The sequence below is a fragment of the Cricetulus griseus genome, chromosome 4 (assembly GCF_003668045.3).
Source record: "Cricetulus griseus strain 17A/GY chromosome 4, alternate assembly CriGri-PICRH-1.0, whole genome shotgun sequence".
NCBI lineage: Eukaryota > Metazoa > Chordata > Mammalia > Rodentia > Cricetidae > Cricetulus > Cricetulus griseus.
This window is the reverse complement of record NC_048597.1, coordinates 77,221,837-77,362,385: the sequence shown is the minus strand read 5'-3', so window position 1 is coordinate 77,362,385 and position 140,549 is coordinate 77,221,837. Positions and strand designations below refer to the sequence as shown.

At 50.2% G+C, this 140,549-nt stretch overlaps 4 protein-coding genes across 19 annotated transcripts; 2 read left to right on the top strand and 2 right to left on the bottom strand.

The window, feature by feature from the left end:
- Positions 1–20: 20 nt before the first annotated feature.
- On the bottom strand, positions 21–15,148 carry Amz1 (archaelysin family metallopeptidase 1). The gene is made up of 6 exons (XM_035444798.1): positions 14,653–15,148; positions 12,629–12,796; positions 8,989–9,117; positions 8,525–8,694; positions 4,024–4,200; positions 21–1,411 (listed from the first exon to the last, which is right to left on the bottom strand). The coding sequence occupies exons 1-6, from the start codon at positions 14,954–14,956 to the stop codon at positions 854–856; spliced, it is 1,506 nt and encodes a 501-aa protein (XP_035300689.1). The 5' UTR covers positions 14,957–15,148; the 3' UTR covers positions 21–853.
- A 22,927-nt stretch (positions 15,149–38,075) lies between these two features.
- Brat1 (BRCA1 associated ATM activator 1) lies at positions 38,076–50,278 on the bottom strand. Of its 8 annotated transcripts, none has more exons than XM_027413526.2 (16): positions 50,173–50,251; positions 49,726–49,825; positions 49,506–49,627; positions 49,282–49,425; positions 45,657–45,811; positions 44,169–44,316; positions 43,365–43,737; positions 43,068–43,187; positions 42,064–42,155; positions 41,762–41,880; positions 41,500–41,686; positions 41,011–41,084; positions 40,771–40,873; positions 40,539–40,637; positions 40,247–40,422; positions 38,077–39,627 (listed from the first exon to the last, which is right to left on the bottom strand). In XM_027413526.2, the coding sequence occupies exons 4-16, from the start codon at positions 49,406–49,408 to the stop codon at positions 38,932–38,934; spliced, it is 2,469 nt and encodes an 822-aa protein (XP_027269327.1). In that variant the 5' UTR covers positions 49,409–49,425; positions 49,506–49,627; positions 49,726–49,825; positions 50,173–50,251; the 3' UTR covers positions 38,077–38,931. The 8 variants fall into 8 exon arrangements, with proteins under 8 accessions (XP_035300688.1, XP_027269330.1, XP_027269327.1 ...); XM_027413527.2 differs by having other exon boundaries at positions 49,506–49,622; XM_035444796.1 differs by lacking the exon at positions 49,726–49,825 and having other exon boundaries at positions 50,173–50,195.
- A 278-nt stretch (positions 50,279–50,556) lies between these two features.
- On the top strand, positions 50,557–92,621 carry Iqce (IQ motif containing E). 4 transcript variants are annotated; one of them, XM_035444793.1, is made up of 24 exons: positions 50,557–50,767; positions 51,875–52,349; positions 54,885–54,932; positions 57,319–57,364; positions 57,948–58,076; positions 58,587–58,721; positions 59,813–59,883; positions 62,238–62,351; positions 62,467–62,517; positions 66,224–66,294; positions 67,665–67,737; positions 67,935–67,984; positions 70,071–70,234; positions 71,255–71,310; positions 72,536–72,765; positions 75,799–75,903; positions 76,509–76,665; positions 81,642–81,830; positions 83,099–83,122; positions 84,923–85,042; positions 85,399–85,526; positions 86,191–86,288; positions 89,813–90,040; positions 90,581–92,621. In XM_035444793.1, the coding sequence occupies exons 2-24, from the start codon at positions 51,876–51,878 to the stop codon at positions 90,703–90,705; spliced, it is 2,886 nt and encodes a 961-aa protein (XP_035300684.1). In that variant the 5' UTR covers positions 50,557–50,767; position 51,875; the 3' UTR covers positions 90,706–92,621. The 4 variants fall into 4 exon arrangements, with proteins under 4 accessions (XP_035300684.1, XP_027269321.1, XP_035300685.1 ...); XM_027413520.2 differs by having other exon boundaries at positions 50,559–50,767; positions 76,509–76,599; XM_035444794.1 differs by lacking the exon at positions 58,587–58,721 and having other exon boundaries at positions 50,559–50,767.
- Positions 92,622–107,078: 14,457 nt separating this feature from the next.
- Positions 107,079–135,916, top strand: Ttyh3 (tweety family member 3). Of its 6 annotated transcripts, XR_004770003.1 has the most exons (16): positions 107,079–107,416; positions 119,966–120,135; positions 120,457–120,568; positions 120,690–120,910; positions 121,248–121,343; positions 122,685–122,757; positions 123,005–123,080; positions 124,121–124,176; positions 124,829–124,921; positions 126,751–126,843; positions 127,040–127,176; positions 129,858–130,031; positions 130,673–130,748; positions 131,600–131,700; positions 133,107–133,339; positions 133,524–135,916. XR_004770003.1 is itself a non-coding variant. In XM_027413517.2 (15 exons), the coding sequence occupies exons 1-14, from the start codon at positions 107,294–107,296 to the stop codon at positions 131,678–131,680; spliced, it is 1,581 nt and encodes a 526-aa protein (XP_027269318.1). In that variant the 5' UTR covers positions 107,079–107,293; the 3' UTR covers positions 131,681–131,700; positions 133,524–135,916. The 6 variants fall into 6 exon arrangements, 5 of the variants coding, with proteins under 5 accessions (XP_027269318.1, XP_027269317.1, XP_027269320.1 ...); XM_027413517.2 differs by lacking the exon at positions 133,107–133,339; XM_027413516.2 differs by having other exon boundaries at positions 133,107–135,916.
- Positions 135,917–140,549: the final 4,633 nt, after the last annotated feature.

The window sequence follows — 140,549 nt, the reverse complement described above, 5'->3', positions numbered from 1 at the left end:
ACACAGCTGTGGATGAATAATTTTAATACCATTCTTCTGTCAGGAGTTTATAGACTGAGACAGGGAAAATGCCATCAAAGACAGAAGAGCCAAGCCCCACCACCACACTGGCCTAACTGGTAGCGACAGCACAAGCAGCAGCCTCAGGGTTGGAGAAGGCGCCTTTCTGCCTTCCACACCCAACCCCATGAACCTGCCCATTAGACACCAGATCACTCCAGTTCTGTCTGGGAAATAGCCAACCCCACAGGGCACAAATTTCTCCAGGAGCTTCACAAAAGACCCACGCCAGCCTTGAGCCGAAAGTCATTCTGACCACAGAAAAGAACCCTGTATGAGTGACACAAAGTTGAAAAGAAACAGTGCTGGATTGATGGCTCAGACATTAAAGGTGTGTGCTGCACTTGCAGAGAGCCCGAGTTCAACTGCAAGCCCCCACATAGGGCTGCTCCCACTTCCTGTAATGGCATCCAGGGATTCCCCCTTCTGGCCTCTGTGGGCAGCTGCACTCATGCACAGACAGAGGGACACAGACATACACATAGCCACATAACCCATGTCGCAGAGTGGTCCAGAGCTCCAGCTCTGAGTGATTAGACCAGAGCCGCCTCCTGTAGGGAAGAAGCAAGCATGTGGCTACCTCCTCCCTCTTAGCCATGGCTGCAGGCCACATAACATGAGGACCCCATGGTCAAGCACCCAAGGAGCATTTCTTCAGCTTCTGGGGACATTTCTTTTAATCCAGAAGATACCAGAAGTACCCTCAGTCACTGGTCAGGCATGATAAATTGGTATCCTCAGGAAAAAATGCCAGGAGCTGACTTCACTGTATTGGATGGTTCATCCCGATGCATTAATTCTCTGCCCCCCAGCGGCAGTGGGAAGAACTAGCCTTGGCAAGTCTTCGAGAGCTCAACCTCCGCCTCAGGGAAAAGAACTTGTCGCCCAGGACCCTTCGCAGCCCCACATTATCCTTGACACAGGGCAGGTGCTGCCTGGTGACTGGGAGCTGCCCCGTGAACATCTCCCACCGGCCCATGGCATCCACAGCTGCATCTACGTGGACCAGCTCCTCTTCAGCCACTTCTCTCTCCAGGACCTGGATGCATGCACCCAGCCACTGTCCATACTCCTCAATGGCCTCTATTGGGCCCCCGAGTTTCAGCAACACTTCTGAAGCCACCAGAGAGCTCAGCCCATCCTCAGACCCTGGTTCAGGCCCATCAGGGAAGACATGACTCCACGCATCAGGGGTGACGGGCTCTGAAGGACTGGTGACAGGCTCTGTGTCACTCTCGCAGCCCATGCCTGAGTCAGCACTGAAGGGCAGAGTGTCATCTGACACAGATGGTTCCCCAGCCTCTTGGCCAGACCACATCTCCACCATCACTCGGGTCCAAGTATGGAGTCTCTATGGAAAGAGACAGACTGAGGTTGCTGTTTAGCCAGGGAGCTCCTGGGGACCACCCCAGAGTCAGCAGGAGGCTGAAGCCATAAGGGCCTCTGAGCTGGGCCTATCTGAGGACTGGAGTCCAGGTCACAGCTGAGCTGGGTCTATCTGAGGACTGGAGTCCAGGTCACAGCTGAGCTGGGCCTATCTGAGGTCTGGAATCCAGGTCACAGCTGAGCTGGGCCTATTTGAGGACTAGAGTCCAGGTCACAGCTGAGCTGGGCCTCCCAACTCCCAGAGGCCCACCTTTCACAGGCACTCAGCCAGCTAGCTGTTAACCAGCCATTGCCCAAAGATAATTACACGAAGATTATAGTTCATTTGAACTTTGTGTGTAAGCATGCAAGTTGGGGGGGGGGGCACATGTGCATGTAGAGGCCACAGATCAACACCAAGCACCTTGTTTTTTTTGTTTGTTTTTTGAGGCAGTCCCTCACTGACCCTAGAGCTCACCATGGTTAGACTGGCTGGGATTAAAGACACTGTGTGTGCCACCACCCGACTTTTACATAGGTGCCATGGATCCAAATTCAGGCCCTCATACCCCCCTCTTGCCCCCAGCCATCTTCCCAACCCCTAGAGTTAAACTTTGTTTTCCCCCTTTTATTTTTATTTTTTTGTTTGTTTACTGTTCTTGTTCTTTAAAAAAAAAAATTAGCCAGGCATGGTGGTGCACGCCTTTAATCCCAGCACTCGGGAAGTAGAGGCAGGTGGATCTCTGAGTTAAAGGCCAGCCTGGTCTACAGAGTACCAGGACAGCCAGAGCTTTTTAGTTGAGGCCCTGTCTCAAGAAAACAAAAAAGATTTATTTCATGTGTGCACAGATGTGCCTCATGCATGTAGGTGCCCCCAATGGCCACAAGAGGGCATCAGATCCCACAGAGTTGGAGTTAACTATCAGTTGGTGGGTAGTGGGAATCAAGCTGTTCTTAACCACCGGTCCAGTTAAAACTTTAAGCCAAAGAGAAGAATCAACACACTCCAACCCCTAAATGCCACCTACCATCAGCTGTGCTATGACGTTAGCTTCCTATAGTATATCCCCAAATGGGCACCCTGGTGTGACAAGATGCAGCATGTCCCACTCCTGCTGTGAGGCTAGGCTTAAGTTAGTTCTGTGTCCCCTACCAAAATCCCCAGGGACTGTCCTAGTGACACTGAGCAGACTCCACCTCCTGTGACAGCCACGAAGGCCACAGCCCCTCTGGTCCCCATGCCTTGTCCCCAAAAAGGGCTTGGCCACCCCAGGGTGCCAGCTCAACCCCTGGTGTGATCGGACAGCAACTCTATCACAAATCTTCAGGGAGGGACAAACAAGATAACCAGTACAAAGGGACTCTTGCCACCAAATCTGAGTTTGAACCCATGATTTACATCTTCTCAACTCCGTAGGACACCATGACACACTTGTGCACATGAAATTTATAAATTTATAAATTTATAAAACTGGAGGGAGCTCAGCAGTTAAGAGTGCTAGTTATTTTTCTAAAGGACTCCAGTTCAATTCCCAGCATCCACGTGGCAATCACAACTATCTGTAACTCTATTCTCAAGGCATCTGACACCCTCTTCTGGCCTCCATGGGCACCAGGCATACACATGGTACACAGACATACATGTAGGCAAAACATCCATACACATGAAAATGAAAATAAGTGAGTCATTCTCTTTTTTTCCCCTGGAAGACAGGTTCTCACTGTGTAGCCCTGGCTGTCCTGGAACTCACTATGTAAACCATGCTGGCTTCTAACTCACAGAAATTCATTCACCTGCCTCTGCCTCCTGAGTGCTGGGATTAAAGGTGTGTACCACCACACCTGAGCTAAATATTTATTAAAAATTTAAAAAGAAAAAAACCTGAAGGGGTGGAGGCTTCCCGCACTGAGTAAACTGAGCCTAGACACTGAATACAAGCCAATTTTTACACAGGAATATCTCTTCCTTTCACTGAGAACTTTTAACTTGCTTTCAACCAAAGGTGGACTTCAAATAAAAAAATAAAAAGAATTAGGCAGCACTTGTCTTTGATCTCGGAACCCTGAGTCAAGTGTCCTAGTTTGCAAACAAGATTTCCAGCAGGGATAAAGCTGGGGGGTAGGGGGGGACAACACACGACACGTGCCTTCTAGCAATACTACATTCTGACAGCAGAGGGCAGAATCCCCTCACCAGCTCAGCCAAGAGGAGCTCTGCAGCTGTCTGCCCTTCTGAATACCAGCTTGGTATGTGCTTCCCCTTTCTCCCGGGGCTGTGCTGCCTCTAGGTACAGGATCAGTATCCACCAAGGAGCAAGGAAGAAGAAAGAGGACAAGATGTGGGAAGGGGGCCCTCACCTGTGCTCTGTAAACACAGCGCTTCTTGCCCTCCTCCACCCACCACAGCCTGATGTCACTGACACCAGCCTGGGTGTTCCATCTGTCAGCAAGACCTGAAGCCCCCTCCCCAGGAGTGATGGTGCAAGCATGTCCTTTGGCTATCCCATACACACATCCAGGTCCTGCTACCTGTCCCCTCCCACTGCCTCTGGGTGGCTGCCCCACGCCCCACGCCCCACGCCCCACACACTTACTTACCTTGTACCTCTCCAGGAGCCTGAAGCCCAAGAGGTGCTGCAGTTTCCGAAGGCAGATAGGACAGAGGTCCAGGGGCCGCCTTATGGCCTCATCTAGGCTAAGTGCCCCCTGCAGGAGGCAGCGAAGCCATCGACAGCTCCCCAGACCCAGGAGGTGGCAGAGCTCATGGCAGGTAACCTGAGGAGAAATTACACCAGGGCCTTGCCTCACACTCTCAGCATCCTATAACTCCCACCCAGGGATACCTGAGCCAGCTGGCCAACCCTAGAAGTCCAACACCTTGGGTAATAAAGATTACCCGTGTGGGGCAGGACCCACACGGTGCCCTCACCGTATCCTGCTTAATGGCTCTAAGAAGCCACACAGCCTGAAGAGGCTTAGAAGCCGGCCAGACCAGGGGCGAGATCCCAGAATCCTGTAGGTTCATGGCTGAGTGGCCTTAAACACTTGGGGTCTTTGAGCCTTGGTTTACTCACTCTGTAAATTGATGGACTGTTGTGGAATTATCATCTTCAGATGTGTTACATTTGTTTATGCTGTGGAACATTTGTTTTAATGATGCAAAGGTGTGGTGCATTCTTTTATGTTAACTCTGTGAAGCTGTGTTATTGCGCCTGTCTAAGACATCTGATTGGTCTAAAAGAGCTGAAAGACCGGCAGCTGGGCAGAGAGACTGTCTAGCAGCGTGTGAAAGTAAGTGATTGAAATCTGCACGGTACAGCTTACAGCTACTGGAGAGGCAAACTGAATTGCAGAATCTGGATAAATGTCACAAAGAAATGATGACCATGACAGAGTTATAACCAAGAGCAGCACGCCCCTCAAAGAGAAGTTGAGCTCAAGAGTGGGATGTTAGAAAGTTTGAGCTGTGAATGTGAAGCCGGAGCAGCTAGAAACGCAGCTAAACAGAAGCCACAGGCAGGAAGTGGATGGCCTGGAAAATAAGTTAGGAAAACTGAAAGTGCAGTAAGATGACTCGAGGTTAAGGAGAAAGCAGAAAGAAGCTGAGGCTGGAAGTTATCACCAGGGAGATGTTCTCGCTCACAAAGCGGAAAGAGCTCTGGGCTAATGTCTGAGCGGGACAGGCCCAGTGGCAGGTCTTCAGAGGTGCTGGCTCTTCAGATTGAGCTAACTGAAATGGAAGATCTCTTTCCTCACAAGAGCCCTCCTCTGGATACTCAGCTGTGTTACTGTGCCTGTCTAAAATGCCTGATGGTCTAATAAAGAGTTGAACAGCCAATAGCGTGACAGGAGAAAGGATAGGCAGGGCTGGCAGACACAGAATAAATAGGAGGAAGCGGAGAAAGAACAAGGAGAGGAGGACTGTAGGGGTCAGCCACCGAGTAAGATATACAGAAGTAAAAAAGGAAAAAGCCCAGAGGCAAAGGGTAGATGGGATAATTGAAGAAAAGCTGACTAGAAATAAGCCAAGCTAAGGCTGGTAAGGCTGGGCCTTTATAAGAAAGAATAAGTTTCCATGTGATTTATTTGGGAGCTGGGTAGTGGGCACTCAAAAGAGTAAGAAAAACAAACCAACGTGAACTCAAATTTCATGACTCCTTTAAGGGTTTCTGCGTGATGGTACATGCCTTTAGTCCCAAACACTTGGGAGGCAGAGACAGGCAGATCTCTGTGAATTCAAGGCCAGCCTGGTCTACAGAGCAAGTTCCAGGATAGGCTCCAAAGCTACATAGAGAAACCCTGTCTCAGGGAAAAAACAAAGAGTCTCTGCCTTACAGCAAGCCCTGAGTAGAGGGTATGTTACAAAAACAAAAAGCTAAGTTAAAAAAAAAAAAACAGAACAAAACATATATACGGCAGAGTAAACATAAGCTTCCTAGAGCTAGGAAATTTGAATGCAGTTTCCCAAATGCACCTCACAACCAACCAGAGTAGCAGGAGGAGCCAGTGACCAAAGCCACCTGCAGAGGACTATACAGCTTAGCAGTTTTAAAGTTCATACAGTTTCAAAAGGCTTTATAAATGATATGCAGTAAAAGATATTCAGACTGGAAAACCTGTCATTAGGTTCCAGTGTTGTTTACAATGTATGTAGACTTAAGAAAGAAAATGGATATAGACACCCATAGAAAGAAATATACTAAAAAAGTCTTTGAAGAGACAGGAAAAAAGGGCATGTAAAGATGGAAAATACACCAGGAGCCTGGATCCTGTATAGTACTGTGTTGATTTTGAATTTTTGGATTGCTGATGAGCAAAGGACAGCTGCTCAGAGACCTGGAGTTGAAGGAGGGACTGTCAAAATAAACCAGCCTAAATACTTTAGGAATGACTTAATTTTAAAATGGAAGTCAAAAAATATATTTGTCAAATGGAAATTAAAAATATGTTGGAGGAGAGGTTTTGCTTTTGTTTCCATGGGAAATGAGAAGCTGTGGATTCCTTCCAGGTTAGTATGGTTGATCAGGGAAGACCTCCTGACTCTTGACAGGTGCTATATATCAACAAAGGTTACTGCTGGTCTTCCCAGGACTTGGCCATTATCTTAAATTTTCTCAGGGTCACTAAAGATGCCTTCTGCCCACAGACAACAGGAAGCAGTTTGGAGAACACAACATCCACATTCCCAAGAGGGGTGTGGGAGGCTTTTGGTTGTTTGGTGGGTTACAGATATATGTTATCATTTAGGGGAATGTAGTATATTGATATAAATGTAAAGTTATTTTTGTTATATTGTGTATATGTTTCTACTCTTGTTTAAGTTATTGTACCTATGAGTTCATTTAAAAATATAAGGTAGGGGACTGAAGAAAGGGCGAAGTGGTTAAGAGCACTGACTGCTCTTCCAGAGGACCTGGGTTCAATTCCAAGCACCCACATGGCAGTTCACAACTGTCTGTTAACTACAGTTCCAGAGGATCTGATGCCCTCATACAAACATACATGGAGGCGAAATACCAATGCATATGAAATTAAAATATGTATGTGGTAAAGGTCTAATTTTTGAAAGCTCTTATAAACTATTTAGGATAATCAAAAACATAGATTTGTAGTTAGTCATCAAATCTGTAGATATATTAGGCATGTTTTCTATATCATACAGATATCTTTTAGATAAGTGGTCTTCAAATACTTCAAAGACCTGTAAAATATGACATTTAAAATGTTTTGTTAACTCGGGGCTTTTCATGACAATGAGACACATCTGCTCCTGGCAGCACCAATTTACTTCATAAAAGGATGATGGACATCAAAGAAACTCCAGAGGAGTTTGCTTTCACTGTGGCAAGATGAGCCATTTGGACAAGAAACTGCTTTTGCCCTGACTGCTTGACTGAGTGCTCTGCAAAATGGACATGCAGGACCCACAGGAAAATGACTGCTGAACTTTGCCAAAGCAAGACAGGGAAGTCCTTCAAATTTACTGCTTCACTGAAAAGTCTACTAGATACTCTAGGCCTCTAAGCTGAAGATGGATGCCCCGGTGTTGCAGAGGAACTTTGGGTGACTGTCCAGGCAGTCAGAAGTCTCTTGTCATTTCTGAAGTCTTGGAAGTTGCTTGCAATGCACTTCCTGTTTACTCAGGTAATAATATATCCTTCTGGGGTCTTGGATGGAGTTGAAGACTAGATAGTTTTAGTTTCAGTTGTCTAATTATGAAAGAGAGTAAATTAGGTATAAAACTTTGGAGTCACTAGCAGGGCGTTGGTGGCACAAGCCTTTAATCCCAGCACTCAGGAGGCAGAGGCAGGCGGATCTCTGAGTTCGAGACCAGCCTGGTCTACAAGAGCTAGTTCCAGGACAGCCTCCAAAGCCACAGAGAAACCCTGTCTCGAAAAACCAAAAAACTTTGGAGTCACTAAGATGGGATGGATAGTAGAGTATTTTCTCTGAATTTGCTAAATGCAAATGAACTGAATACTGTAAATTAATTCCATTTTTGTTGCATATTGTTTTACTATGTTAAAGTTAAAACCTTTCATTTTGATTTAGACAAAAAGGGGGAAATGTTGTGGAATACTATTTTAAGGTATGTTACATTTTTTCTGCTGCTATTGTTAACAATGCAAAGATGTGTTACATGTGTTTGATTAAATAAAATGAAGCTGGGGTCAGGAGGCTGAGTCAGCAACCAGCTGACAGGAAATGGTAGGGAAGAACCATGTGTAGCTAGGATTCTGAAGTGGGGGCTGAGCAGAAGGACGCCAGGTTTTCCGGGAGATGCAAGTTAGGAGAGGACACTAGCTACTTAGGTTAGCCTCTCTGAGAAAGTAGGATTTCCCCTCAACCTTTGAATCCTGAGTTCTATAGAGGGATAGAGATCTAGATAAAGTTTCCTTTAGTGGCCATGATAGAGCCAGTGCCTGAGGGAACGGAATGTCCCCTGGCTGTGGTAGCTGTGGAGTTGCAGATGCCGATTAGGACAGCAGTTGCTTAAGGGACAGTGCTGTGGTTAATGAAAAACAAGGAACCAGCCTCCTTTTAGCAGTGACTATGCTGGAGGCTCATCTCTCCGATTCTTCCTGTCCCCTGTGCTCACCTTGCAGCACTGAACCATGCCCAGGGCACTGAAGCACAGGGTCCGGCCTCCCTCGTGTGGCAGTGTCTCAGGGTCATCTGCAGCTGCCTCCAGCAGAGCTGGGTCAGGAAGACTGGGCCCGGCCTGCAGGAACTCCCCAGAGAATCGAGCGAAGCTGCACACACCCACTTCTGGGGAGAGGCCAGAAGAAGGGACAGCCATGGCAGAAGGGACCCAGGGTGAAACCATCCCAGCATTCCCAGGAGCCCAGGACAGCCTGAAGAAAAACTTATCCTCCAGCCCTGCCACGTGCAGTCAGCTCTGGGGACCAGCCCCTTGCCCAGGCCCAGTGAGAACATAGCTTCAAGTTCCTGCACGCACATCACCCTGGGGGTGGGGCAGTGTTACACCATGCCCAGCACTAGTGGGCCTTGGGACCACTCTACTCTGCCTCCTGGGCAATAGTTGCTGGGACCTCAGCTCACCATGCCCCGGAAGGAACCTGCCAAAGGTGAAGGTCCAGGCATCATGGGGGTACAAGTCAGCCAGTGTAAGGCCCAACACACACAGTGCATCCCCCGGCTTGTTGTTCTTCAAGAAGGACAGGATGCCATCTGCAGGAAGAAGGCTGGGGGTCAGGGTGAGCAGAAGAGCCTCCCATGGGTCTCCTGATCTATGACCAGCCCCGCTCAAAGCTGGATGCTGACAAACTACATCCCTGGGGAGACCCAGAACCCAGAGAAGCTATATGATCAGCCTGAGAACTATGGGCCTAGCCTGAGAGTCAGGCCAGGGATCTCCAGTGCCAGTCATTTCCTGGGTCTCTGTCTCCTGGGTCTCTGTCTCCTGGGTCATGAAAGCTGATGTGGACACAGCAAGGCCATCACCTTCCATGTAGAGAGGCTGAAAGGAGAGACAGGGGCTGGGAACATTGTCCAGTAAAGTGCTTGCCATGACAACATAAGAGACTGAGTCTGATCCCCAGAACCCATGTAAGAAAGCTGGGCCCATGGCTTGTTATCCCAGCACTCTGGGGAGGCAGAGATAGGTGGATCCCTGGGGCTCACTGGCCAGCCAGTCTAGCCAAATTACAGAGTCCCATGGCAGTGAGGGACCTGTCTCAAAAAACAAGGTTGTCCTCTGTTTACACACATGCACATATTCGCGAGCGGGCACGCAAGCACACACACACAGAGGCAACAAGAACCCAGGAAGGAACAGGCCGCTAAACAGTTACCCAAAAATGCCCACATCTAGCTAGGTCCCTAGGCCCTCAAACAGCAAGAGGGACCTGCAGTTGTGATTACAGGTGTTAAGAGGACAATGACACTGCATTGTCCAGAGAGTTCAGGACAGAGAAAGGTGTCTGAGCCACCAAGGACAGCAGGAGGGAGAAGAGGGAGACCCAGGTGGCCAGTGAGGCCCAGGAAAGCCAAGAGAGTGACTGCAAAGGCAGAGGGGAAAGGACACTAGACAGAAGAGCTGTCCCAGGAAGTCTGCTGTGGACAGGGGCAGAGAAGTGGATGGGGCTGGGAACACCTCCATGAAGATCAAGATGGAGAACACAGGACAGGGAAATGGCCATATTGGGGTCTGCAAGCCATTGCTAAAGAGGCATAGAGCAGAGCCCTCCACAGCCTTTACACAGGTAGACTTCTGTGAGCTGCAGGCCACGCAGGGCTACATAGTGAGACCCTGACTCAAAACTAAGTAAGTAAATAAATACAGTCTCAAAACTGTTTTTTAAAAAAGTAAACTGATTTTGACAGAATATTTGATGTAATGAAAACTATCATAGAAACAATTTTTTCAGTGTTTTTTGGGCCCTGCATGTGCTATACAAGTGCTCTGCTGCTAAGCCATACCCTAGGCCCTCACTGGGGGATTCTAGGCAGGTGCTCTACTGCGAAGACACACCCTAGCCCTAGCCCCAGCCCCTTCTGGGGAATTCTAGGCAAGTGCTCTACCACTGAGCCACACCCCAGCCTTCTTTTTACTTGTTTAAAACAGGTTCTTGGTATGTAACCTACGCTGGTCTCAACTCACTCTGTAGCCCAGGCAAGTCTAAAACTTTAAATCCTCTTGCCTTAGCCCTGCACTACTCCTCAACTGACCTCAATGAACTTTTCCTGAGTCAAACATCTGCTAAGAAAGCAGGGCCAGGAGAAGCCCAGCCCACAGAGCAGTAAATCTGGGCTGCTCCGTAGGCAGAAAACAGACCCCAGAGATACCTCCCTACTCTGCCAGCTGCCACTGGGTTCCACACCCAACACAGTATGCGTACTGCCCTTAAGGGTCACAGAACAGCCCAGAAAAGAATCATGCCTTTGTCATACATGGCCCAGCAGGGGGAAGAGAAAACCCCTCTGAAGGAAAACTATCCTGGGACATAGATTCTCCCAGGAAATGCTTTTCAAAAAAAGCGCCCGACTAGCAACCAAAACTGGCAGGTCTCTGGGCACTGTGGTATGCACCTTTAATCTCAGCACTCAAGAAGCTGAGGCAGGGGAATCATAAGCTGAAAGCCCATCTGGGCCACCAAGCTCCTCTTGTCTTAAAAATCCACAAAAGCCGGGAGGGACAGAGGATTGGCTCAGTCCCAGCACCCTCATGGAGTGCCACAACCTCTTGGAACTCCAATTCCAGGGGAAACCATGTCCTCTGGCCTCTGGCACCTGCATGTATGTGATCTGCATAAACTCACACAAGCATACACATATACACATATATAAAAAGAATAAAGCTAGGAGAGAAGAGGAGATGGAGAGATGGCTTGGCCTTTAAAAGCACTAGCTGCTTTTTGCAGAGGACCTGGGATCAGTTCCCAGCACCCACCAGTGACTCATAACCACCTGTAAGTCCAGTTCCAAGGGGATCTACTGCCCCCTTCTGACCTCAGCAGGTACCAGACACAAAAGTGGCCTGCATACATATATGCAGGCAAACACTTACATAAAAGAAAGTCTTTTGGTTTGTTGTTTTTGTTGTTTGAGACAGTGCTTCTCTGTGTAGCCCTAGCTGTCCTGGAACTCATTCTGTAGACCAGAGTGGCTTCAAACTCACATAGATCCGCCTGCCTCTGCCTCCCCAGTGCTGGGATTAAAGGCATGTGCCACCACCACCCGGCACCCGGCGTAAATAAATTTTTTAAAGTCTTAATTATATAAGTAAGTCAGGGGTGGTCATCTGTGACTGTAATCCTAGCATTTGAGAAGGCAGATGCCAGCAACTCACTGCTCAGTCAGCTTGGTTGACTTGGCAAGGTCCAAACCAGTGAGAGACCCTGTCATAAGAAAAAAGAGTAGAGGGGGATGGAGAGATGGCTCAGTGATTAAGAACACTAGCTGTTCTTCTAGAGGTCCTGAGTTCAATTCCCAGCAACCGCATGATGGCTCACATCTATCTGGTGCCCTGTTCTGTCGTGCAGGCACACATGCAGACAGAACACTGTATACATAATAAATAAATCTTTAAGAGAGAGAGAGAAAAGAAAAGAGAACAAAGTAGGGCTGGAGAGATGGCTCAGCAGTTAAGAGCACGGGCTGTTCTTCTAGAGGTCCTGAGTTCAATTCCCAGCAACCACATGGCAGCTCACAACTGTCTATAACTTCTGGTTCAAGGGATCTGGCACCCTCACACAGACAAAGATGCAGGCAAAAGACCAATGCACACAAAGATAAAAATAAATCTTAAAAAATTTAAGAAAACAAGGTGGACAACTCCTGATGAATAATATCTATGGTTGTCCTCTGGTTTACACACAGGTATACAAACACACACACACACACACACACACACACACACACACACACACACACACAAAAGACCCATCAAAACATTCCTTCCCAGCCAGGCGTTGGTGGTGCACGCCTTTAATCCCAGCACTCGGGAGGCAGAGGCAGGTGGATCTCTGTGAGTTCAAAGCCAGCCTGGTCTCCAGAGCGAGTGCCAGGATAGGCTCCAAAGCTACACAGAGAAACCCTGTCTCAAAAAAAAAAAAAAAAAAAAAAAAAAAAATCCCTTCCTTCTCCAGGGCTCCTTCCTTCCAACTTTTCTTTCCAGAAGGGTCTGTTGCTGCACAGTGGAGTCCCAGGCTGTGCCCCACCCACACCCTGCCTCGCTCACCTGTGTGAAGCTGGAGCCCATCAGTGTCCTGACTAGGTCTTGAGGAGCAGTGGATGGAGGCAGCGGCCACTGAGGGCAGGCACTTGACTCGAAGGCCCAGGAAGAAAGCCTCTGCACAGTTTCGAAGGTGGTCCAGCAAGGGGCAGCCCGCCAGCCCCTCACTCAGATCTAGGTGAATACAAACACATCAGCCTGCTGTGACCTCCTGCCCAGTGAGTCTCACTTGTGCTGGCCCTTTGGGTGGAAAAGGCAGGCATCACAGTCCTGTGTGATAACTCAGGGTCAGGGAAGGCATCTAAGTTGACCGGAAGAGAGCAGCTGGCATAGGTAGAAGCTAACAGGTCCCAGGCCAAGAGAAGGGCAGCCTGGCTAGGGCAGAGGGGCACCAGCTGACAGTGGTGGCCAGGGTACCAGGATCAGGGAACAACCACTGGAGGGAGGGGCATGTGCTCACTGTGTGCTACTTGGATGGGGCACAGATCTTGGATGGAAACAAAGAGTGAGTGGTTTCAGGGTCCCGAGCACTGTTAGAAATGAGGCTGAGGATGTGGCTCAGTTGGTAGAATGCTTACCAAGCATGCACAAGGGTCTGGATCCCATCCCCATCACTGTACACACTGGGCATGGTAATGCACACCTGTAATCCCAGCACTCAGGAGGTGGGGGTAGGAGGGACAGGAGTTTAAGGTCATAATTTGTTCAGGGCCAGCCCAGACTAAGAGGGATGAAGAGATGGTTCAACAGTTGAGAGCGCACACTACTCTGATAGAGGGCCCAAGTTCAATTCCCAGCACCCACTTTGGGCAGCTCACAACTGCTTATAACTCCATCTCCAAGGAGATCAGACATCTTTGGCCTGTGAGAGCACCTGTACTCATGTGCACAAACCCACACAGAGACACAAATACACATATTTAAAATAAGGAAGAGTGGCACTCGCCTTTAATCCCAGCACTGGGGAGGCAGAGGCAGGCGGATCTCTGTGAGTTTGAGGCCAGTCTGGTCTACAGAGCGAGTTCCAGGACAGCCAAGGCTACACAGAGAAACCTTCTCTTGAAAAAAAAAAAAAAAAGGAGAAGAATGGAAAGAAGTGAGTGAGGGCAAAAGACAGGTCCCTAGGCCCACCCTCACCCTCCTACCCACAGATGACATGGACAGAAGGGCATGAGCAGTCTGCAGGCTGAGAGATGCAGGAACCACACAGTGCCTGTGGCACTCAGGTCCTAAGCTCCAGGAAGGAACTGTCAGAGAACCCAGGCTGGTCACTGAGGTGCCATTCGAGGGGGCAGGACAAAGCAGGGTATGTCAATGTCTCAAAAAGTCTGTGCCTTCTGTCCTCCACTACAAAGCTAATAGCCACAAGTGCCCTGTGTGTCCCAGTGCCAGGCAGGGACCTCCTAACTTTGCTATACTGAGAACACAGGGGCCAGCTTGTCCCTCCCACCTCTCCAGCACCTGGCTGAGCCATTTTCTTAGCCCTGGTTGCCCCACTTCCTCTAGTCTCTGACCGATAAGAAGAGCTGGAGGATTCTCTGGAGATCCCTAAGTCCCCTCTGTGCCAGTCCGGTGTCTTCTAAGAGATCATGAGGCCTTCAAATCCCACCTCATCCAGAATCCAGCTCTGCCACCAGACAAGCCAGCAACATCTCCAACCTCAGCTTCCAGCCTTTGAAATGAGTGGTTCCTGCCCTCAGCACCCACAGAGACCCTGAGTACCCAGCACAGGACCTAGGCCAGTGCAGGTTATAACCAGGTCATGGCCAGGACTATGAGCACACAGATAAAATGGGGAATCCTAAAAAGGCAAGCCACTCGGCTCCGCCTGAGTACCCAACAGACCCCAAGCTATTGCCTTCAAGTCACTTCTGCCTAGGGCTATTTCTTACTGGGAGATTCTAGGCAGCTGCTCTAGCACTGAGCCACACCCCAGTCCCTCACTGGGGGGTATTCTAGGCAGGTGCTCTACCACTAAGCCACATCCCCCCCCCCCAGGAGTTCTGATGGCTCCCACCCAGCTCTCATACCTATAGGCTGCAGGTAAATGTGTTTCCGGGCCAGGCTCTGCTTCCGGGGCTGCAAGGAAGCATGGAAGGTTTCGAAATCTTCAGGGGCCTCTGGACGACTCAGGAGCCAGTCAAAGGCCGAGTGGATGAGCAGTGTGCTGAAGAGGGTCCGGTGAGGGTTGTAGGCCTCAGACAGGAAGAGCCTCTCAGATGGAGAGAAGGCTGAGGTGTAGAGCTGCTTCAGGGCCAGATCACGGGAGATCAAGGCATCCTTCAGGGCCCGGGGCCCAAAGCTGAACTCCTGGGGTGGTCTGCACTGCAGCATAGTGTGTGTGTGGCCCCTGGCCACTCCCTGGAGCTCCTTTTCTGGCCCATGAATCTCCCAGGGGACAGCCACGGTCTCTTCTAGAATCTTCCCTCAGGCTGACAGAGTAGCTGCTTGGGGCTTTCAGGGATGGAGACTGAAGAGAGAGATTGTGTGACTCAGTTCTGCCTTGTGCTGGAACTTCTCAGCAAGGCAAGCAAAAACTTGCTGTCACCCTGCAGAAGACAGCACAGGCACATGGTCACTGTTCTGGTCACAAATGACTCTCAGACTAGAGGCAGTTTTCTGTGAACTGGAGTCAGAATGATGCAGTCTACCTCTAGGAGGTAGCATTCACCCAGTCGGGTCAGAAGGGATGCGTGCATGCATGCCCTGCGCCTTCGTGTGTGGTGTGTGCATGCCAGTGGAGGCCAGAGGTTGATGTCAAGTCTATCACTCTCCACCTTGCTCTTGGAAAAATAGTCTCTCCCTGAACCTGGAGCTTATAAATTCAACCAGACTGGCTGGCTAGCAAACCCACAGACATGCCATCTCAGTTTGTCACGTGGGTGTTGAGGATCCAAACTCAGATCCCCATGCTTGTGTGGCAAGTGCTCTACCCACTGACCCATCTCCCCATCCCAGAACTGAGCATGATGGCGCGCCCTATTTCCTCACAGAGCTGTATTTCCACACAGTCCTCAACTCTGCTTTGAGCCCTCGGAAGCGAGGGTCATATAAGGAAGCCTCTACCCTTCAAGGCTAGGAGGGCTCCTTTAGAAAAGCCAGAGGCTGCTATCCCTGCCATTTACAATCTTAAAACACATCCTGTTCCCCTAGGAAGGTGGCCAGACCCTCCCCCAAACCATAGGCTTTCTTTCAAGCGCCCTGGTGCACCCAGGGGCTGTCTTCTGGGGAGGAAGGCAGCCCAATGTCTCCCCGGTCCTGGTTTCTAGAATATAAACAAGGCTCTAAAACACAGATCTAACAGACCAGAATCAGCATGCACGTGGGACACAGCAAATTGTAACTGGAGGCAAGCAGACAGGCAGAGGGGCTGCAAGCAGTGGTAGTCGCTGTCAACCAGAGCCCTCTCTGGGAGTGAAAACTGGCACGTGGGTACTTCAGGCTTCCTTTTGCATCTCAGAGTGGTTGGCTCAGGCAGAAACATAGGGTGGGCAGGTGTTGTTTGCCTTCTCTGCCCCAGCATGGTCAGCTCGCAGAGGGGAGGAGGGGCGCAACCCCAGAGGCCCTGCAGGTGCTGAGCACCTGACTCCTCACACATCTCACCAACCTATTTTTGTTTCCAGATGCCAATCACACCACCTACTTAGACTCCTTGCTCTGCCCCAGACCTGCTCACAAACACAACACCCTAAGCTTAAGTCAATTAAGCCAGGTTCAGTGCTTCTGAATTACCCCTCAAGGTTGTAGCTACTTCATCCTTTCTTTCTGTGTATTGCTCTCTCTGTCTCTCTTCCTCCCTCTCTCTGTCTTTCAGAGCTAGAGATGGAATCTGTGTCCTAATGCAGGCTAGGTAAACCCTATCCCTGAGCCATACCTGTAACCCCTCAATGGAAAGTTCAAAGCAGGTGCTTCACTGAGTAACCATGCCCCAGCCCCTCACTGGGAGATTCTAGGCAGGTGATCTACCACTGAGCCACACCCCTAAACTCAGAATTACCCTTTCTGTAACTTGAAATGGTCTATGTGTTATTTCTCTGGAGTAGCCCAGGAGGGTTTACCTCACAGCTTCCTCAAGAGAAGAAAAGAAGCGAGGCCCTGGTATCACAGAAGTCCTGAACCACTCTGATTAACATCCTGTGTACCTCATCTGCCATTCTGAAAATCACTCAGTACCTGGGGGATGGTACACACCTTTAATCCCAGCACTCACGAGGCAGAAACAGGCATATCTCTGAGTTCCAGGCCAGCCTGGTGTACAGAATAAGTTCCAGGACTACACAGAGAAACTTCTGTCTCAGAAAAAAACAAGAAAAAAGAAAGAAGGAAGAGAGGAAAGGAAGGAAGGAAGGAAGGAAGGAAGGAAGGAAGGAAAATCCCCCGGGATCACTGTGTGAGTGAGGGGTGTGTGTGTGTGTGTGTGTGTGTGTGTGTGTGTGTGTGTGTGTGAACATGGAGGCCAGAGGTCAATGTCAGGTGTCCTCCTCAATCATGTTCCATGTTATTTTTGAGGCAGGGTCTCTCACTGAACCTGCAGCTTACTAATTCAGCTAGACCTCCCCCACAGCAGAGCTACAGTTACAGATCTGGACTGTTATATCTGCTTTTATGGGGGTCTAATACCCACTGAGCTATCTCCCCAGCCCAAGACCATTTTTAATCTAACACTTCATTCAACCTTTATGACAAGCTTGAAGTGGTTATCAATATTTACCCATCTTATTGCCAAATAAAGTGAGGCTCAGAAAGGCAAAGCCAATTGTCCTGGGTTGCACAGCTCACTTGGATTCTGACTACCATTTAGTTCCCTCTAATCTTGACTCATGGACCCTCTCCTACCCATAGGAGCATCCAATTCCCCTCTTACCACCACACATACAAGTCAGGGTCTTTGATGCTGCCAAACACTCCAGCTCAGGCAAAGCAACAGGAAATAAGAAGTGTTTGTTGTCAGTGAGACAGGGTCTCACTATGTAGCCCAGGCAGGCCTCCTAAGTGCTGGAGTTACAGGCATGTTCCACATACCCAGCTGATAAGAGCTTGCTTTTTACCAAAAGTTCACTCGTTTGGCCATGTTCATCCCAGTCCCAGCTGTTTAAGGTCTGTCCCCTGCATCCTACTCAAGAGGGCTGCTTGTGTACCCACACACATGCTCAGAGCATCATCCTGACAGGAGTGCCATGGGGCAGCCTCCCCACCCCCAACCCAGGCCTTGAAGAAACAGGATGTACATCAGCTACAGGCAAACCTGGATGGATGTCACATGTTGTATCTGCAAATCCAATACTTGGGTGGCTGAGGCAGGAGGATCACAAGTTTGAGGCCAGCCTGGGCTATATAACAAGACCCTATCTCACAAAAAACAAAAGAAAACAAAAGCGAGACCAACAAGTAGGAAAACAAATGGCATCAGAGCATGATGGGATACTGGGGGGTGGGGACCAAAGGAACCACCTTCCAACAGGAACTGGAGGCTGGTTTGACAGGGTCTGAGTTGGGCACCGGAGTAAGCAAGTCTCGCTGTCCCTTTCAATGTCTTTCTCTGGGGTCTGGTAGCCCGGATGTCTACACAGACAGCATTTCCTCTCAGGCAGCTCTTGTGGCCTTATTCATATTCTGGGGTTCTTAGAAGACAGCCCTATCCCCACTCTTGGCCACTATCTCAGTTTTTCCGTCTTGTGTGTCAAGTCTTCACAAGACCACACACTTCATGTTGAGACAGAAGCTTCAGGAGGAAGTGGTCCTAGCAACCAAACAGCCACAAAAAAAAAAATGCTGCACGGACTGTGAGGGGTCACCCCACCCTACCCACCCATCCTGTCAGCCTTGCCAAATCCTCCTCAGAATAAACACCTAAGCTGACCCTGAGCTGTCCTGTGTCTGTCTCTACGGCAATTTCAGATGGAAAAACTGAAGCACAGAAACCCTCTTGATTGGTCCTGGGTCACAGGGAGAGGCAGGAGGTCTCCTGGTATCCAAGCCATGAACTCCCACCCCAGCATGGTAATGAGGGTCTAGGCCAGTAGTTCTCACCCCGTGGGTTGCAACCCTCATGGATTGCATATCAGATATTTGCATTATGGTTCATAACAGTCTCAGCATAAGGAAGGTTGAGAACCACTGTCCTAGAGGAAGGCTGTCTAGTGATGAGGGGACATGCACCACCCTTTCCCTTCTCTCTCCTGCTGCTATACCTAGATTCCCTCCCTGTGAGGTGCCTCCCTCTCTGTATTGCTCAAAGCCTGGGACAACATGCATGTCCTTGCTCAGGCTCTAGCTCCCCAGAGAGGCAGCTTGAGGTGACCAAGATCAGGTCGCTCAACTCCAGTATACCTGTTTCTCTCTCTCTTATTTATATTTTTATTGTGAGACAGGGATTTATCCTAGGGCTAGCCTCGAACTGGCAGCGATGCTCCTGCCTCAGCCTCGCAGTGCCTAGAATTACAGGCTTGCCTCACCACGTCCAGCAGATGCCTGCCCTTTGGACAAGAATCACACTCTGCTTGCTCCTTGTTATTCTGAAGACGCAAAAAAAAAAAAAAAAAAAAAAAAAAAAAAAAAAAAAAGCCAACAGCTGCAGCCGTTCATTTACTTAAATCTTCACGGCAGCTTTAAGCAGCCCCGGGGAGAAGGAAATGCAAGGCCAGAAACATACTGAGAGGGAGGATAGGGCTTAGACGGCTGGGGGAGGTCTCCCCCGTGCAGACCCCACCCTTGCCTGTGAGCCCCAAATTCAAATCTAATTTCCTTTCAGGCAGTGAAAGGTCCACGCGCCTGAGCTTCCCACAAGTTCGTAGTCTCCCTGCACCAGCTCTTTGGATAGATAGGTGGCCCTACCTTCCTGGAGCTGTGACATCACCAGGTGGCGGTCACTCACACCCATCCCAGACACAGGCTGGGAAGCAGCCCAGGGAAGAGAGACTTCGCCTCTCTGGGGGACATCCCACAATAGCCAGTGTGTCCTTGCTGGGAAATGCCTTCCTTTGGGAGCGTTCCTACAGCCTGATGCCCGCCCCCCACCCTCCACATCTCACGATGTCAAGGCTGTTTGACCTGGTAGCTGCTGACAGGGAGTGGGCACCCTTCCCCTTGGGAACCCTGCTTCTAATTGTCTGGAACCTGACCACCAGCGTGACATGTATCAAATCCTGGTCCCTGGAGCTCACCTAAACCTCTATCCAAGTCCACCCTGTGCATCCCGCGGTTCCCGGCACAGGGACACGCCGCCACCACCCAGACGTCCCCCTGGCTTGCGCTGGCTGGAACCCCCCACTCCGCAGCACTACCTGCATCCACCCTGGGTATCAGGCTCCTTCCAGGTCCCTTCCTGATCCCCGCGCCTGTGGCTGCTCTCCACGCACCCCCTACCTCGCAGCCCAGTGCCCTCCGGAGCTGCCCCACAGCTGCTTTGTGTGCGGGCCACAGGGACCAAACCAGTCCTGGTGTGACGTCAGCACGCGACTAGGACCGAAGAGGGATCCGGTGGAAAGTGCGAAAGGAGGGCGGTAGAAAACGGTACCACACCCTCCCCAGTGGCGCTCAGACTTCTGATGTCTTGTCTGCTCAGGAGCACGTGGGACACGGACACTCCCAGCAACGTGTGCTTCGAGCTCATTTGATAACCGGAGGAGAAGCCGGCACATCCCAGACCAGCCTAGGACACCAGAGGAAAAATCAAACGGGGTGGGGTGGGGGTGGAGGGGCATGTCTGTAATCCTAAAACTGACACTGAGCCAATGAGATTGAGGGCTCCGAGTCAATCTGGGCTATATATAGTGAGAAGCTGTTTCAACCAAACCAAACAAACACAAGTTTTTGTTTTGTTTTGTTTTGTTTTGTTTTTGTTTTGTTTTAAAGCCCCGGGCAAGAATGCCTGTCTATGGAGGAGCACCAGGTCCTGGGTTGGAAGCACAGCACAGCAGTGCATGCCATAACCCAAGGCCTCCACCTCACTATGTAACCAAGGATGGCCTCTAGCTTCTGGTCTTCCTGCCTCCTGGGGTTGCAGCGCTATACACCATCAGATCCGTTTCTGCAGTGCTGGGGGTTGAACCTAGGACTGGGTTGCATGCTAGGCAAGTACTCTGCCAACTGAGCCACATCTCTAGCTTCAGACAGTATTCTGAATGCTTCCAGACACTCTTACCACTACAAGCTTGTTCCCATTTTGCTGATGGAAAAACTGAGGGGCAAGCAGGAAAACTGATGGAGCTACAGACTAGAAATTCAGCTGAGGATTTCCCAACTTCATCAGGTTCTTGTGCTCTTCTTATTTCTCTTCTAGAACATTCTTCCCCCAAATACTCAGGCAGATGCCTCAACCTCTGTGGCTCCTGTTACCCCAGCGGGATACTAAATCAGGGTTTTGTCCTGTCTTTCTTGCTGTATCTGAAGTCCAAGCTCTGGACCCAAACACAGGGCCTGGTGTAGAGTAGGCATTCAATACATACTAGCCAAGGGCATAACCTGCCAAATAAATTACCTTAAGCTGGTATAGACCACTCATTGGTGGCCACATGGAACTGTTTAGTCACATAACAAACACTTTCTATGCTGCCAGAACAGGTAGACAGACAGACAGACAGATAGAAAAGGTTCCATGGAACCAAGTGCCACCCCAAGGACCAGAGGACAAGGGACAGCTACAACCATGTTGAGGTCACATTAGTCCTGGGTTCTTGGCTGCCCCTGGGGATGTCCTCAAGGCTATGGATGGCCAAACCGAGCCCGGTGTGGGTGGCACCATTCCCTAGGCAGGGGGCCATGAGCTGTGTAAGAATAGAGAAGTGGAGTTGAGCACAAGCAAGCATGTATGTATGTATTCGTTTCTCTCTGCTCCTGGCTGTGGTTATGATGTGACTGACAGTTTAAGTCCCTTCCTGGACTCCCCTACTAGAACAGGCTGTAATGGGAAACTCTTGGGTAAGAACAACCCCCATCCCCCATCCCGGCTAGGCTGCTTTTTTTCAGGCCATTTTACCATGGCAACAGAAAAGAAGCTTGGTGGGGTGGGGTGGGGGGGTTTCCAGAGCTGAGAACTGTGGTTATAAAGTGGTGATGGGGGAGGGAGGCTGCTACATGGGAGGTGGGGTAGGGTTTTTTATTTTGTTTTTGTTTTTTGAGACAGTGTACTTGCTCTATAGACCAGGCTGGCCTCCAACTCGGAAATCTGCCTGACTGCCTCCCTGAGTGTTTGTGATTAAAGGCATGCACCACCACCACCAACTGCCCAGCTGGGAGGCTGCTACTTAATAGCCCTGCATTGAGTGGAACTCAGGCAGAGCAGGTGAAATGAGAAAATAGACTTGAGGGACCAGTGAGAGGGCTCAGAGGGTAAAGGTGCTTGCCACTAAAACCTGGCCACCTGAGTTCGATCCCCGGAACACAAGTAAAGATGAAACAAGAGAACTGACTCCACAAAGGTGTCTTCTGACCTCCACAATTATTCTCTCTCTCTCTCTCTCTCTCTCTCTCTCTCTCTCTCTCTCTCTCTCTCTGCAATGTGTCACTGTGGTGGTTCTGTCCACTTGTGGGGGGACAAAGGAGAATGGACACTGACCACAGTGCTGGGAGCCCACAGAGTCTATTTCTGTTCCATTCCATCCAACACAGGTGTGGACTCAGGAGTCAAGAGCTGGGAAAATGCTCTCACAGGGATCATGGGGCCAAGAGGCCACCTGGAAACAGCTGCTCTCATACCATATCCCCCTGTCCTGGGCCCTCCAGGAGCTGCTGACATGTGGCAAACTATGTCAGCCCTGCAGTAGACTCTCACCTAGTGAGCCCAGGGAAGTATTCCCCTAGACCCCGGTCAGAGGCACCCTGGGGTGCGGTCTTAAGGTCAGAGATCTCACATGACCTCTGAGCCTTCACAGGCCTCAGTCAGGCTGGGCATCTCAGCCCTTCCTCTCTATATCAAGAAGTCAACATGCCAGTATCAGAGCCATGGAGTCCTCATATCAATCATTACCAAACCACAAGTCCAGCCTATTTCTTCCCATCTGGTAGGGGCAGCTAGCCCTACTGTGTTCTACATCAACCCCAAAGTCATCTGGGTGGCCAGGAAGAGCCTGAAGGGATATGCCCTGGACCCTTCAGGTTGGGTGGGGAGTCCAGTTCACAGGGGAGCTTCCCCACTGTGTCAAGCTTGTATTTGGGTATGGAGGGCTATCCTTGCTGAACTGACTAGTCCTGCAAAGAACTGCCAGCTAAAAGGGAGTCCCTGTTTCCCCCTTGCCAATGTCATCAAGGGTTAGGCTGGTGATATCAGCTAGTGACTCTAGACACAAGAATGAGGAATGCTGCCTTTCCTGGCCTTAGATTAGCATCTAGTTCCCATGGACACTTATTTGTACCCATAGGCCCCTGACAGCCACTCCAGAGGTGAACTCTAACCACAGGGCCAAGCCTGTGCCCAGCTTCAATCATAGAAGTTTCATTGTTGCTACCATTGATGTATTTTTGGTTTTTGCTTGACAGGGTCTCTGTATGCAGCCCAGGCTGGCTTTGAACTCTCCACCCTACTACTTCAGCATCCATAGAATTGAAACTATAGGCTTGTACCACCATGCCCAGCATTACTGTCCCAGTTAATTCTCAATGCCTCTTCCCAAACCTCCCTTTCTCCTTGGGTATCTCTAGAGTAACAGATTCTTTCATGATGGAAAATGGACACCTCCTGGGACCTTTGCAGGCAGCCTGCCCTCTCCAGCCACATTTTTTGGAAAAAAGGCACCCCCCTCCATGAAACACACTCATGAATGGCTGAGCCATGCATCACTCTCATTCCCACAGGGCAAAGGAATTTTCCTTAAGAAAATAATGATTAAGAAATAATGATTCTACCGTAAACATCCAATGTCAACAATGTGGGGAATTCTGAAAAAGAAATCCGAGGGTGACCCCGTAATCCCAGTGCCAGGTCTCTTTTCTAATTTCTTACATTCTTCCCCTCTACATTTAAAACCATCTTAAAGGGATTGTTCGCATAGTCCTCTCTATTAGAAATTGTTTCTTTCCCTCCTCTTCTCCCTCTCTCCCTCCCTCCTTTCCTTCTTCTTCCCTCTCCTCCCTTTCTCCCTTCCTTCTTTACTTCCTCCCTCCCTCCCACCAAAGATTTAGGTTTCACTATAGAGTCTAGGTTGACCTCAAATTCACAAAGCTCCTGTCTCACTTTCCCAAGTGCTGCTTTTACAGGCAGCTAAAACACCACACTTCTGGCAAGTATTTTCTGCTGTACTGGGCAAAAACTAAGGCTGTGAGAAAAGACCCATGGTCTGTTCCAAAGCTGGTTGCTATGAAGAAGCTGTGAGGGGCTGGGGAGATGGCTCCGTGGGTAAACTGCCTGCCCTGCTAGCATGAGCCAGCCCTAGCAGCCAAGAAAAGGCCAGGCATAGAGGGGCAGCCTGGGAGGCAGAGCCACAGGCTCAGTGAGAGATCCTGCCTCAAAGAAATAGGGTGGGCTCTAGGGGTGTGGTGTGCACATCTTTAATCCCAGTATCCAGGAGACAGAGGCAGGAGGATCTCTGTGGGTTTGGGGCCAGCCTGGTCTACATATCCCAGGCCATCCAGAGACCCTTTCTCAAAAAGCCAAAACCTAGCTTGGAGAGTAAATGAGGACTATGCCTGAGATTGACTGTCAGCCTGTGTATACATGTACACACATAAACCAAGTTGTAGAATGTCCATTCTTGTCACAGCTGGAAGATGCACATGAACTTGGACATCTAGATAAACAAGTCCCCAGTGAGGACTTGATGAACTGAAAGGAAGTCCCCAAGGCAGGTGGTCCCCAGGATGCCCTGCACGCATCCACATCCAGTCTGTCAGTCACCCACTCTGTGCAGTGAGACACACGGCCCTCTACCCGAGCAAGTCTCTAGACCTCTAGAATATTCTAGAAATTAGATCCCTATCTTTTGTGCCAGGTGTACCCAGAGAGCCTTCCTTGCTATCACCCTGGTCCCTGGTCACCAACCTCTGAACCAGACGCACCTAGGGCTCACAGTTGACCACCATAAAAGGTTGCTGTGTTTCCTGTGCCTCAGTTTCTCCAGAGAGAGTATAAAACAATCCCTTTAAAGATGGGTTCACCCCACCCTCAGCATAGAGGTCTTATTTGGAACAAGGGTCTCTGCAGATACAAAGTAAGGAACCAGAGTGGACCACTGGTACAATTAAGCCTTTTTATTGAGGGGAACAGGGTCTCATGGAGTCTGTGGTGGTCTTGAACTTACTATGTAGCTGAAGAGGACCTTGAACTTTTTTTAAAAAAAGATTTTATTTATTTATTATGTATACAACATTCTACTTCCATGTATATCTGCACACCAGAAGAGGGCATCAGATCTTATAATGGATGGTTATGAGCCACCATGTGGTTGCTGGGAATTGAACTCAGGACCTCTGGAAGAACAGCCAGTGCTCTTAACCTCTGAGCCATCTCTCCAGCCTGACCTTGAACTTTTTGTTTTTGGTTTTTCTGTTTGTTTGTTTGTTTTTTGAGACAGGGTTTCCCTTTGTAGCTTTGGAGCCTGTCCTAGAACTAGCTCTTGTAGACCAGGCTGGTCTCAAAGTCACAGAGATCTGCCTGCCTCTGCCTCCCAAGTTCTGGTATTAAAGGTGTGCGCCACCCCCTACCCACCCCCCGCTGGAGCTTGCACTTTTTATCAGTGTGTGTCTGTGGGCATGGAAGAGGTGCAAACATACCATACTGCATGTTTAGAAATCAGAGGGCACCATGCAGGAGTCACTTCTCCTTCCACCATGCAGGTCCTGGGGATTGAACTCAAGTCCTCAGGTCTGATGGTAAGCACCATTATTTGCTGAGCCATTTCACTGGCCCCAACCTTCCTGCCTCCACCTCCTGAGTGTTATGACTGCACAAACACACACACACACCATCATGCTCAGTGTTTGTGTTGCTGGGGTGAGCCCCTGGGCCTCAATATGAGCCACACTCCAGCCAATTGGTCAGACAGGAAGTAGCAGCCATTGCAAGGGGGTGGGGGAGAGGAAACCCTAAGTGAGGGCTACATGCATGACTCAGTGGTAGAGCAGATGCCACCGAACTGGTACACTTCATTATCCATTTATTTATTTTATATATGTATATAATTTTTGAGATGGGGTGTCATTCTGGACTCACTTATAGCCCAGACTGACCCTGAACTTACTATGTAGCCCAGGCTGGCCTCAAACTTGCAGTAACACTCTGCCTCAGCCTCCTAAGTGTTGAGATTATAGGTGTGTGTCACCATGCCTAGCTGAACGGGTAAGCGTTAAATAGGTGGATTCTGTGGCATGTAAATCATATCTCAATAAAACTGTTTAAAAATACTTGCAGGTCAGATGTGGTAGCACACACTTTTAAACTTGGCACTTGAGAGGCAGAGGCAGGCAGAACTCTGAGTTCAACGCCAGCCTGGCCTACACAGTGAGCCCAGGCCAGCCAGGGCTACACAGCAAAACCCTGCAAGGCAGAGAAGCAGTGTGGCCACAGGCAACAAACAGGGAGGAAGGATCCTTCTCAGGGCCTCTGCAGCAGTGGTTCTCAACCTGTGGGTCACCACCTCTTGGGGGGTCGCATATCAGAGATCATGCATAGCGGAGGTTTGCATTGTGATCCATAACAGTAGCAAAATTACAGTATCGATGTAGCAACAAAATGATCTTATGGTTGGGGGTCAGCACAACATGAAGAACTGTACTAAAGGGGCGCAGCATTAGGAAGGTTGAGAACCACTTTGGAGGGAGCACAGTGTACCCCACAATCTCAGACTTCTGGCTCTAGAAGTGACAGTGCAGGCGAGCTATGACTGGAGCTCATCCAATTTGGCAAACAGAAACGGCTTCACACCGTGTTGGAAGGATTAGAGGAACTGAGCAATGTCCTTGGCACAGTCATATTCCTCGGTTGGGCAGTCCTTTGTTCAGCAGACACAGCACAGGGCAGATGCTGGGCTGAGGGGCAGGTGCTGGGCTGAGGGGCAGGTGCTGGGCTGAGGGGCAGAGCGCTGGGTTGCAGGGCAGAGTGCCCAGATAAAATTCCAGCAGAGAAAAGGAAGATGCAGATGAGGGTGAGGTCCAAGGGTTAGGGTTAGGGTTAAGGTTGGGGGCTTGTACCACACAGACAGGCCAGCAGAATGAGCCAGAACTAAGGGTAGGGAAGAGTGAGGGATGGGAGAGGAGCTGGTATGAGCAACAGCCAGAATGTGCCGAGGCCATGGGCAGATGGATACGGGGCAGGTCTAGGGAGGAGAGTGGAGACTATACCACATCACAGCATCACCAAGGTCCCTGAGGAGGTCCCACTGCCTTGCACTGAAGTCATCTGACAGTGGCAGAGGTTTGGGAGGGATAGAACCAGGCAAGTGACCTTGAGATGCTGGTAACAGGGTACAGTCGAGGACAGCAGGGACAGAGTACAACATGAAGCCCTTGGTCCCATCCCCAGGACCACACAAACCAGCCATAGTAGCACATGCCTATAATTCCAGCACTCAGAAGGTGTAGGCAGGAGGATCAGGAGTTCAAGGTCATCCTCAGTTACTCAAAAAATTGGAGGTCAGCCTGGGCTACATGTGAGCCTATGTCGAGGGGGAGGGGGCTGACTTAAGGTCTGCTCAAGTTGGGTATAAGAGTTTAGGACTCCTTCAAGCTGAGGGAGTTCCTTATCTATGTCTCAATTTCCCCCATGCCTCCCTATCCACCAGCTTGAGAACAACCCTTCTATTTGCCTGATGGGGCAGGCATTTTTTCTGGAAGTTTTTTTAAAAAGAAGGTTCAGCCAGGGTCAGCTGGGACTGGGTGCCCTCTGGGTCTCCAGTCCTTACCGAATCCTGGAGCAGCTGAGGTCCCTTCTCAGAATCAGCTGGGACTGGGTACTAGAGACCACAGCTCTTTGGTTCTGCAGTCTCCACCCCATCCTGGAACAGCTGAGGAACCTCCCTAGTCCTGGGAGCATAACAGAAGTCCATGGGCATTAGAAGCAGCTTGATTCAGGGATGGGGGTGCACCGGGCTCCAAGGCAGGCCCAGCCGGCCCTGGCCAGGGTCCAGCTGTCTGCTATCAGCCTGTGAAGCCACCCTGTGAGCAGCCCAATTAGTATTCACACCAGGTCCACCAGTTCTAAGATCCCTTGTTCCCCCCAGACAGCAGTCAGGGTGGCTAAGACTTTGGGAGGGGGTCTCAGTGGAAAGTTGAGACTATCTCCCAACAAACAGAGAAGGCCTTATGCTGGGGATCCAGGATAGGGAGCTTACAACTATAGTATAGTACCCCCAGGCTAGACCAAATCTGAGATGCAGGATGGGGCTGGGCTTAAGATTAGACTCTAACCCCCCCTCTCTCTTTCTCTCTCTCTCTCTCTCTCTCTCTCTCTCTCTCTCTCTCTGTCTCTCTCTCATCTCTGCCTAAGTCTGGCTCTCTCTATTATCCCCCCAATTCCCCTCCTCCATTTTATGCAGGCAGGGGTGGGAGAGAGCCCACCTGTTGCTTCTCAAATAGAAAGAGTACCTCCCAGGCACACAGGAGGGTTTGAGGCATGGTCTTTGTGCCTATCCCATGCCCAGTAACATCTGTCCCTGTCAAGGTTCTCCTTAACTTAGAGCTGCCTAGAGATGACCCCACAGTTCCCGCATTGGGTCACCAACAACACAAAATGGCAAACACATCTCAGGGTGGCTAGAGCAGGCTGCAGAACGAGGGTTGTCTCATACACCAGCCCTCTCATTCATTGCAAGGCCATATCTCACACCCCCTGGCAGGGTGGGGTGGGGGAGTGCTAACTCAGAGCTTAGCTGTAGCCTGAAATGGATACTCTTCTTTCATCCATTTGTGGGAAGTGTCAAGCAGGAGAGGCACGGAGTGAAGTAGGAACGGGTACTAGCGATGCAGAACTCTCAGAACAGTGGGTTGCCCTGGACAGGTTTGTGTAAAGCCAAGGCCCTGGCCATGCCCAGCCTGGCAGCACCAGACTCCTGTGGCTTTGTCCAAACAGGCAGCAGCATCTGGGGAGCCTCCAGTGTGGGAAGGCTGTTGGAAAGTTTCCTGAATGGAGCCAGGATCCTCTGAATGGAGGGACTTCATGAGCCAGCACCCTGGCAGTCCATGCGTCCTAGGCAGGGCAGAATGATGCATGGGACATTCCCTTCAGAGCACCCAGGAAGACTCATTCAGGAAACCACAGGCACTGGCCTGAGAGCCTGTGTAACACCCTGGGCCTGGGGGTCCTTGGCTCTAGGTACCTGCAGGGTGGGCTCGCCAAACTGGCCACAACCTTCAATAGACAGAGGAGCTGAGAGAGGCTACAAAAATGGAAATTCAGTATAGATATGGAGACCTCAGATAGAGGGCATAGTACTGTCCTCAGATCTTGGAGAGGTGGCCCTGGGGACACAAACTTCATCTTATACTGTCTCACACTGTAGAAGCTGCCTGTCTCTAGACACTCCTCTATCTACCCACAGGCCTACAATCAACAAGGAACATCTGATCAACCTCCAGATGTTTTTTTTTTTTTCTGACTGCCCAGCCCACCTGACTTTATTCTCTTCAAGTCCCAGCCATCTGCACAGCAAGATCATCAAGTATCCCTTATTCTCTCAAGAAAGCCCCATCTTGTCCCTGGAGCTCCCAAGCTTTCTAGACACCTGGCTTACCCATCATGCCTTCACCAGTTCTGTCTGTCCCCGCTGCTTGCCCTCTCGTTCCACATGCCACCTCTGTGGGTTGCTTCTAGCACCCCCATTCTAGGAAGATGGGCTTCCTAAACTAGAGTGAGAACCAACCTTGTTCAGGCTGCTGGCTGTCTCTTCTTTTTTCCAGACTCTTCATTGCTCCCAGACTCTAGGCCTTTGCCCAGGCTGTGCCTTCCACCCAGAGCACCGCCCTTCTCCTCTCTACCTCACTGACTCCTGTCCAATATGTAAGCTTCAGGCCCCCAGAAGCCTTCTAATCATGCACTCCCACAAATGCATAATTACCTGGGCAGTGGATGTCTTTGGCCAGGAACTGCACATGAAGTGTGGAGACAGCAACCATAGGCCACCTTGGTCTGGTCCCTCAGCATCTATTGATGCCCGGTCTGTAGTGCACATATCCCTGTCAGTCATCTATTTCCCATCTCTGTGCACACCCAGCAGCCATCACACACACAGCACATGGACACAGTTCCCTCTGTTGACATGCATGCACATGTACCAACACACAAGAGCACACGCGATCGGACCACCTCTAATATGCACCACACCAGCACCCATGTGCCTACCCAAGCCCTCACTCACCCTACACATGCCACACACCACCAGGCAGGCTCGTGTCACTTCAACGGGTGCCGGGAGCTGGGTAGTGTGAGCAGCTGCTGGCCGCCCCTGCCTGCCAGCATTTGCCAAGCAGTTTCCATGGTGACACATCTTGGCTCTGGCAGGAACTGATGTGTGTGGGGAAGAGGGTCCCATAGAGGGGGCGAGATGGGAGGTCTCTTTGTCCTCCGCTCCTGGCACAAATTGGGAGGGAGTGTCCCACAAGTGGAGACATTTTCAAATTAGGCTTGCACCTCAAGAAGGAGGTTCGGCGCTGCCTGGCACAGGAGCAGACATAGGTCATTCAGTCATTCAACAAAATTCCTAGCATAGCCACTCTGTGCTTATGGTTGGGGCTGAAATGTTGCCTATAATGTAGATTTACCAAGAACTCCAGGTCTGATGCTAACTCAGTGTCCCCAAAGCCACCGGAAGGCTCCGTCCCAGGGAACTCAGTTGACTTCCCGCTGAGCATCAAGCCCTTTGTCCATCTTCTCTGATGACAGGGAGGGGATGCTAGGTACCCCTTAGAAAACCACTCACTCGGGACTTCCTCACCTCTCCCTGAGTCACCACATCCAGCACTGCATTTCTCTGATGGCTCCTCTCACAAGTGGAGTCTTTGCCCATCTTTCAGTCTAGGCCTGTCTCCTGGCTCAGTTTGGACAATAGAAGATGACAGTCAGTAAAGTGATTTCCGACAAACATGAGGACTCGAATTCAGACCCCCCAACACCCACATAAAAAGCCAGATGGAGCCTGGCAGTGGTGGGACATGCCTTTAGTCATAGCACTTGGGAGGCAGAGACAGGCAGATCTCTGTGGGTTCAAGGCCAGCCTGGTCTACTGAGCGAGGTCCAGGACAACCAAGACTACACAGAGAAACCCTGTCTTGAAAAACCAAAACAGAAAATAAAAAGCCAGATGGAAGAATATGCCCCTATAATTCCTGAGCCAGGGAAGCAATGACAGGTACATCCCTGGGGCTTGCAAGCCAGCCTAGCCTAATTATAAGCTTCGGGTTCAGTTGAGAAACACTGTTTCAAAAGATAAATGTGGGGGGTTGAGAGACAGTTCAGAGACTAAGTGACACTGCTGTTCCAGAGGACCTGAAATTCTAGCTCCAATACATGTGGCATCCACACACACACATACACCAACACACAATAAAATAATTAAAATAAGATGGAGCATGATCCAGGAAGACACGATTTCAATTCCAGAGCCCACATGCATGCACGCGTGCATGTGCGCGCGCGCGTACACACACCTACACACCTATAGAGGAAAAATGGCATGTGAAATTGTGCCAGGGCCCTGGAGGAACATCTACTCCTCTGCCTAGTTCCTCCATTCTTGCTAGCACAAGAGCAATCCACCGGCTGTGCTAGGGGGTGAGGGAACCCACAGGGCCTGGGTTATCCTGATTGAAGGCATCTTGGACCATCTAGCCCCACCCAACTCACTATCTGACATGAGCCCAGCCAAGATGAGCTATGCCTGATCCAGAGCAACAGTACTGCTTGGGTGTTCCATCAGAGTGTTAGAGATAACAAAAAGCTGTGATGAGCTAGATGTGGTGGTGCATGCCTTTAATTCCAGCACTGGGGAGGCAGAAGCAGGCAGACTTTTGTGAGTTCGAGGCCAGCCTGATCTACATAGTGAGTTCCAGGACAGCCAAGGCTATATACTGAGACCCAGTCTCGAAAAACAAAAAAAAGCAAACTAACAAAAAGCTGTGGTGATTAATGTCACTTATCAGGGTGACAGGATCTAGAGTTGTCTAGGGGATGCATCTCTGGGTTTGCCTGTGAGGGAGTTTCTAGATTAGGTAGAAAGAAGCATTCTGAATATGGGGAGGCACCGTTCCATTAGTTGGGAGCCCAGGCTGAATAAAAAGGAAAAATTAGGCGGAGAAATTGTATTCATCTCTCTGCTTCCTGAGTGTGGATGCAATGTGACTTGTCACCTCAGGCTCCTGCCACCATGCCTTCCCTGCTCTAGCTGACTGTACTCTCAAACTGTGAGCCAAAATAAGCCTCTCCTTAAATTGCTTTTGTTAGCTATTTTGTCACAGCTGTGACAACCAACCAATGCATGACCATTGGGATTAGTTGTCACACAGCATTAGCTGAATGATACACTCTAAGGGCCCAGCCAGCAGCCACCCAGCCTCACACACTCAGTACATAAATGATCACCCTAAGAGTTTCTCAGGGATACTGAGACCCAGGCCTGATGTAGGTACTGGGAACCAAACCTGTGTCTTCTGCAAGAGGAGCAAGTGCTCTTGAACACTGAGCCATCTCTACAACCTAAAAGTAAATTGGATTTTTTTTTAAGATTTATTTATTTATTCATTTTTGGTTTTTTGAGACAGGGTTTCTCTGTGTAGCTTTAGAGCCTATCCTGGCACTCACTGTGTAGACCAGGCCTGCCTCTTATTTTTCTTGACTGGAAGGTGGTGGCCTTTAATCCCAGCACTCAGGGGGCAGAGGCAAGCAAATTTCTGTGAGTTCCAAGACCAGCCTGGTTTACAAGAGCTATTTCCAGGACAGCCTCCAAAGCCACAGAGAAACCCTGTCTCAAAAAAAAAAAAAAAAAAAACCCAAAATGCGATTTTTCTTTCTGACCTCATTATGCACAACACACACACACACACACACACACACACACACACACACTTACTTTAAAAATAAAGGGATTGGCAGAATGAGGTCAGTGGGAAGCCAAGAGCAAGGTGGGTGCAAAGAAATGAATGCCACTGACTGGCGACATCAGTACCAGCATGATGTTACATGGTGTTATGGTTTGAATATGGTCAAGCATGTCCCCCCAAAAGCTCGGGTGCTGCAAGCTTGGCCCCTGTGTGATCCTGGTGCAGGGGTAACAGAGGCAGGAGGAGTTCACTAGCCAGCCAGTCTAGATGAATTGGAGGTTCAGTGAGAGACCTTGTCTCAGAAAACAAGGTGGGGAAGCTAGATAGGTGGTTAGGGGCCCTGGTTGCTCTTCCAGGTGCCCCAGGTCCATGCCCAACACCCACATAACCACCTGTGACTCCAGTTCCGTGGGTTCCAATGCCCTCTTCTTGCTTTTGTGGGTACCCACCCAAAGATGGAGGGGGAAGGAGAGAGAGGGGAGAGAGAGAGGGAGAGAGGAGAGGAGAGAGAGAGAGAGAGAGAGAGAGAGAGAGAGAGACCTGATGTCAACCTATGACCTTCACACACACCTACAGGTTCAGGGGAGGGGAACATGACCTTAAGTCAACCTATGATGTGCACACACACAGAGGGAGGCAGTGGTGCAAATCTAGCCTTTTGATCATTCACACACTCCTGAATGAAGCAGTTCCTTCTTCTGTTGGGAGCTGGACCACCCAAGGCTTTCTCAGAGTCCCAATGAAAGGACAAAAGGAACCTCTCTGTGTCTGCCCAGGAGCAGACTTGTCAAGGTCCAGTCTGGGCCTGCAGCCTGGGCTTTGAAGGAGTTAAGATTTTAGCTCCTGGGAACTTGGCATTTCCCCTCTAAAGAGACTGGAGTTATCAGTGCCAAGGCTTCCATGTGCTCGGTCTCTGACACCCTTGAGATAATCTTGTTCTCCTTGTGCAACATTGCTTGATTAGCCTCCTGCTGACTTTGTCACACTGTACAATGGCTTTCTACTGACTCCATCCCATTTTCCCCACAAACAGTATATAAGATGCTGTACTTAACAAACATGTGTGGCAGAAGACACAACTAGTGTGAGACCTCCTGAGCCACCTGATCTATCTTTATCTCTGATCCCTGGCCCTTGCTCCCCAGGACCTTGTCACTGAAGAATGACCTGTTGGTCCAGGTCACTTCTCTACCTCCACTCTACACGAAACAGCTAAGGCACTCTCGGGCAGGCCTTGAGGCTACACTATTTGGACCTTCCACCCACGAGAAATGCTACTTTATACATTGTGTACACTTGGCTATTGTGCTATGGTGCCCCAAGAATGGAGACCTAGGGGCCATGGAACTGGAGGCACAGGTCAGACCTCCAGTTGTAGCCTGGTATCTTAGAGTGAGATTTACCCACTGGGTCTCAGGTCTCTCCAAGCCCAGTGTGCAGGCTGTTTTTTATGTTAACCTGACATAAGCTAGAGTTTTTTGGAAGAGGGAACCTGAATTGAGAAAATACCCCTGCCATGTTGGTCTGTAAGCAAGCCTGTGGTACATTTTCTTGATTAGTGATTGATGTGGGAGAGCCCAGCTCACTGTGGGCAGTGCCACCCCTGTGCTGATGGTCCCAGGTGCTTTAAGAAAGCAGGCCAAGTAAGTCATAGAGTGCAAGCCAGTATGCAGCATGGCCGCCGAATCAGCCCCGCCTCTGGGTTCCTGCCCTGCTTGAGTTCCTGTCCTGACCTCAATGATGGACTGTGCTGTGCAAGTGTGCACCAAATAAGCCCATTCCTCCTCAAGTTCCTTATGCCCATGGTGATTTGTCACAGCAATGGAAACCCTAAGGCATCTGGTGAGGGCATCCCACTTCAGACAAGGGAAGTGAGACTCAGCCAGGCTGAGTTACCTGCCGGAATGGTAGGTAGGCATTAGCAGGCCTGGAAAGCACTTGGGTTGGGCTTCTCACTCATAGCCAGCAACCTATTCGAGAGGACTGGATAAGCAGGACTTGAATTACTGGTTAGAAGAATGGGTTGAAGTCATATCTCTGGTCCTGTGAGTTATGACATCCTGAACTGCTTGGAAGGCCATTCAACCCTGCTCCCAGAATCCCTGACCTGTGTAAGATGACTTTATAGCATGCATGAGGCTTTCTGACTAAGAGTAAAGATGTCTCATTCCTCCCTCCAGGAAGCATGCAATCAAAGACCTGATGTGAGTACTAACTAACACTATCAACATGACAGACACTACAGTCACCTAGGGGACCAAACTCCAGCAGGTCTGAGGAGGTTCCTATATTGGTCAATTCAGGTGGGAAGATTCACCCTAAATGTAAGTGAGCCCATCCTGTGGGCTGTATTGAACAAAAAGGAGAAACTAAGCTGAGCACCAGCATCCCTCTGTTTCCTGACTATGGATGCCATGGGACCAATCACCTCCCACTGTTGCCATGCCTCCCATATCCTGGAACTTGAGCCAAAAATGAACAATTCCTTATTAAGATCACCCTTCTGTCATTTCAAATCATGGAGAACCATCTTTTGAGAGTGTCTCTTCCCATGATCTCTACAAAGGGGCATCTATACTGCAAGTGATGCTATAATGACACTGAGTATCTTCCCGTGATCTCTACAAAGAAGGGGCATCTTACAGCAAATGATGCTATAATGACACTGAGTAGCTTTCGTCTTGTGTTCTTGCATGGTTGTCTTCTCAGACACTGAGTCATTTGAGAATACCTTCACTTCATCAGTGAACATGTGAAAGGGCCCCAGTGTCTCCATTTCTGATGGATCCAGACAACCCAAGTACAGTGTCAAGGATGTTTAATCACAAAGGAGCATTCTGTCCGGGCTTTGAGGTTTCAGAAGCTCAAGCCAAGCCCAATGTCACTCTCTCTTCCTGCCTTCTGATCCACAAGTAAAACTTTCAGCTCCTTCTCCAGCACTGTCTGCCTGCATGCCACCATGCTTAGTACCATGATGATAATGGACTAAACTACTCTGAAACTGTAAGCTAGCCCCAATTAAATGTTTTCCTTTATAAGAGTTGCTGTAGTCAGCCAGGCATTGGTGGCCTTTAATCCCAGCACTCGGGAGGCAGAGGCAGGTGGATCTCTGTGAGTTCGAGACCAGCCTGGTCTACAAGAGCTAGTTCCAGGTCAGCCTCCAAAGCCACAGAGAAACCCTGTCTCGAAAAACCAAAAAAAAAAAAAAAAAAAAAAAAAAAAAGAGTTGCTGTAGTCATTGATTGTAGTCATGTTGTCTCTTCACAGCAATAGAAAGCCTAAGACAGCCACCATAGAGATTCTTCCTGGGACATCACCAATCTCAGATATGGGTCATCAGTCAGTCTTAACGCTGTCCTATGGTCCAGTTTCTGTCCCACTTCCTGAGGCCCTATTTGCTATGACTCATACCCACCTGGTGTCAATCTGGTTGGCTCCACTTGCTGGCCAGAGACAAACTGATCCTGGAGAGCACAACTAGACATTTGCACTTGGTTGTTCTGCAAACTTCGAGAACTGGAGTCAAGGTCACTGCATATATATTCATTGTCTCTCCATCTCTTCCCTTCTCCTTCCTCCCTGGCTGCCAGGTTATGAACTGCTCTGCTCCATCACACTTTCCCTACCACAATGGATGGCCACCTCTGAAACCACAAGTGAAAATAGACCTTTCTTCTCTGCATCGGTCATTTTGCTACAGTGACAAGAAACTTTAACTAACACTAACAATGATCTACAAAATTAAAAAAAAATGGCCCCATCTGTAACACCAAAATCAATTAAGTACTTGGGAGGAAACTCCATTAAGGAGGTGACAGCCCTGCCCAACAAAAACTCAACACATGAAGGAGATTGGGTCACAGAAAACCATGAGACTACATCCCTGAGCTGAGGGGCTAGGAGCATTATGTTAAGACAACCATCCTACCCAAGGTAACCCCCAAGTTCAATGGTGATTTCTACAAAAATCCCAGTAGCATTTTCCATAGAAATGGGGGTGGGGGTGGGGAATCAATCCTGAAGCTTCTATGGAACCACAGTAGTCCCAAATAGCAATGTGATTCCATGAAAGTAAAAAAGGATCCCACTGCCAAAAGTCAGTCTGCTAGAAAGCTCTGCAAAAACTGGGGACTGTAGCTTAGTGGGTAGCAGGCCTGTCTGGTATGTACAAGGCCTGTTTCCATTCCTGGTACTACAAAAAACGGAGCATAGTGATGCATGCCTGTCATGCCAGCAATCTCAAGGTAGAAGCAGGAGGATCAGCATTCAAGATCAACCTCATCTATGTAGAAGTTTGAGGCTAGCATGGGATACATGAAAGTAAGTCTCAAAAGTAGTAAGACAAAGCAAACAAAACTAGAGAAATCATGACGGTATGACATATAAATACCCACAGACCAAGAGATAACTGAGCCCAGAAACACACCCTCACCCATAGGGCCAGATACCTTCCCCACAGGGCACCAGATCTCACTTGGGAAAAGGATCTTCTTATGTGCTAATTATTTTGTCAATTAGACACAAGCTAGCGATGTCTGAAATTTCGATTGAGGCCTCCATTTGATTGGCCTATGGACAAGTCTAGAGGTGCAGTCTCATCCTTGGGACCACTGTGGGTGGTCTCATCCTTGGTGGGTGGTTCTGGGTGCTCTATGAAAGCAGGCTGAGCAAGCCTCGAGGAGACAGCAAGCAGCATTCTCCAAGGTCTCTGCTTCAGTTCCTGCCCTGACCTCATGGTGGTCTGTAAGCTGTGAGGTGACATAAGCCCTTTCCTCCACAAGCTGCTTCTGGCTGTTGTGGTGGTTCAAATGAAAATGACCCCTATAGGCTCATAGGGAGTGGCACTATGAGGAGGTGTGGCCTTGTTGAAGGAAGTGTGTCACTGGGTGTGAGCTTTGGGGTTTTGAGTGCTCAAGTCAAGCCCAGTGTCACTCTCTCTTCCTGCTGCTGCCTGCTGATCCAGATGTAGAACTCTCAGCCACCTCTCCAGCCACCATGCCAATAATGGACTTAACCTCTGAAATGCTTACAATTAAACTTTCCATTGTAAGAGTTCTAGGTCATGGAATCTCTTCACAGCAACAGAAACCCTAAGACAGCTATGGTGAGGGTGCAACTTCAGTTGGGGTGGAGACCTCAGCATATCTGAGATGCCAGGACTCTGGGATGCCCAGCAGGTGTGAAGTGAAACTGGCCTGAGTTTCAAAGGAAGACCAGCTATGTGTGCTGTGGATGGTAGAGCCAGGAAGTAGAACTACCCAAGCACTTTGGGGCCCAGAAGATCATGAGTGAGCTCTACTCATGATCAGCCCACTGGGAGTTTTACACTGCTGGATGTTGGTTTTGCTTTGATTGTAGCTGTGCCCTGGTTCTTCCCTCTTAAAATAAGAAGTATGTAGCTTTTTTCTTCTTTTCTTTTAAACAGCACCCACCCACAACTGCAACTTTGAACAACTTAAAATATTTGAATTTTTATTTATTTATTTTTTGTTTTCCAAGACAGGGTTTCTCCAAGTAGCTTGGCTGTTCTGGAACTCACTTTGTAAACCAGGCTGACCTTGAACTCGGAGGTCCACCTGTCTCTGCCCCCCAAGTTCTGGGATTAAAGGTGTGTGCCACAATGGCCTGGCTAGTATTTGATTTAAAGATTATGGGGCTTTTAAACCTTGTTCATTGGATGGAATAGAGAGAGATGAATGGCCATGTATAAAAGAACACCAGTGGAACCCTGTTAAATCATATACAAAATTAACTTAAAGAATTATAGGCTTCAATGCTGCTTGTTCTGAGCAGAAAACAAGCCACTTCTTTAATACACCAAAAGGTAAGATTCCGTGGGACCTGGGGACATGGCTCAGTGGACAAAGTGCTTGCCGTGCAAGCGTGAGGACCTGAGTTCAAATGCCAGCACCCATGTAAAAACCCAGGTATGGTGATGCAGTATTATAATCCCAGTGCTGGGGGGTGGGGTGGTATCAGGATCCCTGGAGCTCACTGGCAAGCTTCATCAGTGAGAACCAAGTCCCAGTGAAAGACTTGTTCTCAAAAAACAAGGTGGACAGCACCTAAGGAATGACACCTGAGACTGACCTCTCGTCTGCATGCACACGTACACAAAAGAGTTTTTGTTTTGACTTGATTTCTTCTTTTTTTGAGATAGGATTGCTATCTAGACCAATCTGGCCAGGAACTCTACATTCTCCTCCCTTGGCCTTTAAAACTCTGGAACCACAACTGTGTTATCATACCCAGCTTAAAATGTTGGAACTTTGATCCTGGAGGGTCTTATAAGCAGCTGGCCTGGGCTGGAGTCTTTCTGCTGGCAAGGGATAGAGGATGGGGACACAGCCTCAGTAGCAGTCAGCTTCATTCTCCTCTAATATACCCACCGTCGCCAGCATGTCCTGCAGTAGGGACTGTGGGCTCTTCTCCACATGGTCACTGCTCTTGGCCAGCTTGCCCTGCAGGCCCTCCAGGTCTAGGGACCGAAGGATAGCTAGCATGGCCTCAGGCTCCAGGTCCCCCAGGGGCTGGCCCTGCTCACCCTCCCGCCACCTCTGCAGGACAGCCTCCACAGAGGCAGAGTTGGGGCTGTCCCCAGCCTCCTGGGGGCCACTGCAGTGAGTTGTCTTGTCCCTCAGGAAGAGGAGCAAGTCACAGGCCTTCTGGGCCACTGGTCGGTCACAGTCAAGCAAGGCACAAAAGGCAAACTCAAACAGTGGCAGACGGCAGAGAGTTTGCAAGAATTCTGGGTGTGGTCTGGGAGAGGTGGCCTCAGGAAGGCCCACTGTATAGGGACAGTGGAGGCTGGGCTGCCCCATTGCCTGGATGAGGAACACCTGTGCCAGCTCCAAACCCTGCATTCGGACCTCCCAGTCCAGATCCCGGCTCACTGCCTGGAGCACAGTGGCCACAAACCACTCTGTGTCTCGAATCACATCAGCATGGCCATCCCTCAGCCACTCAGTAAAGACCCGTAAGACAGCCCTCCGAGGGAAGCCCTCTGAGTCCGTAGACAGGATATGCATGAGGTCCATAAGTAGGCCCTGCAGGTTGGAAAGTTCCAGAAAAGTCAGCATGATATTGTCAACTTGACAAGATCCAGAATCACCTATGAGACAAACCTCTGGGAGTGACTGTGATGGAGTTTCTAGATAAGGCTAGAGGAGAGAATATGCTAGGTCCCAGATGGAGTAAGAAGAACGAGAGCTGAGCATCCATCTCTCTCTGCTTCCTGACTACAGATGCAAATTAACCAGCTGCCTCATGCTCCTGCCACCATGACTCACCCACCATGATGGACCTTGCCCTCAAACCCCACCCTTCCTTAACCTGCTTTCATCAGGCATTCTAATACAGTGACAAGAAAATCAACTAATACAGCTGATGAGCCAAGAAGGAGAGACCCAGGAGACACGTCCACGGTCACCTGAGCTTCGGCCATGTGCTGCTCTGGCCCCTTCACATAATGTGTTCAGTATGCACTGCTCTTCAGCTTTGCCCTTGCCTATCATCCAGACAGGGTCACAGTGGCTAAGATGGGGTACCCTGCTGCCCCCAGGCTCCTTAGCAGTCCCTCTGGATAGCCCTGCTCTCAGGATTGAGCTACAGATCTGACCAGCTGCTTAACCACTCACTGGGCCAACAACAACAAATGGGTCCTACCTGCTGGGCCAGTGGGTTCTCAGGGCTGGCAGAAGTGGCCTGCAGACCCCGGCTAGAGAGCTGCCCAGCAGTGCCCACCGCACTTGCTCGGACATAACTCTCGGGGTCTTGGAGGAGCTGGCGGGCAAGCGTGGGCACTTCTGAGGAATGTAGTGCCTCCCTGAAGTCAGCCTGTCCTGGGGATCAAATGCCACACAGTTGTGATCAAAGGCCACTCAGGTAGTCTGAGAGCCCCAGAGCCAGCAGGGACACAGCAACACAACATACACACTCTGGTCCCCAGGGTGCTCACCTCCCCAGTGTCGGATAAGATGTGTCAGGAACTCCAGGGCTGAGTCCCTCACCTCCCAACAAGGACTGCACAGGCGCTTCTGTAGTATGGGGAATAGCTCTGTACCAGGAAGGGGTGGTCAGTGGCCTCTAGGGTCACACTCTGTCTTCCCTCAGGATTACCTTGCCCAGCCCCTAACTGACTCCACCCCAGCTCTCCAGCTTGATACAGTTCTGCAAGGAGCCAAGGTTACCTCCAAGGAACAGCAGGGCATCAGGGCTGAGATCGGAGCAGTTGGGAGTCTTGTGTGAGTTCTGGAGCCATCTGAGTGTGGCCTGGAAGGCCTTTTTCAGGACCTAGAATGGGCAGGACAAGCTATAGGGCAGGAGTGGCAGGCTACCCACATGGATAGGGCTCTGTGGCCCCTACTGGAAGCATTTTTAAGCAAGACGGTCCCCAGCTGTGCAGGCCCCCCAGAACCCATTTGCAGTACCGTGGGGCTGGATTCCGGGCTCTCAAGGGTCTTGAGGAGGACTGCAAAGACCTCCAGCACCAACTCCAGGGGGCCTGAAACAGACATGAACAGAAGCATCAACCGGACTTCTACCTGGCAGGGAGCATGGATTCCAAGACTTAAGGAAGCAGGAGTGTGATGCCTGAGAGTGCAGGGGTGAGATGCCTGAACAAGTATAGGGGTGAGATACTTGACCCAGGAGTAAGATGCCTGAGTGCAGGGGTGAGATGACTGAGTGCAGGGGTGAGATGCTTAAGCACAAGGGTAAAATGCCTGAGTGCAGGGGTGAGATGCTTGAACACAGGGGTGAGATGCCTGAGTGCAGGGGTTAGATGCCTGAGAGAGTGCAAGGGTGAGATGCCTAAGTACAGGGGTGAGATGCCTGAGTGCAGGGCTACATGAGAGCCTGTGGGACTACAGAAAAAAGAAGAGAAAATGGAACTCAGGTTAAGAGGAAACATCACTCACTTGTTCCCTGAGACAGTGTCCCCAAGAAGTCAAGGGCTGCTCTCTGGACACGAACACAGCCTCCTAGAGTCCCACAAAGACGGCCTCCCATACTGGAGCTGGGGTCCACTGAGCCATCACAGAGACGCAATATGGTCACTGTAGCTCCCAGGAGGGGCACCTGGGGCCAGGGGCAGGGGCACTGGGGCTGCAGGGAGAAGCATGAGTTAATAGAGGCCTGGGGTCATATGACCTGATGGACACTGGCCCGGGCTGCACCTACCAGCATCTGTAGCTCCTCTAAGTGAGCCAGGGTCTGGCAGAGGAGTCCCACACAGGCCGACTTAGATGACAAGAGAGCATCCACAGTCAGCGAGCTACCAGCAGTCCCGTCCAGCAAGCCTGAGGCCAAGAACAACAGCATCCCTGTAGTGAACACTATATACAGCAGGAGCCAGGTCTCAAGTTCAGGGCCAGGGCTCATCAAGGACGCTGTCCACCTGTACTTAGTTGAGGGGTCTGGGTAGGATTAGGGCAGCTCACTCTTCTTTGCCTAAGGATGGAGGTTCCACCCTCCCTGCATACCTGGAGGTCCAGGGGCCTGAGTGGTAGCTTTCAGGATACAGGCCAGAGGCTGGAGGAGGACTCCAAAGGCCTGGGTTCTCAGTTCCTGGGGACTGAGGACACAGTACACGGTAAGGGTTATACTCTGGCAGCAATATGAACATCCTCAGTTAATTTATGGTGACTCAGTACAAGCAAGTATACAATTCCTCTGCAAGCTACTACTTAAGGATCAGGATGGGACAGAAGGCCAACCAAGGCAATCACTAGGTCTCAGGGTCCCCAGAAGGGCTGGTCACACTCCCTGATCGGAGTGACAGGCAATTTTCAGGCTCCTAAGGTAGTACCCCAGTGTGCTCATGTTGTGTTCAAAGACCTGAAATGTCCTTTTACACATTCTATGATGGACCATCCTGGTGTTCTGGGCCTGCTCAGACACTCAACACCCTTCCTCCCTGCATCCCACACGCAGCAACCCATATCTCTGCACACCCCCTGGAGTAGACACTATGGGGCTCCAGGAGCCTGGCTCATCCATAGTAGAGGTCAGAGAACAGCTACACATTGCTCAGAAGTTAGCTTTGGCTTTGGGGGCACCACAAAACTTTTGTTTCAAAAGTTATGTCTCTTGCTCAGTATGGTGGAGCATGTCTGTAATCCAAGCTGAGGGCTGAAGTATGGCTCAGAGGTAGAGCATCTGCCTAGAATCTCCCAGTGAGGAACTGGGGTTGTAGCTAGGTGGTAGAATACCTGCCTAGAATCCCCCAGTGAGGGGCTGGGGGCATGGCTCAGTGGTAGAGTACTTGACTAGCATGTATGAAGTACTGAGTTCCACACCAAGTACTGAGAAAGGAAAAGAGAAGGAAAGGGGAGGAGGAGAGAGGGACAGAAGGAGGCAACTATTGCTTTCATATCTGCCCATCCTACCTGCCTGCTCTCCCACCTGGCCTATGTTCACATCTGGCTTCCCAGTTTCCAAAGTTTCCCAACCATTAGTGTAACACTCTCAGCACCCCCAATCATACCAATGCTGAAGTTTCAGGGTCCCCAAGGCTAGAGGCCCAGCTTGTGTGGGACTCAGGCGGCTCAGAGTCTGGGCCAGCATCTCCCACAGACCACAGGCTGCAAAATTCAACACATGGGACCTACAGAAAGAAAAACCACTCCTCCATCAGTGCCTAACTAGACAGTTGCAAACATGCTCAGTCCTGAAGATACCATCCCTTGAGGTGACAGTACTAGGGTCCTCCTCATGAAGCATCAGCTGCTCTGAGACTTCACAGGCAAGTACCACTCACCCTCAGCCCCTGCAGCCACCTGACCTGGCTACGCTGAGCAGGAGGTCCATGAGCGAATGTACAGCTGGAATGGGGTCTCTCTCAAACAGGCAGGCAACAGGGGGACTCAGTCGCCCCCAGAGGACCCCTGTCCAGGGGCTATGGCAGCGCCCAAAGGTGGTGGTCAGTACATTCAAGGCCTGTGTGACCTGTGGGGTGGCTTTGGAATGCAAGGACTCTTCCACGTGGTTCACAATCTTCTGGGCACAGATAGGCCAGGCAGCAGCTTCTGAGATGGGGGACCCTGAAGCCCCACCTTGCATGGCTAAAGCCAGGATGTGTACTAGGAGCTGGCTGGCTGCAGAGGCCACAAACAGGCTGGGGTCTCCCTGCAAGGCGAAGATCGTGTCCACAGCACCTGGAGTGGGCAGCGAAAGGTCAGCCTGAGTGAGGAAGCATGCAGAGAGTACCTTGTCTCTGTCACACCCTTCCAGGCCTCAGGGAGAGCACCAGACTCCCCTCTGCTCACAAGCAAAGTCAACATGAGCCTCCAGCATGCTGGCTTTAAAGTCAACATAGCTTTTAACCAGTTCTAATTTGTTTCAAGGACAAACTCATGACTGCTTGACAATACACTACTGCGGGAGCCACCCAGATCCTAGGAGTCAAAGATGACAATATCCCTATAATCATCTGTGCTTATCCTGACAACTCTAGACCACCACCACCCTTCCCCAGCTAAGAAGACTCGATTCAGAGGTTCAGGGGCTCCTTTAGAGATCCCACAGCACAGGCACTCGAAGAAAGAGTGGCCTATATGAACTGGGGAAGGGTGTGGGCTATACTCACCACTGTCAGCCAGGAAGTGCAGGGCGCTGGGGTGGTGTGCCAGGGAGCACAAGCCCTGGATCCAGCCACTGCGTACGCTGGGCATGTTCCAGGCTGTCCAGCTAAGGGCACCTGTCTCTCCAAAGAGCCCCAGCAACAACTCCCCCTGCTAAGAAGCAAAGAAAGCATCAGGAATGCAGAGGGAGAAGGCTTTTTGTTTTGTTTTGGTTTGTCAGGACTAGTGGAGCCAGGCTTGGTGGTACACACCTTTAACCCCAGAGGCAGAAGCAGGTTGGTCTCTTTGAATTCTAGCTCAGCCAGGGACACATGGTAAGACCTTATGTCAAAAATGAAAGCAGAGAGCTGGAAAGATGGCTCAGGGTTTAAGAGCACTGGCTGCTCTGGTGAATCCAGGCCTAACTCCCAGCACCCACATGGTAGCCTGCCACTATTTAAAGCCCAGTTCCAGGAGATCTGATGCCTTCTTCTGACCTCCACAGGAACTGCATGCATGTGGTCCACAGACATACTGTAGGTATAAAAGAAAAATAAACACAGTGGTGTGGCGGCACACATCTTTAATCCCAGCACTTGGGAGGCAGAGGCTGGGCTGCATAGCAAGTTTTAGGACAGCCAGGGCTACATAGAGAGACACTGTCACAAAAGGCAAAAACAAAATACATAAAGTCTTGGTGGGAAAAAAAAAAAAAAAACCCTCAAACAACAAAACAAAAAAACCAACAGGATTGGTGGAGGCACCAATTGGTGCCACACAGCTGTTCCCAGGCCCAAGCACCATCACTCTGCCCTCATGAGAGTCACAGGAAGAATGAACAGGTTTTCTTTCCTCCTTCATCTTTCTTTGTAAGATTTTTATTATTTATTTGTCTGTTTTTCAATACAGGGTTTCTCCGTGTAACAGCTCTAGCTGTCCTGCAACTTACTTTGTAGACCAGGCTGGCCTCAAACTCAGAGATCCATCTGCCTCTGCCTCTGCCTCCCAAATGATAGGATTAAAGGCATACGCCACTATGCCCGGCCTGATTTTTATTATTTTTTAAATTATGTGTATACGTCTGAGTGTAGGTATGTACAGGAAATCAGGTGCCTGTGGAAGCCAGAAGAGGGAATCAGATCCCTTGGAGCTGGCAGGTGGAGTCACTACATGTGGACCACTCTGTTCTTTCCCCCATGCAACCAATCCATGACTATGCTGCAGACAAAGCACCCGGAGTGTCCTCCAACCCTCACATGCCCATCAGAAAGAGAAGCTCAGAACGTGGCAAGGATCACACAGACGGTGATAATGGGAAGCCTGCCAGCATCATCCCTAGCCAAGTGTTTCCAAGTAGGAGCAATATGGGGTGATGTTGGGATTGAAATCCTGATACACAGGCCAGCCACAGGAGCAGGGCCAGCCACTGACACCCACGTCCTGAGATGGCTCCTAATCCAGAGGGAAAGGATGCCCACCCCTAAGGGGACAACACATGGGAGAAAAAGGCTCACCTGAAGGTACTGGAAACAGTCCTCCTGGGCTGCAAAGATGCCAACAAGGCGTAGAACAAAGGAGAGGACCCTAGGGCTCACATCCTGTGTTTTCAGCACATGGGACAGTAGCTCCATTAGGCAGGGGTGGTCCTGCAGCAGATGGAGGCTGGACTCTGTAGACACAGGACATCCCAAGACAGCAATGACCAGGGAGAACCTCTCTAGAAGTAGCTCACATATCCCTAACCCTCAGGATTGAGTAGTCCCAGGAGGAGGGGTTTTTGCAACAAATAGCTCTTAACCTATTAAGGAGACCTCCCCCAAAAGCCAATGACTCAGCAGTAAATAAAAGATACAGACAAGAACCATAAAGACAACAAGTAAAGAGCTGGGGCTGTAATTCCACATAAAGCACCTGCCTAGAATTCCCCAGTAAGGAGCTGGGGGTTTGGCTCAGTGGTAGAGCATCTGCCTAGAACCTCCCCAGTAAGAGGCTGGTGGCTTGGCTCAGCAATAAAATACTTGTCTACTTCTATTATCATTAAAGGGAAAAAAACGGAAAAAAGAAAGAAGAGTGACTGAAAGAAAGAGAGAGAAAAGAAATGAAATAAATAAGGAGCCATTAAAGACAACACTACATAAAAAAATTGAATTTACAATCTCAGGGCAACACTTTTACACACCTCCAAGAAAGAATTGAGGGACAGATTGTCAAACACAGCAGATGTGAATGGTGAAGGCCAATCTAATGAACAAAAGTGAAAACTGTTCACTCCAACATGTGGAACATTTTCTTTTTTTTTAAGGCGGGGTCTCTTGTAACCTAAGTTAGCTTTGAATATGTTATATAGCTGAGGATGGCCTTGCACTCCTGATCTTCCCACCTCCATCTTCCAAATGCTGACACTATAGGTATGTCACCAGACCTTTTTTTTCCCTTTTGGTGGGAGAGGGCCAGTTTTAGGGACTGAACCCAAGGGCCTCAAGTGTGGTGGGCCCACTGAGCTACTTCCCAGGGCCTTTTGTTGTTGTTGTTGTTTTGGGGTAGTTTGTTTGCTTGTTTTTACAAAGTCTAGCCCAGGTTAGCCTTGAACTTGCCAGGCAGCTAATGCTGACCATGAGCTCCTGACCCTCCTGCCTTTGCTTCCCAAGTGCTCTGCCACACTTGGCTACCAGCCCTGCCACTCGTTTTCAACAGCATCTTCCTAAGTTGCCTCAAACTCACTGTGCAGCCCAGACCATAATCCTCCTGTCTCAGCCCCAAGTAAGTGGGCTAACAGGCCTGCACCAACAGGCACAGCTCCATCATGTGGAACATTTTAAAAATTGAGGGGCCAGGCATTGGTGGTACACACCTTTAATCCCAGCACTCAGGAGGCAGAGGCAGGTGGATCTCTGTGAGTTCAAGTCCAGCCTGGACTACAGAGCGAATGCCAGGTCAGGCTCCAAAGCTACACAGAGAAACTCTGTCTCGAACTCCCCCTAAAAATAAAAATTAAAAATTGAGGGAAATTGGGGGTGAGGTGGGAGGAAGAACTGTCTACCAAAGGACACCTAGCTATGGGGGGAACAAAAAGTTACAAAATGAGACTAGACACCTCCTAAGTTGACTAAAACCCAGTAAACTGGCACACTTCATTTCCAATCATTTATTTTATTTTATATACAATTTCGAGACAGAGTGTCCTTCTGTAGCCCAAGCTGGCCCTGAATTCACTATGGAGCCCAGACTGGCCTCAAACTTGCAACACTCCTGCCTCAGCATCCCAAATGTTGGGATTACAGATGTGAGTCACCATGCCCAGCTGAACAGGTAAACTTTAAATAGGTGGACTCTGTGACATGTAAATCATATCTCCATAAAGATGTTTAGAAATACTTGCAGGTCAGATGTGGCAGCACACACCTTTAAACATGGCACTTGGGAAGCAGAGGCAGGAAGACCTCTCAGTTCAAAGCCAACTTGGTCTGAATGGTGGCCTGGACTACACAGCTGAACCCTGCCTCCAAAGAAACAACAACAAACCAAACTTGTGAAAGGGGCTGGGGAGATGGTTCCTTGGATAAGGCAGGCACTGCATGAGGACCTGAGTTTGAATTCCCAGCACTCACATAAAAGCCAGGCATGTGTCTGCATGCCTCTAATTCTAGAGTTGGGGAAGGGGTAGAGACAAGCAGATCCCAAGAACTGCCTGGCTAGCCAGCCTAGTTTCCTGTAACTTCAGGTTTAGTAACAGACTTTATCTCATGGCAATTGGTGGAGAGTGATGGTAGAAGATGTCTAATATCCTGCTCTGACCTTCGTATGTAGATACCTGGGTATGCATGCAAAACACACACACACACACACACACACACACACACACACACACACACACACACACACACACACACACACAATCCTGCAAAATTACTTGCAAAAACTTGACTAAAAAGTAGGCTTCAAAGTCTGGAGAATGGTTCAGTAGGTAAAATTTTCTGTGCAGGGCTAGAGTTCAGATTCCCAGAACCAATAAAAATGCTGGACAGGCAGCACTCCAGAGACATAGATAGGTGACCCTCAGCTGTCCTGTTAGAACACCCAAACGGACAAGCTCTGGGTTCAAGTGAAAGAGAAAGGGAGACCCTGCCTCAGTATGTGTATGTTATACATATGTAAACACACACATATCACACATCAGCACCTTTAATCCCAACACTTGGGAGGCAGAGGCAGGTGGATCTCTGAGTTCCAGGCTAGCCGGGTCTACAGAATGAGTTCTAGGACAGCCAAGACTGTTACACAGAGAAACCCTATCTCAAAAACATAAAACAAACAAAAGAAAACAGGGAAGACAAAACACACACAAAAAACATAAATGCTGGGGATATAACTTCATTGGTAAATTGATCGTCTGCCATGCAGGAAGCCCTGGCTCCATCCTCAGCATCCAATAAAAACAGTGAGTGATGGTTCACACCTATGATCCCAGCACTCAGCCACAGACAGGAGAACCAGAGGTTCCAGGTCATCCTTGGCTACAGAGTGAGTTTGAAGACAGCCTAGGCTACATTAGATCATGTCTCAAATGCAAAAAAAGAATAGCAAACCAAGGAAGCAATGAAGGTAGGTATTTATGACAAGACAAGGATCACAGAATCTTTTAGAAGACAATGATCAACCATGGGAGGAAAAACTTCCAGTTGCCAGGCTACTCACACTCAAGGAAAGCTAGTACAGCACTATTTATAATAACAAAACATTGGGAACACAAACAATGCAAGTGATTAAATAAATTAAGATCCACCCACACACACAGCAAAAATGTAACTCCGGCTGGCCTTGAACGATGTAGCACAGGCTGACCTTGAAATTGAGGTCCACTTGCCTTGACTTCTGGATGGCATGTCCCACCACATCCACCCAGGGTTCTAAGTTCTTCAAAATAAGCAAAATACAAGAAAGATGGCTAAACAACGTGGTCGTGCTCTCCACAAACACCTAGTGTGAACCGAACAGCAGGAAGCCTGAAATGTGGTTGGACTCCCATGGGACTTTCGTTCACCACCCTGGCACCCCATCTTGACTCTTCATCCAGAGAGCCTCAAGGAGGTGAAACAAAGACACCGGATGGATGGACAGTTCTATACACCATGACCTTACCTGTCTCCATCACTGTTTTAAACCAATCCAGCAGTTTCTCCAAGCAGGTGTCATCTGCCACCAGCTGCCTGGGATCTGCCAGAACAGCACAGAGAGCCGGGAGGAGCTTGGAGCATTCTGGGTCCATGATCAGGACAGTGGTCCCTACAAAGGAAGCAATGAATCAGCCATGATCATATCTGGCTTCAGACCCAGCCACCCTAGTCAAAGGCAGCCTTCAATACCTGCTATGATGGGGGAGGGGCCCGGGAAACTTCACATGGACCAGAACTCTGATCCCACAAAGATGCTAAGCTCAGTCCAGGGGAACCTGGGCAATCAAGAGGAGCGAGTCCTGGTAGCTGCACTGGTCAGTGAGTGAAGAAATGTTAATCAGAGCCACAAGGCCTTTGGTGTCAACTTTGGGGTTTGGTGCGTGGGGTGGAGGTGCAACTACCTACTGACCTAGCTTCGAAGAGAACAGTCAGGGGATCAGCCAAGTGTGTAGGGGACTGTCCATCCAGGCACCTGATCCCAGAGACTGTTCCCAACGGTCAAGAGAAACCTGCATGAGACCCAGGAGTGCAAAGGAAGGTGTGTGTCACAGCCCGGGTCGGAGAGGCTGCAAGTGACGACCCTGCGGCCTGCATCGGTAGGTGTCAACTCAGGACAGAAATACGCATCTTGGAGGGCAATGACATCGGTATCTATAGGCCCAGCAGGGGCCGTCTCAACCCCGATATTCGTCTTCCGTACTTTCCAAATCCCGGTAAGAGGTGCGCTCTCCGCGATATCGAATTAGCTGGGGTTCGAATACCGCTCCCGCGTCCCTCCATTACGGAACTAGACCCTAGGGTATAGAATGCACCATTAGGCCCCAAGTGCCCGGTCGGAGCTCGAACCCTGGCTTACCGGGACCTCGACCCCGGGTCTGCAAGCGCCTTTCCCACTGAGGTTCCGGTGTCTACTGCAGGCCCCGCCTGCGCCTCCGCAAATTCCGCTCCACGCCGGCTCAGGCCCCGCCCTCCCCAGGTCCTGCCCCTCCTCAGAGTTCGTTCCACGCAGCCGCAGGTCCACACCATCACAGGCCCGGCCCCACCGCGGGAGTTGGCTCCACCCCGCCTTCTTCAAGTCCCACCCCCTCCTGAGATCGCAGCCCGCAGCCGAGGCCCCGCCCCCGACGCAAGTTTCTTTACACGTGGTTACAGGCTCCGCCCCTCAGTGCTTCGGATTCCACTCTCTGCCAGAATCCGTGACTCTACAGGCCCCGCCTTAAGATACTCCCACGTGACAGGCACGGGAGAGAAAGAGCGGGGACGGTGCGCTTGGAGACTGGTGACGACTCCGACCGCCACTCCGATCACATCTAAAGCTCAAAACCCTGTATATGCACTCCCGCTGGGTGCAGCGGGGATCTCCACACTCATTCGGAACTATCACTCACGCCCGACGCTAAGCGGCGCGTGCCTACGCAAGCAGTGGGCGGAGCGTCTCCAAGACGAGTTCGGTATGGGGGGGTGGTTATTCTCGGGAAGGCGGAGCCTCGCTGCCCTCAGGCTACGAATCTAGGCATTTATGGTCCTCGGCTTTTGCTGGCTCTCAAAACCCTTGTTGCCTGCTGCAGTGAACATTGCAGGCGGGTAGTTCGAGCGCAGGGCCTCCGGTGCTGAAACCCTCCGCTCCTACAGCGGCTAGCGCTAAACTCCGGGGACTAGAGTGTCAGGACCCTCCAGTCACCAAAGTCTGCAGTTATGTGGCTCTTCACGGCTTCAGCCCACCCTGCCAATAATAAAGATAAAACGTAGGCAAGCGGGGGCTGGAAAGACGGTTCAGTGTTGAAGAGTACCTCCTATTATAACAGACGATCAGAGTTCGGACCGCAGCCCCGAGGTCACACACACACTGTTGGCATATACTCACAAACAAATAAAACTACCTCATAGGGCAGGGTGTGGAGGCTTCTGCCTTTAAGCTCAGCACAGACGTGCCTTTGTAAGTTTGGGGCTAGTCACGCTGTCTCGAAATACTTTTTTTTTTTAAAGAAAAAAGAATTCTTCAAGTAGGTAAGAAAAAAAACAAAACAAGAGAAGCTTTGTCTTGAGGTTAATGCTGCAATATCATCCAGCTGAGGAGAGCTGTTTATTCAGAAACTGAATGCCGGGCATGGGAATAGTTAGGCTTAAGTTAAGTGCTTGTTTCGCTACCTGAGTGTCAGTCGCCAGGCCTACAGGGTGGGTGGAAGAACAAAAAGAAAAAGAAAAAGCCAGGCATGGTGCTTTACACTTTTAATCCCAGCACCGGGGAGGCAGAGACAGTGTGATCCCGAACAAATGAAATACTGTTTGCATCAGGGAAGTGTTTCCCAGCTGGCCTGGGCGGGAAAAGCCGCAGGGTCCTCCCGTAGAGATGGGAGGCTTGTGAAGGTATAAAGCAGTTGGGGCAGCCCGATGGGTAGTCCTGGTGTGGACTGTCCTTTCCTTAAGGCATCAGGCCCCGGTCTAAGAATTAGGGAGTCACTTTCGCCCCAACATCTCAGATTTAGAGGAAAACAAACATTTAAATAGGTGCCTATCACTAACGATGATGCCTTACACCCTGTCCCGTGTCTACTCAGCATGGCAACCCTCGGAACCCCTGCCCACTGGACTACACCGTTGCAGCCACTGTCTTCTGAATGGACTACACCATTGCAGCCACTGTCTGCTGAAAACCCATTCGGGCTCCTGAAATTGCAGCTGGGCGGGTGGCTCCAAGAGAGAGAGCCGCCCTTGCGTGCAGGAAGCCCTGGGTTCAACTCCTGCATCAAGAGAAACCGAAATTCCTCAGGAGAGAAGGTGCGGCTGCGCAGTACAACCCCGGGAGAGCGCATGGTCGGCCCCGCGCCTGGGCTCACTCTGCGCGCGCGCGCACAAGATTCGCCTAGCATCAGAGGAATGTCCACATCCGGGGCCCTGCGGCCGCCGCACGGTTGCCATGACAGCGGGGTTGCTGGCAGGCTTCCCACGTTAAGGGCCGATCTCCCATCGCCCAGGACGCCGCGCAGCGCCGCCACTATGAGCCAGGGCACCGCGGATCTAGCCTCGGAGACGGTAAGGAGACCCGGGGCAGCGGGAGGAGAGGCGCACGGCGGCAGCCAGCTCCCGCAGGCCTATTGTTACCGCACAAGAGCCAGCTCCGGGCGTCGGCCGCCACCGTGCCCGCGCCCCAGCTGCTCCGGCCCGCGCTCGCGGGGCCATTGCTTCCAAGAAGCCCCCGGGACTGCGCCCTCCCGCACGCGCTACGGGTCTGAGGTCGCGGCAGACTGGTGACGAGCTCACCTCATAAGTGTTGCTGCAGGCTGCACTCCAGTGACTCTTCAGAGCGATCCCTCGCAAAGGAGAAGGCCTCCACCCCCATGGCCAACCCTGCACGGGTCAGAGACGCATCTCTGGAAGAACCGTGCTGCCCTCGATCTCCCGCTGCGGGGTGGAGCCCCTGGCCCTCTGTGCGTGCCGGTACCAAGTGAACTTCGTGCATTCCAGTGGGGGCTATAGGATAAGGCAACGGGCCTATGTTCCTAATCTCAAAGACAAGTAGGAAGACTTTGGTACCGGTTTAGGGTCAGCGAGAACAATAAATGCAAAGGCTTCGAGGCGGGAAAGTGCCATGTCCAAGGAACAGAAAGCAAGCCCTCTGGGGTCATATTGAGAAGGGGACTGAAGGGAGTAGGCAGGAACCTGGACATGGGCAGAATGACTTGTCGAGGATCCAAGGAATACCCTTGGGAGGTTCCCCACGAACTGAGGGACTGTGCTTCTGGTCAGCTGAGAGCAACTAGGATTTCCTACTTGTCCCTGCAGGGGAGACTTCCCAGGTCCTACCTAGTTTGGGAGGTCGGTGGCTGTTTGCTTTGTGTGTGCTACTGAAGACTGAACTCCTCATGCAGGCCAGAGTGCTACAGATGAGCCTCCCCAACAGGGTCACTGGGGGATTCTAGGGAAGCACTTCACTGCTGAGTCAGATCCCTAGCCCAGGCAAGTGCCCTACCACTGAGCCACGCCCCCAGCCTCTCACTGGGCTCTCCCACTGAACCATATTTCCAGATCTTGAAGGAGTGAAAACCTTTTTTTGTAATTATAAAGATGATGCATTATAATTTCAGTGCCTTTGGGAAGTTATCCATAACCTGAGCAATTAATATTTGTTGTATTTTTCATTTGCATTTTTCCCCTTGGCTTAAAACATATTTCTATTATTCTGTAACTTTTACCATTAACGTTGTTGCTAGCACTTTTCCATATTTTTTAAAAAATGATCTGACTTTCTATGTAGCCCAGGCTGGCCTCAAATTCAGCATCCTTCTGCCTCAGCTTCCCAAATCCTAACTGTCACTACTCAGAGATGTTTTCTAAAATGTAACCAAGGACCAGGGAGAAGGCTCCAGGGATAAAATGCTTGCCTGCACTAGGACTGGAGTTCAGATCTCTGGAACCCACGTCAAAGCCCCATGGGTACAGCTGCTGTCTGTAATCACGATGTTCAGGAAGTTGAGACAGGATCCCATGGGCAAGCTTGCTAGCTAGATGAGCCACAGTTGTCGAGCTCTGGGTTCAACAAGAGAGCCCATGTCTAAGTAAAAAGGAGTAAAGGGAGACACACAGTGTCTGTTTCAGACCTCCACAAACACACGAACATGAAAACACACAGACATGTGAGCACACCAGATACATATACACAACAAATAAAAATAAAGTATATTGGAGGTGGGGACTGGAGTGATAGCTCAGCAGTTAAGAGTAGTTGTTGCTCTTTCAAAGTACTGGGGTTCAGTTCCCAGCACCCATATCAGACAGTTCACAATTAACTGTAAGCCCACCTCCAGGGGATCTGGAATCCACAGGCACCTAGACACACACACACACACACACACACACACACACACACACACACACACACACACACGGGGGGGGGGAGAGAGAGAGAGAGAGAGAGAGAGAGAGAGAGAAGAGCAGGAAACATGAAATGAAAACATATGTAGCATCACTGATCCACTCTGCCAGGTCATGGGCAGAGGAAGTCACCATCCTTTAAGTGGAAGATGAGAGATGGAGGGAGATCAGTGGGGAATGGAATGCTTATCTTGAGCAGAGAAGGCTCTCAAAGGCACACAGTAGTCCTGAGGACCCACCATACTTCAGTAGATACAGAGTAAGTCACTCAGCCAGACAGAACCTCTAATTCTCACCCCCCAACACTCACTCCTCTTCCCATGTGTATTCATGAATGGAGGCCTGAGGAATGGCACATAACATTCCTCAGATATTATCCACATACACCCCTTTTTTGAGGGCCTCAAATGAGCTAAATAGGCTGGGCTGGCCGACCACTGAGCCCCAGAGATCCACCTGTCTCTACTCCCAGCACTGGACTGAATTCAGCACATACTTTTACAACTGAGGCGTCCCCTGCTCCCACCCCTCCTTTCTAACTATCAAAGTACACTGGCTGCTTCAGGATGGAGATGTCCCTGGCTGTCCCATGGTATATGTGGGGTTCTGCTGCAGCAGCTGGAACAGGCAGCATACAAATGGGACTGGTGAACCTGAGCGGGTGCCTTCTAGTGACCCTGTTTGCATTTCTTCCAGGGAGATGACAGTCTGTCTGCAATTACCTTTGATTCTGACTTTGAGACGGTGAGTACAGGTTGGGATGACAGTCCCCATATGAGTTGCTTCTTGGATGTATGTTTGTAAAAGTCTCCCCAGATGCTGGTAGACCCAGAGCACTGGTGACCAGAGCTGCTTCTCGTGTAGAAGTTTCAGTCTGGTAGTTGAATTTAAATAACTGAGATTATCATTTTTAAACTTTTTATTTTGTAGAAATCAAATTTTTTTATAAATTTCTTTTTCTATTTATTATGCATACAGTGTTCTGCCTGCACAACAGAAGAGAGCACCAGATCTCCTTACAGATGGTTGTGAGCCACCATGTAGTTGCTGGGAATTGAATTCTGGAAGAGCAACCAGTGCTCTTATCCTCTGAGCCATCTCTCCAGCCCTAGATAACAATTTTAAGGACTAGGAATGTAGCTCAGTGGTAGAGAGCTTACCTAGCAGGCATGAAGCCCTGGGTTCCATCTCTAACACTGAACAAACTGGGCACAGTGGTGGGAGGTAGTATAGGAGGGGGTAGGGGGAGTTTAATGTCATCTGGCCTGGACTACTTAAGACCCTGTCTCAAACAATAGCAGCAGCAGCAACAAAATAATAAAAACTGAGGTTATCATTTGAAAGCTAGTTTTAGAAATTAATTGTGGAGGTCTCAAAAGATAGCTCGATGATTAAAAGCACTTACTGCTCTTGCAGAGTGTATAGATACAATTCCCCGTACCCACATGGCAGCTAACACTGGATCCCCAGAGTGCTAGGAACTAGTCAAGAAAACTGGCAGAGGTGGTCAGATACACTGTAGAGCCATGTCCTATCCCATAACTGGGGAATTTTATCACTGGGCACACAATCTATCACTGATCCACACCCCAGCCCCTCACTGGGGAAGTCTAGGCAGGCACTCTACAGTGGAAACACACTTCCAGTGACCCTGGGGATCGGCTGGCCTCTTGGGTTCTTTGTAAATTGTGCTTAGTAGCAAAGGCAGCATGCTAAGTGCTCACTTAGGGACAAGCCAATGAAGTTACCCTGAGTGTAGACTTGATCCCAGCTATACATGAGCTCTGAAGGGACCCAACACAAGAAGTCTCAACTGCATTTAGAAGCCTCATAAGCCCATTGTCCCCAAGGAGGGACCCCTGTGTGACAAAACCTTTCCTTGGGAGATGAAACACACACATCTACTCACCCTAGATGGAGATCCCACAGCAGACCAAAGTGAGAGGTTACTTCATAGGAGCAAAAATTACTCAAAGGCAGCTGCATTACCAAGGCCAAGCATGGGTGACAGCTTACAAAGCTGGGAACATGGAGCAACTGAACAGCCAGCAGGAAGCTCAACAGGTTGGAGACTGTCCTCTCCAAGTGACTCTGCCCTAGACTTCTCCCAAGCAGCAGCCGGTCTGGTCTCAGAGTCTGAGAGTCTTCTTAGTAGCTTGCCTTGTCTGAGAATGACTCTCAGCTTTGGCAGGGAGGAGCCTAGAGAATCTGGTCAGTTTCAGGGACTTCCTGGAGCTGTTTTGAGTTGTTTTCCTTTGTGCTAAGGAGCATCCTGTGGGATGGAATGTTTCAATCTGGGAGGAAATTGTTATACAACATGTCCACAGCCAGGAGCTCTCCTTTATATCATAGGGCTATGAGCCCAAGATACTCAATACAGAGGCAATCCAGATGCCACAGGCTGTGGAAGGAGCCACCTGAAAAGCCCCAAGCAGAGTCCAAGTCTCTCTGGGGCATAGAGGACAGCGTTTCCACCAGAGGAGGAGCAAGGTCACACCCCATGCTGCGCCCTCACACCCAGCCTGAGTGCTACTTAGGAGGGCAGGTACCTCTCCATGGCCCAGCCCGAGAAGCAGCAGAACCTTTTTCCCACCAGACTACATGGGCATCTGTTTGCCATGAAGACTGTTTTTCACACAGCATCCTCTTCCTTGCTGGATTTCTCTTCCTAAATGGGGATCTGCCATGGACTTACTTACAAGGGATTCATCTTGCCACACATGCTGTGGGCACATAGGTATTTGCCAGCATGCAGAGCAGGGACAAGGACAGTAGAGGAGACAGACCTTTCATTTTTCTGGTTTCTCTGTGTATCCCTGGCTGTCCTAGCACTCACTCCATAGACCAGCCTGGCCTTGAACGCAGAGATCCACCTGCCTCTGCCTCCTAAATACTGGAATTAAAGCTTATGCCACCACGCTCAGAGAGAGTGAGCTTTGTGACTTCTAACCCCAGCCCTGGACCTTCCATGCATGGAGTCTCTTGGATCTCCAAGAGGTCTGCCCTGGCCAGGGTCTCCATCAGGACCTGTCTCACTCATTCCCCACTGAACATGGTGTAGCTTCCAACAGTACCACTGAGGTCTCTCAGAAAGCCCAGCATACTTCATGTTGCTTCTTCTTTCTTTCAGAAAACAAAAAGAAAAGGTTTCCACAAACCTCCTTCCACATCACCAAGTAAGTATGACCAGATAGACCTGCTATCCCTTCATCCCCACGTGACTCTGCAGTGTGGCAAGAATGGCCTTTCACCAGTGTCCTGAAAAAAGTGAAGGATGTTGCTTTTCTGGTGTGGTTGGAGGAGGGGCTAGATAGATGGCTCAGTGGTTAATAGCACTTTCTGCTCTTCTAGAGGACCTGTGTTTGGTTCCCAGTGCCCACTTATAGCCATCTGTAACTCCAGCTCCAGGGGATCTAATGCCTCTGCCACTGTTCCTGTCTGTACTCACCCGCACAGAGACACACACACCTATACACAATTTAAAATAATAAAAATAAATCTTCAAAAAAAAAAAAAAAAAGAGGGTCTCTTGAACCCAGGGTTTCTAGCCTAGCCTGGCCTGGCCTGGCCTATCAATATATAAAACCCGACCTCACAGTAAGTCAGTCAGTAAATTATTGTGCTTCTTGGTATTTGCCGGCACGTGTTTCTCCTGGATTGCCCTTTGCATATCATGTTTGACCAGTTTTTGTCTTTGTAAAGCAAAGGTGTTTGAGGCACGGCAGTGGCACAGCTCTAAACTACATGTTCCCTCCTCAGAGTCACCTTACTACTCCAAGCCCAAAAAAGTGACATCATGGCGGTCTCTGAAGACAGCAGGGAGCATGCCTCTGAGCAGCAGAATATCCTTGACCCCACAGAAGCTGTGGCTGGGAACCTCGAAGCACGGTAAATGGCTCTCCTGTGGACGGTGCTCTGGCTTGAGACAGTGTGGGAACTCAACAATGATTTGAGATAGCATGTATGAGTCATGTGGTTTCAGTGAGGTTGTCTTTGATCTTCTCAAAGACATTGAACATGTCATTGGTGGGCATAGCTTTCCCAGTCCCACCTGAGGACACTCTAGTCCCTTTTGATCAAGGTTGTCTCAGCGCTGCTCTGTAGTAGAAGTATGATGGAGCCAGTTTCTACCAGCTTGCAGGACACAACTGTTATGGTTTCTGTGAGCTGGTCTTTGTCACACTGGAACCCTGAAGTGGGAATGTTTACACCAGGGAAATGGGCACATGTGACAGATACAGGCTCCCTGGGTTGATCTCTGTGAGCTGCTTGTTAGGCATTTACCAGTATACCCCCATCTCCTGGCATCTTCTCATCCTGGAGCTTGATGAGAGAGGTACAGCTTCACAGACTGTGTGCTTGTACCTGTCCTGTTAAACCCATGCACATTCAAACCAGGAAGTATGACCCAACCCCTGAGCTCCATGGTTACCTCAGAGCACGCGTGGATCCACCCCCCCAGCTGCACTCCTGACCACCTGACAGAAGCTGTGAGAGCAAAGAGGGCAGACCCCAGGCGTTCTGGCAACCATGGTGAGCATGCTCCCGGGGACAAGGCCAGGAGAGCAGAAAGGAAAGCCTCTAGCAATTGAGGGGTGAGATTTTTTTTTTTTCTTTTTGCACGAGCTCCATCTGATGGACATTCTAGAATGTTCTGAGGGACAGTGATTCATGAAGAGTCTCATAGCCAAGCCATCATGTCACCCTCCTTAAATAGAGTTACATTTAAATTCCTTATGTATGGGTGGGCTATGTATGTGCCGTGGCATGCATGTGGAGATCGGAGGACAATTTGTGACATCATTTCCCTCCTGCTACCATGGGGAGCCCCTTGGGATGGAAGTCGGGTCTTCAGGCTTGGTAGCAAGTGCTGTTACCTGCTAAGCCACCTTGCTGGTTCCTTGTTTGTTCCTTACTAGTGTTTGCCCATGGGGCCTGTTGGCCTCTCTGGGCCTTAGTAGAGAGGAATAGCTCTTCAGCGTGGTGATCGCTGGCTCCATATCCCTTTGAACCAAATCTACTGATTAGGGTTACACTTTAGGCTTATTTGGCTATTTTGGATTTATAACTGGTTAGGCGTCATTAAAACCTCCGTAAGTGGAAAGATGGCTCTGTGGGTAAGAGCATTTGCTATGCAAACAGGGACCTGAGTTCAGATATCAGCACTCATGCAAAAATCCAGGTGTGATCTCAGTAACCCAGCACTGTGGTGGGCAGAGACTGGAAGACATCAGGGCTTGCTGCCTGCCAGCAAGTCAGTGAGGGAATAAGGCAAAGAGCCCTAGAGCAGGACTCCCAATGTCCTCTTCTGCCCTCTGCATGAACACAGGCTTACAACACACATAGGTATCCACATGTACACACACATACACGTGTGTACATACACACAAGTACTCACACCCTCAGTTAGCCAGGCTGGTGGGTACTTCCTTGTCTCCCCAGCATTGAGAAGGTTGAGGCAGAAGCATCTTGAATTCCAGACAATCTGGACTGTCCAGTGAGACTCCTCTATCTCAGCAAACAAGTATAGTTTTATTAACTTTCAGGGTTCCCTTCAGGCATAACCAGGGATCCTTTCTATTGTCCCATGATGTCCTAAGAGGTGTGTGTGTGTGTTCCTCCAGGTCACATCTCTGGGAATTCTGTCTACAGAGAGAAAGAGGACATGTATGATGAGATCATCGAGTTGAAGAAGGTAGGGTCCATCCTGCTCCTTTCTGATTGGCAGTGATAACCTTTCTCTGAAAGTCAGTGTCATACTGAAACTTGAGTGTCAGTCACATGGAGTTCGTTCTCTGGCACCATACCATAGGATCTGGCCATCCTAGCTGAGGGGAAGGCCTGTCCACCAACTGCAGAAGAGGTAGTGGGCTTGCCAGGCATGCTGGTACAGGTGAGTCATCCCAGCACTGAGGAGGCAGGAGAGTAAGGTGTTCAAAGCCAGCTGAGCAACATAGTGAATTCAAGGATAACCAGGGATACATGAGACCCTGTCTCCAAAATGCAAGCATGCCAGCTGTGTGGCAACAAAAGGACCCCCTGAAAAGGAGTTGCACCCTCTTCTTTGGACATTCTCAACTGAGGCTGACCTGACACAGGAGGCAGTGTAGAGAGGTTCCCACTCTTCCGGGAGACTACTAAGTGGATGTGGATAGCCCCCAACAATAAATGATTGTTACAAGTGGCACTTTGTAACAGTGGGAGCCATCCATGTTTGGGGGTAGAAATAGACTTTTAGGGAAATGACCCTGACTATTCAAACTCATCGTAAGTTTTTGGTGCTCTGCCTGAAGGGAATTGGAGACATAGTAGTAGAGTACTTTCTAGAATGTGTATGACACAGTGTTCCGTCATGGAACCTCAGAGTGCTGTGTAGAATCAGTCACACAATAAGGGACTCAGGGTGTGGCTCAGTGGTAGAGCACCTGCCTAGAATCCCCCAGTGAGGGTCTGGGGTGTGGCTCAGTGGTAGAGCACTGCCTAGAATCCCCCAGCGAGGGACTGGAGTGTGGCTTAATGGTAGGGTGGTAAGGTTGCCTAGAGTCTATCAGTGATGGGTTTGTGGATGTGGCTTAACAATAGAGTGCCAGCTGAGGGCACACAAGGCCCTAGGTTCAATCTTGGAACTATAAAAACTAAAATATAATAAGAGTTGATTATAGGATCTGTTTCCCCTTGGCCTGACAAAGCTTGGTAAGAAAATCCATCCATAGGGGGATGTTGGGAGCATCTCTCCTCAGACATAGCTGAGGGCTAGTATTCCTTCATTATTATTATTATTCTTTTTAAGTGTGTGTGTGTGTGTGTGTGTGTGTGTGTGTTGCTCTGTGTGCCTATATGTGCATGTGGGTACAGGTGCCTGTGGAGGCCAGAAGAGGCCATTGAATCCACTAGAGCAGGAGTAATAGGCAATTTTTTACTAACCCACTGAGGGTGCTGAGAACCTAACTCAGGTCCTCTGCAAGAGAGTATGTGCTATTAACTGCTAAGCCATCTCTCTAACCCTGTGGCTAGTATTGCTAAGGAGCATCAGACTGTGTTATGTAATGTGACAGATGGAAGAAGGTTCAGGACTTTGGGACTTTTCAGGGCCGGGGTTCACAGGCTTAAAAGTATTTTGTCAGCTGGTTGCCATTGGCATTGTAATGGGAAAGATCTCAGGTGCATTGGTTTTTCCTGTACCCACAAGTTTTGGGATTACCCCCTTCACCCCTTGCTGCCAGATTGCTCCATTACATGACACCAGGGAATTTGGGGGGGAGGGGGTTGTTTCAAGACAGGGTCTCTCTGTGTAGCTCTGACTATCCTGGAACTTGCTCTGTAGACCAGGCTAGCCTTCAATTCAGAGATGCACTTGCCTCTGCCCCCTGAGTGCTGGGATTAAAGGCATATACCACCACCTCCCAGCTTTTAAAAAAAATTAAGATTTATTTATTTAATTTTTATCAATGTTTTGTTTTCATGTACATCTGTAGACTAGAAGAGAGCATCAGATCCCATGGATTCTGTGGCATAGAAGGTTGTGAGTCACCATGTGGTTACTGGGAATTGAACTCAAGACCTCTAGAAAAGCAGCCAGTATTCTTAACCTCTGAGCCATCTCTCCAGCCCCCATGACACCCAGGGCTTTAAAAACCTCTTTCAAAGCCAAATATGGCTATGATCCCAGCAATTGGGAAACTGAGGCAGGAGAATTGCTCCCAGATTTAGGCTGGCCTGGGTTGCAAAAAAAAAAAGACTCTAAAGAAAAGAGGGGGTGGGGGAGAGAACCTCCCAAATTAGGATTCACTGTACTATGGAGAATTTGTATGAATGTGACCCTCCTTTTCTTTGTTTTTGGGTTGGTTGAGTTTTGTTTTTATATTTATTTATTTTGTGTGTTCATAAAGGTAAGAGAACCCCTTAGAGAAGATGGTTCTCTCCTTCCACTGTGCATGTACCTGCATGCAAGCATGTCCATCCTGGGGATTGAACTCAGGTCATGAGGCAAGCCCCTTTACCTGCTGAACCATCTTGACAGCCCCACCCTCCTTTCCTTTTTTTTTCCAGTCCTTACATATGCAGAAAAGTGATGTGGATCTGATGAGAACAAAGCTCCGACGCTTGGAAGAGGAGAACAACAGAAAGGACCGGCAGATAGAACAGCTTTTGGATCCAGGTCGAGTAAGTCCCAGGGCCCACAGAGGCCTCCTGCTGGCTAGTGATGCCAGTGGTACCATGGGAAGCAGACAGGAGGAAAAGCCACCGTGGGCTTAATGTCTCCATTTGCTTCCCACAGGGCCCAGACTTTGTGCGAACCCTGGCTGAGAAAAGGCCTGACACTGGTTGGGTGAGTAGCGCCTCCTGCCCCCAGGAGAGCCTTCCATTGATCTCATAGTGGAACTGCAGGAAGGGCATGGGCTCAGAACTCTAGAACTGTTGTTTATAGAGCCACAGAAATCACAAGATTGTACTTTGAAGAATGTCAGGGGGCAGCAGGTTTAGCAGAGGCTAAAAAAGGTAGAACAAATGCCACACAATTACAGTGAGGCTTGGGGGGAGTGAGAGTGTGGAACCCTGACTTCAGTCTATAGAACAGTGCTAGGGAGGGAACACAGTTAAATAAATAAATAAATAAATAAATAAATAAGCAAGCAAATAAGCAAATAAATAAATAAATAAATAAATAAATAAATAAATAGAAGAAGGCACTTGGGAGTTCAAGACCAGTCTGCTCCATAGAGACCAGCCTAGGCTACATGAGACCTTGTCTCAGAATACAAACAAACAAACAAACAACAACAAAAAGAGTCTCTGTACAACTTGGGAATTACATCCAAACCTCAGTTTCTGTTTTAAAATGGGGTGGGAATTAGGGTGCGGTATGGAATATGTTATTGTCCCCATTAGTCAAGTTTCAAGGAATAAGACAGCAATGGGTTAATGGGCTTCATGTCATGAAGAAATGTACAGGAAAGCCTCAAGACTAAAGGAGAACTGAAAGAATGCCATGAAGCATTAGGTTACAGCAGTGTTCTCTATCAGGAGTATACAGAATATCTGTAGTCACTAAAGATATTCCATCTGTGAGATAGGACCAGCAAGACTGGCATCAAGGCACTTGCCACCAAGCCTAATAGCCTGAGTCCCACCCTAGAAACCCATGTGGAAGGAGACTTCAGCCTCTGAAAGTTGTCCTCTGACCTCCATATGAGGGCCGTGGCATGCACTTCCCACCCAACCCCTAACAATAAATGCAATAAAAATAGTAAAAAGTCTAAAAATAATATATATATATTATATATATATATCAATCATGTCATGTAGAAATACACATTTAATACTAGTGATTAAAGATGGTCTGTGTTTAGGACTCAAAGTCAACACCTAACACTTGTGAATGATCAGTATATGGCCACAAGAAAACTATGTATTTATTTAGACAGGGTCTTTCTATGTTATCCCCACTGGCCTGGATCTTCTGGCTTCAAACAATCCCCAGTCTTATCTTCTTAAGTGCTAGAACCATAGGCATATGCTGCTGGCTCAAGAAAATGTCTTTGTTGTTATTGTTTTCAAGATAGGGTTTCTCTGTGTAGTCCTGGCTGTGCTGGAACTCTTCTATAAACCAGGCTAGCCTCGACTTCAGAGATCCACCTGCCTCTGCCTCCTGAATGCTGAGATTAAAGGTGTGTGCCACAACTGCAAGAAGAAAAATCCCAAATTTGTGACTGTGTAGTCAGCATGTTTGTGACCTCATTTCATCTTTTGGAAGAAGGATCTGCATATGTGTGTGTCTGTGTGCTCCTGTCTCCATCTCCCCAGTGCTGAGGTTACAGGTGTACAGTGACACAGTGGCTTTGTATGTGGTGCTGGGGATCTGAATTCAGTTTCCCATGCTTGTGCAACAAGCACTTGAGCTCCTGAGCCATCTCCCCAGCCCCCCAGTCCCCCAGCCCCCCAGCCCTCATTTTAAAAGCAAGAAAATGAGGTTTACCCAAATCTGGCTCCTCCCTGCTGTTCCCAGGCTCGGGGAAGGCAGGGATGGTGGTTGCGGTAGACTTGGCTTCTCATCTCACCAGCACTACATACTGGGAGGAAAGAAATTATTTTAAGTTACACTGAGTAAAACCTTACACAGCATTAGCAACAAGATTAGCAAGGATAGTGCAAACCAGATTTGGCGGGGTCTAGATAAAAACAGGAGTACTCAGAACCTACATATCAAGTGTTAGTGCTGGCAAGGCCAGCTCATTGGGACTCATTCTGTGGGGCCTGCTCTGTCATACTGCTCTTGATAGATGCACTCTTCCTGACCAGCTGCCCAGGGACAATGATAGCTGCCTAGGTCAGCAATTTGCAAAGCCTTCCAAAGTGATTCATAGCAACCTCAAAATATTTTTGTTAATTAAAAAGTATTTTTTAAGATTTCTTTATTGTGTATATACTATTCTGTCTGTATGTATGCTTGCAGGCCAGAAGAAGGCCCCAGATCTCATTACAGATGGTTGTGAGCCACCATGTGGTTGCTGGGAATTGAACTCAGGACCTCTGGAAGAGCAGCTAGTGCTCTTAACCACTGAGCCAACTCTCCAGCCCCCAATTAAAAAGTATTTTTGTATTTATCTATCAATTGGGAGGGGGTACTCACCAGATGCACACATGGAGGTCAAGGTGGGCGGTGGTGGTGTACAACTTTAATCCCAGCATTTGGAAGGCAGAGGCAGGTGGATCTCTGTGAGTTCAAGGCCAGCCTGGTCTACAGAGTGAGTTCCAGGAGAGCCAAGGCTGTTACACAAAGAAACCCTGTGTCGAAAAACCAAAACCAAAACAGAACAACAAAAAAATATGTGGAGGTCAGTGGACAGTTTGTGGGAGTCAGTTCTCTCTTTCCACCATGTGGATTCCAGGGATCCAAGTTAGGTCATCAGATTTGGTGGCACGTATCTTTACCCACTGAGCCATCTTGCCAGGCTCCAATGTTAAGTTTTTTAAAGAATATTTTAAAATTCAGGCATAGTGTTGTAGATCTATAACTCCAGCATTCAGGAGGTAGACGCAGAAGGATCAGAAATTCAAGGTCATTTAGAGTAAAGAAGGATTTTAAGGCCAGTCTGCGCTACATGAAACCATGTCTTAAAAAGGAAGAAAGTATATGTCTAATAGTGTACTGTTAATTGAGATGTCTGCTTAGGACATTGGATGAAGATGTAGAATTCATTAATGAATGAACATGTATTTCCATAGTGAAAAATCTTTTTTTAATTTTTAATTTTATGTGTGTGGGAGTTTTGTATGCATATATGTCTGTATGCCACATGCATGTCCACTGCCCTCCAAGGTCAGAAGGAGGGGATGACATCATGTTCCCTGGAATCCGAGTTTCAGATGCTTATGAGCCACTGAATAGTTTCTGGGAGTTGAATCTGGGTCCTCTGGAAGAGCAGCCAGTGCCACTGAGCCTTCTCTCCAAGCCAAGCCCTGTATTATATTGTTCCAGTGTTCTGTGTGTGTGTGTGTGTGTGTGTGTGTGTGTGTGTGTGTGTGTGTGTGTGTGTGTGTGTGTGTAGTTTGAAGTTGACTTTAAAAAGAAAATGTTGTTTAGGTTATAAAGGAAATACCTCCCCAAGGAGACATAAGGAGAAGGAAGGCTCAGGCCTGCTGGAACAGAGCAGTCAGTCCCTTGACCTTGACCTTGGGCAAGGACTTGCTGGGTCCCTGTGGGTCCCAGGCACTGTACTGCACATCTAGCCCTCTCCTAGAATTTGCAGTGTGTTCCCTAGGACAGCAGTTGGCTGCTGCCCTCTGACCCTCCATCTTGCTCTCCAGTCACTTACTCAGCACTGCTCAGTGAGGGAGCAGGTTGGGGGCCTTTAGTCATCACTAGAAGTGCACTAAGGAAGGTAGAAGAGTGGGATGGATGTGCACGAATCCTGACAGGAAGAAGCTTGGAGTCTGTAGGGTCTCCTAGGAGGGAATACCCAACTATCCTGGGGACCCAGCAGGTTGAGCCCTCAGTGGGTGACTGTGCTAAGGTGGTGGCCCTCTGCTGGCAGGTCATCACCGGGCTCAAGCAAAGGATCTTCAAGCTGGAGCAACAGTGCAAGGAAAAGGACAACACTATCAAGTACGACCTGAGGGGGCTAGTGGTGGGTGGTCCCCAGTGTCGGTTGGGTGCTGCACTGGGCCAGGAAAGACTGGCCTCTCTTCCATCCACCCTTTCCATGTTGTTCTACCTTCTTTGCCGCATCTCTGTTCCAACCTAAAACTGAGAAATGTTAACTCCTCCTTTCCTCGTATGTCATGGTGGGAAACAAGCACTCTACCACTAGGCAGGTTCTCTACCACTGAGCCACGCCCCAGCCCCTCACTGGGGGAGTCTAGGCAGGTGCTCTACCACTGAGCCACGCCCCAGCCCCTCACTGGGGGAGTCTAGGCAGGTGCTCTACCACTGAGCCACACCTCAGTCATGTTTTCACTTTTAATTTTGAGACAGGACCTCTTTGACTTGACCAGGCAAACAGGCCTTGAACCTTCAAGCCTTCTGTCCCAGGTCCTGAGGAACCTGTATGACTAGATGACACCTTTAGCTTCTGTTTAATTCAAATTTCCTCAGTAAACAGCATTTCTCTTCAACTTTTTACTCCCCCACCACCACCCCCGTCAGTATGCAATCACCTCTGATGTCCAGTGTGAACATTCTGGGTCTGGATTCCAAGGCCTCTCAGCAGACACTGTGCCTTCCTCCCTGCCGCTGGCTAGCCTCACTAAGCATAGGGGATAATTTAGGTGGTTAAGTCCATTTCAAGAAAACTGAGGCAGCCTGCCTATACCCATGCCCTGATTTTCCTACAGCCTTTCTGCCCCTCTATAGTGTTTCTTGATGAATTGGCGACATGTGTCTGGTTGTGTGCTGGTTTCCTGTTTTGTGCCCTGAGCTCTGCTTTCTCCTGTGCCTTCTTTGTGAAGTGTGTGGCATATTAAGGGCAAGGTGACAGTGCTGGTGGTGGTGGTGGTGCGGGGGTGGGGGGTGTGGATCTGCTCTGCTTTTATTTTTCTTTGTCTTGTTCTGAGACAGCATCATGCTGTGTAGCCCAGGCAGAGCTTGAATTCAGTATTCCTGCACCAGCCTCCTGAGTGCTGGGATGGCATGCATGTGTCACTGATTCCTCTTATAAAGTAGGCTATTCTGCTCTGAAGGTGACCCAGGGCCTAGGTTCCTTTGGTACTACTGACTGACTGTGGTGTTTCAGGGCAGCCTTTCTTAGGGTAGACCATCTGTCAGTGGTCTGTGGGTTCATTAGAGGAGTGGCTGGTGCCACCCAGGAGGACTCTGTCTGGTGTGATTGTTCCAGAAGTATGGACTCATGTGGTCAAGGCCAATGTCAGGCTTCTCTTTCTCATTGCCATCCCCTCTCTGACTTCTGGGACTCCTTCTTCCTCTGCCTCTCCCTGGGTGCTAGTCCCACCATACTAACTCTGAACTTGGGTTTCCAGCAAACTTCAGACGGACATGAAGACCACTAACCTGGAGGAGATGCGCATCGCCATGGAGACATACTATGAAGAGGTGTGTACACCCAGAAGCCTGATGCTCTGAAACCTGAAGCTATGCATGCATGCACTGAGGTTCAGTGGGCGTGAAGAGATCACCATCGTATAGTTTTCTCTCCCTGCACAAAGCCACAATTGGGAAGCTGACTATAGATTGGGGGACGCTGTCCCCACTTCTGTTGTGTTCTGACACCTTCTCTCTGCATCTCACAGATCCATCGTCTGCAGACCCTCCTGGCGAGTACTGACGCCTCAGGAAAGAAGTATGATCTCATGTGGGAACCTCTTGTGTCTTTGTGCTATCGAGGCCACTCTCAAAGTCGGGCAGCCCTTACCTGCCACTGGCTTGCTCTCCCTTTTCTGGGCAGCTGTGCAATGCTTACTGGAGGTGGCGGTGGGGATACATTCGTGTGTGTGTGTATATGAACATGTGTGCACGTGTGCAGACCACCAGTCAACATCAGGTGTCTTCATCCATTGATAGCTCTCCATGCTGTTTGCTGAAGCAGAGCCTCTCATGGAATCTGGAACCCCAAGTATCTCCTGTCTCCCAGTGCTGGGGTTACAGGCACGCACTGCCAGTAGCTCAAGGGCTCCAGTCCTCATAGTTGTAGAGTAGGTACTTAACCACTGAGCCCTCCACCCAGCCCCATAGCAGCTCCCAATCTAGAGCTGGAGAGCACTGGTTTTCAAAGCAGGCTCTGCCTTACTTGTTTGAAACAAGCTTTTTTGTTTGTTGTTTTGTTTTTGATGTTAAAGTTTTCCCAAGTTAAAGTATCTTTACTGTGTATATTGCACCTATCATTCCTAAAGGATACGATGCCAAAATGCCAACAATCCTAACACCTACACCAAGCAGCCTACAATGCCTGGAACTCCAGCTCCGGGGAATCTGATGCCTCTGACCTCCACAGGCACCTGCAGACAGATAGTGTGTGTGTTTGTGTGTGTGTGTGTGTGTGTGTGTGTGTGTGTGTGTGTGTGTGTGTGTGTATCTATATCTGCCGATACAGCAGGCTTCTGTGTAAACTGCCAGCACCAGGTGTGGCTGTCCTTTTTCCCCTTTGCCCCCAGTCAGTAGCTAGAAGACCATATAAGAGCCATATAAGGCAGAGGAGGTAGCTCCATGGTAAAGCACTAGTCTGTTGTGTAAAACAAAGCCAGACATGTCTGCATTGCATGTGCACCTGTAATCCCAAGGCCGGCGGGGCAGGGGTCCAGGGGGCCAAGGGATTACACAGCAGAAAGATCAAATCCATGAGACTTGCTGGCTGCCAGCGTAGCTCCAGATTCATGGAGAGATCCTGTCTCAAGGGACTAAGGTAGAGAATGAAGGAACAGAACACCTGACGTCTTTCCTCTGACCCTTGCACACATGTACATACACTACACACACATATACACAAAGACCAGATAAGTGGAGTAGGTTCTGTTATTTGCAGGAAGTAAATATCCTGTGACGTTCCAGGGATTCTAAATTAGTAAATACTGAACCATTGGTCCTGGGCAGTGGATTCAGGCTTAGGTCCCTGTGTTCATTTGTTACATCTTCATCAAGAAAGATGCTGAGACTGGTGTTGTGTGTGCTTCTCTTAAAGACATGTAATATGTAGTATTGATTCACTATGTATAATACATAGTGATTTTCTAGTACCCAACCAGAGGCCAAAAGAGCTGCACCACAGCCTTTCGAACACCAGGGGGTGCTCAGCGCCCTGCTGTAGAACCATTTATTTTAGTGCCTTATTTATGTATGTATGTATTTAAATAAATACATGGTGGTCCTGAGAAAGGAACTTAGGGCCTCCCATGTGCTAGGTAAGCATTTCCCCAACTGAGCACTGAACTACATCCCCAACCCACTCCATGCCCACTTTATACACCAGCACAAAGTACAAACATAAAAAAAATAGAGGTGAGCCTGCTGACACACCCACATCACGGCAACACTCAGGAGGTGGAGGCAAGTGAATCCTGAGTTCCAGAACAACCTGGGATACATATGGAGACCCAGTCGCAAAAATGGAAAGCAGTGGGGATGTAACAGTTGGTAGAGCACTTGCCTGGCATTCCTGAGTCAGGAAGGAAGGAAGGGAGGGAGGGAGGGAGGGGAAGGAAGGAAGGAAGGAAGGAAGGAAGGAAGGAAGGAAGGAAGGAAGGAAGGAAGGAAGGAAGGGTAGAATTGATTCTCTTACTGAAGTTACCATTTCACTACTGTGGGGGTTAGATTGTTAACATCAGAAGCCATTCTGACCTCAGAGCCTGGTAAGAAGCCAACCGTGTTCCTGTGAGATGTCTGTAAGTCAGTCCAGAAGTGCCACCCTCAGTGTGTCCCTTCCTTATCCCCAGGCCCATAATGGAGAAGAAGCTGGGTGTGAAAAGGCAAAAGAAGATGAGCAGCGCCCTGCTGAACTTGACCCGGAGCGTGCAGGAGCTGACAGAGGAGAACCAGAGCCTGAAGGAGGACCTGGACCGCATGCTGAGCAATTCCCCCACTGTCTCCAAAATAAAGGGTATCTGCCCACAGGCCACTCAGGGAGACACGAGGAGACGGGTCATGTCTTGTTCGGTAGTGGGCCCCATTCAAACATGGAGAACTTAGTCACAAGCCTCATAGCAGACATATCCCCTTACCTGTGCAAAAGGGCTTTGTTAGTAGGACAGGTGTTCTGGGGAGAGTCCAAGTAGCCGGGGCCCGTGGGACTGTGGATATGTAGGAAGAGATCTGGTTCTCGGGATCTTGAATGTGGGGCCTGCAAAAAACAAGAGGACTAGGGGAACTGCAGGCTCTGGGGCCATTGCTTTGTTTTGCAGCACTGAGGATGGAACCCAGGTCTAATATGGACTAGCGGAGAGCTCTCCATAGGCTCCAGGACTTTTTGTCTGAGCTGTGGAGGGGACAGAGTTGACATTTCGGGGAGGAGGAGAGGTTAGATGTGAGGCAGGTACCTGCCATGCTGGAGAACAGGATGTGCTACAGGTAGAGTCAAGTGACAGCTCCCTGCAAGATGGGCGCTGGAGAAGAGCAGAGCCGAGTCTTAAGCCTGAGGCATTTAGAAGGTTAGGTAATGAGGGCCAGCTAGTAACACATAGCCAGCAGTGGCCAGAGTGACCATGTGATAGCCAAGCCTTGAGTGTCTCATGTGTGAAGAGTGAGCTTAGCATTTGGAGTTTAGCAAAGTGAAAATCATTGGGCTAGGGATGTAGCTCAGTTGGAGAGTGCTTGCCTAGTGTACATGAAGCCCCAAGTTCGATCCCCATCATAACATAAACCAGGCATGATAGAGCATGCATCTCAGTACACAGGAGATGGAGGCAGAAAGATCAGAATTTCCTCAGTTATTATATAGTAAGTTCAAAGCCATCCTGGCTTATGTGAGATAAGAAACCCTCTGGTGACAAGCACCTGCCTCACTGGGATTTGTGACTTGGCTGTCAGTCTATGCAGTGGGAGGCTGAGTCCATGTCTGAGAAGAGTAGTCCTACTATAGGCCCCATGGGCACTGTCTTGTAAACCCTGTTGCCCTCCTTAGGTTATGTAGACTGGAGCAAGCCCCGGCTGCTGAGACGCATCGCAGAGTTGGAAAAGGTAAGTGCAGGGCTAATGTCTCATCAGGGTCTACCTGGGCCAAGGAGCAGCCCCTGTCTGTTTCAAGTGGGGATACAGGTTTGCAGAGTAACATAAGTCACTCAGCACATAGGAAGGGGTACTCAGCAGGCCTTACCAAGTACACAGGCAAGATGAACTCCTTGCAGGTCTGAGCAAGACTTGAGGTTGTGTCATTCACAGCCCTCATTTTACTGAGGGCCAGGCCCAAGAATCCATTACTGGGCTTCCTGTCGTCCCTCGGGTAGATGTGTATATGATCAAGAAGTGCCTATGGTCTAGCCTGATGTGTGCATACATCTCCAAATTCTAAACTTTTATATAATACTTGAATTCTTAGCAATCATTTCATCTACACTGCTGACCAGCAAACATGGGAGGCTAGCTAGCAGTTCCTCATCCCCCACCCTCACACCAGCCCCACAGAGGAGCCTGATGCTAGGGAACCTGTCCATCCTGTTAGGATCTTGAGATAGGATGCCAGAGATGTAACTTAGTGATACAGTGCTTACCCAGGCTCTAGGTAAGGGGCAAGGGCCATGTCTCAGTGATAGAGCACCTGCCTAAACCCCATAGTGAAAGACTGAGGGCATGGCTCAGTGCTAGAGCACCTGCTTAAAACCTGCTGTTGAAGGACAAGCTGTGCGACTTGGTACAGAACTTGCTTAGCCTAGGTTGTATCCCCAGAATTGAAAGAAAAGTTATGAACCAGAGTCCCCCAATTGTTTGGAAAAGCTGTGCAAAACCCAAAGAAGAATGTTTTAATTATAGGCACATACTGACAAATTAGTAGAAAAGTAGACAAAGTTGAAAATGAAGGAAATTTCTTTGTGGAAATGCTTTATAAGTAAAGCATGCTGGGTAATACAGGAAACCCAGGAACTCCAGAGACACGATAGGAAAGGCCTATCACTTTCAGAGCTGGACCAGTTTAACATCAAGCACAAGGGTTGGAAATACCCAAATTCCAATGTCTGCATCCTCCTTTCCTGCCTCCCTCCTTGGTGACCTTGGTGGTGTAATGTTGGTAGCTCTGACTGGGTCCTGCCTTTGGGCCTGGCCAGCTCTCTCCACTTTGGTTTTGGCTTCTGGGAAGGGAAGCTGCTGACTTGGCTCCCACAGCGAAGCTTCTTTCACACACTGGAGGTTAGCTGGCCCTGAGTCTGTCTCACGGAGGTAATATTAACAGATGCTTCATTGCCTCCAGAAAGTGAGTTCCGCAGAAAGCCCAAAGCCATCTGCTTCAGAGCTGGTCAAGCCGAATCCCCTGGTCAGCTCCTCCTCCAACATCTCGGTGCAAAAGCAGCCGAAAGGGGACCAGCCCAAAGAGGACCTGCCTAAAGAGGATTCATCTGAGGACCAGGAGCATCTCCGAGGAGCCCTGAAGGTCCTGAAAGGGGAGCGAAGCGTACTGCAGGCACAGCTGCTGGAGAAAGAGTAAGCATCTAGTTTGGAGGGGAGAAGTGCCCCACCTGTAAGAGTTAAGTGCATCCCCCGTTCACACCACTGAACACTCACATCACAGGTGGGGCAGTACTTACCTACAGTCTCAGCACTTGGAGGGGTATAGGCAGGAACATCACAAGTTCAAGGCCAGCCTCTGTGTCTTAGCTATTTTTAAATTGCTGCGATAAAACTGTAACCAAGGCCACTAGCCCTGCCTACTCTGAAAGCTGTTGAAGGGCCTCAGGCCCCGCCCACCTAGAAAGTTAGTATGGGAAGAAAGGCCTACCTGCAGCCCACCTGGGAAGTCCTGAGGACAGGTGCAAGCCTCGAGCCCCACCCACCTGAATGCTGGTTGAGAGTGCAGGCCTTGTCCCTGCCCACCCCCACCCCTTTCTCCGAAACCCCCCCCCACACACACACATGCACTGTGCCCTGCTTGCCCAGGCCCTGATTGAGAGCTTAGGGTTTCAAACACTGCCCACCTTAGGGCCTGTCCTAGTGAGAGCTGGTTGGGAAATGCAGGGCCTTAGCTTCCACCCACTCATGAGCTGGCTAAGGATGCTAAACTTCTGGTCCCACTCAGGAGCTAACTGGGATTGAGGACCTTCCTTATATCCCTGACTGTCTAGGAACTGGTTGGGAATTCAAGGACCTCGTTCCCCACCTGGGCGGGGGGGGGGGGGGGAGTGTTAGGATTGCAGCTTTTGAAGCCCTGTTCAGCTAGAGAGGTTAGGAATGGAGGCCCAAGGCCCTACCCTCTGAGAAGCTAGGTGGAGAAGCAGATTCTCACCAGGTATGTCATGCACCTGTAATCTCAACACTTGGGAGGCTGAGACTAGAGGATTTCAAGTATGATGTAAGCCTGGCTACAGAGTGAAACTCAAAAACCCGAGGTCTGAGAATGTAATTCAGTGGGACAGAACCTGACTAGCATGTGAGATGTATCATGGGAACGGTACTTGCCTAGCATGTGAGATGTAACAGTGGGTCAGAATTTACATAGCTTGAGTGCCAGTTTAAATTCAAGCCCTAGTGCCATGGAGTTGGGGAAAGGCAAAAAATGTAAAAGTTCAGGACTCCCAAACCCTGCAAATTGTGACCCATGTATAGAGCAGGGTCCTAGCTGCCTCGTGGCCTAGTTTTATATGAGAATTGATGGTGGGTCTCTTGTAAAAAATAGCATTTTGTGCAAAGATGTTTAAGTCATGATGGTGGGCCTGGCCTGAGAGCAGATAAAGGCACTTGCCACCAAGTCTGATGGCCTGAATTAGACCCTGGGACCCACATGCCAGGAGGAGAGGACCAGCTCCTGCAAGTTTCTCTCTGATCTCCACATGCGACACATGACACATGTGCAAGTGTGCGTGCACATATACATATGTATGAAAAGAATTTAAATTACATAGGTCATTTGGGAGTAACTTACTTCTGCATGTTCTATCAAGCTGCCATCAATACAAAACAAAACAATAAAAAAAAAAAAAAACTCAGTTTTCACTCCAAAGTGGCTAACAGTTTATTCTGTAGTTAGATGTGAGTGACTATAAGTTACCTCAAATACTGTGTTCCACTGTGGTGATATTTCATAAAGTTTTGAAAATAACAGAACAAAGTAAGTCCTAAGTCAGGGTGATTTAGAAAACACTGGTGAAAACCACAGGTAGGCAGGTAGAGCAGAGCCAGAGATCTCTGCTATGACTTCAGATGCTGTCTAAGGACATTCTTTTTTGTTTTTTTGAGACAGGGTTTCTCTGTATAACAGCTCTAACTGTCCTGGAACTTGTGTTTTGTAGACCAGGTTAGTCTCAAACTCACAGAGATCTACCTTCCTCTGCCTCCCTAGTGCTGGGACCACCACCACCCAGTGTGGGGACATTCTTAGCCTTTGGGTTGGCGGAAGCCAGTGGTCTGCTTGTACCTTCTGAAAGGAAAGGAAAAGTCACATGGGTGTTAGGTTAGATACAGAGGTGGGCAGAAATGGCTGTGTAGGACTAATGGGGTTCCAGCTAACTTGGCTTTGGACCTGTACCATTCCAACTCTGCACAATGATGTGTGTTCTAATTGGTCACCCTTGTAAAATGTTTAACATGGGGGGGGGGCAGAGGGATGTCTCCATGGCTTAGAACACTTGTTGCTTTTGCAGAGGACCCAGGTTCAATTCCCAGCACCCACACTGCAGTTCATAACTCCAGTTCCAGGGACTCTGACATGCTCTTCTGACCTTGCATGTGGTGTCCATACACGAGGCAAAACATTCATACACATAAAGTAAAACATCTTTTTAAAGTTTTCTTACTGTTTTTAGTTTTGGTTTTGGTTTTTAGACACAGGGTTTCTCTTTTAACAGCCCTAGCTGTCCTGGAACAAGCTCTATAGACCAAGCTGGCTTTGAACTCACAGTGGTCTGCTTGCCCCTGTATCTCAAGTACTTGGATTAAAGGCATGAGCCACCACCTCCCAGTTAGTTTTAACACACATGTGGGAACTACAGTTCATGATGTGAGGTGACAAGATAATTACTGCTTACAAAGCTCTTACTGTGTGATGGTCACCATGCTACACATTCAAGGAGGTCACTTATTGTGGAGGTTAGTAGGGACCTGGAGAAGTGGGGTCACCAGCACTAAGTGGTGGGCCTGAGTTTCAAAGAGAATGGTGTCATCCATATCTTGTTACAAACACCTGCCCTAGGGCTTGTCAGCTGGTCCTTCCTGGGTTCAGACTGCACTGCAGAAGGCACTGTGTCACTTAACTGTCCTTCTCTGTCATGCTGAGGTCTCTGTCTCAGGGCAGGATCTTACCTGCTTTTGCTCAAGTTAACTCCATTCTATGAAAGTCCCTCTACAGTGGTGTCTGCAGCAGTCAGCACCCTCAGATATGCTTTGGCACTGTCCCTTAGGACCAAGGGCTTGTCTAGATTCATTGTCTAAGGAAGGAGGCAGGGTCCCATGTCCATGAAGCATCCTTCAGTTATGCTAGCCTTAGATCTGGTGACCATGGCAATGTCTGCTTGTGTCTCTCAGTGAGGAGATGAATAAGCTGCTGCAGGCCAAGATGGACTTGGAGAAGGAGCTGGAGATGGCCAGAGAAGGCGAGAAGGAGAGACAGGAGCAGGAGCGGGCTTTGAGGTAAGAACACTTGAGTATTGAATAGTGTTTCTGGCTTTACACTTTTGTTTTATTTTGTTTGACCAGGATCTCACTGTGTAGTACAAACTGGCCTCAGTTTGCAACTTTGCAGCTTCAGCTACTCAATCGTTAGAACCACATTTGCTGAGATCACAAGTGTGTGTCCCCATACTTGAGTGCCCTGGGTTTGTGTGTGACAGGGTTTCATGTACCCAACTCTGGCTTTGAACTTATTGTAGCCAAAGATGACCTTGAACTTCTTACTCTCCTGCCTCCATCTTCCAAATGCCAAGATTACCAGCATGTGCTTCGCTGTTTATGTAGTACTGAAGTTGGGCCCCAGGACATCCCGAATGCTAGGCAAGCACTTTACCACAGACCCATTTTCCAACTCTGATGATATTTCAGGAATGGGGCTGGGCCTAGCATCCTCAGCCCTGCCCTTGAAGACTCTCAGAACACAGGTGACAATTTAGAAGCCCCTGCAGTGGTTACCAGAAGCCTGCTCCTGTAGTCTGTCCCCATGCAGCACTGCCCATATCCTGGATGACAGCTTTTCCCTACTAGATGATGACTAAGGGTCATCTTTTCCCCTTGTGCTTTAGAGAGAAAATTGAAGCACTCACCAGCAAGTGTCAAGAACTGGAAGAAGCTAAGAGACAAGAGAGAGACTTGACTGTAGCAGTCACCCAGGAGGTACCATGTGACTGTAGTGTTCCCTCGATTTTAGGCATGGGCGGGACTTGTCACCTTTGTCTTCAGGTACAACTTCTCCATTATCTACCATCTGTCACCTGCCCTAATGACCTCTGTAACCCCGATGATGATGTGTATAGATGCCTCAGGCTGGCCTTGGGTCTTAGACAGTTGGACAGGATAGGTGCAGCTCTGCAGAGGCAAGAAGACCAGAAAGGAAGGGAGGAGGAATAGCCCACTCCTAACCTGCATAGATGTGAGTTCCAGAACATACTGCCTGGCCAAGTATCTTTATGCAACTTCCCTGTCTCCCCTACCCCCGTATTTGTTTTGTCGGCTTTTTTAGGGCAGATTAGAACCCAGGGCTTTATATATCCTAGGCAGGTGTTCTACCACTGAACCTCACCCTAGCCCCTCACTGGGGAATTTTAGGCAGGCGCTTCCCCATTTTTGTCTAAACAGAAAGGTTTTAGCTTTAACATAGTAAGACTATATACAATAAGAACAATTATCAAGTAAGAATTATACTTATGGGCTGGAGAGGTGGCTCAGAGGTTAAGAGCACTGACTGCTCTGCCAGAGGTCCTGAGTTCAATTTCCAGCAACCACATGATGGCTCACAACCATCTGTTATGAGATCTGGTGCCCTCTTCTGGTGTGCAGATATACATGGAAGCAGAATGTTGTATACATAATAAATAAATAAATTCTTTAAAAAAAAAAAAAAGAGTACAGGTGTTACTATTAAAAAAAAAAAAAAGGAATTATAATACCCAGTCCAAGCCGGGCAGTGATGGCACACACCTTTAATCCCAGCACTCTGCAGGCAGAGGCAAGCAGATCTCTGAATTCAAGGCCAGCCTGGTCTACAAAGTTACACAGAGAAACCCTGTCTCAATAATAATAAGAAACCCTGTCTCAATAATAATAATAATAATAATAATAATAATAATAATAATAATAATAATAATAATATCCAGTCCATTTGCACTTGGCAAATTCAGAGAAAATACTCCATCTGTCCTATCTTGGTGAGGCCAAAGTTGTGTACCTGATTTACTGTCTATCCTAACTATATTACCAACCCCAAATTATCTTTTTAGACCTCAAAACATTTTCTTAAATAATTTAAAATTTTATGTTTCTCAACCTTACAAACTTTACGTCTCTTATGTGAGTTTCTTTTCTGAATTTGGTAACAAGAAAAACTATAACTATCTCATCTTTAACTCCATCAGAGACCCTAGAAGGATGTAATATTACCTGAGTAAACAGGAAGTGCAGAGCAAGTAATTTCCAAAACTACAGAAATGACAGAAGTAGCTGGCTGCCTGGACAGTAACCCAAGGTTCCTCTGCAACATTGGGGCATCCATCTTAGGCCCACAGGCCTAGAATATCTGACAGACCTTTCTGTGAAGCAGAAATTTCAAAGGACTGTCCCACCTTGTCTTGGCAAAGTTTAACAGTCTTTTTCCTTTGTGACCTGCTTGTCCAGTTTATACTGTATACTGTCAGCAGTTGAGGCAAGGACAGTTTCTTACCCCAATGGCTAGCCTTGCCACAAGGAAAGAGAACTCCATATGGAGGTTCCTTGATACCCATCATCCTTTTATGAAGCAGATTGGTGCTACCAGGAGCAGATGTGTCTCCCTGTCATGAAAAGCCTTAGGCTATTAAACATCTTAAATGCCATATCCTGTAGGTCTCTGAAGCATTTGAAGATCACTTATATCTAAAATGTATCTGTTTAACCTTGAAACATACCTAACATGAATACAAGTTTGATTGTTATAGATGCCAACTACTAACCTGTATTTCTTAATTATATGTTACATTTTAAAATAAGCTGCATAAGCATAATACCCCAAACAAGGGTAGAAACATACATACAGTATAACAAAAATAACTGTAAATTTGTATATATACCCAAATCCATACCAATGTAAAATACTTGAGGTTAATAGTTGTCCTTTTACTCTATGTTCCTATATCCCCCTAAGCAATGACAAACATCCAGAACCCACCAAATGACCAAAGACCACCCACACTACCTCTTGGAAATGTGGGTGTTATGTTCTCTAGACTGCTTCCTTTTGTGTGGGGGTGATAGCATCCCTGGGGGACCCTGAGAAAATTGAAATAATGGTCAAGCCATTAATGGTTATAACATTTGTTGTCCAGTCTCAAAACTGCCCCCATGCAGAGGGATCAGCATGTATGCCACCTGTTTTGTAGTTTTTCTTTCTATATGTCCATAGCCAAGATTTCCAGGAGGTCTCCTCCATCAAACCTGATCTCTGTTAACTTTGAACGAATCCACAGCCTTTCACTTCCTGTGGAAACAAAAGCAGAACCTCTCCCTGAATGCAATACATTTTCTGAATTCCATTTTCAAGTTAAGACATCTCTAAAGTATCTAGGCTGGTTTAATTTAGCAGTCCATTTTACAATCCAGTGTCTCTCAGCAGCAGTCATTCACTCATCAGCATTCAAAAAGTTCAAAGTTGCCAGGCAGTTGTGGGGCATGCCTTTAATCCCAGCACTCGGGAGGCAGAGGCAGGCAGATCTCTGTGAGTTCAAGACCAGCCTGGTCTATAAGAGCTAGTTCCAGGACAGCCTCCAAAGCTACAGAGAAACCCTGTCTTGAAAAACAAAAACAAAAAACAAAAACAAAAAAGTCAGCATAGCACCATATAGGATCCAGACTCCCTGTGACTTTCCCCCTTTATATTAATTTACTCTCTCTTTAAAGACTTTATTTTTAAAGTTTTTTTTTCTATGACTGTACACATTTTCTGTTCTTTCTTAACACCTACACACATTGTTTAATGCACTGGAACCTAATTAGAGGTTTTCTTCGGTCTGGACCTAACTTATTGTGCACCTGTAGTGTTCTCATGGGTTGCACTGGTGGACCGCTCTGCCCTGCTCAGGTCCGTGAGAGCTGAGTTTTAAGCCCAGTGGGCCTGGCTGAGAGTTGTGTTTAACCAGGACTGCATTTAACTGCCACAGCTCTGGGAAGTTGGTGCCCACCCTGTGGCAGGCATTTTTGACTTAGCTTGTTGTTTCTAATTAACATGCCAGCTGACCAAGTGTTTGCTGTATGGCAGAGCTGCGCCTCTGCCTCTGCCTCTGCCTCTGCCTCTGCCTGTTGAGAGCACCAGGCTACTAGGAAGCTGCATCAAGGGTTTGTGTGTGTGTGTGTGTGTGTGTGTGTGTGTGTGTGTGTGTGTATTTTTGTTTTGTTTTTTTCACCCCAGTTTCTCAGGTCCTATATGGAAATTCAGGCCCATGTTGGGCATGAAATGTAGTAGGCTTTCTTGGGCTGCCAGCCCCCAAATCATGACACAGAGACTTATTAATTATGAATGCTCAGCCTTAGCTTAGGCTTTGTCCCACTAGCTCTTTTAACTTAATTTAACCTGTTTCTATTCATCTACATTTTGCCTTGAGACTTTTTTTTTTTATCCTTTCATTCTGTATGTCCTGCTTTCCTGCTTCCTCCGTGTCTGACTGTCTGGCCCCCGGTGTCATAGAGTCTCTTTTTCTTTCTTCCCCCAACCCAAATTCCTCCTCCTCCTTACTCTACCTATCCGGAAGTCCCACCTATACTTCCTCCCTCACTATTGTCCATTCAACTTTTTTTATTCCATTGGGTATCTTAGACAGTTAAGGTAAAACAGTAACACATCTTTACATAATTAAATAAATCCACCACATTTTTACATAGTTAAACAGTTATTCTGAAACATAAATGCAACACATCTTTGCATGGTTAAACAAATATTATGCAGCAGGTGCTCTACCACTGAGCTACACCCCAGCCCCTCACTGAAGAATTGTAGACTGGTGCTCTACCACTGAGCTACAGTTCATCCCCTCACTGAGGGATTGTAGACAGTGCCCTCCCTATCACTGAACCACACCGCAGCCCCTCACTGGGCTCAGGTGCTATAGTCAGGTGCTCTACCACCAAACTATATTCTTAGCCTTCTTATTATGTTTTATTTTGAGACAGGGACTTACCAAGTTACCTAAGCTGGCCTTGAATTTATAATCCTCCTGCCTTGGCTTCTTGAATGCTGGGATTACAGGCCTCTGACATCAGGTCTCTGTTCTTTTTTTTTTTTTTTTTTTTTTTTTTTTTTTGGAAGTCTCAGGACTTTCTATCACTTGAGGGGAGGCTTTGTCATTGTAAAGGTCAGCTGGGTATTCTCCAACTCCAAACGTCTTCAAGAGGCCCCCTGGTCTCTGTTCTCCAGGCTGTTGACACCATTTCCAAGAACTAGAATGTACCCCATTTCTAATCTGTCCTGTGTGTCACACCTGACACAAGCACAGGTGGAAACTAGTACCTTGGAGGCTAAACTTCTATGCTGCTCTTTGCTCCAGGAGTTCCTGATATGTAAATGCATAATAAACCTTCATGGGCCATACATGGTGGTGCAAGCCTATGATCCCAACTCACAAGGCAGAGGCAGTAGGATTCAGAGTTCAAGGCCAGCCTCAGGGGCTTGAGAGATGCCTCCCAGCCCCAGGGATCTGCCTGTCTCTGCCTCTCCGGTGCTGAGATTACAAGCACACACCACCACACCCAGCTTTTTACATGGATGCCAAGGAGCAGGCCTCATGCTTGTACAGCAAGCATTCTTCTGATTGCGCCATCTCCCCAACCTTGAACCTTCATTTTGGCATGAGGAAAGAATATTCCAGTAATGTGAATTTTATTGAGAGGAACCCTGGTGGGTAGATTTCAAGAGCACTACCTAGAAGCCTGCGGCATTTCAATGGTTCAGTTCTTCTTCCTGCCAAAAATCACCCTGGAAATATCTCCACTTCAATCTCCCAAATCCCACTTTTATCATACCGAATCAATCTTTAAAAAGAGCCCAAAATAAGACTGCCACTGCACCGGGCTCAGACTTTGTTTTATTAAGTCTACTGTCTGATGAGCAAGGCCTGTAATATCCTGGTTAATATCCTGTCTGCTGCCCGCTGCTGACATCACTGATGCCACTGACCCCCTTTCATTTCCTGCAGGCCCCCCCAGAGCTCCATGCACCATCACCCTGCAGCGATCACTCCAAGCCAGACTCTGACAATGAGCCCAGTGAGCACAACAGTGACAGCCAGGAGGCTGAATCCCAGCCACCCACCCCGTGCTCCGAAGAGAGGAGGGATGCTGCCATCAGAATTCTGCAGGCCCAGTGGAAGGCCCACAGACACAAGGTGAGCTTCCTGGTCCCACGTGCAGCTGCAGAGAACATGTGTGTGTGCGTGTTCCATTACTCAGTGTGCTTTGCATGTCCACTCAGCACACTCACCCACCCCAGCACCGCCAGTCATCCATGGGTGCATAGAGTGGGATGGCTCACAGAAGGTGGGGCTGTAAGCACTGGCCCCTTGAAAGGAGAGGTGATTTATTCCTGCAATCCTAGTACCAAAGAGGATCAGGAGTTCAAGGTCAGCCTAAGCCACAGGACACCATCTCTAAAACCAAACTAGTAACGGTCAAGAGACCTAGCTCCAGCCATCTTGGATGGCCACAGGACTTTGTTTCCATCAATTATCAGTCAGTTTCCCTGGCATAAGTACCAATTGCTCAGCATTGGGCATGGACCCAGGTGCTCCTGAGTGAAAGGCAAGCAAGCTTCCTTTTCTAGGTTGTACCGGTTTCAGAGAAAGGAAGGAGCCCCTCCCTGCCTCCTCTATCCCTCATGGGAAATGAGTTAATATGGGCTCAGATTCTTTTATTTATTGAAGCATTTTAAAAGTTAATTGCAATCATTATTCTCATATTGTCCCAAATATGGTCATGAGAACCCCTTTGTTCTGGCCTTCGTGGCTGTCATCTTATTGAACACATCATTGATTTCTGGCCAAAGAAGGTTCCCAGGCCACCTGTGTCTTAGAAGCAACTTGCCTACTGTGCCCCTTCAGCCCTTGGTGGCTATTGCAGACAGAGGAGTAGAAACTGGTGTAGATGTAGGAGAGGCTGGGAGTGGGAGTGAACATCAAAGTGCGTGATGAACGAAAACATCACAGAGCCCATCACTGTATAGCGAGACACTTTTCTTGTTGCCTTATCAAAGCTGTCAACCAGAAGCAACTTCAAGGACAGAAGGGCAGATTTGGGCTCACGATTTGTGTCAGTCATGTCATGGCACCAGGAGTTTAAGGCAACTGGTCACATGTCCACAGTCAGGCAGCAGAGAGACATAACTCCATGCTTAGTCCATTCTGCTTTCCATGCAGTTCAGGGCCTCAGCCCATGGCATGGCACAATCCACAATTAAGGTGGGTTTTCCCACCCAGTTAACTCAATCTAGAAAGCCTCTAACATACACACCCAAAGGTGTGTTTCCATGGTGATTCTAAATCCAGTCAGTTGACAATGAAGGTTAACCGTCACATATATTAAGGAGAATATTCTTTTAAGGAATGGAAACCTCTGTCGAGACTTCACATTAATTCATTTCTCAATTTCCTTATTTTAGAAAAGAAAAGCTGCTTTGGATGAGGTAAGCCAAGTCAATTTCACCAGTTTCCAAACACCTCTTTTTACTGTGGTGTAAAATAACCTAGGAGTAGTGGGGAAGAGGGGCATGGTGGCTGACGTGTTGGGGGAAGTGGTATATGCACTGTGTAAGGGATCCCAATAGTGCGTGCAGGTCAGAGGAGGGTGGGAGCTGCTCTGCCACTCTAGGCCTTATTTCTTCAAGACAGGGTTCACCACTGAAGCTAGACTGGCTAAGACTGTATCTGTCTCTCATGTGCTGGTTGACTAGCACGTGTGACCACACCTGACTTTATGGAGATGTGGGGGATTCAAATGGTGTTCTGCCTGCATGTATCCCTGCAGGCCATAAGAAGGCACCAGATCTCATTACAGATAGTTGTGAGCCACCATGTGGTTGCTGGGAATTGAACTCAGGACTTCTGGAGGAGCAGCCAATGTTCTTTTTTTGTTTTGTTTTGTTTTGTTTTGTTTTGTTTTTCGAGACAGGGTTTCTCTGTGTAGCTTTGGAGCCTATCCTGGCACTCGCTCTGGAGACCAGGCTGGCCTCAAACTCATAGAGATCCTGCCTCTGCCTCCCGAGTGCTGGTATTAAAGGCATGCACCACCAACACCCGGCCCAGCAGCCAATGTTCTTAACTGCTGAGCCATCTCTCCAGCCCAGCCAAGGGGTATTTAAAGGCATTTCCTTAAGTCCTGATTTTTGGGAAATGAATTCAAACTCATACACAAAGTTTAAAACATACAAATAACAGAAGCATAAAATGAACTCCTGAATAACGTCACATTTTAAAAATTCACTCACACACACATTGCTTCACTCTTATTTTCAGTTTGGAGTTGAGCAATCCCATGTGCTCAGCTACAGATGCAAGGACACATGCTGTAAAGCAGGGAGAACTGAGGTAGTTTGAGGACTAGAGCTGCCATCCTGCAACCCAGTTGTCCCCGTGGGATACATGGGGAAGGACAGTAGGGTTTGTCCCAACAGGAGAGCTGGCGGGAAGAAGTAGTAGCTTCTGGTGGCTGCAAGAGTGGAATAAGAGACTAGTATTTGTTATTGGGGCTTCCTCTGTGCTAGATGTGGCTGTACCACTGAGCCACACCACCAGCCCCAGGGGAGATCATCTGCCTAGAATCCCCCAGTGAGGGGCTGGGGTGTGGCTCAGTAGTAGAGCACCTGCCTAGAATCCCCCAGTGAGGGGCTGGGGTGTGGCTCAGTAGTAGAGCACCTGCCTAGAATCCCCCAGTGAGGGGCTGGGGTGTGGCTCAGTGGTAGAATATCCAACATGCACAAGGCTCTGGGTTCAGCCGCCAGCACTTAAAAACAGAAAAAGATTTCTCTGTAGCGTTTGTGACTGGAGGATATATGTGAAAGAAAGTAGATGAAACAGATCAGTCCTGCTGTGAAGACATACCTTTGTGTGAAGTCTGGAAGGCAGGCATTGTGGTATACACCTGTAATCTCAGCACATAGGAAGCAAAGCAGAAAGTTCAGCACACATTTGAGGCTTTCCCCAGCTCTGTAGCAAGACCCTGACTCAGGGTGTGAAGTCTGAACTAATATTAGCAGCTGATTTGACTGTGTTCAGGACTGGTCTGCTGTGGTAGTCAGCATGCTCCTTCCTGTCCCTGTGGGGCGGCACATGTGCACATGCCAGCATGTGGGTTAGAAGGAGGCTGAGGGGAGGCACTGTGACATGCCCCTGAGTTACACAGCAGGGAGAGGATTTTTCTCAAATCCCCTTTAATCTCCACCCTGCACCATCTTCTAGAAACTGGGTCCTTCCCTCTTTCCTGCCAGGCAGCAACTGTGCTCCAGGCGGCCTTCAGAGGACACCTAGCTCGTTCGAGGCTGTTACGAAGCAAAGCCCCAGCCTCCAGGTCTCCCAGCCTGCTGGACCTTCCCAGCATTCCCACCGAGGTAACCATCTGACTGGAAGGACACCAGCTGCTTGACCCCTTCTCAGCCCCTTACCCTTTATTAGCAGAGGAATCTCAAGCCCCTTGCAGCCTTCTAGTCTTCCTGGCTGGGCAGATGTGCCTGGTGTTCCACCCATCCCATGCCAGGGACAGCCTAGCAATGGCCCCTTTGACACATCCTGGGCTGGTTTAGCCTTGATGTGTGGAAGGAGCAGGCCTTACAGTGGCTCCAGTGGCTGTTGGGGAGCATTGTTGGTGCAGTTTGAAAGCCCCTATCCTGCCTGCCCCAGATACTTGCATGCCACATTGGGAGACAGCAGGATGGCTCCAGATGGGTCTCTCTCCTGTTGTCATTAGCTGCAGAGGTCTCCCACCCCCCGAGTCCCAAGCCCCATCTCCCCGCCTGAAGACAGCCCAGAACAAGAGGAGGCCATCACTGTCATCCAGTCCATCCTCCGGGGATACCTGGCCCAGGCCAGGTTCATGTGAGTGGGGCCACAGGCACCTCTGTGCTGTATTACTTTTGGGGTGCAGAGGGCACCCATTTTGGGGCTAGCCAGGGCTCCAGTGAGATTTGTAATGATGTGTTGTTATGATGCTTGCCATGTGATCCATGGTCTGACAGTCACCATAGCAAGTGATAGGCCTTTAAGGATATCCTAGTTTCACTTCGGATATCGGGTAGGCTGTAGGCTCTTGCCCTCTGGAGAAGACCTTCCTAGAACATGCCTCCATGATGGGGAAGCAAGGAGGTGTGTGAACACTGGGTGGAATAGGGCCCCGTAGTGTGTGGGCATTGTGGCATTGTGGGTTTGAGCTCACCTTCTGTCTCATTTTAAAGAAAGATGTAGCTGGGCACAGTGGTACACACCTGTAATGCCAGCACTCAGGAGGAAGCTGAGGCAAGATGATCTTTGTGACTTCAAGGCCAGCCTGGTCTACAAATCGAGTTCCAGGAAGCAGGGCCTTGAAGACATGAACCAAGGGCATAGGCTCTTGGGGGCAACTTGTCAAGGCCCTAGGCACACTTGCACGGTGTTTCACCAGTGGAAGTAGCTGCTGCCACATGGATCAGAGTGTTGTGGCAGGCAGGCCAGGATGGTCTGTGTTCTCCAGCCCCTGGCTCAGCCAGAGCTTTCTGTCTTCCAGTGCCAACTGCTGCAGAGGGATCGCAGCATCTCAGAAGGGAGCTGTCTCAGCCATGCCTTCAGAATCCACCTCCCCACCCTCCCTAGCAGCTTCTCCTGGTAATTTCATTCAGTTGGTTCTGCCACAAGGGGGAGGTGGCCCTCCAAAGGTTAAGCCAAAAGAAGGCTGGGTAAGAATGCAAGGGGCTTGTCCCCACTGTTCATACCTATGCCAGAAGACCAGAGACTCCCCCTCCTGAACTGCTGAGGCTCCAGCTGGGGTTCGGGCCTGTAGACTGCATCGGGGATGGCAGTGGCATGGTACCTGCATCCTCAGGTACCCCCAAGCCATGCAGTCAAAGCTTTCCTGGCTTTTGTTTCTTCAGCCGTCAGCCTTCAGGGCTCCTTGGGTGGGGGTTTCTCCTGATTGCTAGTTTAGGATAACACTGCTTACATTAGTTTTTTTCTGCTCCATTGATGCCACAAAGCTGATTGAGGATGTAGCATAGTGGTAGAGCACTTCAAGCATGTGTGAGGCCCTGGTTCCATTGAAGACAACAACAAGCTAGGCATGGTGGTGCATGCCTTTAGTCCAAGCTCTCGGGGAGGCAGAAGCAGGCAGATCTCTGTAAGTTCCAGGTCAGCCAGGCCTACAAAGTGTGTTCCTGGACAGCCAGGGCTACACAGAGAAACCCTGTCTCTAAAATAAAATAATTAAAAAATGTTTTTAAAAAAAAAAAGAAAGAAAAAGAAAACAACAAGCATTGGGTAAAGAAGTCCCAGGCTGTCTTAGGGGGATTACTCAGTTGATAAAGGAACTGTGTTTAATTCCCAGGCCCCACATTGAAAAACTCCTGGGCATGGCAACATGTGTTTGTTATGTCAGTGTTGGAGAGGTAGAGACTAGAAGTCCCTGGGGCTTACTGGCCAGCCAGCCTAGCCAGATCATCAAGTTCATGACCAGTAAGAGACCCTGTCTCAAAAAATAAAAGGCAAAATTAACAGCACCTGAGAAACGATACCTAAGATTAACTCTGGCTTCTACCTACACACGAACACATGCCCGCACACACACCACATAAAAATCAAGTTCAGAATGCAGGCAGACTCTGTCCCCAGCTATGACATCTGTCCCCCACCAACATGTAGTCCTAAAGCACTGGCTTAGTGTGGCTGGCATTCATGAGAATGAGTAAGGAGATTGCTAGGGACTTGGGTCATGTTAGATACAGAAGTTGAGCTGAGATTCTGTGCATGCATGTGACACCCCAGGGAGCTGAGTCACCTGATGCTTCCCAGGCATCTGAACCGCTGGGTGTCAGAGGTAGAACTAAGAAAGGCTGACAAGGTCAGAGAAGTGCCAGGACAGGAGGGTGGGTGGCTGCTGGGACAGTAGGTGGCATGCCTTATACAGAGTGGGGCCCTTCAGGGAAAGTCAGCGAGGAGGGCTGTGGGGAGGCTGCCGAGGCCAAAGATGAGGCAGAAGAGACAGCAACTTTGCAGCCCTATTCAGGTAAATGTGTGGCAGTGTTAGCCAGGGTAGCACCTTCCCCAGCAGTCAACTCTGACAGCAGAAGAGGCACGCAATGAAGACAAGGCCGTGTCTTTCACTCCAACCTCACCCAGACACCATGGCTGGCCTGCTTTCTCAAGTAGCTTTCCCTACTGCTTTTGTTTTTCTTGAGGTTCTTGAGATGGAACCCGGGGCTTTGCACATGCTAGAGAAGTGATCTGCTGAGCCACACTCCAGCCCCTCACTGGGGGATTCTAGGCAGGTGCTCTACCACGGAGCCACACTCCAGCCCCTTCCTAGGGGATTCTAGGTAGGGACTCTACCACTGAACCACACCCAAGTCATACAGTAAAGGGTACTCTACCGATTACACATTCTGAGTCCTTCATGAGGTGGAGTTGGTTAGGTGGTAGACTCTATACATCTGAGCCATATTCCCAGCCCTTATCTGGTTCTGATTGTATTAGTCACTCCCCTTCAGTTCCATAAGGAGCCTGTTTAGGAGACGCCCCTGCCACACCATATTTAACGTGTTGTCACATTTGAAAGTCTTACATCCATTCAGCTGTCAACTTTCCAAGCTGTGTCAGAGCTACAAAACTATGAGCTTTGCTGTTCTCTCCAAACCCTTGCCTACAAAGCACAGTGAGCCAAGACAGAAGCCCTGAGATTTTAGAGAAGGCAAGCACACAGACAGACACTGGAACCCCAAAGCCACCGCCAGCCTGCAATCCCCAGGTCCCCAGAGGCTTTATACTGTTCTCCAAAACAGCTGTCTGTGCTGATCTCACCAGGTCCATGTCTGCTGACCTTTAAATTATTTGGTCAGGGCTGAAAAGTTTGTTTATGCTGCCCTTTCATCCTCTTGTCAAATGTAATTTTAAAGTGGCAGATTTGTCCACCTGTGTAGACTGACCAGCAAAATCCACTGCTCAACAGGTGCTGACCCCCAGGATATGTGTCCACATGAGGAAAGTGAACGACACCCTTGTCTGAGCTGATTGGGTTGGGGTGTTCATTCGTTGGTTGGTTATTGAGACAGGTTCTCACTCATAGCCCAGGGTGGCCTTTGCCTGGCAGTCTTCCTGCCTCTGTGTCCCACATGCTGCGATTACAGACATCACAGCCACACCCAGGCCTTGACTGCTTTTAAAGAAAACTGAAGGTAGAGGATCCTGCCTTCAGTCCCAGCAAAGGCAAGCAGATAACTGTTCAGCCACATAATGACTTTGAGGCTAGCCTGAGTTATGTGAGACTGTCTCATAAAAGGAAGGAAGGGGCTTGGAAAGATGGCTTACTGGTTAAGAGCAGTGGCTGCTCTTGCTGAGGGCCTGGGTTCAGTTCTCAGCATCCACATGACGGCTCACAACTGTCTGTAACTCCAGCAGTGTCCCCTGCTGGCTTCTATAGACTCTGCACACATTAGGTGCACAGGTGTACATGAAGGCAAAACACCTATACACATAAAATGACTTTTTTTTTTTTTAAGAAGAGAGGGGAGAGAAGAAGGAAGGAGGAAGAAAAGGAAAACAAAAATAAAACCTAGTGTCATAGGCTAAAATCCCAGGAATCTAGAAGCTGAGGCAGGAGGATGATAGGTTAAAGCTAGCCAAAGGTACCTGGCAAGACCCTATCTCAAAAACAAACAGAAAAACAGCTAGGGAGAAAAAATGATCCAGGGAAGTGTGCCAATGGGTGGAGCACTTGTGCAAAAGCATGAGGTCCTGAGTTCAGATCCCCAGCACCCATTTGAAGGCAGGCGCAGTTCTGTGCATCTGCAATCCCAGAACTTGAGTGAGGAGATGGGGCGTGGGGTATACAGCATCCAACCACAGAAAGACCCTGCCTCAGACAGGGTGGAAGCTGAGGACCCCCACCTGAGGTTGTTCTTGGACCTCCACGTCTGCAGCATGGTGCACAGGTGTCTTCACACACAGCAGTTATGAGATGCAACTAAAGAAAACAAGGTTGGGGGCAGGCATTAAGTTTCCCGAGGTTGCAGTTTATATGAACTGTGGTGGAGCTGTAAAGAAGAGGCAGACAGCCATATCGTGTTTCATGGTGGGGTCAGAACCTTCTTGTTCTTTTTAAATTGCAAATCGGTAACCTTTCATTTCTCCCTCATCTTTAGGAGCAATAAGAGTGGGGCTCTCTCCCAAGGAGGAGCTGAGAGAGACCGCTGCAATTGAACCTGCCCCCTCTCGACCCTCTGTCCCCAACTCCCCCCAGAGTGGCCATTGGGACTCTCCACCCCCTTGTGACCTAGAGGCTGTGCCTCAGTCCAGTGTGAAGGATGTGATATGCTTGGATGTGTGTGACGAAAGGAGCAGCAGTGCCGCAAGTACTCAGCCATCCCTGGGTACGTCCCCTCTGTCCCCTCCGTTCTCTGTCTCATCCCAGCTTCTTACCAGACAGGGCAGGCAATCCAGGGGGCCACTACAGCCAGGACCCACTTATACACAGTAGCTACTCAGTTCTGATTCCCTTTGTGTGTTTTTGTTTTCTGAGCCACTCTTGCTGTGTCGTCCAGGCTGACCTCAAACTCACTGTATAGCCCAGTGTAGCCTCAAATTTGTGATCCTTCTCCTCCTCTTCCTCCATCAGCTTCCCAAGTGCTGGGATCACAGGTGTGCACCACCTGCAAGTATTTTAGCATCAGCAGCTGCCAAGCTAGCACAAGAGTGGGAGCTAGTGAGAGGCTCTGTAGTGTGTATAGGTGGGCTCTGAAAGTGGGCCCTGGGCTGCGTGGGTGGCTTCAGTCTTTTATCAGGAAAAGTTGATGACCGTGTGTATAGCTCACAGCTGTCTACACCCTGTGACTGACTTCCACGTGGTTGACCTCTCTCTCTCTCTCTCTCTCTCTCTCTCTCTCTCTCTCTCTCTCTCTGATTCATTTTAGTGGCGTCTTCTCCAGGACTGCCGCCCATGTCACCACCCCCAGTAGAGGATGTCTGCTCTGATGATTCGGATGACATTATCTTTTCACCATTTCTGCCCAGGAAGAAAAGCCCCTCCCCATTCTAGGACCCCAGTCATTGCCTCCGGGTGAGGTGGCTGTGGGGACAGGTTAGAGGACTCACTAACTGAATTTGAGACGATGACCTATCTTGCTAGGGAAAGAGCCCTGCCTCGGGAACACCTCAGCCATCGGTTTTCTTATGTGTTGTGCCTGTGCCTTTGAGGGATCCTGGTGGCTCTATACTGCTCACTGGGGAGGGCGGGCGGCCGCCTGCCACTTCCATCTCTGGTTGCATCTCATGTATTTCCAGTGCCCACAGATATGTGTACTCCAAGTCAGGGCAGCAGGGAGTCCTGCAGAGATGAGAACTCTTGCAAAGTCTACCACCTGCCCTTGACCTTGGCACTGTCAGCTGCCATTGAGATACAGCCTTCCTCATCCTTTGCTGCCCAGTGCCTTACAGGTCACACAACTAAGTCTCCAGGCCCCACAGCAGAATGCAGTCATATCAAAGCCAACAATAAGCTATGGACATCAGGGTCCCCAACCAAGCCCCTGTCCCATGGGCTCCTTGTTCCCCTTTCTGTTATCCCCCATCACCTCCATCCCTCCTGGGAGAATGAACTCTTGGAAGAGCACCAGGCAGTGAGTGGCACAGCAGCTATTGAGAGGCAGCAAGAGGACAGATCCACAGGTCACCCAGAGTCAAGGCGGAGACCAGGGCCAGGAGGCAGCCCACCATCCCAGAGGAGATAAGTCTCAGGGAAGAACAAATTCCAATGTAGACCTAGGGACAGCCCTGTCAGCTGGGTATGCTGAAGTATCTGCAGGCCACCAATGCCACCTGGCCCACTCAGCAGCCAGTAGCTTGAGATGTTGTTTGTCCCTGGTTTGTGAACTTAGCCGCTGTCAGTGGGTGAGAATGAGGGGCTTTGGACTTAGACAGGATTTTAGGGGTATCCAGGCTCCATGTACCCCAGGTCTGCTGCCAGGGTGCCTGTGGGACTGGCTACCAGCAGTATCCATAAATCATTGGGGATGGGACTTCCTGGCTCCATGGGACTGGCTTTTGTCTTAGGAGAGACCTAATGCTGGAAGGTTCCTGCTTAGACTAGACTAGTAGGGACATCAAGAGACTTGCTCTTAGGGACCATTTAATCCTAGTCATCCTCCACAGCATGCACACAGCAGACTGGGCATGAGAACCTCAGGATGGGAACTAGGCTTGACAGCCAGAGGCCAGGAAGAGGGAGCCCAACTTTGTCCACCTGCCCAGGGGAGGTATAAGTAAATGCCCCTAATACTATGATGGGACCAGGCACAGCTGCCTAGCCCTTTTCTCCACCAGGGGGCAAAAAACAACTCAGCCAGGACCCTGCTGGCTCAGTTTTGGTTTTTTTTTTTTTTATTATTTTTTTTTGTTTTGTTTTTGTTTTTATACACTTGGCCTGTGGGCTGTCTGCCAAGTTAGTTTTCTTCCCCTTGAACTGATGGTAATTTTACCAAATGACAGCCGACTGGAACCCTCTGTAGATGTATCTGCCTCCCTACCACAACTTGGGTGTGTTCCTTGTGATTAATGCCACCACTTGAAGAACTTGAGGCCCAAGAAGGTGGCTGTGGGTGGCTCTCAGTGCCAGGGGTCCGTATATGGCCACTCTGTCCCCTCTTATTTAACACTAGCCATTTGTGCATTGAGTGTTCTGAGAGTGAACAGTCAGGAGTTCTAGGTTGGTGAGGCATTTGGGGTGGGTGTGTTCACCTTGGCTGCCCCGACCTCAGGAAAGGGAGCAGGGCCTGTACATCTGAGGCTGACCTGTGCACCCAGCCTGGCCAGTGAGCAGTGAGGTCAAAATGGGCCCCTGCACTTGAGTTTTCTGAGAACAAGCCCCTGAAAACAGAAGAGCTATATACCACCTGACCTTTGGTGCAGCCGCTAATCTATTAAAGGTAAACCTGTCTTGAAGCTACCTCAGTGAAAGATGGTGTCTCAGGTCTCTGTCTTTGGCAGCTGTCCGGTGTCCTGTGCTCCCCACCCAGCCCCATTGCTACAGCAGACTGCCCCTGGCTGATCTGAAACAGAGTGTACCTGGGTGGGGGGTAACCCATCTGGGACCTAGGGACAGTACACAGAGCTCCTGCTGGCTTCTCCAGGAGCCAATGTAGGGGCTGGGAGTCTGGCCAGTCAGTACAGCTTTGAACTTCACCTGATCTTTAAGATAGACTCCTTGTGTTTGGCTTGGTTTCAGAGGTACAAGTCCCACAGCACCTGTAAGCCTTGTAGGGCCATGGAAAAGCCAAAACTACAGAAACTGTGGGCAAGGTGAGCTGTAGGCCAATCACCAGAGGCTGTGGGCTGGGCCAGCCCTGCTGAGTATGATTGGTCCAGGACCCAGCCAGTTGTGGTCTGTGGACTGTAAGTGGGGCATGGGGAAGCAGCAAAATCCAGCCCTGGGGGAGGACCTCAGAACTCTGCACTCAGGACCAGGGGCACCCAGGTCTGTGCACTTGAGATGGGTAAATGACGTCACTGTGCCCTTATTTCCATGGAACACCTCCACATCACCTTGAGCTTAAAAAGCAGCTGTAGGCTGCTAGGTTGTCCAACTTCAGAAGAACCCATGCTTTCTTCATGACCACTCTGACAGGAAAAGTTAGAATATGACTCCACCCCATGGGCGGCAAGCAACCTGCTGACGCTGCCCTGCTGCAGTCAACCTGTGTGGAGAGCTGTAAGGTGAGGGTGCCATTCACACCAAGGAGGTGCTGGCTAGAGGCCTTGGGTAGCTTTGGAGAGTGCACTGGGCTTGGGACACAGTGCTTGCAGGGGGACCCTGTGAGATGGTGTTCCTCTTACCCATGCTTTGGAGGAGAAGATGCCTCCAGGTCAATAGCCAAGCACAGACTGGGGTGACTGTCCTGAAGGTGCCATCCCAGTGAAAAAGCAAGATCCAGGGAACACCAGGGCCCTCTGTTGGCCTTGGTTCACCTCCACCCACCAGATGGAGCTGAGAAGCAAGTGCTGAGATGGGGGCTGGCACAAGCCAGGCTTCCCAAAACTAGCAAAAACAGGTGTGGATGGGGAGCAAGTGTGTAGTGAGCGGAAGCAGACTATAGTGAGCTTTTGTATGGCACTAGGGGGGACCCTAGGCTCTGGAGGGAACGAGGCAAGTGTTCCACCACTGAGCCACACCACCAGCCCCTGCGGTGCATTCTTGATGCAGTGTTATCACAGGGGCATGCAGCATTGAAAGAGGGCTTGGTCAGAAGCCACCAAGACCACAGTCCCTCTAAACCTGATAGCTGAGCAGAAATTGCCAAGGTTTTAGAAAGTCCCATAGTACATTGGGAGCTTTTTGTGGGTCCACTCTGGCACCAAGGAAGGACTATGGCTGACTGACCCTGACTGCAGGTGCTGGCCGTTATTGTCTGATAAATGTCTATTTTTGTCTCCCGAAGAAGGGAGGGAGAACCATGCCTTCAGTCTCACAGACCCAGAACCCTCTTTATGAAGAGACCAATCATTAGAAAAAGAATGAAATAATAGCAGAGTAGATTCCTTTCTAGCTATAAATACCTTCCTGGGAAAGCACCCTAACCTTTGAGATCTAAATAAAAATTCCATTATATCCCGGTCAAACTAATTGCAAATTCCTCCTTGGAGAGGAAAGCTCCCACGTGGTTCAGACACTCTGAGGACCAGAGCAACTCAGCAAACAGCTGGTGTGGACCCAGTCTGGCCCTTTCTCCAAGCTCCCACCTCCACCGGGTTCACGGGGCCTGCATATAGCAGACCCTCTCTAACTGACTAACCTTTCTGGTGCAGGCCACAGCAGGGCAAGCCCCTGTTAAAATGAGAGAAATTACATCTAGAAGCTGGGAAATAAAACTCAAAATGGCTCAGAGCAGGAGTGGATCCCTGGCTTTTTGGTCTTAATGTTTTTCTCTCTCCCTCTTTAAACAGGGCTTCACTGTGTAGCTCTGGCTGGCATGAGATTAAAGGCATGAACCACCACACCCAGCTTTTTTTTAAAAAAATGTAATTTAGGGCCAGCAAGATGGCTTAGTAGATAAAGGCACTTGATGCCAAGTCTAGCAACCTGAGTTCAATCTTCAGGACCCACATGGTAGAAGGAGAGCCAGAATCCACAGGTTGTCCTCAGATATCATGGTGTGTGTGTGTGTGTGTGTGTGTGTGTGTGTGTGTATCCAAATATGTATATATATCCAAATTGTAATGAAAATGTTTAAATATTTGTATATATGTATATGCTTGTTTGTGTTTGTGTGGATGTTCAGGTGTGTGTGCCAGAGGTCAATGTTCAGTGTCTTCAATTCCCACCCTTTTTATGTGTAATTTTTTTAAGATTTAAGTGTATGAGTGTTTTGCTTGCATGTGTAAGTCTGTGCACATGGTACCATAGGAGGTCAGAAGAAGGCATCAGATCTCCTGGAACTGGAGATCTGTGAACCACCATGTGGGTACTGGGAATTGAATCTGGGTCCTCTGCAAGAACAAGAAGTGCCCATAATTTCTGAGCCATCCATCTCTTCAGTTCCCCTGGATCCATTGAGACAGGGTCTTTCACTGACCTGGACCTCTTTGATTCAGCTAGGCTGGCTAACCTGCTGTCTCTGCCTTCCCCTGCTGGGGTTACAGCAGATGTGTGTGCCTCACCCAGCAGATGCCCACAATCTGAGCACAGGTCCTCATGCATGGCACCAAGCCATCTCTCAGACCTTTTATAAAAGTGTGTGTGTGTGTGTGTGTGTGTGTGTGTGTGTACATACCATTGCATGCTGTGGAGATCAGAGGAAAGCTTGCAATAGACAGTTCTCTCCTACTGTGTGGGTACCAGGGAATTGAACTCAGATCATCAGGCTTGGCAGTGAAGCCTTAACCCACTGAGCATCTTATTGTCACTCCCCAGCTCTTTAATGGAAAAAAAAAATCAAGGTTCAATCTCAGTAAATCACCCAGACTGGTGGTGTAGCCTGGACATGCCTTGAATGTGGGACCCTCTTGCCTCAACTTCCCAAGGAGCTAGGAATATAAGCCTGTACCACCAGGCCTGGTTTATGCATGGTGTGTGTGTGTGTGTGTGTGTGTGTGTGTGTGTGTGTGTTTGACCTGCATATCTTTGTGAGGGTGTCAGATCCACTGAAACTGGAGTTACAGACAGTTGTGAGCTGCCATGTGAGTGCTGGGAATTGAACCCCAGTCCTCTAGAAGAGCAGCCAGTGCTCTTAACTGCTAAGCCATCTCTCCAGCCCTTCATGCATGCCTTAAAGACTGGCGAGACTCAACTCCATGCCTGACCTGGCCCATTTTAAATACACCATCCCTCCAAGTCCTCAGGGAACACAGGAAGAATTTGAATCCCTTGTTCCTTTGATAGCCCTGTCAGGTTCTGAATACGAATGATAAGGATGGAAACAGGCGGGCCTGTCGGCACAGGCACCCACTAATGGCCTTTGGCTAGCATGTCTTCCCATGGGCTCCCTCAACCTGGACCCAGTTACAGCTGGAGGAACAGCCCCATTAGACAGTGCCTGCCTGAGGAGCCTGGAAGAGGTTTCCATGGTGCTGGGGCTCTCTCCCTGAATACGGAGAAAGGGTTGCCCCTGAGCTACTCGTTAATTAAGCCCAGAACAGCCAAGATTCAAAGAACAGTCCAGTGTGTGCCAAGGCTCCTGGGGGGCCATTCATGGGACCCAGCCTGGGGCTTTCTTCCCCTCAGCCTCTCTCTTCCCAGGCCTGGCTTCTAAGAGATGAAAGCAGAGAGGCTGTGGCGTGGGCGGGGAGGGGGCACCGGCTGACATAATACATGAGAAAGGCAGCTCCACACCAGTGCCGCCATCCGCCCCCTCCCTTGGCATATCTGCTACTTCCCTTGGACAGGACTGGCTGATGAGCCAGGGCTGACCTACCTGAAGCTCTTCTGACTCATTGCTTACCTCCCTGCCTCCTGCATTGTCCTCTACCCCTCCACTCAACTTCCTCTGTTAAATGAGTTGTTTTCAGGTTCTGTCCCCAACATCTACCTCTAGCTACCGGTGAACCTTCAGCACATAGAGCACTGCAATTCAGCTTGTCTTCGGCTCTAAGCCTGCTGCTGCTGATCCTGTGAGAAGCATCCCAGACTACAGTGCTCTTAACCCCACCAAGATCTGAGGTCACCTGTTTTCCTCTACTTCCAAAACACTCCCACACCTGTCAGGTCCTATGGGGCTACAGCCTGGGTAGCCCTCAAACGTGCTGCCACATTAGTTCCTGTGGAGGAGACCCAAATAGCTCTCCCCACAGGTTCCAGGGCAAAAGTGAGTTCCTGAAGAGGCTGTCCTGCCATGTGCATGTAAGACATGCAACACACAGGCATGGCAAATTAGAAACCTACATGTGAATACATGCATGCACATGACGCCTGCAGCATATATACAAATGCATGTGTGCACACAGATGGGCACACAGTCACAAAATCACAGTGTTCTCACAGGCATACACAAGCACAGATACATGCACAAAAATGTAAGCACATGTACATGCAAAAATACATGCAGGTCAAAGAGATGCCATAGTAGGTTAAGTGAGGGGGACCTGAGTTCGATTCCTAGAATGTACATAAAAAATACCTAGGTATAGTGGCTTGTGCCTTTAATTCCAGTACTTGGAGGACAGAGGGAAGCAGATCTCTATAATTTGAATACTAGCCTCCCTGGTCTACTTAGTTCCAAGCCAGCCAAGACTATGTAGTGGGATCCTGTCTCCAAAAACAAAGCAACAAAAGGTTGAGTGACATTCACTTGTACTCCAAATGCTGGGGAGATAGAGACAGGCAGATCCTGAGGCTTACTGGCCAGCCAGCCTCACCCACTTGGCCAGCTCTAGGCTAGTGAGAGACCCTGCCTCAAAGAAAAAAAAAAAAAAAGCACATGGTGAAGTTGACCTCTAGCTTCTACATTCACGAGCATGCACACACAATACACAAAAATATATCTGATGATCCTTTAAAAAAAAAAACTACAGAAAAGCCAGATATGGTGGCCCATATCCATAATCCCAGCACCTGGGAGCTTGAGGCAGAAGGATCAAGAATTACTGCCTGATGCTTCAGGCGAAAGTCTTCTTCAGGGATATGGCCCCCCAGTAGACTGACCTTGCTCCAGTGGATGGCTTCATACCCATGTGCACATGGGTGTCAATAACTTTTTTTAGAACCTAAAACAGGAAGAAGGCATGAAACGAAGAGAAACCTGGCAAGAAGTTGGAAATGGGGAATGGAGGATGGTTATGATCAGAATATATGCCATACATGTATCACATTCTCAAAGACTATTACAATACAGTAAATTCCAACCTGGGCTACACATTTAGACACATACTATACCACCACACCCCCAAAAGCTGAAACCCCTGTCTAGGGTGTGCTCTCATCAGGGTCTCCCTCCCATGCCCAAGTGCCAGCATGCACAACCCAAGGATTGCCTGTGGAGGTGGCTGTGGCCTCTATTCACAACCCACAGCATAACCACTGACTGCAAGTTTCAAGAGCCTTTTAAAGCCTGGTACACAGTGATACCTAGGCATGGCAAATGAGAGGCTCTGTCCCCAGAACTGTGGCCAAGTCTGAGTTCAGTTCCACATTTACTGCTGTTAGCTCATTGTACTGACAAGTCTGTAAGGGCTGCTTCCAGTCTTTGCTTCCTTGCCTTCCCAGGATGCTCGCTCGCTCTCTCTCTCTCTCTCTCTCTCTCCTCTCTCCTCTCCTCTCTCTCTCTCTCTCCTCTCTCTCTCCTCTCCTCTCTCTCTCCTCTCCTCTCCTCTCTCCCTCTCTCTCCTCTCTCTCTCTCTCTCTCTCTCTCCTCTCCTCTCTCCTCTCTCTCTCTCCTCTCTCTCTCTCTCTCTCTCCTCCTCCTCTCTCCTCCCTCTCCTCTCTCCTCTCCTCCTCTCCTCTCTCTCTCCTCTCTCTCTCTCTCTCTCTCTCTCTCTCTCTCTCTCTCTCTCTGTATGTACTGCATGCTCTGGGATACCTTGGAAGGGGCCAAGTAGGACAGCTCCTCTTCCTGAGGACTGGAGAGATAGCTCAGTCGTTAAGAACACTGGCTGCTCTTCCAGGTTCAATTCCTAGCACCCACATGGTGGCTCACAATAGTCTGTAACTCCAGTTGCTTCCTGCTGCAGGCACCAGGCATGCATGTAGTACACAGATAAACACGCAGATGAAACACATAAAAATAAAAAGTCAAAAGTTGAAATAATTACTGCTGGTATTTCCTGCATATTATTACAGACACTGTCTTCATTTATATTTGGGTTCATGGAAGATGGATGGATGGGTGGGTGGGTGGATGGATAGATGAGTGGGGAGATGGATGGAAGGATGGTTGCACATATGGATAGAAGGATAAATGAATGGCTTGGGATGATAGATTGGGAAATGGATGGACAGGATAGATGGATGGATAGGCCTATAGGGGTGGATGCATGCATACGTAGGTGGACATTCTGATAGAGGAATAGGTGGATAGGTGGATGACTACACAATGGATGAATGAGTGGATGGAAGGAAAAGGGATGGAATAGAGAGTAGGCAGATAAACACTGCACAAAAATAATTCCACTGGATTGTGAATTACAACTTGTACTATTTGAAAACTTAAAATACAACATTTTTGTTTTCTTCAATCAAACCAAAGATAAGAGAAGTTGAGGGGACTGTTAGCTTTCTGCCCCTACTGGTTTTCAGTCTCTGAGTGCCACGCCATTGTATTCACATTTCTCCTGTCCACTCTCTGTGTTATGTGTCTGGCTTTGCTAAGCAGCATATCTCAGGTCTTCTGTCTCATGTCATGTTTCCAGATTCATGCTGTGTGACCTCTTCTCTCCCTCCCCTTTCTCTCCTCAGCTAACACTGAGAGAGTTCTACTGGCTTGTCTGAACCCTATCTGACCCACTGCAGGCCTCCTCTGAGGGCTTTCTTTCTCCAGGAATGGGGGTGAAGGAGGAACACAGAAAGGTGTAGACACACAGGTTGCTGATGGACATGGTGTAGTGTGGGCCCTGGGTTCAGGTGGGAGGCCAGGGCCATTTTGGAGAGTCCTTGTGTGTTCTGTTAGGGGCTTGAATCAGGCCCTGAGAAATGTGAGAACAGAGTGCTGGCAGGAGGATGATGATGGATGAAGGAAGTAAAGGGGGGCTGGATAGTGTGAATGCTGACCACCCCCCAGTGCCCACTAGAGTCCCGCACTGATGAAAGCTCATGTCATCCTAAGACTTCCCAGGGCAGGGATAACTAGGCTGCTGGCTAAGATGGGTAGAGAAAAATTTAATTAGACAGCATCTCACAGTGTACCTCTGGCTGGTCTGCATCTCAGTATGTAGACCAGGCTAGCCTTAAACTAAGATTCCCCTGCCTCTGCCTCCTGGGTACCTGGATTAAAGGCATGTACTACAATGCTCAGCTTCAGATGGAAGAATTTTCTGTGTCTCTTTTCTGTGATTTCTTCCAGAGTCACTGGTTGCAGGCTTCTCCACCAATGGAGATCTGAAGGAAAAAAAAGAGTGTGACAAGATTTAAAGAGGCTGGAGTGGGACCTCAGAGCTACACCTCCACTCTAGCTGTTTGTACAGACTTTCCTATAGCCCAAACTCACTAGCTGGGGCTTGTCGTGAACTTCTGATCCTCCCAAATGCTGGAATGACAGGCACACATCAACATGCCTGTGTTAGTTGGGGTCACTGTTGTGGTGATGAAACACCATGACCAAAAGCAACTTGGGAAGGAAAGAGTTTATTTCACTCACTGTTGCCTATAACAGCTCATCATCAAAAACAGTGAGGGCAGGAACTCAAGCCAGATAGGAACCTGGAGGCAGGCGCTGACGCAGAGGCCATGAAGGGGTACTGTTCACTTGCTTGCTCCCTGTAGCTTGCTCAGTCTGCTTTCTTTTTTTTTTTTTTTAAGATTTTATTTATTATGTATACAACATTCTGCTTCCATGTATATCTGCACACCAGAAGAGGGCACCAGATCTCATAACGGATGGTTGTGAGCCATCATGTGGTTGCTGGGAATTGAACTCAGGACCTTTGGAAGAGCAGTCAGTGCTCTTAACCTCTGAGCCATCTCTCCAGCCCCCCCCCCTCAGTCTGCTTTCTTATAGAACCCAGGACCACCAGCCCATCGATGGCCCCACCCAACATGGGCTGGGCCCTCCCACATCAATCACTAATTGAGAAAATGCCCTACGGCCAGATTTTATGAAGGCATTTTCTCAGTTGAGGTTTCCTCCTTTGGGATAACTCTGGCTTGTGTAAGTTGACATAAAACTAGCCAGGGCAGTGCCCAGCTGCACCCTAGAAATCTGAGGGGAACCCAAACTTCATAGCCAGCTAGCTATGGGAGAAAGATCCCATATACAAAAGAGTCCACGCAGGGATGCACCTGACCAGCCCAGCCATAGTAGGTGAATTAGTGAGTCTCAGTTTCCGTATCTGTAGATTAGGAAGCATACCCTGGTGTGTCTCTAGGAACCTTTGAGTCAGCGGCTGGGGCTTACCTGTGCTACCAGCAGAGTTCTGGCAGAGGGAGACCCACAGGCGTTTCAGAAACATACACACCTGGCCTTACATGTACTCATCACTGCCTGCTCCTCCTGGGGGAGAGGCTGGTTCTGGGAACTTTGGATTTGGTTGTGAGGCCCTGCAAGGTCAAAGAAAAGCCATTAAGGGAGAAGCAAAGAAAGGAGGGGGTAGCATGGGCTTCACTGCCCAGTGCTTTGGGGACCTTGACCTGACCTTGAATGAGGCTCTTCCTTTTTCTGAATCCTGGCATTAACCCATGAAGCTGAGGCCAGACTCAGGTCTGGGAGCTGCATCCTCCCTGGGGCTGATGCTGTGTGTACAGACAAGGAACCCCAGGGTGAGTGCCACTAAGGGATGTCTCTTGTAAAGCCAAAGGCCTCCAAATGATCAATAAAGGGCCCCACCTCCTTCCCCACAATTCACTCTAAGATGAGCAAGAATGCTACCTCAAAGCAGTGTCCAGAACCTTCCCACCTTGTACTGTGCAGGAAGGAGTAGGCTCTTCTTGAGGCTGTGCTCCAGCTAGCCTAGAAGCTATTTTGTTGTTTTGTTTTGTTTTGTTTTGTTTTGTTTTTCAAGACAGTGTTCCTCTGTGCAGCCTTGGCTGTCCTGGAACTCACTCTGTAGACTAGGCTGGCCGCAAACTCACAGAGATCCACTTGCCTCTGCTTCTCAAGTGCACTGCCTGACCTGGAAGTTACTTTTAACCCAAGTTCCTGGGTTCCCCCATCTCAGTCTTGGGGATAGCATCCTTTATGCTCAAAGCCATGTCAGACAAAACACACACACTCACACACACACACACACACACACACACACACACACACACACACACACACGGGCAAGGACAGCTTAAATACCCTGGCTGTTTTTGGTGGGAAGCAGGTAGAGTCCAAGTTCCTGGGACCCACTCTTTTCAGCTGAGCTACCTCATCTAAACGTGCCCTGGAACCTCTTACTTCCCTCAGACTCACAAAGGGTGAGGATCCATTGTTCAAGATACTGACCACAGAGAACCCCAGCTTACCAAGACAGTAGGAAAGCATATCTCTGTCTTCCCTTCCTCCCTCCTTTTGGTTGTGTAACTCTGTATGTGTGTAATGTGTGCGTCTGTGTCTGTGTATGTGTATCTGTGTCTGTGTGCGTATATGTGTGTATGTGTATATGTGTGTCTGTGTGTGTATGTATGTATGTGTGTGTGTCTGTGTGTTGTGGAAATGGGAATTGAAATCAGGGCCTTGCACATTCTGGGCAGGCACTCTACCACTCCCCAGCCCCTCACTAGGGAATTTAGGCAGATGCTCTACCACTGAGCCACTCCCCAGCCCCTCACTGAGAGATTGTAGGCAGATGCTCTACCACTGAGTTCTATTGATAGCCCCTTTTCATTTTCTATTTTAAGATAGGGTCTCACTAAGTTGCCCAAATTGGCTTTGAGCTTATGCTAATGTCCAGGCATCCCTTGAACAAGACTGTGATCTTCCTAGCCCAGCCTCCCTAGTGGCTGTGATTGATGACAGATCTGTGCCATCTTAAGTGTCTGTGTCTATCTTGAGTCTGCTCTTGGCTTGGGATTGTTTAGATGGCTACACAGGCCTCTGAAGACAGTGTTGTCTGACTGGCATCTCTCCCAAACTCCAGAGACACCAGGTCACGTGGCCAGATTGAAAAGAAATGTCCCTGTGGCTTTTCTGTGGTCAGGATGCATCTGCCAGGTGTTTCAATGGCCCAAGTGTCACTGTGCCACATGTCAGCACACCCAAGGGGAATCTGGGCCTCCAGCGCTGCCCTCTCCCCAGTAGTGTTCATGAGTGTTGTCTACGGAAATTGTGAACCTCACTGGATGGGATCCAAATGCAGGGAATTCCATTGTTCTGGCTGAGGCCCCAGCATCTGGGGGCTGGGCCCAGGTTAGACATACAACTGGGTCCTGGCTTTTTCCCAGTGGCTGCAGGTCTTGGGACAGCCTTTTAGAAGCCTCAGCCAAATCACCTCCCTTCCTAGAGGGATAGCCCCTGGAGAACTCCTGACGTTAGGTCCTTTGTTTCAAATGTTTCTACCAGGTGCTCCCAGTAGCTCATCCTTCAGTGTTAGCGCCACATCAACTTTTTTTTTTCCAAAACAGGGTTTTTCTGTCCTGGAACCCCCTATGTAGACCAAGTGGATCTCTTGGACTCAGGGATCCACCTGCATTTGCCTCCTAAGTGCTGGGATTAAAGGCCTGTGCCACCATGCCCTGCTCATGTAGACTTTCTTATTCCTGCCTTTAAAAAGTTGTATGTGTGGGATTTGTACATGTGCTCATTTGTGTGCAAGTACACTTACCCATGTAAATGGGCATGAAGGCCAGAGGTGGACATCATGCGTCTTTCTCTATTTTCCACCTTATTATTGCGATGGGGGTCTGTCTCTCAGGAAACCTAGAGCTCACCGATTGGCTAGACTGGCTGGCTAGCAGGTCCCCAAGACCTGCCTGTCTTTGCCTCCCACCTCCAACACAGGGGTTACAGGTACACATCATTATAGCTGGCTTTCACATGAGTGTTAATGGATTCGAGCTTGGGTCCTCATGCTTGCACAGAGAGCACTTTACCCACTGAGCCATCTCACTAGCCCCTCATCCTTGTCGTTGGCTCACAAACCCTACTTTAGTCAAATGAAGGAAGAGAAGGAGGGAGAAAAGGAAGGGAGAACAAAGGAGGAAGGAAGAGTTGGCGATCTGAAGCTGAACCATGGTAGTTCCTTGACTAACTGGGTGATTCTCTGAGTTCCCTGGACAATGGATCTCAGTTTCTCTTCTTATAGAGAGGACAAAAGTCCAGCCTCCAGACATAGTTGTTCTGGATGAGCAGGAAGCATAACAGCTCTGACCGGTCAGTGCTAGCCAAAGTAGGCAGGGTGGAGGGCTTTCCTTCCTGCCCTGTGCCCATAGTCATTACTTGGCATTCTCTCCTTTAACTCTCATTCTCCCGGGAGATGGGCTGCCAATTTCACGGAGTTCCTTTCTCCAGCAACTCCTGAGCAACATAAGGATGGGGACTCAGCTCTGCCAGGGGAGGTGCTGGCTGTCCTGGTCTCACTCTGTGCACAGTGCACACGTGGAGGTCAGAGGAACAATTTGTGGGATCTCTCCAGGACCATGTGGAGTCCAGGGATGGAACTCAGGTCACTAAGCTTGGCGACAAGCCACCTTTACCTGCAGAGCCACCTTCCATGCTCTCTTCACTTCAGACAGCCCTTGTAACTTTTCCTTCAAGGACTCCCCCTAGAAAGGATTTCACTGACTAAGCACACTGCTAATTAACCAAAATTAACACATTTCCTGTCTCCCCTTTCCTCTACCCCACACTACTTTTTAGATAAGGTCTTACAACTTAGCCCACGCTGACTTCAAATTTGCAATGTAGCCCTGACTTCACACTTGTGATCAGCTGGGTGGTGGTGGCGCACACCTTTAACCCCAGTACTCAGGAGGCAGAGGCAGGTGGATCTCTCTGAGTTCAAGGCCAGCCTGCTTTACAGAGAGAGACAGAGAAACCCTATCTCAAAAAAAAAAAAAAAAAAATCCAACAAACAAAAAAAACCCACCTTTTTCCTATGTGTGTATCCCCACTTCTGGCTTTTACACATATCTTTTGGGACATGCAATTAGTCCATCATTATGAGGTTTTTTTTGAGGGGGTTGTTGTTTTGTTTTTTCGAGACAGGGTTTTTCTGTAGCTTTGGCGCCAGCTTTGGATCTCACTCTGTAGATCAGGCTTGGCCTTGCACAGGGAACCCCTAAACGTCATACCTACATGTATGAAACCTGGTAGTACCACTGCCATCATCACTATTGTTGGGACCAAGCAAGGATACAGGGACTGTCTGTGGAAGGGGCTGTAACAGGGACCAGAAACTGTCCCAGCCCATCACAGTCCCTGACGTTACTGTTCACCTTTGGAACTACAGAACCCTGATGGCAGGACTGAACTAGTCCACATTGTACATGAGAGTCAGGGTAACAATCTAGCCTGGTCCTCTGGAATGGACATCTTACCTGCTGTCTTAGTTAGGGTTTCTATTACTGTGATAAAAACACCATGACCAAAAAGCAAGTTTGGGAGGAAAGGGTTTATTTGGCTTAGACATCAGCACTGCTGTTCATCATTAAAGGAAGTCAGGACAAGAACTCAAACAGGACAGGATTCCGGAAGCAGGAACTGATGCAGAAGCTGTTGAGGGGAACCAGGGCTTGCTCAACCTACCTTTATATAGAACCCAGGTCCAGCAGCCCAGGGATGGCACCACTCACCATGAGCTGGGCCCTCCCCCATTGATCATTAAATGAGAAAATGCCTTACAGCTGGATCTCAAGGAGGCACTTCCTCAGCTGAGGCTCCTTCCTCTGATGATTCCATAGCTTGTGTCAAGTTGGCACATAAAGCCATCCAGTGCACTTGCTGTACTGACTCCAGCATTCATCAGACACAGGAGAGGATAGCTCAGCAGGCCAAGTGGGGAGGCTTAGGGGCTATTCATTGTGATTTGGTCCTGGAGGAAGAAGCCTAAAACAGACTCAGGCTTTATGGACCTATAGGGGTGGAGAACTTCTCTTCCATTGCTCCAGGCTGTTTTCCAGCTGGGTGGCTTCCCCCAAGCGTAGAAACCCACAGCTCTGTAAGTTCCTCTGCCCTTGGGCTGCAGTAAAGGAAAGCAGGCGCCTCAGACATTCAGATGAACTGAAAGACTGGTCTGTCAGGAAGCCACTACCTAGCCGGTCAGGAGGAGAAGCTGATGTGTGGCCAGTTACAAAGAACACAAGGGATCCTGCAATATCGCCCCAGGGTTGTGAGGGGACAGAGCCCCGGGGGTATGCAGGCCAGCCCTGGGAAAAGAGCAAGAACATGGGAGGGACACAGCCGTGCCGCTACTGTGCCCCCACCCCCATACCCTTTCTATAGGCTGTGTGCTGACCAGTAATCTAGTTTCCAAGATGGGGACAGGGAACTTTGTCATAGGTCTTTAAAATAATGCAACCCTGTGAGGTGTTGTGGTTCAGGCCTGTTATCCCACTAGCTGGAAGGCAGAAGCAAGAGGATTGCAAGTTTGAGGCTAGCTTGGGCGACTTATCGAGATCCTGTCTCAATATAAAGTATAACAGGGGATGGGGGATATAGGCCAGTGGTAGAGCGCTTGCCTTGCATGCATAAGGCCCTGGGTTCAATAACAAAAAACAAAGCAGGCCTCCCCACAGGAAGGGCCGGTGGGTGTTCGACCTATCTGCCCATCATCGCCTTACACACGATGTGACTTATGCACCAGGCTTTGTTCTGAGCACTTTACGCTCGTATTACCTCCACAGCGCCTTTTCTCAGACGAGTACACTGACGCCGAGAGGCTAAGTCATTCACCCAAGATCACACAGCTCCCAAATGCAGATCATGCCCATCTTACAGACATGCCACTGGGAGAAAACGTGTAAAGATCGAACCAGCAAGCAAACGCAGGGGACGGAAAGCAAGCTACACGTGAGATTAGGGTTCTAGCCTCCAGGGTCTACAGGGAAGAAATGGCCGAATACGCTGAGGGTCGTGCCTGAGCCGAGGAGTGCGACTAGTAGGTAAAAGGACCAATAGCAATGCAGGGGCGGGAGAATAGGCTTGTTGAGGGCAGGGCCTATAGGAGATACGCCAATGACTGCCCGGGGGCAGGGGCTGCGCTTGTATGGGCAGGGTCTGTGGGCTGCCAGCCAATGGCGGTGTGGGGGTGGGGCCTGAGGACCGGGAGGACCGCTAAGGTGGGGTCTGTGGGCTGCGAGCCTATGGCGGTGTGGAGGTGGGGCCTGAGGGCGAGCGGGCGGGGGCGCGGAGGGGGCGGCGGCAGCGGCGGCGAACAAAGAGGCGGCGGGCGCGAGTGGCCGAGCGGATCCGAGCGGAGCCGAGCCGGGCCGAGCCGGGCCGAGCTGGGCCGGGCCAGGGCCCACCATAGCAGGCACAATGCGGACAGCTAAGCAGGGGTCTGTGGGTCCCTGAGCCCCGCGCACCGGGCAGCAAGAAAAGCCCGGCGCGCCGCCCGCGCCGCCCGTCATGGCCGGGGTCAGCTACGCGGCGCCCTGGTGGGTGAGCCTCCTGCACCGGCTGCCGCACTTCGACCTGCGGTGGGAGGCCACCAGCAGCCAGTTCCGGCCCGAGGACGCGGACTACCAGCAGGTGACGCGCGCCCCCGAGTGCGCGGTCAGGGGCCCTGGGTCATGGCCCCTCCCGAGGGGCTGGAACTTCCCCATCCTCTTGCGGGGTCGTGGCCCTTTCCTTCTAGGGGCTCCCTCTGGTCCGTTGATACCTCTCCAGGGGTTAACGTCGAGCCTCCCCTTAGAAGGTGTTCAGTCCCTCCGTGTCACCAGGGCCTCCTATCTGGATTGGTGGAGCTGGCTCCCTCCCCTGATGGACCCCCCTCTGATCCTATGGGTTCCTGCCAGGCCCGTCTCCATCTTTCGGGTGATTAGCTGCTCCCTAGCAGAGCCCCCACTAGCCGAGGCTGGAACCCTGGGTTCAGGCAGTAGGGGATCCCTCGTCCTCTTCCCGCAGCTAGGGAATCCCACTGCCAGGCTGTTGGTGGGTGAGTAGCCTGGGCCATGGCCAGCCCTCTGTGGCTGCTAATGACCCCTTGCTTCATGGTCAGGCTGTGGGATGTACACAGGGTGTCGTGTGGTTGTGGGAAACCAGGGTGCCAGCAGTCCAGGGTGGAAAATGAGGCCTGGCTGAAATGGGGGTGGAAGTGGGCCTCAGTCTGGGCTGGGGGCCACGGGGCAGTTGGCAGCCCTCTCCCTTCGAATCCCTAAGCCTGGCGTCTTGCCAAGTCCCAGCACCACCCCCACCACTGAACCACTGTCATTTGAGTTCAGAGCAGGGGAACCAGGCTGTGGGCTTTTCCTTCCTGCTCCGAATTCCAGAAACAGTGGTCAGCCACCTGGTCACCGGAGCACCTCAGAGTTGCTCCTGGTCAGTAGCCTGGGAACAAGTCCTCCCAGGGCTGTGTCACATTGCTCTGCAGCCACCCTCTTCTTGTTGAGAAGTTCAGGATGAGAGCACAGGGTTGTCCCTGCTCCCACTCTATGCCTACCTGACCCCAGCTCCAACAGCTGATGGCATTCCAGAGATTAGAAAGGGAGCAAGGGCTTGGAACAACCTGGAGCCCTGAGACTCATCAAAGGAAAGAAAAACCTGAACCCACCTGGGATTTTGGGGGAAGACCAGCCCTGGGTGGGAGGTGGGGGAACACATGTGCTTCTCTTACTGTGTGATGGTGTTGTCACCCTCCTTCCTGGAAGAACTATATGAGCTATTCTTAGAAAGTTGCCTACCTAGAATTTGCCTGCTCGTCAGTTCTGATGGTCCACTGGCACCTGGGGCAGCCTGGCGGCATATCCTGTGGTCATTGGGCTGTCACCTGCTTCTGCTGAAGACTTGAACTTGCTGTTGGTTTGCCCACACAGGCTGTGACAGGGAGAGGGTGAGGGCTCAGTGCCTGCAGCCCTTGGGAATCTGAAGGTAGTGTGGCCCAGGCCCTCTACTCTGTGGCCCTAGCTGAGCCTGGTCCTGCCTGCTTTTGCTACTGTGCTCTGGGCTCCGCTGTGGGAGGCCTCTGACTCACTCTCCCTCCTGCCTCCTCTCCCAGGAGCAGAATTAGCCACTGAATAATTCAGGATGTGGAACCCAGCCTGGCTCCATCCCCGCCGCCTCCGCTTCTCAAGTGGGGCTCTTGATGGGCATAGTGCCCCTGCCATCTTTGAGCTGGTTCTTCAGGCTCAGCCTCTCTGCCCTTCATCCCTTCATCTTGGAATTGGAGCTGATTGTGATGGTTTTGCCAGGGTCACCTGTCGGGAGGAAGGCAGGAGCTCCCTTTCTGAGTGGGTGGGCAATGGTTTCTCACAGACTCCTTCATGTCTTCCCTGGTGAGGTATTGCTAACTCTGTGGGTGGGGTTGTTTATATGTGCATCTGGGGGTGGCTGTCCTGTCCCACTGTGTCTAGTGACCTCTCACCCTTCTTGACCTGGAGTACCCTCTAAGCAATCCACCCTGCCCATACCTGAACTGTGTCCCACTAGGGAAAAAGGCTTCTTTCTCTGTCTCCCAGCATGAGGATACCAGGTTTGTCCTTTGCTCTCTTGCTTATGGCCCACTGTCTGGAACCTGGTGGAACCCACAATTAGACTCCAGTCAAGCCCTGTGTGGAGCTGCCTGTACTCGCCTCCTTTCACATGGGCTCTGCAGCTGTCTGTATTATACAGACTATAGCTTAGCCTCATTCAGCATTGGGGACAGTCTTTCCTCAGACCCTTTACCATACCTCCTGAAGCCCACAGCAGGGGTGGACTAGGTGGCTGTTCCAAGGGTCTTATAAGGACCTTGCTGCTACCCAGACTCCAGAGCCTCAGTGGACCATGCAGCTTTTACAGGTGATGGTGCACTTTCACATCCTGTAGTGTTGAGACTGGAGGTCTAGGAGCATGATGTGTTCCCTCTTAGATACCAGTCATAGTGCTGAGCAGAGGGACCCACAGGAGTCAGTCGCCTGGTTGAATTTTATGGGTGCTGATGGAAGGGACTCCTCCAGTCTCATCCAGTTCGGTACTGGTTTCTTTCTCACTGGCTGTCCCCAGGAGCTGCTCACTGAGCTCTTCTAGGATTAGGCCACCCCAGCATGCCCTAGCTCCCTCACCCCATTGCTGTCTGTGTAGGTAGGTACATTCACCTTGCAGGGAGGAACTGAAGTCCTTGGGGCTGTCAGCATGGGACCCAGAGGCTTTGGGGCCTGACATGGCTCGCACCCTGACATGGTCCTGACTGGTCTTGATTTTCATTTGGTCCTGTCCTGGCTGCCTGCAGTCCTTGAGCTTGGGCATCAGACCCCTCTCTTGAGTTCTGGTGTGGAGGGAAATATCTGTTCTCTTGTCCTCTGTAAGCTTTCATGACCCAGCATGACTCTGCTTCCTCAGGTACCGGGGTCAAATTCACATTCTCTGCTTCCAGTCTCTCTATGTCTGGTTCACTGTCTCTACCAGTTCAAGGCAAGCCAGGAGCTGTTTGCTGATGGAGAACTGTTAATGGCTAGTGATGGGATCAAGAGCAGGGGCCGCATGCAAGGCGTGGCAGTTTGGAAGAGCTTCCTTAAGCAGTTATTACCTGGCCTGCCATGGAACCTGCCAACCAAGGCTTGGAACTCACTGACTTTCTCTCTGTCTCACCGTGCACCAGCCCACACCTGGTATACAGTGGGTCTACAGGGCACTAGCCATTCGAGTAGTTGGTAGCACTTGGCCATGCTGTTTAGCCAGCATGTGGTACCATTTCCCATCAGGTCTGAGGCTCAGATGGCTGATAAAACGTAAGGGAAGCCAGCTATGGTGATACAGTCCTGTCACCCCAGCTACTCGCCAGGAGGAAAGTTCAAAGCCTAGCCTGGCCTGCAGAATGAGTACAAAACCAGCAATTTAGCTCATCTTATCTTTAAAAAAAAAGGGGGGGGGAGGGTCGGGGTAGGAAATGCAACTCAGCGGTAGAGCACTTGCCTACCATGTGCAAGGCTCTGGGTTTGAGCTGCAGCAACATCAACTAAAAGGAAAAGAGGAACCTAGGTGGTATGGTTAGGGTTTGAGAAAAAGTCTTCAATAATGGGAATGAAGTAGGCAAAGGTGTGAGGTAGAGAACCCTGGGTATACCCTCTGCCTGCATGGCACAGGGAAATATGCTGCCTAGGAGGTACTGGCTGTCCTATGTCACAGGCCACTATCTAGTCTCCTGTTGAATAGCCCTCAGGACCAGGAATCTGCTCACAGAGCTTGCAACCGGCTCCTAAGAGCTGGGCCCCTTGGTGTACAAGGTCAGCAGCATGGCAGGCAGGTTGGCAGCTTGGCTGTGTCCTCTGGGCAGGACTGGCTTCATTGTCATCCTCCCAACAACTCAGGAAATGAGCTCTGTCTGAAAAAGCAGCCTTATCTCCTGTTTCCAGCTTACACAGGCAGCGCACGTCTGTGGGACACTCTGGTGTGTATGGGGGGTGGGTGACCATGTGAAGACAAAGGAGCCACCCAGCTGGAGTCTGTCCATGCGCTTGCATTTTTGGGATGACGCCACTTGAAACCAGAGTTGTGTTGCATATTGCCATGTCACTTTTCGTTCATTTGTTCTTTCCTTCCTTTCCACCCCCCCAGTGTTGGAGATCAAACCCAGGCCTCCTGCATGCTAGGCAAGTGGTCTGCCACTGAACCACACCCCAAGCTTTGTCTTACTTTTTTAAAAATTGTTTGTTTTGTTTTTGAATTGTGTATATGTGTGTGCGTGATATGTACGTATATGATATGTATGTGTGCATGTTCAGTGTGTGTGTGTGCATTCCTGTATGTGATTGTAGGCAGGTATGTGCCATGGTGAGCATGTGAAGGTCAGAGGACAACCTTAGATGTCAGCCCTTACCTTGTACCTTGTTTGAGTAGGGTCTCTTGTTTGCCACTGCATGGGCCAGCTAGTGGCTGGCTAGCTTCTGTGGATTCTCTTGTCCCTGCCTCCCATCTCACCATACACAGGAGTGCCAGGATTTCAGATGCACACTATTGAATTCGGCTTTATATTGGTTCTGGCTATCTGAACTCAAGTTATTATTCAGACTTGCTGTACCCACTGAGCCTTGAAGCCAGTATGTTAAGGATGACCTTGTCTCCACTGCATTAATACCCCTGATTTGTGTGGTGCTGTTGATAGAACCCAGGGCTTCCTGCATTCTAGGCAAGTGTTCCACCAACTGAGCTATGCCTCCAGCCTTTGTTGCCTGCCTAAGTTAAATACTGTGTACTTCGGACATGCCCACTCACGTGCTGCTGGGTACTTCCCCAGCGTTTCATAGTGCCAGCCAGAATTCTGAAGTTGCAAGTGAGAGAAGGCCAAATACAGAACCTTCTACCAATACCACCCTGCTTCCCCCACTCCCAGTCTAGAGCTGGGTGGAGGCTTCTAGAGCAACCCCTGGGTGGGAGATGATGGTACAAGAAACAGGAGCCCTGTACTGGGAGAGGCAGGCAAGTCCCTTACCAAGCCCAGTTGACTGTGCATGTTTGTGCATTATGGCCAATACTGAGTCCCAGCGGAGAATCATGGACCAAGTGTCAATCAATATGACCAGGAGATGGTGAAACTGATTCTGGACCATGACATCCACTCTACTGGGGGTGGATGCTAGGACCACACTGCCTGGACCTAGAAAATGCTGTGCCACTTAATTATGCCCTGGGTTCAACCATGCCATGGCTATTGCTTTAGGAACCTCAGAGTGCCACAGTCAGTCCTGGCACCATGAGACTATGGTGCCAGGACAGTCCTAGACCCTGCAGAAGTTATAAGAAGGGACCCTAAAAAGGTTTTTGCAGCCGGGCAGTGGTGGTGCAGCCTTTAATCCTAGCACTTGGGAGGCAGAGGCAGGCAGATGTCTGTGAGATCAAGGCCAGCTTGGTCTACAAAGTGAGTTCCAGGACAGCCAGAGCTGTTACACAGAGAAACCGTATCTCGAAAAAACAAACAAACAAAAAGGCTTCTGCTATTTGGGAGGTGGTGGATCATAGCACCTAGTTTTGATCCCAGCTCTCAGGAGGCAGACAGAACTCTGTGAGTTTGAGGCCATCATGGTCTACGGAGTGAATTCAAGACAGCCAAGGCTGCACAGAGAAACCCTGTCTCACAGGGGGTGAAAAAAGGGTTTCTGCTATTGAGATGTGTTGGAATATGCCTATGCCCTATAGTCCCAGCACTTGGGAGGCTGAGACAGGAATACCATGAGTTTGAGGCCAGCATGGCTACATACCCTGTCTCAAAATCAAGCAAATGGACCAGTGGGATGACTCAGTGTGTAAAGCGCTTGTTGCACAGCCTGAAGACCTGAGTTCAATCCCCAGACCCCATGTAAAGGGGAAGGAAAGAACTGGCCTCACATTACCTTCTGACTTGCATGTGTATAGTAAGTGGCATATATGTCTCCTCCACACATAATCAGTTTAAATATAATGATCAAATTAAAACAACAAATTGTGTTAAGGCTGTAGCTCAGGTGATAGCATGTTTGCCCAGCCTGTACAAAGTTCAGCACCGAATAAACCAGGGTAGTGGTGCTTACCTGTAATCCCAGCACTTGGAGGTAGAGGCAGAGGATCAGGAATTCAAGGCAGCCCTCCCCTACATAGGGAATTCAAGGCCAACTTGGGCTACATATGACCCCATCTCCAAATAAACACAGAAGTCAAACCCAAAGGCTCCTGAGTAGAGGTTAGGGTCAGAGGTTAGGGTCAGAGTTCCCCAAGGCCATTCTGGACATTGTCCAAAGATGCTTGCTTCCTTCTGGCTTCCTGCTAGACTGCTTGCAAGTGACACTGTCTGCCAGCCTTTCTCCTCCCTCTCTCCTCTCTGCCAGGGACCCTGCCTTACCTCATGTAGTGCCCTGCTACCAGAGACCATGCCAGGTCATCTTGGTCATGCTGGTCTGGGGAGCTGTACACTCTGTTGCTCTGACCCCTAAACAACTTCCTTGCTCAAGAAGCTTATATTGTTCATTCCTGCAACTTTTTCCTACGGAAACCCCTTCTCCTAGCAGTCTCAGAGCTGGACATATTGGTGCCCCCTAGGCAGAGGATTGGGGCACACACAACATGGATTGGGGCTCCTGGCCGCTCCCTGTGGACCCAGGTTAGCAGTTATGGGTCCTGCTGCCTGCATACACCCCTCACCCACAGGCAGTTCTGCTTAGGCCTGAAAGAGGAACCTTGCTATGTAGCCAGGGCCTTGGGTCAGGGATACGGGAAGTACCTCATGTGGTCACCAAGGGGTTGGACATGTAGACCATATTGGACTTAAAGTCCCTTCTATAGCCCTGTCAAACTGGGGTGCACATTCCCTGTAGTCATTTCTGATGTTGGTCTGGGTTCCCAGCAGGTACCCACAGTTCTGATGGGAACTGTGTCACAGGGCTGGGAGCTGCTTGCCCTGCTGGAAATGGAGACACAGAGATGTTTTCAGAGGGTTCCCTGAGATGAGGTTCAAGGAGGGAGGGGCCTGTCAGCATATCTGACTGGGTACCTCTAGAATGAGGCCTAAAGGGACACTAGTGTATGACTGCCCAGCTGTGGGTACCTCAACTTAAGACCTTGGGATGGGGGAACGGTGATAGTAAGTTGGGCCCCTGCTCTCTCCTTCTCCTGGCTCCTGCATAGCAGCCATCAACTGCATTCCCTCTAGGCCCTGCCACGAACTCACTATCATGGAATTTGTGAAACCCAAGCCTGGCCTGGTGGAAAATCTGTTTTTAATTTCTGGCCGGCATCACTGGTTCCTCAGCCCAGTGTGTTGGGGGTGGGGGCGCCCATGGTCGTGCAGCCAGCTCAGCGCCCTGGCAGCTCATCCAGGACAATGGGTGGAGGACTTCAGATCCCCACTGTGGGGGTGAGAGTGGGCTTCCTGGCCAGCACTAGATGACTAAAGGCACGGATGGATTGGCTCCACTCAGCGATCTGGGGACCCTCAAGCCTCAGTCTCAGGGAGCCAGGTCTGTGGCTCATACATGCTGAGCCAGCAATATACATGCTTAGCTAGTTGCATGTCCCTCGTGATCCCCAGGCATGGACTCAGCCTGGTGGGCCCTCCCCTTTCCTCACTCTGGCCCAAGACGCATGTGGAGTCTTAGCCTAACCCAGCCAGCCTTCTGAACAATCCTCCTCCCCCATACCTTGTCTCTTCCTCTGGCAGATGTAGGGTTGCCATTAGAAACTTTCTGGGATGGGGGGTATCCTGCTTCCCTGCCTTCTCTTACCCATCCTGTTCATGATCTAACCCTGTGCTCTGGATTCCTTTCTGTTCCCCAAACCCTTCCTGGGCTCTAGATCACAGAGCCTGGTTCTCCTAGGGTGCCAGCCAGGAACCTATGACCCCACAATGGCAGTCCACACAACTCACTTCTACTGCCTGATTCCCATGGCCACTGAACTGTGCAGTTGGGGTCTTTAGAGCCTCTTGGTGGCCCAGAAGGGCTGTACTCTAGGACTACATCCTTAGATTATCTTGGGTTCATTCTGTGATTTATCCTTCCTGGAGGTGATTTATCCTTCCTCCAGGCAAGCAGATGTGTTGTAATTCCTCCCATCTCCCGGCAGGCAGTCAGGACCCTGGTAGCTCATCTCTATCCAGAAAAGTAGATGTTACTGGTGGCCATACGCTCCCTCTAGACAACTGTCTAGATGCTTCCACACTGGTGGGCCCAGAGCCTCAATGATGCCCACCTGGAAGTTTGCTTCTGGCCTTTTGCATGTGTGAGGGGTGTCTATGTAGTGTGGCTCACAGCTCTTACATCCTGGGTTGCTGGGAGAGTCACAATAGGAGGCCATTGGGAGCTGAAGAGGGTGCTATACCTGCCCACCTTTGCCAAGAGCCTGGTTCCTGCATTGTATGCTGTGGCCAGTAGCTTAGGACAGGAACGGGTGCCTGCCTCACTGACTGAGCCTCTAGATCACTCTTACCACGGTTGGAAAATTCCATGTGGTCAGAGCCTAGATGCTGAATGGCATTTCCCATTATCATCCTCAATGGCCTGTGGGCAGTGGTGGCTGCTCTGCCATTGAGTACATTGGCCTAGTGCCCCCACGGAAGCATGTCCTCTGGGGATCTGGCCTCAGAGACTGGGAAGAGGGCATGCTGTCTCAGTTGGCTGTCCCACAGGGCTTCATGCTTTCCCTCAGTGTAAACCAGAGGGTGCTATGTAAACCGGAGGGTGCTATCCCTCCCATTCCCAGGGCTGGGGCAGATTCTACTGGCTACTCCTGGCCTCTTGGAATTTGGGGGAAGGAGATCTCAGTTTACCCCTGCTGTGGTAGGACACATTCTCTGAGCACAGGTCCTGGATGGATTGGAGGACAGTCTGCCCATAGCTTGCAGTAGAGATGTTAGCATCATTCTTGTCCCATCTGTGAGCTTGGCAATGCCTTCCAGCAACCCACTGACAATATGCAAACAGACCCCAAGGCACAGAGGGTAGAAACATGTCTGGAAGGGTCTTCCTAGAGAAGTCCAGGCCGGGATGGAATGGGGGAGTACACAGACAGACAGGTACGGACCCTTGGCTGCCCTGAGAGTAAAGAGTTGAGAATGCTAGGCACCTGGTGTGACTGTCACTACTTATAGGTCTTCATTGGGTTTTGGGGGTGACTTTCTTTCTTTGAGCCCCAGGGTACCAGTTTTTGAGTGACCATAGGGTTTCTTTTTTTCTTTTTTTTTTTTTTTTTTTTTTTTTTTTTTTTTTTTTTTGGTTTTTCGAGACAGGGTTTCGCTGTATTGCTTTGGAGGTTGTCCTGTAGACCAGGCTGGCCTTGAGCTCGTGGAGATCCACCTGCCTCTGCCTCCCAAGTGCTGGGATTAAAGGCATGTGCCACCAATGCCCAGCGACCATAGGGTTTCTTTCTTTTTTTTTTTTAAACAGACTTTTTTTTTTTTAGATTTTATTTATTTATTATGTATACAACATTCTGCTTCCATGTATGTCTGCACACCAGAAGAGGGCACCAGATCTCATAATGGATGGTTGTGAGCCACCATGTGGTTGCTGGGAACTGAACTCAGGACCTTTGGAAGAGCAGTCAGTGCTCTTAACCTCTGAGCCATCTCTCTAGCCCCCAGACCATAGGGTTTCTTAAGGCTCTCTCTCATCTTTCTCTGTGTCTGTCTGTCTGTCTGTCTGTCTGTCTGTCTGTCTCTCTCTCTCTCTCTCTCTCTCTCTCTCTCTCTCTCTCTCTCTCTCTCTCTGTGTGTGTGTGTGTGTGTGTGTGTGTCTCAACTGACCTGAAACTCACTGGGCTGGCCTCAAACTCACAGAGATCCAACTGCCTCCACCTCCCCAGTGCTGGGATTAAAGGTAAGCACACCTGTAAGAGTATAGATGCCCTAGAGCCCACAGAGCGACATCTATTGGTACTTGTATGTGTGGGTGCAACTATGAACAGATGTATGAACATGGACCTGAATGTTTGGATGTGGACAAGGGTGTGTGCTTTCCCTGGCTATAACTGTCAGTTCTTGTGGCTTCCCCACACCCCGCTGAGGACATGTGGATTTTTCTAGGGGCTCCCCACAAAGGTGGAACTCAAAGCTTTTATTCCCATCAGTTTGTGTATTTCCCTGGGGAATCCACTGACTCAATTTCACACACTGACACTGGCTAGTCTTCACTTCCCTTAACATCCCTGTTCATCTTTTTTCTGTATGTATGTACACATATGTGTATGTGTACACCCATGTTACATACCATGTAGTGTGTGTGGAGGTCAGAGGACAGCTTGTAGGAGTTAGTTCTGTCCTCCTACCATGTTAATCTCCAGAATCAAACTCAGGTCTTCAAGTTTGGCAGCAAGAGCCTATACCTACTGAGCCATTTCACAGGCCAGGGTTCATCTGTTCACAGCCCCTGTCCTTCCCTTCAGTAAGCCTAGTGCCAGGATCACCTCCCTGCACAAAGGCTGTTGTCAGCTGGGTCCCTGTATGTCCCTGGCATCTTGTGGCATTTTGTAAGTAAGCATCAGCCCTTTGCAACACAGTAGTGCCATTTGTGAACAGAATTGCCAACCCCACCCTATATCCTGTCATAGATGGAATTTACCTTATAAAACCTATTTTCTCTTCTAGAAAATGGGAAGATGTGGTCCTAGCACCAACCAAGGAACACTGGGTGTGCAGGCCTTCCCTGGCTGCAGAGCCAAAGCCTAGTGCCTGCCATTTTTCTAGAATTCCTTCCTTAGCCCCTCTCCATTGAGAAGATATACATTCTTGATGTATGGGCCAAAATGGGACTGGTTGACATGGGGAGCCCTAGAGTGATCCTGTTCATGGAAATGCAGATGATATCTTTGGCCTCCATGGAGAGAGTGATGGCTTGTACAGCCCTTTGCCTCTAACTTGTTATGAGAGGACCTACAGGAGGTTGGCACCTTTGTTCTGTGCCTAGGTGTGAGCAGGTGACAACAGATCCAGAGGGAAGCTAGGGGATGTTGTAGCTCAACTGTGCTGGTGTTTACTCCTGGCCACTGTGGGAGGACCCCGTGACTGGCCTGTGGGTCTCAGGTTCTGTCTTCATTGACTGCTGCAAGCTGGCATGCCCTGTCCCCACCTCCCTGTGCATTCCTGGGTCAGCCCCCCCTGGGCTTTGGAGGCCTTTCTGATGTGAGTGCTAGGGCTCACAGGGCAGCTCTGGCATCCCCACTGCATCTGTTCCCATCTGCAACGATTGTGGGCCTATACCATGCACTGTAAAAAGAGCGAGATGCCTATGCCTGGTGCCTTGCAGCGCCCAGACTGCTGGGTATCTCCAGGGTACAGGGTAGAATGACAAGGTGAAGCTGGTGGGGGGATGGGCTTTGACATCATTTTGGAGCTCTGGCCTTTCCCTGAGGGTTTTTCTGCACTGTGCCACAAGCAGAGGCCTGTCTCCAGTGGCCCATCAGCCTCCAGGGTAGCATCATGGCTTTGGATCACAGAAATCTAGTTCTTGGCCCTCGTTAACTGGACGTGCAAGCAGCATCTTCATGGCCAGATGGAAAGCGCGGGCGCCTGTCTCCAGGTGTGGGAGCCAGTTGGCTTCTAGGAGGACAGGGAGCGCCATCCTTTTGCTGCCTGGCAACTGTCTCCTGGGAAATGGCCCACTGGGTACCAGGGCTGTTGATGGAGCAGCCTGAGGTCCTGAAGGGACCCAGGCAAAGGGTTGTTCTGCCTCCATAGCTCCTCATGCATTGGCCCCAAGAAGGGCACACTTGTCCCAGGGTCATCAGCAATCCCCTCCTGACAGGGGAGGATGAGGGAAGCCTGGGTAGGGTCAGAAAAAGTAACTAGCATCTTTCTGCTGCCCCAGCTGACCAGCAACTGATGCTAAGTAGCACCCTGTTTCCGTACCCTGCACAGGAAGTGAGCTGAGAGCACATTTCCTGTCACATGGCTACTAGGAGAGCACATGGTTACTGGCTTGTCCTTCCTCTCCACTTCTCTGACACATGGGCGGTGGGGATGAGATGTGACATGTTCCACAGTGTACGTGTGGAGGTCAGAGTACTACTGGAGTCAGAAATGTTCTCTCCTTCCACCATGAGGGTCCTGGGAATGAACTCAGGGCGTCCGCCTTGGTAGCAGGCACCTTTATCTGTTGAGCCGTCTCCCAGACCCAGCTTGTTGTTGTTTTTAAAGTAAGATTTCGTTTTATTCTCTATGCATGGGTATTTTGCCTTCATGGATGTCTGTGCACCACATATATACCCCCAGAGGCTAGGAGAGGGCATCAGATCCCCTTTTGATTGTGTTTCAGACAGTTGTGAGCTGCCATGTGGGTGCTGGGTACTGAGCCCTGCTTCCTTGGAAGAGCAGCCAATGCTGTTAGCCACTGAGCCATCTCTATAGTCCCAGCTTTTCTGGTTCTTTGAAATAGAGTTCTGTCATGTATTCCATAGCTTTGAACTCTCTGTACAGCTCAGGCTGGACATCAACTCACAACAACTCTCCTGCTTCAGCCTCCCCAGTTCTGGGATTACAGGAATGTGTCACCCGACACATGGCTTCTGAAGTTTCTTTAATGGAGAAAGCACCTAGTCAGGCAAACTAAAAAATGCAGAGCCATTAGGAGGAGGGGCTGACATGGGACTGTGCCCTAGCCCCACACCCTTCAGCGCCCTTCTGTCTACCCTCCCCACTCTCAGGCGCTGCTGCTGCTGGGGGCCGCCGCCCTGGCCTGCCTGGCTCTAGACCTCCTTTTCCTGCTCTTCTATTCCTTCTGGCTATGCTGCCGGCGGCGGAAGACTGATGAACACCTGGAAGCAGACTGTTGCTGCACCGCCTGGTGTGTCATCATTGCCACATTGGTTTGCAGGTGAGCCAGAGAGGGCAGGACCCGGCCTGTGACTGACTGTTCAGGAGGGAGGAGCTGAAGGCGGGGGTGGGGGGGGTGGGGGGGTGGGAGTGGCTTGGGGGGCATGGTTAGAGAAACTAGAGGTTTGGGGCAGGGAAGTTTGGGCGGGACCAGAAAAGAGGTGGGACCCAGGGCCTGGATGTTGTGGGTGGTACTGTTAAGTCGGCAGGTTGAAGATGGTATGGGGTAGGGGCAAGGAGACTGGGGGACCTCAGAGCCAGGACTAGGCCAGTGGGAAGGCTTGCCTGCAAGCTCTGCATCCGATGGCTCTGCCTCCCCCAGCGCGGGCATCGCAGTGGGATTCTACGGCAACGGGGAGACCAGTGATGGTGTTCATCGAGCCACCTACTCGCTCCGCCATGCCAACCGCACAGTGGCAGGGGTCCAGGACCGCGTGAGTGGCTGGCTGGGGATCGTCCTGCCTGCTCTAGAACCTTCTGTATGCATGTGGGATGATCTGGTAGTACAGGTGACAGCTCTGCACCTGGCTCCAGTTCATAGTGCTCCTCTGGCAGGTGTGGGACACGGCTGCGGCCCTGAATCGCACAGCAGAGCCCAACCTGCAGAGCCTGGAGCGGCAGCTAGTTGGGCGACAGGAGCCACTGAGGGCTGTGCAACGGCTGCAGAGCCTGCTGGGGACGTTGTTGGGCTACACCGCTGCCATCCCCTTTTGGAGGAACCCTGGTGTATCACTGGAGGTGCTGGCTGAACAGGTGGACCTCTATGACTGGTACAGGTGAGCCAGGTGGGGTAGACCCTTCCCCCTAGGGTCCACCCCACCTGGGTAGAGCATCACCCTCCTGGACCACTTTGTACAGAGTGGCTGAGGCCTTATAGGTTGCTAGCCATAGCAGGAATCCCTGTGGGAGGAGGTGCTATCTTTTTCAAGAACTGACATCAAATCAGACTTGGCAGTATACAGCCATAATCCCAACACTATGGAGTCTGAGGCAAAGGGGGCTGGGAGCACCAGGCTAGCCTGGGCTAAATGTCAAGACCCGGCCCCAAAAGACATAAGTCCCAGGCTGTTTACCCAGCCCTTATCCATGCCTGGCCCCTGTGTGTATCCACAGGTGGCTGGGGTACCTCGGCCTGCTGTTGCTTGATGTCATCATTTGCCTCCTGGTGTTGGTTGGCCTCATCCGCAGCTCCAAGGGTATCTTGGTTGGGTGAGTCAGAGGGGAAGGTGGGTCCCTGTGGGCCCATGGATAGACGGATGGGGTAATGGTGTGGGATAGCATAGCCCTGTATCCTGTCAATAAAACCCACTTGGCTCTGGCCATGAGCATCTCCTAAGGGCAACCTTCCTCTTTGAGATGCCATACTGCTGTGACCAGTGTTATGAGCTACTTGCAGGTTTATGGTTATTAACTGTGCTCCTCCCTGGGAGACTCTGCACAAAGAGTACTTATAGCCAGTGGCCAGGTCTCTGAAGTGGTGGGGGACACAGGCAACCTGGCTGGGTTCCAGCCCAGCCAGTTCGGCTGCTTACCTTGTCAGCCAGCTTGAACAGTCGACCCATAGGTGCCAAACCCATCTCTAAAAGACAGAAACATGTCAGCTTGCCAATGGGGTGGCTACAAGAGGATGTCACTGTCCCCCCTGAGCAGTCACCTCTTAGTTACTATTGGATCTGGCACTGTTGAGCCCCCATAACGCTCCAGCCCCTGCCAGGGGCACCTGCATGCCTCCCAAGGATTGGAAGATAAACAAACATGCAGAGGCTGAAAGTCAAGTGATGATGCTGAGTTGGGAAGCAAAGTCAGAGAGCAGGCACTCTTCAGTGTATGTGTGTGTCCTGAGGGGTTCCGAGAGAGAGCGGGCACTCTTCAGTGTGTGTGTGTGTGTCCCGAGGAGTTCCAAGAGAGAGCGGGCGCTCTTCAGTGTGTGTGTGTCCTGAGGGGTTCCAAGAGAGAGCGGGCACTCTTCAGTGTGTGTGTGTCCTGAGGGGTTCCGAGAGAGAGCGGGCACTCTTCAGTGTGTGTGTGTGTGTCCCGAGGAGTTCCAAGAGAGAGTAGGCACTCTTCAGTGTGTGTGTGTGTGTCCCAAGGAGTTCCAAGAGAGGGGATAGTAGGACAGATGCATGTAGGCTAATGTGTAGGCCTGCAGCTCAGTGTGTGTAGAAGAGCAGGGGACCCTGAGGGAGGTAAGAGCCAGCCATGCATAGGAATGGGTGGCACTGGCATAGTTGCAGGGCTTGATATGATCAAGGTCTCATGTAAACAGGATGTATGAGACCGAGGGTGACACAGGATCTTCTACCCAAGCCTGGGTTGCTGTCACTTGTCCCCAGCCGTGCACTCACTGGGTGAGTCTCATCCCAGCCAGGAGGAGCATTTGTGCAGGTCCAGAACTTGAGTGACTCTGAGACCTGGTCACTGGAAGACTTACCATCCTGTGTGAGTCAGACCCACCCAGGCCTTAGGGGCCTGGCATTTTGTATTGCAGCTGTGTGTATGGTATGCCCCCTATCCCCTGTTCCCATCCTGATGGGCCTTCTTTGCCCCAAGGGTCTGTTTGCTGGGTGTCTTGGCCCTGGTCATCAGCTGGGGTGCACTGGGCTTGGAGCTGGCCGTGTCTGTGGTGAGTGGCAGGGGAATCAGGAATCCCCATCTGATGGGCTTTGGGAGGAGAAAGCCACACTTCTATTCCCCCCTCATCTTGCCCTGGGTCATACAAATCCATGCTCCCTGTATTCCACTCTGCCTCCCTGAACTAAGGGCAGACCCTGGGGGTAAGGGGCAAAGTCTCCTTGAGAACTCTGGGTGGTCATGGCTGGCTTTTGAGGCCCAGCTTGGTCACCTGTCCTTTCTTGCCTCACCCATTTCAGGGCTCCAGCGACTTCTGTGTAGACCCTGACACCTTTGTGACCAAGATGGTGGAGGAGTACTCAGTACTGAGTGGGGGTGAGTCTGTGGCTATGTGTGGGGCTGAAGTGACCTAGGACAGCAAGGTGGACAAGGCGGAGGCATTCCTGCCCTTATAAGCCTTTGACCTCAGGGAGGCATGGTATGGGTCAGGAAACTGGTACCCCAGGTTGCTTCCAAGTAGGCAGCCAGGGGGAGTCTGTGTCTCTAGTGGATGTCTGAGGCAGAAGCCCAGGCTGTGTTAGTGAGGCAGCTAATTGGTAACAGAAGGTGGGAAGCCAGGAGGCCTGGCCACAGTTGGGAGTATGGGCTTTCGTGAGTGAAGACAGAGTCCCAAGACATGCGATAATCCTTGTAAAAGCTCCCTGAGCTTGGGCACAGTACACACCAGGAATCCCTGTACTCGGGAAGCTGCAGTGGTAGAAACTTGAGTTCCAGGCCAACCCTGGTGAAACTGTCTCAGAAACTCAAAAATATAAACAAAAGCTGCCTGGGGCTACATGAAGAGCAAAGGAAGAAGGAAGCTGTTAGAGCCACAGGCCCTAGATGGCGGGGGCAATGGAGGCTTGAGCAGGTGGAAGTGGGCATCGATGTTCCCTCAAGGTGGGACCAGCAGGGCTTCCTGACACACTGGATACAGGAAGAAAATGAGGAGCGGTATCCCTGGGCCTACAGCCCCTGCACTCCTAGAAACTGAATGGAACGCAGAACCTAAGGCTGAGTGTGGGTGCTGGCATAGAGCGCCCACTCCCATTGTCACTGCTTCTGAGCAGGAAGACCCACCCCTGAGTGTCCTGCACACTTCAGGGGCCCCACTCTGAGGACAGGATCATCCACAATCTCCCTGGAGGTCACTGCTCAGCCTCACATATATGCGAAAACATACATGCACATGTGTGTGAATGCATGTACATACAAGTATGTGCAAGCACGTGGATACAGATATGCATGGTTTGCAAGCATTGGCGTGTGTAGATACTCAGACACAGGCAGGCACACTTGAGGACAGTGTGAATGCATGTACTTGCATGTCGGCACAGACAGGACCTACCCTCAGCACCCCTTCCCTCTTTTCACAGACATTTTGCAATACTACTTGGCTTGCTCACCCCGTGCCACCAACCCCTTCCAACAGGTGAGAGCCAGGCTGGTCCTGGGTGGCCAGTGCCAGGGACACAGGATGTGGGAAGAGTCTGAGAGGGCCATGGGCTTAGCCCAAATATCCGAAGCTGCTGGCCCCTTAGGCGCTGTGCAAACCCAGTTCAGAGGATGCTAATCTGTTGCCCATTCCTGTGGTGACCTATTTAATGTGGATCCTTGGAATACCTTTCATTCTTTGGGGTCCCCTCAGCAGCCCTGCTGGGCAGAGGCTAACTGACTGGCAAATGTGGACAGGTATGGGAGGAACTCTGGGGACACCTCTGTAAAATGTCACCTGTTCAGGGGTCCTCGTGGTGGCATTTGAAGAGTTTGGCAGCCCCGGCTTGCCATACCCTGTGCCTCTTACTTGTTACTAGTAGGGTGAGAACATCCTTTGCTTCCTGAAGATTCATCTCCATTGAGGGTGCTTTACCTTGCTCTCTGGAGTGGGAAGGATTTTGTTACCGCGTCAGGGATGTGTATTGTCCCGTGTGGTCACCTTCAGGGAGAAGGGGTGTCCTGTAGCCTTACAGGGTAGAGTCAGGCATAACTGGCCCACTTGGGGCCTTCCAGGCTGCCTGTGTTGGGAGGGCTGGGGTAGGAGAGCATCTGGCAGCTGCTGGATTCTACACTTCTCTGTGGAGCAGAAGCTGTCGGGCAGCCACAAGGCTCTGGTGGAAATGCAGGATGTCGTGGCTGAGCTGCTGAGGACTGTCCCGAGGGAGCACCCAGCCACCAAGGTGAGTGGCTGATGGAAACCTGAGCATCTTGATCGTTCCCCTTCTTTTCCCAGAGTCTTTGGCCCTCCCTTCCTTCACCCCACCTTTGCCATGGGCATTTTCACAGGTTTATAAACTATTTGGGAGGCTGCTGAGGTGGCCTAGTATGTAAAGGTCTCTACCACCCAGAATTCAATCTCTGAGACCCACATGATGGAAGGAGGGAAGTGACTCCTGCAAGTTGTCCTCTGACCTCGGTGTGCTCACTGTGGCATGCTTGTATACACACTCACACACCACACACCCCAAATAAAATGTTTTTGTTCACCGGGCATTGGTGGCCCATGCCTTTAATCCCAGCACTCAGGAGGCAGAGGCAGATGGATCTCTGTGAGTTTTGAGGCCAGCCTGGTCTCCAGAGCAAGTGCCAGGATAGGCTCCAAAGCTACACAGAGAAGCCCTATTTCAAACCCCCCCCCCCAAAAAAGTTTTTGTTCTTTATACCAAAGAGTAATACAAGTTTGGCCTAGTGACAACACTCAGGAGGCTGAGGCAAGATCTTGAATTCTAGGCTAACCTGGACTACATAGCCAAACCCTGTCTCAAATATGCAAGGCCTGGCTGGGTATGGTGACACATACCTGACTCTCAGCACTAAGGAAGTGGAGGCTGGGGGGTCAGGAGTTCAAGGTCATCCTCAGCTGCATAGGGAGTAAGAGTCTAGCCTGGGATGCAAGGAGACCATATTCTCTAGGTTAAGGCTGGAGGGCTGGCTTAGTGGTCAAGTACTTGTTAGGCATATGCAAAGCCTAGGTTCCATCCCAGAGCTACAAAAAGAAATGAAAAGAGGTCTCTCTCCAAACTGTGACTTTCTAGTGTTTTGGGTTGGGCCTTTAGCCTACAATTTGGGGACACAACTCAGCCTGTCACACCAGGTTCTGTTTTCCCAATACAAACTCCCAGATCATAGGTGATCCTTTAGTAATGTTTTACAGCCAGGTGAGGTGACACATTCCTTTAGTACCAGCATTCAAGAGGCAGCAGGATCAGGTGCATCTTTGTGAATTCAAGAAAGAATAGCCAGGGCTACATAGTGAGACCCTGTCTTTAAAAAAAAAGGGGGGGGGGGCTCTTGCCACTCAGCAATTCTGAGTGCTGGGATTGCAGGCTCGTCTACCACAGCCAACCTAAACTCTGGCTTTTGTAAAATTTATTTTTAATTTCATTTTATGTGCTTGTGCGTGTCTGGTACTTGTGCAGGCCAGAGAAGGTCATCAAATCCCCTGGAACCAGAGTCACAGACAGTTGTGAGCCGTCGTGTAGGTGTTGAAAATCCAACCTCTGAAAGAGCAGCCAGTGTTCTTAACTGATGAGCCATTCCTTCTGCCCCCTGAAATACAGTTTTTAAGAGCAAAACGAGGCCCAGTCAGTGGCACAAAGTCAGTTTCTCCCATGACAGTGAAGGAAATCTAGCCAGGTATGATAGTGTGCACCTCTAATCCAGCCCTGAAGAGGCTGAAGCAGGATTGTGAGTTTGAAGCCAGCATACAGTACATAGCAAGACTCTTGACAATGAAATTAAGTAATTAAATTAAATAAATCGATCTTAGCAGTGACTACATTGGACAGGTATCTGTGGGTTCTCTGGTCCCCATATTTCCAGGCACAGAACCCAGGCTTGCCATTTTTTCTGAAGACCCTCAGGGGGTGCATGGAAATGGGGCTGGGGGTGCACTGCTCAGGAGTGGTCTCTGTGACTACTTGTGAGACGGAAGGAAACGGGTCTCCATGGCTCGTTTGGGTCTTCCCAGTCATGCTGAAATGAAGTGGTGTGTGACTCTCCACCCCAGGATCCCTTGCTCCGAGTCCAGGAGGTGCTAAACGGCACCGAGGTGAATCTCCAGCACCTCACGGCCCTGGTGGACTGCCGCAGCTTGCACCTGGTGAGGCCACTGGGCATCTGGGGACAGGGCCGAGGGGAACGACCAGAAAGAGATTCATGGTCCCTGGGTTGATGATGGGTCCCCTACGCTGCTGCCTTGTATAAGGAACATCCAGTGTGGCCTAGCAAGTTGATCTCACTGCCTGTCCCCGATTCTCTCCCTGTCATTGGCTTTGTGTCCCATTCTTCCTGTACAGGACTACGTGCAGGCACTGACAGGCTTCTGCTACGATGGTGTCGAGGGCCTCATCTACCTGGCCCTCTTTTCCTTCATCACAGCCCTCATGTTCAGCTCCATTGTCTGCAGCGTTCCGCATACCTGGCAACAGAAAAGGTGAGGCTTTCACTGGGGCCCTGGAGCTTGACCCTTCTGGACACTCAGGTCCTGTTTCCAGAGATGAGAGGCATATACTTCCTCACCTCGTAATACTTTCCAGGCCTCTGAAGCATGTTGGGGGCTGCCTGCTGTTATGTGATCCTGTGGTAATGGTAGTAGTAATGACAGTCGCAGAGATTCCCATCCAGTGCAGGCAGGGGGCAGCACCAGGCTCTCCTGCCCCCTTGTGTTAACTTTATGCCCTACACCCTTAAGACTGAATCAGAATTTGACTTCTGTGGTCCCAGGAACAGATGTACATGGCTGTGAAACTTCTGTAGGAGGACGTTCAGGTGGCCACATCCTGCTGGAGACCCAGATGGGACCCTTGTTTCCCTAACTTTGAAGTCAAGTGTCCTTGTGGCTCCTGCCTCAGTCTCCTCAGCCTAGGACTAGACTGAGGAGACGTGGAGCATTGGCTTCTTCCTTCCTTGACTTTTACCTCCTTCCACTGGAGCCATGCTGTTTGTGGTGAAGCTAAGATGTCAGCTCAGGCTTGTGTTGTACCTGTGTTGTTATTCTGCTCCTTTCCTTCTGAGTGTGCTGGAGATAGTGATATAAAGCAGGTGACAATGGCTGGGTGAAGTGGCACACACCTTTAATCCCAGCACTTGAGAGGCAAAAAAGGCAGGCGGATCTCTTTAAGAGTAGCCTGGTTTACATAGAATATTAGTTCCAGGACAGCCAGGGCTACAAAGAGAGACCTTGTCTCAAAACAAACAAGAAAAAGAAGAGGGTGGTGGTGGTGAGGATGGATAGTTTGTGGTGGTGATGATAATGGCGATGATGTCTGAGGTGGTGCTGGAAAGGGTGGTGACAGAAGTCATCACGATGGTGGTGACACGGCTGCTAATAACAATGAAGGTGGTTATGATGATGGTGATAATGGCAGTGATGATTCTGAAGATGACGGTGGTCATGGTGGCAATTGTGACAGTGGTGTTTGTCTTGGTGATGGTGGTGGTGATCATCACCATCTTGGTGAAGATGGTGATGATTATAATGGTGACAGTGATGGTGATCTTGGTGGGGATGGTGACAGGACTGATGGTGGTGATGATGGTGATAATGAGTGATTGTGGTGATGGTAGATGCTGCTGATGTTAATGATGCTGGGGATGGTGGTGGTCGTGGTGTGACCGTGGTGATGGCAGTTGATAGTGATGAGGATGACAGCAGTAGTAATTGTAGCGATGCTGGCAATGGTGACATACATGGACACTGTAGGAAAGTAGTTATGAGCCCTGGAACTCTATGTTTGTGTTCAGGTCCTTACTCTACCCTTGCTTACTGTGTGACAGAACAGGCCACTACATTGCTCTTGAAAAAGCAAGCTATAAGAGGACACATGTTGTGGAACTGGAGTGATGGGTCAGAGTGAAGAGTGCACACTGCTCTTCCATAGAACCTAAGTTTAGTTCCTAGCACGTACGTTGGGCAGCTAACCCATTGTTTGAACTCCAGCTCCAGGGGAGCCAGTGCCCTCTTCTGGTCTCCACAAGCACCTGCATTCATGTGCAAAAATCCCCTTCCCACACAAGTACACATAATTAAAAATAAAAAAATAGGGCCTGGAGAGATGGCTCAGTGGTTAAGAGCACTGGTTGCTCTTCTAGAGGACCTTTGTTCAATGCCCAGCATCCACTTGGTGGCTTCCAACTGTCTGTAACTCCAGTTCCAGAGGATCCAATACCCTCACACAGACATACACACATGCAAAACACCAATACACATAAAATAAATTTTAAAAAAAGAAGAAGAAAAATAGCTAGGCATGTGGCGCATATCTTTAATCCCAGCACTTGGGAGGCAGAGGTAGGCAGATCTCTTAGTTCGAGGCTAGCCTGGTCTACAAAATGAGTTTCAGAACAGAGAAGCCTGTCTCAAAAAACAATAAAACAAGCGGGGTGTTGGTGGCACACGCCTTTAATCCCAGCACTTGGGAGGAAAAGGCGGACGGATCTCTGTGAGTTTGAGGCCAGCCTGGTCTACAGAGCGAGTACCGGGGAGGCTACAAAGCTACACAGAGAAACCCTGTCTCGAAAAACCAAAAAATAAATAAAATATAAAATAATTTCTCTCTCTCTCTCTCTCTCTCTCTCTCTCTCTCTCTCTCTCTCTCTCTCTCTGTCTCTCTCTCCCTCCCTCCCTTCCTCCCTCCCTCTCTCCTTCTCTCTCTCTCTCTGTTTTTTGGCTTTTTTGAGTGTGAGCCACCATGCCTGGCTAATAATTCTCATTTTAAAGGACACATATTGAGGGCCAGGTGAAAGCTGTATGTGAAGGTCCTTCTGGGGCTCAGCTATGGTCACACCAGAAGCTCACACTGTCCCACCTCTGAGTGCTTCCCACCCAGTGGTCTAGCCTTGCATTCCATGTGGAACAGGAAAGCACAGGGCTGCTGAAGAGCAGCAGAAATCTGGCCTACAGCCAGTAACAGGGAGCAGAGGGTGGGAAGCCAGAGGGGAACAGGGCAGGTTACCTCAGACCACCCAAGGTAGAGGGCAAGCCCCACAAAGCCAAAAGAGGACAACCCAGGAGAAGATGCATCTCAGAGGACAAGGTTGATCAGCCCATAGCCCTGCCACGCGTCGGTGTCCAAACTAAGGATGCTGAGGCTATGCCACTCTCCTTCCCTGCAGAGGCCCAGATGAGGATGGAGAAGAGGAGGCTGCTCCAGGGCCACGGCAGGCACATGACAGCCTTTACCGAGTGCACATGCCCAGTTTGTACAGTTGCGGTAGCAGCTACGGCAGTGAGGCCAGCATCCCAGCCGCCGCCCACACCGTCAGCAATGCCCCAGTCACCGAGTACATGTGAGTTGTGAAGGCTGGGGACAGGCAGAGCTAGGGCCAGGGAAAATGCACATACACAGCTGAGGAGCCTGCAGACTGTGGGGATGTCATAGGGTATGGGGAGGCAGGGTGCACACAGGGCCTGTACAGTAGGGAGGTGCTGGCGGGTGGGGGTGGGGGCTCTTCAAGGCTGGGCAGCCAGGGCTTCAGGTGGAATAGCCTGGCACTATTGTTCCCGGTGACCAGGTGAACCCAGTCAAGAGCCATGGGGTGGCCACATAGCCAGGCAGAGGGTATGTGCCTTTGTGGTAGGCAGATGGCCCAGTGGGAAGTGGGCTCTGACTGCCAGGGAGGCCAGCATACATTGAGGACTGTTCTGAGCTTTATACTGTAAAGTTAGCATTGGCAGAGTTGGCCAGGCATGGGACCTGTCTGGCTCTAAAGTGGTCACACTTGTAATCCCTTCAATCAGTCAGTTGGTAGAGGCAGGAGGATCAAGAGTTCAAGGTTATCCTTGGCTACATAGCAAGTTTGAGACCAGCCTGGGCTACATGAGACCCTATCTAAAACAAAGCAAACAACAAAAAGATTGGCCTTTTCCCCCAGAGTAAGGACCATGTGGCCCATGATGGTTCATGTGCTCTCTTTCCCCTCCCACTCAGGAGCCAGAATGCCAATTTCCAGAATCCCCGCTGTGAGAACACTCCCCTCATTGGGCGCGAGTCCCCACCGCCCTCAGTAAGTCTCAGGGCAGGAGGGTGGGTGGGGAGACTCTCCGGCTTGAGGGCTCTGCCAATCTGCCACCATGATACCCTGATGTTGGCTCTCACAGGCTGCCTGAGCTCTTGAGAAAGCTGTGGGCCTGTAATGCCAGGGTCTAAATAAATGGGGCTGGGTTGGTCCTTCAGCTCTTGCCACTCTTAAGGAGCCCAGGGATCAGTGTGGGCAATCTTGGAGTCCTGCTACCTAGCAGGTCAGCCCTTTCTTCTTTCTTGAAATGAGCAGATGGCCAGCAGGGCCCCAGTACTCTCTTCCCATCTTTCCCCCGAGCTTCCCAAAGTCTTGGCTAGACAGTTCCACCATTAGAGCCTTGTTCGTTCCTTCCTCCCTCCCTCCCCCTTCTTCCCTCCATCCTTTCCCCCTTCCTCCCTCCCTTCTTTTCCCTAAGCACCCACCCATGTCTTAGCCCCAGGCTGTTCTAGCCCAGGCCTGCTGTCCATTCCTAGCCCCAGGAGTGAGATGTAGACAAAAGAATCAGGGTGGATTTGGTGCCAAAGAGTAGGTACTGTTGGAAAGCGGGGGCCCCTGGGGCTTCCCTGAGGACTGGGCTGTGAGGACAGGATCTAAGAGACTGAAGGCCGCCTTGTTTGAGGAACACCTGCAGTGTGTCAGCCACATCACCATAATGTCCCCTAGCACAGGGCTGGGCTGGGGTGCCCAGGACCTGGACCAGGGATTGTCAGGTCTGTGTGTCACACTCACCGTTGCCCTCTGGTCTTGTGGTCCACTTGGGGCCAGCCACGCCTGGCGTTGAGGACACCCCTCTCTCTCTCTCTCTCCTGCATCCCTCCCACCCTGGGCCCTCCTAGCGCTACCTGGCTGCCCTGGACTCTGGCAGCCATGCGGGCTGGCAATTTAAACCCATGGACAGCGCCCGAACACTGTGGTAGCTGTACCCTCAGAGTGACAGGTACTGACCCGCCCAGCCCTCCATCCCGCACGGCTGCCCGCCTGTACCTCCATGCCTTGCACCCTCTGCTCACCACTGTCCTCCATCCACTGTTCAGGGGACCAGAGCCCTCTGAGTGGTCCTGAGCCCACTGGTGTCACAGTGAACCCCCATTCCAGGCTTGACTCTATCATCAGCTGCAGGTGGCCCAGCCCATCTTGTCACTTCCACCCAAGACCCTGTGTGCATCTGACCTTTGATGCAGAGCTGGGTCCCTGGGTTTGTGGTCCTGCATGTTGGCCCATGCACACAGGTACACAAAGGTGTACTCATATGGGTATGAACCTTTCCCCCTATCCCAATGCCTGCTTGGGCTCCTCCAGGCCTCTGGGCTGCCATCTTCCGTCCCATCCCACCAGTTGCCCCGTCCCAACCCCTTATCACTGCTGCATGTCCATGGAATGACATGGCTCTGGGGCCCTGCTCCTCCCACCCTTGCTCCATGGCCGCTGCTTCCAACCTTAACCTAGAATGTTTCAAGAAAGCACTCAGGAGCCCAAGAGCATTGTCCCTCTCTGGGGATTGTGAAGCAAGCCTGTGCTCCCTAGGATGGGTGGGGGGGTCAGCCTGCCTGGCCTTCTGAGCAATGGTGACCTTTGTCCCTGTCACAGGCATTCAAACTGTTTGCATACTGCCTGACATTGACACACACACACACACACACACACACACACACACACACACACAAACCTTTACACCTGTGGTACTGTCATGGTGGCCAAGATGTGCAGACCAGCCATTCACCACCATCTCAAGTCACACATTCTGGAGGAATTTAGTGTTCTCATCCAAGGGGTGGGGCAGAGTCACTCTGGCCTGACACTACCCCACCCCTCTTTCCTGAAGGTGGTGGAGTTGAATGGCTGGGGAGGAAGCATAAGCCTCCTAACTAGTGGACTCACCAGCTGTAGGCTGTGGCTTAGCTTCACGTGGACCTGCCTTGGGAGGCCTTGCCTTGCCTTGGCTAAAGGCAGAGCTCTGAAGCAGAGGTGTAGAGATGGGGTCTGTGTGGCCTTCAGGTTCTTGGCATGTGTGGTGTAGTTAGGGCCTTTGAGGTGGCAAGTATCTAACTGGGGCTCTCAAAGTGGCTTGGTGACAGTAAGGGACTGAATGTACTTAATTGGGAAAGGGAGCTTGCCTCTGTGGCCAGCCTGGGTTATAGAGGCTAACCTTCGTCCTTGTTCCTGGCCCTGGGCCAGCAGCTCTTACCTTAGGATCTGCCAACTATGCACTGCACTGCTGTATTCTGCCCCCTAAGGGTCAGCTGTGGCTCACCCTACCAAGGACCACATCCAAGAGGCTACTGGCTGCTCGGCCCTGCCCAGGAACCCAGCTGACCCTGCTCCCTCCCTCCCTCTCTCCTCCAGTACACCTCCAGCATGAGAGCCAAATACCTCGCCACGAGCCAGCCTCGCCCAGACTCCAGCGGCAGCGGGCACTAGACCGCACACCGGCCAGCCATCTGCCCCCACGTGCCAATTGCCCCACCCTTCCTATGCCAGCACTGCTGCTTCCACCCCGCCGGACCCTCTGCAAGCCACACCGGGCCAGCCCTAGGCACATCTGAAGCCCCCCACTATCCCCACCCTGCAGGAGGCATGTAGGTGCCCAGCATGAGCTCCGGGCCAGGCTGAGAAGTGAGACTTCTGGGCACTCACCTGGACAAACACTGCTACCAGCAACCCGACCCTGCCTGCCTCCATCTCCCCTTGGCCCTCTGTCCTCTTGGGCTCTCTGAGCCCTGCTCTGTGCCAGGTGCTTCCACTCCCCTGTTCCTTCTGCAGGTGGCCCTCCATGCTGTCCCTCACACCCTGGGAGCTCGCTTCCCTCAAGCTGCACCGAACCTTTCCTGATATTGCCCTGGCCCCTGACACTTCTGAGGATCATGTCTCCGTTCATAGGCAGTGGAAGCTCCTGTGCCTGGTGCCCACCTGCTCATCACTGAGTGGCCCCTTCACACACTTTTGTCTTTGCCACCTCCAGCGCCCGCCTTCTTTTATCTGCCCAGCTTACTTGGCCCTTCCTTTCAGTTCTGAGCTGCCTACAGGGTGGGGCTCTCCCTACACCTCCTACCCACATGACTCTCTCCCTCAGCACCCAACCAGCCCTCCCTGGACAGCAGGTGCCACACAGAGCTCAGGTCACTCCCTGGCCTCTCAGTGCTGGCCACCTTCTTGGTGCCAAACCCTCTTTCCCATTCATCCCGAAGAGTGGCAGCTTCGTCCCATTTGTTTTTTGCACTGACCACATTTGTCATCTCCAGGGCAGTCTGGGACATAGGCGAAGCAGGACACTGCCCACTTCCCTTCCTTCTCAGTTGGATTTTTGCCCAGGACAAGCGGCAGTGCCCTCTGGAGCCTTGGGGGCTGAACCTGAGATGGCTGTGAAAGTGCCCCCAGCCTCAGAATGCCGCTGTTGGGACTAACCACTAACCTCACTCTCAGCTGCCACGGGCACTCTTGGCCGACCCTGAGCCAGCAAGCATGACCCTAAGTCTAGCCCGAAGCCATGGCTAGAGTGGTCATTCCTTTGCGGGGTGCTGCCAGGGAGGGGCCAGGCCCACAGGCAACTGAAAGGGCCTAGAGACCCCTCCCCCAGGCAGGTGCTGCCCCAGGAGGAGCATGTCCCAGGGACTGTGGACTGGAGTCCATGTGGCCTCAGTCCCTACCCCAGAACACTGCTCCACTAAGGTGCTTTTGGCTTTAGTGTGTGATGTTTGCTGTGCTTCCTGCTGTGAGGGGCCAAATCAGCTCCCAAATCAGGACCCAGAGCCTCTACCCTGGCCCAGCCAGCCAGTGTGAGCTCTGGCCTGTGGAATGGGCAGCTACATTGCTGTGGAGTAGCATGGGCAGGTAGCCACGGCTGGGGCCCTGTGGCAGGAGGTGGTTTACAGGACCTGTGGTCCTCCTGGAGCAACCTGGCAGCTACGGATCCCAGAACCCCACGCTGGGCTTCAACTCTCCTCAGAAGGGAGAGGTTCCACATCCCCTTCTCAACCAACCCCTTCCATTGTGCTGGTGTCTGGGACCAAAAGGAGTAGGCAGAGGACTCACTGGGCCGAGGGGCCCGAGTCTGGGCAACTGTAGTTCCTGAGCATAACCAATCCTCAGTGGAGGGGACCCTGCCTTTGGCGCCAACTGATCTGGCGCCAGGAACCTACAGGGCCATGGAGGCCCAGCTGTGGCCAGTCTGCCTACTATGGGTGTGTTCCTGGCCTCAGGTTCAGAGGGAGGCATGGGGCACCCCCGCCTGGGTGCCTGGATGTGCCCTGGGGCCTCTCAGAAGCACAAATGCTGCCCCCTGGCCGTGAGCTGGCCACAAGGTGAATGTATATAGCATGAGAGGCGGGCACTGCCCGGATGTGGCTGTGAACTTGTGCTGTCTTGGGAGTCCTGACCGTCGTGTGCGTGCGTGCCCCCATCTGTGACTTCACTCACCGAGGCTGAAGAAAGGAAACAAGGGGAAATGAAAAGAGGGTTCTTACCCTGACCTCTACGGAGGAAACGGCTCCTGCCACTGTGTTTTTTTGTTGTTGTTTTCTGATTTTTGGGGTGACACTTGTCTCCTCCATCCCAGTAGTCCCTCCACCTCTCCAGGGGGTGAGCAGTTCAGTGCCAGCTGTCTGTGATTGGTTCCCCACTCCCTCTAACTCAGGGGACCCTACAGCTCTGGTGGGTAACAAATAAGGCTTAGCCACCAAACCAGACCCAGGTCCCTAGCCAAACCAGGGAGGAGGGATCTGGCTGGGACAGCAATGTTGATAGGACTGGTGGCCACCATCCCCCACAACACACACTCTGGCTTATGTAAGACAGAGCTTAAGTAGCAGATCCTGGCCTGGAACATTCTCTATACCTTCCCCCCACTGCCCACCCATCCACCCTATCTCACTATGCAATGCCTGCCCTACCCAGGTCTCAGCTCTGCCCAGCCCAGAAGGTGGTTAGCTCCTGGGCCAAAGGTGACCAGGGTCTCTTGTTTTTATTCATAATGATGGTGTGCCATGCCCTTTCCCATATATATGATTTTGTGAGATTTGCCTCCCAGTTACTGTCCCCCTGCCTGCATCTGCCCCCAGTGGACAATGTCATCTGGTTTGAGCCAGCCCCAAGTTCCCCTCCAGCCTCTGTAGGGCCATGGCTGTGTGTTACTGTTGCTGTGTTTTTGTTTTTTTAAACTGGGTTTGGGGTTTGATTTTTATTTCTTTGGGGAACTTTATTTTCTTGGCAAATAACTAAAGTTCTTGTCCATGTAATTTCTGTGATCTTTATTCAGCTTGGGTTTCATGTTTTAAAATAAACAATTTAAAAAAAAAAAAAAACAGGTCTATCTTTCCTGAACTGCCCTGGAGATACATAGGGGGTTGCCTGCAGTCTGTGGGGAATCATATTCAGTACAGTGGAAACTTCATGTGTACAGGCAGGACCTCATTGGCTGGACAACGTTCATTTTAACTGAATTGTTCTAGCTGCTGAATCAGGAAGGGATAGAGGGAGGATAGAAGCAGGAGACCAATCAGCTTTATACTGGAGCAGGGCTCCATTGAGAAGGTGGAGGCACTGCTCAGTGGTAGAGCATCTGCCTAGAATCCCCCAGTGAGGGGCTGGGATGTGGCTCAGTGGTAGAGCACCTGCCTAGAATTCCCTAGTGAGGGGGTTGTATATGGAAAGTTCGAACAAGAGTCCTGGAAAGCAAAGGCCTTTTGGGGCACTAGTTCCCCCTCAGGAGCCATGATAGGTATACTTCTCAGAAGTTCCCAATAGTTGGCATCCAAAGTACCCAGAGGTTCCAGTAAGACACATTTATGTTGGGGGGCCGGCAGAGGGAGCAGTGACTGCTGAGAATGCTGATGCTGGCACCTGCTGCTTGAGCTGCACTCCAAAGCCAGCCCAAGAACAGCATGTGAGCTTTACACCTGACTCACACTGTATCAATAAGACCTTAGAAGGTTAGGATTGCATTCAACTAGCATAGGTGAGACCCAAGGTTCACTTCTCAGCAGTACAAAGGGGGGAAAATTATAAATCAGAAGTTGGGACTAAATTTAGTATTGTATGGAACTTTGAGGCCAAAGCAAAGACATGCAGTTCTTTTTCTTTCTGGTTGCACCCCTAGATCCAAGGGAGAGTCTCTGGAAAGCTGAGACTCAGACTGGGTGGCATCATCAACTGTGACCACCAGGAGGCGCCCAAGACCATGGTGGGTTGTGGCAGAGGCAGATTCCTAGACAGGACCCCGGTGAACCAATGCAGCTGAGCCCCCTAAACTCCATAATATATAGGCAACCCCCAGGGTCCAATATATAGGGTACCTCTTGGTCTTGGGGTCCCTTCCAGGGATTTACCAAGTGTCTATGTATGTAGTTGGGCAGCAAGCAGGGTTGGTTAGATTTTTATACCTTCCTCCCCGCTCGTTTAGTATTTTTATGTTATGTGTATGTGTGTTTAGCCTGAATGTATGTCTGTGCACCACATACATGCAGTACCCACAGAGGCCAGAAGAGGGCGTTAGGTCAGATATCCCTCAAAACAGGAGTTATAAATGTTCTGAGCCACCATATGGATGCTGGGATTTGAATCCCAAGACCTCTGGAGGAATAGCCAGTGCTCTTAACCACTGAGCCATCTCTCCAGCCTATTTATTTATTTATTTATTTATTTATTTATTTATTTATTATTGTTTGCTTGACAAACTCTAGGCGGACCTTGAATTCTATGCAGCCAAGGATATTCATGTGGTGCTGGGGTTTGAACCCATGGTTTTTCCATGCTTAGCAAGCGCTCCACCAACTGAGCCACATTGCCAGCCCGTGTGTGTGTGTGTGTGTGTGTGTGTGTGTGTGTGTGTGTGTGTGTGTGTGAGATGATAGTAGAAATAGGACTATCTGTGAAAAGCAAGTTGGGAGAGGAGGTAGAGGGGGTGAATACAGTCAGAGCACTGATAAATGGAACTATATGAAATTAATTACTGTGTACAGTGAAAATACACCAAAAAAAAAAAAAAAAAAAAAAAAGCACCAAAGGCCAAAGAGATGACTCAGATGGTTAAGGTATTTGCTGCTTGCTGCTAGTCCTAATGACCTGAATTTAGTCCCTGGGGTCTACATAGTGGAAGAACCTACACCTACAGGTTGTCTTTACCTGGATGTATGTCTGTGTGCCACATGCATGCCTGGTGCCAGCAGAGCCAGAAGAGGGTGTTGTATCATCTCCCAGGACTAGAGTTACAGACCAACCATTGTGAGCAGTAGTGATGGTAGTGCTAGGAATCGAACTTGAATCTGCAAGAGCAGCCAGTACTCTTAACTGCCAAGCCATCTCTCCAGCCCCAATAATCTTATCATTATTATTTTTTAAATGCCAAGCATCAAAAGGGAAAAAAAAAAACCTGGATTTTTTTGAGAGAGAGGTCAAGACTGGGGTCAGTGAGCAGGTGGGCCTAGGAGGGTGTGCCACAGGCCCAGCCAATGAGTCTGATAAACTACTCTGGGGCTCCTGCCAGGCCCAGAATGCAGGCTAAAGAAATCCAGAAGGGTCTGACTTCTGTCATCCGAGGTCAGGCCATTTATGGCAGGGAGAGTATGTATTGCTCATTGCCCTTCCCAACCTTCCAACCTTCTCCTGGCCATCTCCCTGAAACACCACTCTGGGGTGGCTTTGTCTGGGCAGTGCCAAGCTGGATTGTGCACGAAGCGCTCACATGTGCTCACACACACACACACACACACACACACACACACACACACACAAACACACACACAAGCGCACACTCATATTAACTGACTTTTGCTCACTCTTGTGGTTTTGGCCTTCCGGCTCCAGTAATGAGGCACCTCTTCCAGGAAGTCAGCCCTGCTGACCCCAGTGGGGAGGGAAGTTCAGAGAGGGAAGTTGAAAGATTCAACTCCACCCTGTAGCCCTCCCCCAGACCCAGCTCAGCTAGTCCTGGCCACTGCTCCTACCACTCAGCATGAGAGAGGAAGCTGGGGGCTGAGGCTGCATTCTGCACCCTCCCTGACACCCTATAGCTTGCAATTGCAATTCTACTTTTATGGGGGGGAGGGCTGGGCATCGTTCTGCAGGTAGCCTAGGCTGTCCTGGAACTCTTGCAGTCCTCCTGCCTCTGTCTCCCAAGTGCAGAGATTATGGGCATGAGCCACCAGGACACCTGGCTTGCAATTTTACTTTTGGAAGCCCTCCAGTGATGGGTGGTTTGGGACAAGACACCTGACTGGGCCCCTTCTGGTGCTGTCAGCCTAGGTTATGTGTTAATGGCAAGGATACACCCCCAATACATCTGGGGGAGAAAATTAGTTCCCTCCCTGTCTGAATAGTTAACCTAAGAGGAGGGCTCTTGCTCAGAGTCCCATGGAGATCAACTAGCAGCCAGTTGGTGATGCGGCACCCCTTTAATCCCAGCAGAGGCAGACAGAACTCTGAGTTCGAGGCCAGCCTGGTCTACAGAGAGAAGTCCAGGACAGAAAAATCATCTCAAAATCCTCACCCAGAAAAAAAAATAGTTGAGGTTGCTGGTCCCTTCCCACCTGACTCCAGTTTCTCAGATGAGTTTTTGAAACAAGACCTCACTTTATAGCCCAAGCTAGCCCTGATCTCATGATCCTCCTGCCTCAGCCTCTCTGCCACCTCACGGGGTTCCCACCCTGCTCCTTGCTGCTATTATGTTCCACCAGGGTCAAGGGCATTTGCACCCACCATGATGAAGCCCTTTGACTCCACTCCAATTCCAATGGGAACCCTACCCTGGCTGAGGCCCCAACTCCATGCCCATGAGGCCAGTGTAGCCATTGTGCCTTCCAGCTCTGTGGGGAGGCTGATGCCAACTGCAGGAGGCTATGTGAGGGCCAGGGCAGAGGGCAACAGGCGTCTGACTCACCCAGGCAGGAAGGAGGCCCACTGCTTGTGTGCAGACTGTTCCATCATGACCTTTCCACCACCTAGCAAATGTCAGCTTCCTCATCCATAAGTGGGGCCCCCGAGCCACAAAGCACTGTATGCTGAAGACAATGAATGGCCAAAAACAGCAGGCAGCTGCCTCAGGCCTTAAAAAGCCAAGCTGCAGGGCCAATGTGGGGTCAGGCCCTGGCCAGTTACCCCCCACTCCCCGCCCCGGCAAGGTGAGAGCAGTTACCAGCAAGGGCCATACCCAGCCCACTTTCGAGTGCTGAGTGATTATGATCAGTATCTGGTGGAGTGGGGAAGGGCAGATCTCTAATCAGATAGGGTAAGGAAGGAGGCAGAGGACACAGGTGGCAGGTAGTGAGGACATGGAGCTCAAGGTGAGACTGGAACAAGGTCAGAGCAGGCAGGCACCTGCAGAGGGGCAGTAGGTGGTCAGTACCACCCTGCCAGCCCAGAGAAGTTATATTGTAAAGAAGAGGAAGCAAGGAGACCACAGGAAGGGGATAGGGTGGGGGATCCCCCTGCTTAACCCCACCCTTCGTGACTGGATTTGAGGAAGGTCCCTGAAGAGCCTCAGAAGATACTAGGTCTTCACGAGCTCCCCTTGTGCCCAATCTGGACACTGCCCATCCTTAGAGGATACCCCAAACGTCTCATGACAAATGAAAGGCTAGGCAGTGTCAGCAAGGTTAATAGGTGTATGCCTGCCTATGGCATCCTGAGTTAATCAGCTTCAAGCCTCAGCTTCCCTGTCTGCAAAATGGATCTCTGGCCAGCCACTGTTCCTCCTGCAGCAGGGTCTGCACTCCTAGCTATCACAAGTGATGTTAACAATAGCACCACGGCCTGAACAAGCAGCTACCTCCAGTCCCACCCCCACCTCCCAGCATG

Bases quoted from the DNA above. Each gene is read 5' to 3' on its own strand.
- Iqce (XM_035444793.1), top strand. From the start codon at position 51,876: ATGGCAACCCTCGGAACCCCTGCCCACTGGACTACACCGTTGCAGCCA. The intron at 62,352-62,466 runs GTAAGTCCCAGG...TGCTTCCCACAG, and splicing joins AGCTTTTGGATCCAGGTCGA to GGCCCAGACTTTGTGCGAAC. The intron at 83,123-84,922 runs GTAAGCCAAGTC...CTTTCCTGCCAG, and splicing joins GAAAAGCTGCTTTGGATGAG to GCAGCAACTGTGCTCCAGGC.
- Amz1 (XM_035444798.1), bottom strand. From the start codon at position 14,956: ATGCTGCAGTGCAGACCACCCCAGGAGTTCAGCTTTGGGCCCCGGGCC. The intron at 9,118-12,628 runs GTGAGCGAGGCA...TTCTTCCTGCAG, and splicing joins TGGGCTCCAGCTTCACACAG to ATGGCATCCTGTCCTTCTTG. The intron at 8,695-8,988 runs GTGAGCTGAGGT...GCCTCTCCCCAG, and splicing joins CAGGTTCCTTCCGGGGCATG to AAGTGGGTGTGTGCAGCTTC.
- Brat1 (XM_027413523.2), bottom strand. From the start codon at position 49,408: ATGGACCCAGAATGCTCCAAGCTCCTCCCGGCTCTCTGTGCTGTTCTG. The intron at 41,881-42,063 runs GTATGCAGGGAG...TCTTGGCCTCAG, and splicing joins TCAGGCCCCTGGACCTCCAG to GCTTGCTGGACGGGACTGCT. The intron at 40,874-41,010 runs GTACTGCAAATG...TGCCCATTCTAG, and splicing joins GCCCGGAATCCAGCCCCACG to GTCCTGAAAAAGGCCTTCCA.
- Ttyh3 (XM_027413517.2), top strand. From the start codon at position 107,294: ATGGCCGGGGTCAGCTACGCGGCGCCCTGGTGGGTGAGCCTCCTGCAC. The intron at 107,417-119,965 runs GTGACGCGCGCC...CCCCACTCTCAG, and splicing joins AGGACGCGGACTACCAGCAG to GCGCTGCTGCTGCTGGGGGC. The intron at 121,344-122,684 runs GTGAGTCAGAGG...CTTTGCCCCAAG, and splicing joins TCCAAGGGTATCTTGGTTGG to GGTCTGTTTGCTGGGTGTCT.